This window comes from Giraffa tippelskirchi, chromosome 11 (assembly GCF_054371585.1).
Source record: "Giraffa tippelskirchi isolate mGirTip1 chromosome 11, T2T-mGirTip1v1.2.pri, whole genome shotgun sequence".
In the NCBI taxonomy this organism is placed as follows: Eukaryota; Metazoa; Chordata; class Mammalia; order Artiodactyla; family Giraffidae; genus Giraffa; species Giraffa tippelskirchi.
Genome location: NC_137285.1, coordinates 27,236,759 through 27,352,566, shown reverse-complemented (window position 1 = coordinate 27,352,566; position 115,808 = coordinate 27,236,759). Strand labels below are relative to the sequence as shown.

At 48.6% G+C, this 115,808-nt stretch overlaps 5 protein-coding genes and 1 non-coding gene across 17 annotated transcripts; 3 read left to right on the top strand and 3 right to left on the bottom strand.

Annotated features, from left to right (window-relative positions):
- Positions 1 to 653: 653 nt before the first annotated feature.
- PGAM5 (PGAM family member 5, mitochondrial serine/threonine protein phosphatase) lies at positions 654 to 8,380 on the bottom strand. Of its 4 annotated transcripts, none has more exons than XM_081544423.1 (6): positions 8,154 to 8,380; positions 5,622 to 5,800; positions 3,845 to 3,970; positions 3,671 to 3,759; positions 3,414 to 3,547; positions 654 to 1,701 (listed from the first exon to the last, which is right to left on the bottom strand). In XM_081544423.1, the coding sequence occupies exons 1-6, from the start codon at positions 8,342 to 8,344 to the stop codon at positions 1,551 to 1,553; spliced, it is 870 nt and encodes a 289-aa protein (XP_081400549.1). In that variant the 5' UTR covers positions 8,345 to 8,380; the 3' UTR covers positions 654 to 1,550. The 4 variants fall into 4 exon arrangements, with proteins under 4 accessions (XP_081400549.1, XP_081400551.1, XP_081400550.1 ...); XM_081544425.1 differs by having other exon boundaries at positions 654 to 1,457; XM_081544424.1 differs by having other exon boundaries at positions 3,414 to 3,544.
- Positions 8,381 to 10,509: 2,129 nt separating this feature from the next.
- PXMP2 (peroxisomal membrane protein 2) lies at positions 10,510 to 21,335 on the bottom strand. The gene is made up of 5 exons (XM_081544427.1): positions 21,197 to 21,335; positions 18,330 to 18,446; positions 16,659 to 16,821; positions 13,626 to 13,745; positions 10,510 to 10,844 (listed from the first exon to the last, which is right to left on the bottom strand). The coding sequence occupies exons 1-5, from the start codon at positions 21,316 to 21,318 to the stop codon at positions 10,776 to 10,778; spliced, it is 591 nt and encodes a 196-aa protein (XP_081400553.1). The 5' UTR covers positions 21,319 to 21,335; the 3' UTR covers positions 10,510 to 10,775.
- Positions 21,336 to 21,555: 220 nt separating this feature from the next.
- On the top strand, positions 21,556 to 80,753 carry POLE (DNA polymerase epsilon, catalytic subunit). Of its 4 annotated transcripts, none has more exons than XM_081544407.1 (49): positions 21,556 to 21,723; positions 25,701 to 25,842; positions 26,270 to 26,350; positions 26,775 to 26,819; positions 26,968 to 27,060; positions 27,367 to 27,521; positions 29,971 to 30,112; positions 30,239 to 30,319; positions 31,026 to 31,133; positions 31,600 to 31,710; positions 31,971 to 32,056; positions 32,231 to 32,350; positions 34,155 to 34,287; positions 34,384 to 34,497; positions 34,605 to 34,817; positions 35,078 to 35,185; positions 39,561 to 39,689; positions 39,765 to 39,867; positions 39,949 to 40,095; positions 40,455 to 40,600; positions 43,709 to 43,857; positions 45,008 to 45,100; positions 45,346 to 45,490; positions 48,469 to 48,626; positions 48,976 to 49,171; positions 49,798 to 50,012; positions 51,763 to 51,865; positions 52,307 to 52,387; positions 52,484 to 52,606; positions 58,331 to 58,543; positions 58,810 to 59,019; positions 59,276 to 59,419; positions 60,849 to 60,989; positions 61,142 to 61,295; positions 61,373 to 61,479; positions 61,693 to 61,869; positions 61,952 to 62,175; positions 62,293 to 62,513; positions 62,746 to 62,950; positions 64,126 to 64,299; positions 65,194 to 65,319; positions 67,642 to 67,774; positions 69,917 to 70,109; positions 71,099 to 71,230; positions 71,349 to 71,542; positions 77,796 to 77,996; positions 78,294 to 78,419; positions 79,029 to 79,118; positions 79,264 to 80,753. In XM_081544407.1, exons 1-49 carry the CDS (start codon positions 21,662 to 21,664, stop codon positions 79,375 to 79,377), a joined length of 6,861 nt encoding a protein of 2,286 aa, XP_081400533.1. In that variant the 5' UTR covers positions 21,556 to 21,661; the 3' UTR covers positions 79,378 to 80,753. The 4 variants fall into 4 exon arrangements, with proteins under 4 accessions (XP_081400533.1, XP_081400532.1, XP_081400534.1 ...); XM_081544406.1 differs by having other exon boundaries at positions 69,914 to 70,109; XM_081544408.1 differs by having other exon boundaries at positions 21,614 to 21,723; positions 25,701 to 25,819.
- Positions 73,415 to 73,486, top strand: TRNAC-GCA (transfer RNA cysteine (anticodon GCA)). Its single transcript has one exon. It is a non-coding gene; the product is annotated as a tRNA-Cys (tRNA).
- A 1,348-nt stretch (positions 80,754 to 82,101) lies between the features above and the next one.
- On the bottom strand, positions 82,102 to 85,680 carry P2RX2 (purinergic receptor P2X 2). Of its 6 annotated transcripts, XM_081544419.1 has the most exons (12): positions 85,500 to 85,680; positions 85,020 to 85,155; positions 84,843 to 84,914; positions 84,670 to 84,745; positions 84,503 to 84,599; positions 84,247 to 84,327; positions 83,989 to 84,127; positions 83,462 to 83,592; positions 83,147 to 83,237; positions 82,959 to 83,024; positions 82,785 to 82,862; positions 82,102 to 82,592 (listed from the first exon to the last, which is right to left on the bottom strand). In XM_081544419.1, the coding sequence occupies exons 1-12, from the start codon at positions 85,673 to 85,675 to the stop codon at positions 82,488 to 82,490; spliced, it is 1,248 nt and encodes a 415-aa protein (XP_081400545.1). In that variant the 5' UTR covers positions 85,676 to 85,680; the 3' UTR covers positions 82,102 to 82,487. The 6 variants fall into 6 exon arrangements, with proteins under 6 accessions (XP_081400545.1, XP_081400543.1, XP_081400547.1 ...); XM_081544417.1 differs by having other exon boundaries at positions 82,102 to 82,862; XM_081544421.1 differs by lacking the exon at positions 82,785 to 82,862.
- A 17,241-nt stretch (positions 85,681 to 102,921) lies between these two features.
- LRCOL1 (leucine rich colipase like 1) lies at positions 102,922 to 104,707 on the top strand. The gene is made up of 6 exons (XM_081538036.1): positions 102,922 to 103,017; positions 103,533 to 103,574; positions 103,991 to 104,116; positions 104,227 to 104,352; positions 104,421 to 104,543; positions 104,609 to 104,707. The coding sequence occupies exons 1-6, from the start codon at positions 102,922 to 102,924 to the stop codon at positions 104,705 to 104,707; spliced, it is 612 nt and encodes a 203-aa protein (XP_081394162.1).
- Positions 104,708 to 115,808: the final 11,101 nt, after the last annotated feature.

The following is a 115,808-nucleotide window of genomic DNA, read 5'->3' as shown; positions in this document are numbered from 1 at the left end:
CTCCTGACTCACAGGCTCTCGGGGTGGGTTTTTATGTTGGTAAAATTTAGGATGTCTTTCCTGATGTTTCATAAGTTCTCGGTCATATGTCCCACCTCAGGGTGGTTTCCTGGGCCCTTGTAACTGACCCCCATCCAAACACCCTTGTCCTGCTCCTGGGCTCACTTCCTGTTCCTGAAACGTTGCCCTGCTCCTCAGCAGTCAAGTGCAAAGGGTGGACACGTCACTGAAAAGACAAGTCTGCAGACAGGACAGCAATATGACCACACAAACCCAAGGAAAAAGGGAGGACCTGCAGGTGCTGAGGGTCTGGGTGCCCAGGGCTCCACTACGGGATCTCACAGCCACCGAGGCCAGTCACCTGGTGCTGCCTTTTGCTTTTCTGGTCTTGGACGTTGGCACAGCCCCTGGCTAACTTGTCAAAACTATTTCTACAGAATGGTGCATGGTTGTTGCTTTCAGAAAACCATTTAAGCTCACTGTCCTGGGTCAGGGCCTCTCAGTGAGGCCCCTGTTGGGCAGATACCCTGCAAAACTTCAGCCCAGGGTACACCAGATACTGGAGAAAAGGGCTTTCTGCTGAGACTTTCTCAGCTAGTTGGGGCTGTTGTTTGTCACGCACAGGCTTCTTGTTTTAAAATATTCACAATTAGTACTTTGAAAAACCAGTAAAATAAAATTTTATTTTGTAGTTATTTCCAAAATTGACAGAAACATCAAATACCTTAATTAGTTGCACTGATTACAGAAAATGTTCATAACCACTTAATAAAAATTGTACTTTCTCCTAAAATAACAGAAATTTGGGATGGACACACTAAATATTTTAATCCATAAGCATAAAAGATTAACAGCCAGAGGCAAACACGGACTGAACTGTCAGTTGGACTGAAACGGGCTGCTCCTGGGGCATTCATCACTGCCTCTCTGGTGAGGCCAGCAGCTTGAGTCACCTCCTCACTGGCCAAGGTGCTCCTCCTGTGCGTCCAGAAAGGCCTCACGACACAAAAATTCAGATCCTGCAGCGTCAGGGAGGTGTGACTTTGGAGTGAGAAACTGGTTTTCAAAGCAAGAACCAGATGAAGAAAATCTTTATGTAAGTGACCAAGAGTTTTAGGAAACGAATGTACGAAGCAGAATAAGTTACAAACGGAAGAAACGCTGCGCCCTCCTCTTCCTCCTGCCTGATGGGCTCTGCTGGCGGACAGCCTGCTGCGGTGTCTGTCTGGTCCCCACAGTCACAGCATCTGGGGGGCCTCATCCAGTCCCTCAAACAGGCCTGCCTGGACCCCTCAGGCTCGTCCTGGACGAGAGGGAGGCAGACACCCTGCGGAAGAGATGAAGCTGGTCTGGTCTGAGTGCTTCCCTTTTCCATCCTGGACCGTGAGTTAAGAACTCTGTGTTGTAGGTCCTTTTGCTTTCCCGCTGCCTAGAGGTCGCCGTCCCCACTGCGCAGCCTGTGGGGGGAACACGGGGGAACCTGCGGTCTTGACGGCACCCACACCAGGCCGGCGAGGGGCTGAGGAGGACGCAGGGCCTCAAAGCGGCCCTCAGGCACGGGAGATCTTGTCAGGAGGCATGAACCCTGTGTCCCCGAGGGCCCTGAGAGCCACTCGGCCATCGGGCCGGACTACCAGGTGGGTGATGCTGCCGTTGTTGAGGGAAAGGCGGAGCCAGCCTTCTGGAGGGAACTGCAGCGCCCTGAGAAGAGAGAATGTGCTAGAAATGGGCCAGGTGGGCCAGGTCTCGACAAAGCTGAGGGTCCCCCACCCCAGATGAGAAGCCCCTGGGCAGACTTCCAGGGGCTGGGTCCAGCATCTGTAAGTCCCTCCTGTTTTCAGATGGGGTTTCTCAGAGGAAGGAGCTGCCGGGCAGATGTCAACCCAACAGTCCAACAAGGGGTAGGGGAGAGTCCAGTCCCTCTGGGATGGGGATCAACTGCGCTCAAGGCCTGCAGGTGAGTCACAAGCACGTTGGTTAACAAATGCATGCAACTTAATCTGCTTTCCCAGTGTGACCAGAAGGGGGCAGAGGGCAGCCAGATGGTGCAGCAGGTGCAAGCCACAACCCCTGCAGCATTTTCATGTTCTTAAAAGTGCTTTTGAGGCACAGTTAGTATTTACTGAAGAGCCCAGCACGACTACGGCCTCTGTCCATGTCACCAGACACTCTTCCTGCCCTAGAACTTTGGGGTCGACAAGCTGCAGCCCCGTGGCTTGTCTCACCACCCTCTGTTGAGAGTTTTGCCGACTTGAAGGAGTAACTACCTACACACTGCTTTTTAAAGTCTCAACGTCGTGCTCACCACTTTCAAAAACTGTCCTAAGTTAGGGGGCAGGCTGCCCTCCCATTTCTTGGGGCAGAGGCCCTGGCTCCCGGCAGCCCTGTCTTTAGCACAGGTTCCACTGCTCCAAGCTCGGTCATTTTCAGCATTGGGTTCGCCTCCCAGTGATGCTGGGTCAATGCTGTCTTGGGATATGGAAGGATGTGTGTTTACACAGCCCAGAAGTCAAAGCCCAGGCGGCTGGCTTCTGGGTATTAAAAGCAGCACACAGGCCCAGGCTACAAGCCTGCAGCCCAGCCCTTCTTCCCAGCAGCACTCGACCTGGCCTGGACTCTGCTCTCCCGGCATGGCGCTTCTCGCCTGGAGCCGTGTGTGATGTCTGGAAAATGGGCCCATGTGAGAAGGGGGATACCCTCAGCTCCTGAAGCACCTGCCAAACAGCTTCTAATGGATCTGGGGGAGGCAGAGTTACAGTTATTTCACATCTTGCTCTGTGTGGGATTTGGTCAAATACATGAGCACCCTGCTGGTTTTTCCAGGTCCAGGCCCTCTGTGACTCACAGATGTGGCTCAGGGCAGGCGTCACTCAAAGGCCTGCAACTCAGTGGGGCCAGGACACAGGGAGGTAGTTGGCTGGCTCCAATGACACAGGAGCCCCTGGAGAAGCTCCCGACTTCCTACACTGGATCAGCTGGAGCAGGGAAGTGACTAACATGCTCACAGGTTATAACCCTGCACAAACAGGTCCGTGAGTCCATAACTGCAAAATATTTCCAGTTAATAAGCTAAGGGAAATAAGAAACTATGAGGCAAACGTCGAGTAACCACGGTGGGTGCTAAACCAGTCACTGCACATCAGGGAAATGGGGTGTTGGCATATAAATTGTGACTTCGCAATGTGAGCAGCCGGCGCATAGCACCTGAACCAAGCAACCACAACATCGCCCGGGAAAGACTGCCGATGGACGGCACTTGGTCTGGTCTGTTCCCACCAAAAACACACAGTCATGAGAAAACTGGGCTGAAAGCCATTCTACCAGACCACCGGCTAAACCTGGAGGAGACACGCTGGGGGCACAGGCTGACAGGAAGGGAAGTAGGGCCAAGGGCACCCGACAGGACCCCTCACCGGCACACGATGTAGCGAATGACATTGGCGTGGCAGATGAAGATCTCATAGCTGTCCTCCTGCTGCTTGGCATCCGCCCGGTGGATGTAGTTCCGGAAGGCGGCCTCAATCCGTGCTCCATCTTCGTAATACTGCTGGGGGCAGAAGAAGGAATCGTGCGTATGGAGGCAGGGTGGGCCACGCTGCCACCAGGAGCCCAAGGGCAGAGTGGAGGCTGCTCCCCACAGGAGGCTGCCCCCAGGGGGAGTTTTTTTTACCACAGCCTCCGGCTTCCAGTGAGACACGGGGGGGTCGGGCTCGATGGGGGCGCCTTCCCTCAGCAGGTCTGTGCTGACCTTGCAGACGCCTGCAGAGAAGCACAGGACTCAGCCCCTTTAGGAGCGGCCACCCCCGCTCCCTGCTGCTGGGCACCCGGGGTGCCTGGCACTCACCTGGCAGATGTTTGCTAATGATGTCAGTGGTTTCCACCGCGCGGGTCATGGAGGAATGGACGATTTTATTAAACTTCAACCCCAAGCTTGCAAGTCGGAGACCAGTTAGTTCAGCCTGCTCACGACCTTGAAGGTGGAATACAATGGAGAATTACAGGTGGTGGGAGTCCCTGCTTGTTTCTGCTTCACAAATACTTCAGTCCTTACCAAGCACCATTAGGGCTGGGGGACAAGATGGGCAGCCCCTCTTGGGTCTCAGGCCTAAGGAAGAGGTCAGGCTTTCAACAGGTAAAGTCAGGGAGACAGACCAGCCACCTTCAGCCCCGTACAGAAAAAACATCAGAAACAACGGCCACAAGGACTTCCCTGGTGGTACAGTGGATAAGAATCCACCTGCCAACGCAGGGGACATGGGTTTGATCCCTAGTTCAGGAAGATCCCACATACTGTAAAGCAACTAAGCCTGTGCACCACAACTACTGAGCCCATGCTCCTCAACAAGAGAAGCCACTACAATGAGAAGCCTATGCACTGTAAGGAAGGATAGCCCCTGCTCACTAGAGAAAAGCCCACACACAGCAACGATGACCCAGAGCATCCATTTATAAATAAATCTTACAAAACAAACACCCAGCCACGGTTGAGGGTGGCTGAAGTTTGGGTGGAGTCCTGTTTACTATTTCTGGGTCCATTACACTATTCTTACTCAACTTTATCCAAAGATTGGGTCTTAATGCTCCAGTGACCAGCCGCGCAATCACTACAGATGTCAACACGTGAGGACGGACAACTAGCACTGCTAAGGTCTGGGTGCAAATACAAATGCTTTTCCTCAAATTATCTTAGAATTCAGTTGAAACGCCCTTGGAGAGTCAGTTTCAGCTGGACATGTGACACCACAGATGCAGCTTTATTTCTATCTGAGCCTAAGGACAGGCCACTGGCCCCTTTGCACAAAAGGGTACTATCTCACTCAACAAAGAAATCTGTAAAAATGTAAACTCCACCTCCAAACACCCTGCGTTTCCTGTCTGAGGAACTTCTCCTGTGGACACAGGCCCACAAAGACCAAGGTGGGAGGATGTGCCCAGCAGCACCATTCACAGCAGCAAGAAACTGCCACAGGTGCCAGCACTGGGCAGGGCCCTGAGACATGCCACTGTTCATAAGGCAGCCTCTGCAGTTCTTCAGCAACTAAGTCAAGTCATGAGGCACCGGGCGGAGCCACTGCAGAGCACCTGCAGGCAGGATCCATCGTAATATTCTTAAAGTTGAGGGGCCTCCCGGGTGGCTCAGTGGCAAAGAATCTGCCTGCCAATGCAGGAGACATGGGTTCAATCCCTGATCCAGGAAGATCCCACATGCTGTGCAAGAACTAAGCCCATGTGCCACAACTACTGAGCCTGTGCTCTAGAGCCCAGGAACCGCAACTACTGAGCCTGTGTGCCGGAACTACTGAAACCCACATACCCTAGAGCCCGTGTGCCACAAGAGAAGCCACTGCAAAGAGAACGCCGCACACCACAGCTACAGAGCAGCCCCCACTCACCACAACTAGAGACAAGCCTTCACAGCAACAAAGACCCAGCACAGCCAAAAATGAATAAATTTCTAAAAACTTGTTAAAAAAAAGGTTGAGGACATTTTCAAAGTCTGTCTTGAGTCAGATTAAGCTGATTATTACTATTAATGACACAGCTCACATCTGGGCCAGGAACACCTGACACAGGTCCAAGGAGGCCTGCCTAGCGGATGAGCAGACAGCCCAGCCACATACCCAGGGGCGTCAATGTGCGGTCCTTCTCCAGGGAAGCGTCCACGTGGTACTGGGAGTGCCTGATGAGGAAGATGTGCCGCGTGGCCTTGGCCTTGCAGTGGTCCAGCCTGGATGTCAGCTCCTCTTCTCCAGGCTCTAGGCTCCTCTTCCGCAGGTTGACCAGGGACAGTGGTTCTCTCCTGACGTTGAAACACAAGACAGCGTGCTCTGTGCCCCTGTTCACAAGTCGCCCTTAGTCTTTCTGACAGAGGGGCTTCCCATGTTGGGAGGTGTAGGGGAGGAGCCAATGTCCTCTGTTCTTGGTGCTAGGCCTGCCCTGGGTGGCTGGACGGTGGACAGATAAGCAAAGCCTCTGTGCTGTTCATGTCCTTGTGAGCAGACAAACAGTCACAGCAAGGGGACCAGTGACACAGAGAAGAGGAAGGAGTGGCTGTGGGAGGGCAGGTGGGAAATGCCCACAGGGCAGCCTCGCTGACAGGGATGCTGTGCAGCCCCTTAGTAGCCACTGACCATGTGGCTACTTACACTCAAAGTCATAAAAATTAAGTACAATTAAAACTCCCATGTCCTCAATCACACAAAGCACATTTTCAAAGCTCAGCAGCAAGTGGGACAGTGGCCATCATACCGGACAGGAAGGAGAATGACCCCATTATCACGGGAACCCCCCTGGTTGGCCCTGCCGGGTGCTGGGAAAGGGCTGATGGGGGGGCTGGGAGGGTGCAGCAGTAGCAAAGATGCTGAGAAACGATGTCTGGTGAAGACAGGCTCTATTAGCTCATGGACCGGAAGTCAGTCAACATTAAATGCCTGTGAGACTGGCAGAGCTGGGAAAGAATGTACTCCGCTGAGACAGTGCTGGAAGAATAAATTTTGAGGGAAGTCATGGTGAATTCAAGAGTTCTGCTTGGGCCGTGTGAACCTGGGGTACCCATAACACAACCAGGCTGAGATGCCACACTGGCAGTCATGGGGGAGCCGGGGCTTAGCCAGAGAAGCCCTCTGGTACCACAGGCACAGACGCAGGAAGACTGGCTCCTCAGGAAGAGGCTGGAAATTTCACTGAATGAAGCTCTGGAACTTTCTAGCATGGATACCACTCTCCTTACTCCCTCATAAATCTAGGCTTGGCGAGCAAATACAGCATGTCAGCCTCACACAAAGCTGAAGTCTGGCTCTCCCTCAAGTAAGTCCTTTAACCTCAAAGTGACTGTTTCCTTGGAAAGGCACAAGAAATTAAGAGGATTATACTGATGTTTAAAAGAGAATATGACCCCAGCCTAATCATGAGAAAAACAGACAAATCCCAACTGAAGGACCCTCTACAAAATACCTGATCAGCACTCTTCAGAACTGTCAAGGTCATCACAAGTTAAGTCTGAGAAACTGTCAAAGCCTGATTGTCATATGGGGTCCTGGGAGAGACAATGGACTACAAGTAAACACTGAGGAAATCTCAATAAAGTATGGACATCAGTTAATAATATTGTACCTACACTGGTTCACTGATTGTAACAAATACCCTATGTTAGAGTAAGGTGTTAACAACAGAGGAAGTTAGGTGTGGAACTCTAACAAAACAGGAACTCTATTGTCTTTGCAATTTTTCTGTAAATAGAAGACTACTTTAAAATAGATTTATCTTTAAAAATTAAAGGTTAAAAAGAATACCTCTGAAGTTCCCTATATAATGAGGCTAACAATAAATATTAGTTCTGTGCCCCACCTTCAAAGTGTTAAGTAGGAAAGAGCTGGGACTGGGTAAACCATCCCACAATCCAGAGCAGTGTCATCCAATAGAAATAGAACACCGGCAACGTATGTTATTTAAAATTTCCAAGTAGCCACATTTACAATGTAGGAAGAAACGGGAAATTCTAGTAACTCACTTTATTCACTCCAGCATATCAAAAATACTATCGTTTCAATACAGTATTTTAAGAATTGCACTGCTTTGGTTTTTAAATTTAAGTTAACATTAAGTAAGGCTAAAAACTGCTTCCTGATCACAGAACCCACCATTTTTCCAAGTGCTCGATAAGAATACTGACAGCGCGTGGCCGGGGTGCCTGGGACCCCTGGACCTCATGCTCTTACTCAATATGTCAGCTGGCCCTGTCCCTACGCGGCCTCCTCGCAGAGGCCCTTCCAGAGCCCACCTCCACCTGGCCCTCTCGGCAGTATCCCAAATATGGGGTTAGCATGCCGTCACCCAATCTGAATATTCATAAGTTGAGAGACAGAAACAAGGATGAGAGCCCTATTAAGGTCCAACCGCTCCGTTTAGGACTGAAAACGACCACTCCGGGCATCCCGGTACTCGGTCCTCAAAACGACCCCCTGAGCAGACAAGGAAACTGGCGCTCAGAAGAGGGGTCGAGGGACGCCTCACGTCCACAGCCAGCCTCGCGGCCAGAACCGAAAGAGAAACCAGCACGCAAACCTGCCCCGCCCGCCCCTCCGTGGGACCCACCACACCGACCAGACGGGACGGTTAGGGCCCGGGAAGAGCTACCGTCCCTGGCCCCGCACCTGTCCCAGTTGGGGTCCCAGACGCCGGGCCCGGGGCGCACGGCCCCCGCCCACGCCGGGGGCTCGACCACGCGCGGCTCCGCGTCCCCGCCCGCGCGGGGCTTCCCCACCGCCACTGCCGAGAAGAGCACCGCGGCCGAGCCCCCGGCCAGGCCGCAGGCCGCCAGCTGTAACGCCTGCCGGAACGCCATGCCGGTCAAGTCCCGCGTCGACCCCACGCGGGTTCCGCGCAGGCGCGCTCGGGTGTGGACGGCGTGCGGCGAGGGACACGCTTCATCGGGCGTACGCTTCCGGCCGGCGGGCTGCGCGGGAGCCGCCGCGGTCGCCTTGTCCGCCGCGGTGACTTCCGGGGATAAAGGCGGAAGGCGGAGCCGGGTGGTAGTCGGTGGTTCTGAGACCTTTGGTCGACCCGCTGCCGGAGGCGTGCTGTGCGAGTGGCTGAGCCGTCTGGGCAGGGGCCCGACCCGAGTACCCACACCTGCGTAAAGAGCCCAGGGGGAACCCTCGGATAACTTGAGGTTCTGGTACAGGTGAACTAGGAAACTCCAACAGGGTTTGCTGGTTGCTTTGTTTTTACGGTGGCAAAATACACATACTGCAGAATTTACCACCGTAACCGCTTTTAGGTGTACAGCTCAGGGATATTAAGCACGTTCTCTTTGTTGTGCGAGTATCACCAGCATCCATCTCCAGAACTTTCTTATCGTCCCTAACTAAAGTTCTGTGCCTGTTAAAACACTCAACTCCTCACCCGCTTCCCTCAGCCCTTGGCATCCACCATCCTGCTTCCTGTCTTCTCAGTTCGACTGCTCCAGGAATCCCAAAGAAATCGAGTCAAACAGTATTTGTCCTTTGGAGCTGGATTATGTCACTTAACAGTGTCCTCAGGGTTCATTCGAGTCATCTGTCAGAATGTACTTCCTTTTTAAGAGTGAATAATATTCCATTATATTGACAGACATTTTATCTCTTCACTCATCAATGGACATTTGGGTTGTTTCCCCATTTTAGCTATTGAGAATAATGCTGCTGTGAACATGGTATACAAACGTCTCTTCAAGTCCCTGCTTTCTGTTCTCCTGGGTGTATACAACTAAGTAGAACTGCTGGATCATCTTGGCAGACTTAAACGGGGAAGTGATGTGATCTGATTTACATTTTAAAGTCACTCTGGATTTTGAAGAATGAATGTGTTCCACAGAAATACCCAGACTTCTGCATAAACATGGTGTCTTAAACCCATATATTTATGTCTCCTTCCAGAAGGTCACTTATTAAAAATGATAGCAAAAAAAAAATTTTTTTTTTTAAGGACAAATTCAAAAAGATGTACTTGAATTCACAGAAGAAACCAAAGAGATCAGCTGACAAAATTTTGAAAGCTGGAAATCAGATTGTTATTGATCTGAGAAGATGGAATATCAATTGCCTTCACTGAGGGAAGCCAAGAAGCAAGCTCATCCAGTCCTGTGAGTCTGGAAGAGCCAGATGAGTTACAGGTACTAGCCCCAACAAAACTGGGTCCCTGCTTGGCCAGCCCACCGCCAAGGACAGTGTCACAAGTGCAACCTATGTACACAAATCTTCCAAAGAATGTCTGAGTGGCTTTGACTCTTTTAACAATGATATACATCCAAGTATCTACAGACATTTCAGGAAATCCTGATAGGGTAAAACAAAGATCAAATCAACCCTGAATATTCATTGGAATGACTGAATAGAGCCAACTCATTAAAAAAGACCCTAATGCTGGGAAAGACTGAAGGCAAAAGGAGAAGAGGGGACAGAGGATGAGATGGTTGGATGGCATCACTGACTTGATGGACATAAATTTGAGCAAACTCCGGGAGATAGTAAGGACAGGGGAGCCAGGCATGTTGCAGTTCATGGGGTTGCAGAGTTGGACATGAGTTAGTGACCGAACAACAACAAAGATCAAATAGAAAAAAAAAAAGAACCTTGTGAAAACAGAAACACAGCACACAAGACAGAAGAAAATTTTAAAGTATATACAATTGAGATCCCAAGGGGTATTGTATCCATGAAATAATGATGGGAGACTATCAGGAAGGAATGTTCTAAGAATGAAAAAGCAGGGAAGGAGGGCTAATGTAAATGAGCAATAGGAGAGTAGACCCAGTGGAAAGGGTGGTATATAGGGCCTCTCAGAAGATCAGGGAAAGTCTTGGTTTAAGGGGCCCTTGCCCTATGGGGCCAAGTAGCTAAACAGTTGTATTGTGATATATTTTACCACAATTTTTTAAACATTTAAAAAATGCCAATAGCAGTCTTCTGGTCACTCATTTCTATCAAAGCAACAGCAATTATTCGGAGAAATTAAAATCACCACTGAAAATGCTACATTATAGTTTATTGTGATCCCAATTCAATCCAAGGTGACAGGTCAAATCGTCTCTGCTATATTTAAGTTTCTAGGGCAGCACCACCTGAGGACAGCGATTGCCTTTTTAAAACACGATTCTGACATTAACAGATTTCTGTTTCTCCATCCATCATGTTCGAGTCATCTTGAATCTCATGATCTACAGCCAGGCTGGCTTATTTCTGTTCTCTCACCCCACCCCTGTCATCAGTGTGTCTGACACCCTCTCCAGGTCATCTTCACTTCCCCAGAGAGGCCAGGTAGGCGTACCAGAACAGAGCCACCAAGTTTGCAAAAAGCACCCGGAACTGCCAGAGAGAACAGATGGTAAGGTAAGAAGTAAGAGGAAGACCCTGGGCACACTTATCAAGCACGAGGCCCCCAGGACAGCGCTCATCCACTGGTCAGCCCATCCACCCACTGCTGGATTTCCTGAGTCTTTACTTTGCATGAGGCACTGTGCTTGGACTCCAGCAGAGAGGGCTGAGGAGGACAGTCCCCCAGCCTGGTGATGTTAACCGGACAGTAGGGAAAACACTCCTTCACTGATCACTTCAGCTCCTGGTAGGCCTTTCTCACCCCAGGACTAGACATCATGCAGGTAGCTTCACCTGGTTCTTCCCTGACAACTCCATGACCAGTTCACTCAGACCCATCCTGTTGACACTATCTGCTTCAATGATCTGACAGATGTGCTGCTGCTGCTAAGTCGCTTCAGTCGTGTCCGACTCTGTGCGACCCCATAGACGGCAGCCCACCAGGCTCCGCTGTCCCTGGGATTCTCCAGGCAAGAATACTGGAGTGGGTTGCCGTTTCCTTCTCCAGTGCATGAAAGGGAAAAGTGAAAGTGAAGTCACTCAGTTGTCCGACTCTTAGCGACCCCGTGGACTGTAGCCTACCAGGCTCCTCCGTCCATGGGATTTTCCAGGCAAAAGTACTGGAGTGGGGTGCCATTGCCTTCTCTGTCTGACAGATGTACTCTCACCTAAAATCACCTTTAGTCAATTACTGTCTCCTCTGCACATAAGCTCCAGGAAAGTAGCAGTCTGGCCTATTTCATTAATCGTTCTAGCCCAGAGTCTATAGCCACAGGGCATACAGCAAGTGCTCAATATATATGTGTTGAATAAACTCCCTGCCAGTTAAGCACTCACCTGCAACCACCTTTTAGGGAGCTCTCTGACCCCAAGCTTGCAGTACTGCCCCTAAGCTACTCAGAAGGATTCTATTTTCCAGCCTCTCTACTCTCATCCACAGGCCCCTCCACATCCTCAGCCATTCTGTTTTCTCATGTCTTTATTTCATTCTCTATGTGCCTTAGAACCTATGGTCCATATCCCGTTTTCTTCCCTTCCTGTTCCTCAGTTGTACTCCCTTGAAAAACCCCGATCATCCCTGCTTCTCACCTGCTCCAGGCCCTTGCACAAAAGGGTCTTTAGCCTCTGCTGGCTCCCCTAACTCCAATCAGCTTCCTCTCCTACCTTTCATAATGCCAAGCCGACCACTACTTTATTCCCCTCAAAATACCCATCAGCCTCCCCTGCCCTACCCGCCTCCCTCCTAGAGGAAACACAAGGTGTGGCCAGGGGTTCCTAGTAAACAGTGACCTCTTCTCTCTTCTCTGCTCAATGGGAAGAAGTGTCTCTCTGCTTTTGTGCCATCCCCACCCCAACCCCTCTCACTGGGGCAGCCTGGGAGATGCCCAGTGCTGGGCATGTCACATGGCCACTCTTGTAGCTGCCAAACCTTCTCCTTCCCTGGACCACTGCTAACTATGGTTTTCCTCCTGTGCTTCACAAACTTGTAGTTAAACGTTGTAGTTTATCTTCTACTTCTCCACCCACTCAGTCCTCAACAATCTGGCTTCAGCCCCATCGAGCTACTGAAATTGCTCTTGGAAAGGTCATTTTTAAAGCTAATGGAGACTTTCCGATTTTATTTTGCTTTAACTTCCAACAACATCAGCTACTGCTGTCCATCACTGCCTCTGGTTTTCTGCTATCCTTGGTGTGTGTAGTATGTGATTACCAAGCCCACCCTTTTCCCTCCTCCCACCCTTTCAATGTAGCTCTTTCCCAAGGGTGCTCTTGCCCCAAGTCTCTTTCCTCTATCTAAAGCAGGGTGGAAACCAGCTTTTATGAGCTAATTTCAGGTAGATTACTGAAATAGTGTGCAGAAAAATGGTTAACACAGGAGGCTGAGGCCTGGGAATTTCTGGAAAGGCCTGTTTGAGAGGTTGGTGTCTGGGAATTTGGATGTGGGTTCCCACCTTTCTCTAACTGATGAGAATGGCTCCCTGGGCCTAAAGTGCCTACAGAATCAGTGTGGCTGAAGCTGAGTGCTTGCTCTCCTCCCCGGGGTCTGGAACTCTGGTGCAAGGAGTAGTGTCCATGTGCCAGCCCCAAGTAAAACCCTGGGCAGAAATATTGCCGTGACTGATTTTGTGGGTAAATGATCGCTTGCTCCCAGTAGCCCTCAGGGGAGGGAGCATGGGGCGCCCGCAATGGCTTCCCAGGATCCAGTCATACATCCCTTCTGCGTGGCCCTAATAAATCTAAGCCGTGAGCCTGTCCACCTGGCAGTGGTCTTGGGACCCAGTCACAGATAAGCTATACTGGGTGTGAAGACAGTGGACAATGGCAGGGCCTTCAACCAACCGGAGGGTGGCCCCGCAGCTGCCTGCCTAGGGCCGGCGGCCAGAGGTCAGTGAACTGGTTCACGCCCAGCCGCTCTGCCCCTTACCACTCAGAGCCCGCCCCCGCCTCACTCAGGTTTGGCTCTGACGTCCCTGCAGGTGAGGCTGCCTTGGGCTGCAATCTGTGAAGCCCTGGAGGTGGAGGGTGGGGGTGGGCATCCAACCCTAGAAAGCTGAGCACAGCCTGGGATGAAGGGGCACACTATGGACCCAGCTTGGGCCCCCCTATGTCGCTTTGCCTCCTCAAATCCAGTAATGGTAACAACTCAGGGCAGAGAGAAAAGCCTCAGGAGGAATCTGGAACCTGGGATGACCCCAAGGCTCAGGAAAAAGGCTGGGCTCTAGGGGAGCTTGAAACCCCTGTGGCTCCACGCTGGCACCTGGCTGGCCTCACCTGCACAGGGATATAGTTGATGTTAATAAACTGCACGGGTGTCCAGACTCGCCAGTTCATCCGCAGCGCCGGCCAGAACCCACTCTTCATCTTGGCAGCGAAAGCGGCAGTGTCCTGCCCCTGCAAAGGGGGGGAAATGCAGACCGTGAGCAATGCCAGTCTTCCAGGCGAAGGACTCCAAAGCCTAACTCAATCTTTAAAACTGCATGTTTTGTTCCATTTATTTGGACATAGCACATGCATGTGCTTGACCAGTGATACAGCCGGATGAACTAACAATCCAGTAGGAAGATCATCGGAACAGTGCTCTCATTGTGTGTGACCTTTGCCCGCAACCCTTGAGAGCTGAGCTGATGATGGTGTGATTCACATCGCTGGCCTGGGCACCAGAATTGCAGCTGCTGATGGCTCAGCTGTCAGTTCTTTCCAGAATAACCTCCAAAGTTGATGCATTTCCTATTAAAACTTGTCAGGAGTTCTTTTTAAAAAAACAGACCCCAATAAATGATTCTAAATGTCACCTGGAAGGATAGATGCATAAGAATACCCATCTTGAAAAAGAGTAAGAAAGGAAGGCTTGCTTTACTAGAGATTTTTAAAATTCTGTACAGTTAGGGCAATTAAAAAGTCTGGTGGTGGCAGTGATGGTTTCGTTGTTAAGTTGCGTTGAGACTCCATGGACTGTAGCCCACCAGGCTCCTCTGTCCATGGGATTTCCCAGGCAAGAATACTGGAATGGATTGCCATTTCCTCCTCCAGAGGATCTTCCCCACCCAGGGATTGAATCCACATCTCCTGCATTGGCAGGTGGATTCTTTACCTGTGAGCCACCCAGGAAACCCATAGACTGAAGTATATCTCACACTATATTAAAAACAAACACATAATACTACAGGAAAGCATAGGAGAATATTTCTATTATCTTTGGGCCTATCAAAATGTACAAAATAAAATCATAAGAATAGAAGAAGAAAATATAGGAAAATATTTCCAGTATCTTCCTTTAAGGAAGCCTATGAAGGAAAAGACTGGAAGATTTGAATACATGACTTTTTAAGGTTTTGTATGGAGAAAGACTATAAGATACTTTATATAACTTACACAAACATTTTTATGAAGTTAAAACATACACCTAAAAATGGGAAGAATATCCGTAACTTTTATTTGGCAAAGGATGGATATCCTTAATACGTACAAACACACAAATAAGTAAGAAAAACTGCAAACATTCTAAGAGAAAATGAGCAGAGTTAGTGGAAGAAATACAGATAAGCATATAAAAAGATACCCAACCTCATAAAGATACAGAAAATATTTTTCACCTGACTTCCCTGATTGGGCAGTGCTTAAGAATCTGCCTCCCAGTGCAGGGGACACAGGTTTGATCCCTGGTCCGAGAAGCTCCCACATACTGTACAGCAATGGAGTCTGGCACCACTACTACTGAGCCCACTTTCTAGAGCTGGAGAGCTGCAACTGCTGACCCTGCATGCCTAGAGCCTGTGCTCCACAACAAGAGTTTAGAGGTCTCTGGGATCACAAAACTTGTGTCTGAATCCTGACTTGACGACTCACAGTTACAGCACCTTAGGCCAGTGTTTACCCCGTAAATAACTGAAGGCCTCAACTTCCTCACCTGTCAAGTGGATGGATGTTAGGCTCAAAGACCTGAAGCACTGGATGCAGAGCTCAGTGCTCAATAGATGTCAGCTGATGCTATCATTCTGCACCACTGTAGGGAGGACAGACAAGGACAGCCTTTCTGGACAACAATTCTAGGAATTGACCAAGCAGGAATCCCTGTACAACAGGGACAGAGATATGGTTTGTAACACGATGTCTGGATCACAGAATGCCGGATGCAGAAGCAGCTTGTAGTGTGTATGCCATATGGGGAGTGTGGTCCCACATGTATCATTATGTGGTGGAAACTTTATGCGCCTTGGTAACATTTGCCTTATCCATGCAGGGTATTTGTTTTTTAATGAAAATATACTCACTTCCTATTTGGAAGGAAAAAATGGGGAGAAATTGCTGCGGTACCCTCAATCCTAACATAGGCACCCTTTCACTTTCTCCTATCTGATTTCCTAAGGACTTCCCAAATATTTCCTTTTACTATCAGGGACTTATTAGCAATCACAGGGAAGTTAAACATCTTTCGTACCTCCCACCAGGGTCACTTTAGACAGCAATGGGTGTTCTCCTTATTAACAAGAACTTGAGATGTGGTTTCAAAATAAAACCCAAGTGAGAAGTGTTTACTTGCTGTGATTGGTTGAAATAAATTACTTCCAGGGCAGAACGTGACACATCTCAGCACACGGAGGATGGAAAGATGGTGAAGGTGGCAGGTAGTGGGAATGAGGTTGGGTGAACCTACCTCTCAAGTCTTCCATTGCTATGTTAAGTCTATGCTGATAAGTTAACCTCTTCAGAGCACTTGTTATGTCCAGACCCCGAGTGAGCACAGGGTTCTGCAAGGTCCATGGACCCCTCTGGTGTCTGGTGAAGCCCATGCACCCACTTCCCAGAATCATGTTTTGAAATGTATAAAATAAAATATGTGGGAGTACAAAGAAATCAATTATACTGAAGTACGGGAGTTGGTGATAGACAGGGAGGCCTGGCATGCTGCAGCCCATGGGGTCGCAAAGAGATGGACACAACTGAGCAACTGAACTGAATTGAACTGAACAGCTATTGAAACATTGATAAAACATTCTTATAAACCAGTATATGTGCTTCTTCACTAACACATTCAGTGATAAGACCTGCCGAAAGGTGTAAGGAATGATGAGCATAAATGATACTCTGGGGTAACTGTGACAATGGACGTGTGACAGCCCTCTACCTGGGATGCTTACATCAGGCCAACAGGTGCTGCTAATACGACTGTGCTTTGCTTCTGATATTTCATAGAGGACAATGTGAAACTTCAACTTGAGTGAAAAGTTCAGAGACCCTCTGAATTCCAACCACAGCATCCTTATGCCAATGAACAGCTGGTGTGCATGGGTGCTAGAGACCAACCTCCAGGAAGTTCATGACAAGGAAGAACAATGACAGGAACGTGGGTGCGAAGAGAAGGCGGTCCAGGAGGAGCCTCTTGATGCCTGCCAAGGGGACCTCGGAAGGGATCCAGCGCTCCATCCAGAGGTAGAAGAAGTGACCCAGCGGCCCTGTAAAAAAAAACCTGAGGCCCACGGTGGGGGTGAATTGGACACACTCTTCACCCTCAAACCCCAGATCCTAAAACCTGCCTCCCTGGAGTCCCTCAGCACTGACCACAGAGGTCTGTGTGGCTGTTCTAGAAAACATGCTTTCAATGCATCTGCTCCAGGCATTCATTTTTGCCTCTGACAGACCAGGCTTGTTCCTGTGATGACCCCCTTGTCATTACATGGTTGGCTCCTTCTAAACATTGTTGGCTCGGAGAGTTCCTTCCAATTGTCCTGAATAATGAACCTACCACTGTCCCAGCCACTCTCTATTCCAGGCCCTGTCCATTTTCTTCAAAGCATTTATCACTGGATGTCATGGTCTCATTTGTTTATACAGTGCCCTCTCTTCACCCTTAGAAGGTAAATGCCACAAGACAGGATCATGTCTGTCTGTTCACTGCTCTGCCTGGAACAGGGCCTGGCTCAGAGAAGGTGCTCGGTAAATAAACAGAAGCATCCCGGGTGTCAGAGCTTTTTATCAAACTCTGATCATTATCAGGGCTGAGATCTGGTGCTGTGTGCCGGCTTGTCTGTATTTTCATTCCAAACAGCACAGTGTACTCAGGAAGAAAACTGAACCCTGCCACCACGTCTACTGGGTCAACAGATCTGAGACTTCATGAAATCCAGAATCAACAGATGAGCAGGGGCCCAGGGGCCTTCCAGCTCCACAATGCCAAGCCTTTAAACAAGTGGTTTTCCCTCATCTTTCTCTACCCTTTCACAGAATGTTAACTGGCCCAGAGCAGGGCTTCTCAGGCGGAGGAGAAACAGGAAGTCTTGAGGATGGAAAACTGTGACTGGATAAGGGGAATGCATCAGAATCACTCCCAGGTGGAGAGATTATCACCCCCTCTTTGGAGGGATTGAGACTTTAAACACATTATGCGAAAAGCTGTGATGATTCAAGTTAGCATGCTTACAATACAAAAATGTTATTTGTGAATTTTGAATTGAAAAAAATCAATCTATTGCAAAAGATTTCTAAATAATCCATCTATACAAACACTGTTGTTGGCCAGAGAACTCGAGGTGGATTTAATAGATAAAACTTCTGAATCTCTGTGCTTTTGTGATTTAAAAAGTAGTTCAGAAATGACAATTTTCAGGATACCTAAGAATTTCTTTACTGAATGGTTATGCTCTGAATTTAACAACAGAAACTAACTGGTCATATTTGAGTCTGTTTTCCTCTTTCAGAGTCTTTGGATCTTGAAGTCTGATTTTAGGTCTAGGTGCCCTCATGTCTCTCAGCTCAATTACTATGGCCACCCTCACGCATGCAATTAAAAATAAAAACCAAATAAAACTACAAAATAAGTGAAGCTAACGTTATCCATCATTCTGATTTTTCTCCCATGATGAGTTCAATGCTTTTTTAACAATTACTTTTCCGAATTAGGTAATTCTAAGTGTTGATATCCTAGCTTTGTTGCACTTAGCCTGCTACTGAGTAAACCAGTCCTTTTATGGAACTCACCCATAGATGGCATATCTGAGAGGCCCACTGACATCTAGCTTTTGAGAACAGTTTTCTTTTTTCTGCTTCTTCTCAATCAACTGGGCCAGGAAGTTCCCAAGTGCTGACAAAATGCCACTGTGGAGAGAGGGGTATTCAGAAAACAGAAGTGAAATGTAAGTTCTCTGAATAAAAAGGTGGAGACGGCAGAACTTAATACACACACAGAAGCATGGTCAGATTTCCAATCGGTGGGTTGTGTAAGTGTCATATCAGGATTGTGATGCTATCCTACAATTCTGGAAAAAGTTACCCTGTGTAGTTATAAAAGGGCAATGCGAGGGATCCTTATGACAAAAGTGTTCTGTATTTTGACTCCGGTGGTAGACACACAAACCTATACATGTGACAAAACTGCATAGAACTTAACACCTACAGTCATGGAGGAATACAAGAAAAGCTGGGGAAATCTGAATATGTTCTATGGTCTGTTATCTACGCAGTGTCCTGGTTGTGATACTACGGTTTTACAGAATGTTGCCAATGGGGGAAATTGGGGAAAGTATACAAAGGATCACCCTGTATTGTTTCTTACAACTACATGTGAATCTGGGCTTCCCAGGTGGCGCTAGTGGTAAAGAACCTGCCAGGCAGCAGATGCAAGAGACATGGGTTCAATCCCTGGATGGGGAAGATCTCCTGGAGGAGGGACTGGCAACCCACTCATTTTTGACTGGAGAATTTCATGGACAGAGGAGCCTGGTAGGCTACAGTCCACAGAGCTGCAAAGAGTCAGACATGACTGAAGCAACTTAGCACACGTGCACATGTAAATCTACAATCATCACAATAAAACTTTCAAATAGAAAGGTGGAGCCAGGCCCAGCTACTCAATAATTGGTCTATAGCTGCATTCTGAGCAGCTTTCTAAGCTATAAAGTCCAAAATTCTCAGACAAGACAAAGAGGCCTCTTGATCTCATCTTTCACATCTTCCTCATCCTCTCTCTTGGTTGTTGTTCATTTTCTCCAGGAACACAGGCCCATCTTCCATTCCACCACTATTACATTGCTCCTCCCTTAGGACCTTTGCTCCTGCTGTGCCCTCTGCCCTCTGATTCCCTTTTTCCTACGGCCTGTTCCTTCTTCAGGCTTCTATTTAAGTGTCACCTCCTCAAATAAAACTTCCCTGACCACTTTATCTGTGTTATACATTTATCTATTTTTTGACTGGTTCTTTCAGTTCAGTTCAGTCGCTCAGTCGTGTCCGACTCTTTGCAACTCCATGAATTGCAGCACGCCAGGCCTCTCTGTCCATCACCAACTCCCGGAGTCTACCCAAACCCATGTCCATCGAGTCGGTGATGCCATCCAACCATCCCATCCTCTGTCGTCCCCTTCTCCTCCTGCCCCCAATCCTACCCAGCATTAGGGTCTTTTCCAATGAGTCAACTCTTCGCATGAGGTGGCCAAAGTATTGGAGTTTCAGCTTCAACATCAGTCCCTCCAATGAACACCCAGGATTGATCTCTTTTAGGATGGATTGATTGGATCTCCTTGCAGTCCAAGGGACTCTCAAGAGTCTTCTCCAACACCACAGTTCAAAAGCATCAATTCTGCGGCGCTCAGCTTTCTTCACCGTCCAACTCTCACATCCATACGTGACCACTGGAAAAACCATAGCCTTGACTAGACGGACTTTTGTTGGCAAAGTAATGTCTCTGCTTTTAAATATGCTATCTAGGTTGGCCATAACCTTCCTTCCAAGGAGTAAGCGTCTTTTAATTTCATGGCTGCAATCGGACACGACTGAAGCGACTTAGCAGCAGCAGCAGCAGCAGCAATCACCATCAGCAGTGATTTTCTTTACTAGAATGCAAGATCCGTGAGGGTAGCAACAGGATCTACTTAACTTAGTCATCGCTAATGCTGCCCAGACAAGAAGCAGCTGTACACATGTATGAAAGTCTGTATTAATAAAAGGAGACAAACTTGTAAAAGGGATTAATTAAAAGGAAGGGGGGATGTCTCATAAAATGTTTAGTACTCCAAATCAAAGGGCCCACCTAACGGCAGCATGGAGGGCACTGTGTCAGCTTTCTCCTAAATGCAAAGCTGCTGAAGCATGTCTTAACACCTCCCACCCTGTCGAGCAGTTCACTTCAACCCATTTAGTTCATCCTGTGGTGGTTGTGGTTTAGTCAGGAAGTCCTGTGCGACTCTTGCGACCCCAGGGCCTGTAGCCCTAGCCCACCAGGCTCCTCTGTCCATGAGATTTCCCAGGCAAGAATACCGGAATAGGTTGCCATTTCCTTCTTCAGGGGCTCTTCCCGACCCAGGAATCGAACCCGGGTCTTTTGCATTGCAGACAGATTCTTTACCGACTGAGCCACCAGGGAATCCCCAGCCTATCCTGGACTCAAAACAAGAGCAGTCACCAGGGAAGCCCCAGTCTAACCTAGCCTCAAAACAAGAGCAGGTATGAACGAGCCGAAGGTAGCAGCAGAACCCCCGCAGAGCCGAGCGGGTGACATATGTTTCCCCCAGTCCCCATTTACCCCGGACGACCGCTACCTCCGGGGCAGAGGAGCCGGAGGCCCCGAGGTCTGCAGCAGGTTCTTCAGCTCTTGCACTCCTTTAGTCTGGTCCCTGGGTCCACATTTTAGGGTGTTTAGGAGTTACAGCTCGGAACCGAATATACAGAACCGCACGTGCTAAGAGTTCTAGTTAATTTAAGGCATCTGGAGGGTCATTTTGACACACCGGGATTTTGCCTTCCACATTCAAACCCCCACGTTAGATGCACCTATGGGGCTGGGTCACTGGCGGACCAAGCTCTGGGCCGCGCCCACCCTCTTCTCGCCCCCTCCTCCGCCGCTCCGCGCAGACCTGGTGGCCGCTTTGGTGAGTACAGGGTAGAGCCGCAAGAGGCGCAGGTACTGGGAGAGTGCCCGCCGCGGGAGCGGCCCTAGTCCAGCCTCTGCCCGCAGCTTCGACGCCGCCGGCGCCATCGCCTTCCCCGGTCCACGCCCACCGGGGGCACCGACTCCACTCCTGGCCTGCCGGGCGCAGGGCCCAGGGCGCGGGGCGGGGACAGCCGGACATTTCCCGCCCCGCCGCGTCCCGCAGTGCCTCCGGTTACAGACCCCTGGATACGCGACGCGCACCTCCGCGCACTTTTCCCGGACTCCCTAACGGGCCACCTCCCCCTCGGGCGCCGGCGGCGATTGGAGCTTTGTGGGGCGGGGTGCGACGAGCCTCCTGATTGGGCGGTGGGGCGCTTCCGACTCTCGCGAGAGTTATTACGAGCGCGCCAAATTTCTACAGGGAAGTGGCGGCGGCGGCTGCAGCGCTATGGTTCTGAGGAATACCGGGGGACTGCGCGCGGAGCCGGGCGCGGACGGGGAGCCCAGCCGGTGAGACAGGTGGCAGGCGGGCGCCGAGGACCTTCCTTTCGGCCTGGCGGAGCAGGAGCGCCCCCTCCTTAGCGCGCGCGCGTCGTCCGTGAGCAGCGGCGAGAGCGCCTACGGCGCTCCACTCGGCCGCCTGACGTGGGCTCCCGGTTGAGAGTCCAGCAGCTCTCCGAAGCTGCCCCCTCTCCCCGCCGTCTCCTTGTTAACGCCGTGTCCGAGGTCCTCTGCCTGCGGCCCGGCGGCAGCGCAACGGGGAAGGGGCGGCTCTAGGACGGGGGCGGGGAGGAGGAACGCGCCACGGCCTGGCTCCTGCTGATGCTGCGCTGCGCACGAGTTCTCAGGGTAGTAGCTGAGGGTGTCCGGTTATGCTAGGAGCGCGCCGAGGCCTTGCAGCCTAACCTCCGGTCGGCGCCGCAAGCCCGCGGTCGGCGCGTCTTGTGCTGGAGTGAGGGCGGTGGGGCCGCAAGGCTCCGGCCTCTCGGGTCCAGCCCCACTGCCACGCGCGGTCGGGGCGGCCCTGACCGCGGTGTCGGCGAGGCTGCGAAGTAAGGAGAGCAGCTTCTGACTTAGTTCTAAGGTCAGAAGTTCTAAAAATTAAGATGTGACAGGGTTTTGTTCGTTCTGAAAGCCTTAGGGGAGAATCTCTTCTCTTGCCCTTTGTAGCTTGTAGAGGCTCGTTCCTCTATTTTCAAAAACAACACTGTCACATTTCCAGCCTCACTCTCCTTCTGTCTCTAATTTCTGGCTCTTATAAAGAACCTTATGATTACAGTGGGTCCACCCAAATAATCCCCATCTTAAAATACTTAAAGTCATCATACCTGCAAACTCTCTTTGGTCATATAAGATAACAGAGGTTCCTTGGATTAGGACACAGACATCTTTGCTGTGGGGGCTGTCAATTCTCTCTACAACAGGTGGCTATAATTTTTTGTGAAAAATAAGGGTCCTCATCTTGAAATAGGTCATTCTGTTCTTCAAGTGTAGGTGACCCAAGGAATATCTTCAGGCAAAGGAGTTTTTCTTAAGCAAAATTCTCTGACCACTTAGGTTTATAAATTAATAACTAATGAATTATGTTACAGTAATTAAAGACATGAATTCTGCACAGGCTTGGTTCAGATCTTTTTTTTTCTCTTTTAGTCTCTGTTTTATATATTTAGCTTTCTTAGACTGCTTCCTTTCTTAGACTGCACCATTCTAGACACATACATATTTTTTTTCTCTGCTCATTGATTTATAATAAAGTAGCTCATTTATTTACATTAAGACAAAAAGTCATGGGGTATGGATTCTTAGCTGTACATTTTTGAGGAGTGGAGAATATGGTTGGCTTAACTAATAAAGAGGGCTTCAGCCCAAAATATACAAGGGCCAGAATCTCAGAACTGCAGTTTAGAGAAGAAATTATTAATAGCATTTGCTTTTTAAGTTGGAATGCTATTATGATAATTATTCTGTTTTGAAGATGATAAGCCATAATTATTGTATTCTATCTAGATGAGATCACACCTGTGAAATTAAAAGATTGTGAACAATTTGGGATTGTTTTAATCTCTGGAATCAAAATAAGTTTGAATAGTTCTGTTGATGGAAAGTCTTTGTCAAGTACTTGATTTAAGGTTTATGATAAAATCTGTATGAGCAGTTATTTAACCCTAAGCAGAGAAAGGCTTGGGAGGTTTGAGGCAGATGTAACTGAGCTGGGAAGTGATTTCCCTTGTCAGTTGAGATAGTTCCTCTCATACTGAACAATGTTATATCCCCATTTTTATCCATATGTGGTTCTTCCAACATCCAGACTCAGGTGTCCCAGAAGATATATCATGCTTTTAAGGTACAGTTTATTCTACCACAACAGGTAATTCTGTAACCCTAGTTTGCTCACATGTAGTTGGTAAACAGGAGAATATCAGTAAAATGTGGAGATTGTATTGGTTCATTTGCAGTTTTCCCTAGGCAAGGGGGTCAGAATCAAGTAGAATTAAACAATCTTCAGTAGAGAAGGAAAGAGCCCTTGGCTGGAGTGTGGCATAGAGATGTACCCTGTTGGCTCTGTTTGAAGAAAATTTTATCTGAGTGCCTGCACCAGAGCCTCCCTCCAATCTCAGGTGACAGGCTACACTTTTTTCTCTTGTACTCAACAGTCATAAACCAGGACCTTGCCTCTCATGTTATGCATTTGAAGCAAACAGCTCTGTAGAAACATGGTTATTGACTTTGCTGTATAGAAATTAGAGCTACCTTTCAGTGTTTATAAGCCAGCTAAAAGAGAAAATGGCTTAGCATGGAACACTGCTGTCTCTGTGCACTCAGACACTGAACTGTGCAGCCCAACACACTGCAGCCATCCTTGTTTCACTTTCCTAGCGCAAAATGCACTTCCCCAGATGTGCTGCAGCTGCCTGGGTGGTTGTATGAGTGCTGTGTTCATTTACATGTGCCTTGAAAAGTGTTCAGTAAAAATTTTTCCAACTCAAATTACATGACTTGAAAACACAAGTGAATTAGTTCATTCAAGTTATTTCAAATAACTCTGACATTACAGAATTTTATCTTGAAGACAACAAAAAGTGAGTATTTCTGTTGGTCTTCAATAAATATCACAAATGCTATTTATCAAGCACGCACTCTACAAAAAATTCTGTCTGCACATCATAGGTATCATGTGATTTAATCATAGCTGCTGATTTTTGGTAGAACTAGTCTCCAACTTGGTCATTCTTTATTTTTTAAAAAAATTATTTATTTACTTATTTATTGGCTGTGCTGGGTCTTCATTGCTATGGGAGCTTTCCTCTACTTGCAGAGAACAAGTGAGCCATGGCTACTGTCTAGTTACAGTGAGCAGGCTTCCTCATTGCAGTGGCTTCTCTTGTTGTGGAACATGGGCTCTAGGGTGCACCAGTTTTAGTAGTTGCAGCACATGGGCTCCCGGGCTCTAGAGCACAGGCTCAGTGGTTGTGGTGTTCCAACTTAGTTGCTTCACGGCGTGTGGAATCTTCCCGGACCATGGATCAAACCCAAGTTCTGAAAATCCTGTGTGGTCCAATACGGTTAATTGTATTTTTTGCAAGAAACAAACTAATAATAAATTTGGGTACCATCATTTTAAAAATAGAGAAAACTTTCTGAGATAATTGTAGGTTCTTAGCAGTTGTAAGAAATTACACAGAGATCCCTCAACTTAGTTTCCCCCAGTGGTAACAGCTGACATAACTAGAGTGCAATGTCACAACCAGGAAATTGACATGATACAGCAATGCATGAACACTAGTTTATGTGTGTGTAGATTTAGTTCTGTGCACTTTCTGTATTCATGACCACCACCATAGTCAAGTCACAGAACAGTTCTGACCCAAGGGTCCCTTATGCTACCTTTTTATAGCCACAGCCATCTCCCTTCCGCCATTAATGGCTAATCTGTTCTCCATCTCTAAAGAATGCTATATAAGTGGAATAAAGTATGTTATTTGGGGGAGTTGGTTTTTTCACTCAGGCTAATTCCCTTGAAACCATTCTAGGTTATTGCATGTATCAATAACTTTGTTACTGATGAATTGTATTCCATGGGAAGGATATAACACAGATTAACTATTCGCCTGTTGACTAGTACCTGGGTTGTTTCCACTTCTTGTCTATAATGAACAAAGTTGCAGTGAATATGCACATGTGAGTTGTTTGTGTGAACATGAGTTTTCTTTCCTCTGGAATAAATGCTCAGGATTGCAACACTGGACTTTATGCATTTTCTTTTTTAGTGTTCTGGTTACATAGTTAAACAAGTTTTGACATCAGTATGACGTCAAACAATATGACGTCCCAGTCATATTTTTCCTATGAGTCCTGTTTTCTTAATGAGCACTTTTCGGGAAAGTTCCTACCATGTCACATCTGAAATGCTTATACTGGGTGGACTGGGGGTTGCGAGTGTAGAGTGTCATGATCAGTGGAGACTGGATTTCCCTCTTTTCACTCAGGGATGATGGCTCCTCTTCCTCTGTCTCGGCACTCAAGCGCCTGGAGCGCAGTCAGTGGACAGATAAGATGGATCTGCGGTTTGGTTTTGAGAGACTCAAGGAGCCTGGTGAGAAAACAGGTTGGCTCATCAACATGCACCCTGTAAGCACCTGTTCTTTTCCTCCATCTTCCTCCTCCCATTCAGAAGGGCAGCACAGCCCTTATCTGAAGAGTAGGTGACACCTGGCGGGAACATGTTGTGGACCATCCGGGTAGAGATGGGGTTGTTTGCAGCTCTCCAGCTTTCCTTTTTAACTTCTCCGGGTCATTAAGAGGTCACTGTGATAACCAAGGTGAGGGGCATCCCTGTTACCCATAAGAATAAAGCTGTCAAAGATGAGGAGGAGATAGAGACATTCCCATCTGGACACTGTTATGACCCAATTCTTGTGAATGGGTCTGGTAGGGTTTATGCAAAGGTGGAGAAAGATTTTGTTTTTAAAGTACTCAGTTTCCTAGAGAAGGAAGAAAAGGCTCTTGTACTTTGTAGAGGAAAACCTTGTACTCTTGTTGACCGACTCTCTTGCAGACTGAGATTTTAGATGAAGATAAACGCTTAGTTAGTGCTGTGGATTACTACTTTATTCAAGACGATGGGAGCAGATTTAAGGTAAGGCCCTTGAACCCAAAGAAGCTAAAAACCTCTCAGTGATGAGGCATAACCGGGCCCAAAATTATATGTGTCCTTTTAGCTCTGCAGCTGTGAGGAGAGAGGGATTATGGGAGACTTGTAGTGGGCAGCTGCCTGAAGCTCTTTAGGAACATGGGCCCCGTGGAGCCACACTAGTCACCACTTAAGATGTCCTAAGAGAAGCTAGCTCAGGAAGACTGAAAGATGAACAGTATTGTGTCTCTTAGACTCTTGCTCTGTGATATGTGCAAGTCTCATTTTCTATTGTATAATCTCTCTTAAGATACGTCCAGGTCAATGCTGCATTGAATCTAGGCTGCTCACAGGTATAATAAAAACAGCCAACTTCATTTTTCTCCTTTTTTTCTTTGTCATCACCCCACATGGGCTGTGCTTCTTGCAGGTGGCCTTGCCCTACAAGCCATATTTCTACATTGCAACCAAAAAGGTAGGTCTGTGGTTTATGGCATTAGGTCAAATGAGCCTAATTTTGTGGGTAGAGTCAAAAGTGGAAATAAAGAGGCTTCTAGAGAAACAGGCAAGGAAGGAAACAGACTTTACTAATGGGACATCTTTTCATTCTGATCCTGATTTAGGGTTGTGAGCGAGAAGTTTCGTCTTTTCTTTCTAAGAAGTTTCAGGGTAAAATTGCCAAAGTAGAGACTGTCCCTAAGGAGGATCTGGACTTGGTGAGTATCACCCAGCCCTTTCTGGGTAAATTAGGCTGGTTCTGCTCTGCCCATGGGGTGAGACGGGGAAGGACATGTTTGGTACCTGTGGGACAGTATAGATGATGGACTTTCATGACTGTCCCTACCTCCTCAAAAACTCTAGTGGCGTTGTTGGTGCCGCTTGCAGAGTTGAACAAGTTGCTTTGGAGTTGCCAACTCTTCAACTCATTTATGTACCTTTGACTCATTCTCCCCTTATTTTCTCTCTCCAATGTAGTATTTTTTTTCTCTTGAACTCATGAACACCATCTCTTCACTCTTTAGCCAAATCACTTGGTTGGTTTGAAACGAAATTACATTAAGCTGTCCTTCAACACCGTGGAGGATCTCGTCAAAGTGAGAAAGGAGATCTCCCCAGCTGTGAAGAAAAACCGGGAGCAGGGTCATGCCAGTGATGCCTACACAACTATGCTCTCCAGGTAAGCTTCATTCACGTAAGCAAAGCAGCCAATTGGCCCATAGGATTGTTTCCCATTTTTCCTAAGTTTACAAGATGAACAGTACGTGGGAAGACTCAGCAATAAAGTTACCTTAATGATTGGCTTTGTTCAATACGAAATATTTTTGAGCAATTAGTTAGACTTTATTGTATGTTCCCTTTGTGTTAAATTAATGGTGGATTCCCAGATTGTAGTTCAGCTGTCCCTCCTTTCTTACATGGGGATAGATTTGGCTTCAAACTGAGTTTCTATAACAATAAAGACAATTTAGATCTCTAATCCCACCACCATAACAGAGTCTGTTTTCATGGTTTTTAGAAAGAATTAAGATGTCTGCAAATTTTATTAAATATCTAGATTTATGTAGCAGATTGTCTCCAGAGAACCCTGGTTATTATACAGAGAAATTTAAATAAAAGACAACAAACACTGTTCATTAAACATTTAAACATCAACAGTAATAAGAGATTAAGAAGAAATCTTGGCTAATTAAAAGTTATGATGACTTCAACATACCAGATGGCCAACAGGCACATGAAGAGATACACAACATCTCTAAATGTTAGAGAAATGCAAATCGGAACTATAATGAGGTACCACCTCACACTGGTCATCGTTAAAAAGTCTGCAAATGACAAACACTAGAGAAGGTGTGAGAAAAGGCAATGCTTTTACATTATTGTTAGGAATGTAAATTGGTCCAGCCACTATGGAGAACAGTATGGAGGTTCCTCCAAAAACTAAAAATAGAGTTGCCATATGATCCAGCGATCCTACACCTGGGCATATATCCAGGTAAAACTATAATTCAAAAAGATACATTCACCCCTGTGTTCATAGCAGCACTGTTCACAATAACTAAGACATGGAAACAACCTAAATGTCCATGAACAGATGAGTGGATAAAGATGTGGTTCATATATACTACTGGAATACTACTCAGCCATAAAAAAGAATGAACCAATGCCATTTGCAGCAACATGGGTGGACTTAGAGATTATCATACTAAGTGAAGTAAATCAGAAAGAGACAAATACCATGTGATAACACTTAATATGTGGAATCTAAAATTTGACAAATGAACTTATCTATGAAACAAAAATAGGTAAGTTCATTTGTCAAATTTTAGATTCCACAAAAATGGGAGAAGGCAATGGCACCCCACTCCAGTACTCTTTTGCCTCAAAAATCCCATGGACGGAGGAGCCTGGCAGTCTTCAGTCCATGGGGTCGCGAAGAGTCGAACGCAACTGAGCGATTTCGCTTTCACTTTTCACTTTCATGCATTGGAGAAGGAAATGGCAACCCACTCCAGTGTTCTTGCCTGGAGAATCCCAGGGACAGGGGAGCCTGGTGGGCTGCCGTCGATGGGGTCACGCAGAGTCGGACACGACTGAAGCGACTTAGCAGCAGCATGAAACAAAAATAACCTCGCAGACATAGAGAACAGACTTGTGGTTGCCACAGGGTAGGAGTGGATTGGGAGTTTGGGGTTAGCAGATGCTAACTATTATATATAGGATGAATAAACAACAAGGTCCTACTGTATAACACAGGAAACTATTCAACATCCTGTGACAAATGATAATGGAAAACGATTTTTAAAAGAATGTCTTTATGTATATAACTGAATCATTTTGCTGTATAGCAGAAATTAAGACAACATTGTAAATCAACTAAAAAAAAACATGCAGAAATTTATGATGATTTCAGAAGAGAGCTAATCGTATCCTCTGGCAAAAGTAGATCAGTTTGGGACCCTGGCTGTTTCTGCACCAGCACCGCCTGCCCAGTGGCTCGTTAATGAATTTTCAGAATACTGCCAGTTGTATCCGGAGACTGAGTCCCCAGAGGCCTGAACCTTCTCTGAAACTCATTGCCTTTTTCTTCCCCTTAATAGTCCATTCAGTATTTGGAAGCTTAGTGGACTAATATTGGAGTGAATATTCTAGTGACAGTGATTTCCACTTAGATATGGTAAGAATAATTATGATGCAGAAATAATTACTGTTTACCAGTCACTTCACCATGCTAAGAGCTTGTGAGCATGTTACCTTATGACGCTTGTGCTGGGTAGGCCTGTTCCTGTCGTCTTTGTTTTCTTGATGAAGAAATAACCTCAGTGAAGGTAGGTCACATCTGTAGACATGACTTCCGAGTAATTGTCTCCTTTCTTCTTTGCTCTTTTAATTGGGGTGGAACTTACATCCAATAAAATACATGTCCTAAGTGTACTGAGCTTCTTTGTGTCTGTGGCCTGCTGCTTGGTCGCATGGGGGTCATCCAAGGTCATTCCTTAAGAAGGGCCTGTCCTGATCACCTCAGCCACCTTGTAAACCTTTGTGTTTACATTGTGTGGACTCTGGCCTTTTCCCACTTCAGTCCCTAGCAGAGTCTAGTTGAAAGAGCTGCTCTCCTTATTTTGCAGTGTTCTGCAAGGGGGCAGTGTAATTATTGATGAAGAGGAAACCTCTAAGAAGATTGCCGACCAGTTGGACAACATTGTGGACATGCGAGAGTACGATGTACCTTACCACATCCGTCTCTCCATCGACCTGAAGATCCACGCGGTGAGTGGGCTGTTGCATGGGGGTAGTTACTGACAGCCAGGAGGTGATACTGAATTATAGATCCATAGAGTAGACTTCCCTGGACAGGTGTAGAAGTCTTTGGTTAATGCACCACATGTCCTTCAGGCTCACTGGTACAATGTCCGGTACCGAGGAAGTGCCTTTCCAGTAGAAATTGCCCGCCGTGATGACCTTGTTGAACGACCAGTAAGTACTGCTTGCATTTCCTCCATCTTAAACTTTCCACTTGTTTCTGGTGAGAAAGGCAAAAGGTGAATTTGATTTTGAGATTGGTTTGCTTCTTTTTCCTCAAATACTTTCTTAAAAGAATTTTGAAATAATTGATTTTTTTTAATCAGTTTCTGACTTTGCACATATATATCATCGTGTGCTGTCAGTATTTGAGCTAGGCTGGATCTGAACATTTGAGGGAAAGCTCTGACTTCCATTTTTGATGGTTAAGAGCAAAGTGTTATGTTGAAAAATGGATTCAAAACCTGTTCAGGAACAGCTTTGTGATCTTGTGATAGTCTATACTCTGTTTTCTCACATCTAAGATGAAGTTGTCAGTTCTGTATCACAGTCTCCTGTCAAAGTTGTCATAAAGGTCAAAATGAGGTGATTCATTTTAAAGTGTCTTGAGACTCAAGTGTTTTGTAATTCTAAACTTTTCCTGCGAACAGCAGCTCCAGCCTTATCTTGTATGTTCAAGTTTTCATATCATCATGGTAGATCAGTCCACCCCAAGATGCCTGTCCCACTTTTTCCTGGACCTTTCCCCACAGCAGCTCAACTCTTACTTTTAGTAACTGGCAGTAGATGTGGAGGTGTCATGGGTGTCAAAAGAACCACCAGGGTCTCCAGAGCTCAGCTTGGTTCTTGGCCAACTTAATGCTACATTTTGTCCCTTCAGGACCCCGTGGTTTTAGCATTTGACATTGAGACAACCAAACTGCCCCTCAAGTTTCCTGATGCTGAGACTGACCAGATTATGATGATTTCCTATATGATTGATGGTCAGGTGAGTGGGTGCCTTCTGGAGTGTGAGCTCTCTGTGAAGCGGGACCAAGTCTGGTCTCCAAACCAGAACAGTGTCCACCCGTGGTTAGTATTTGTTTGGTGACTAATGAATGAATGGAGTCCACACAAGTGAACAAGCAAGCTATTCTGGCATCTAGCCACTCTCTGCCCTCCAGGCAAATCTTAGAATTAGGTAGCCTGTCTTTTGGGAACACCATGGTGTTTCCAGTTGCTGCAAAGGTTTTGTAGCAAGAGTCTCCAGGCTGCATGTGGGAGGTGTGTCTTAGGCTTTGTTTCTGTAACTTGCTGCTGCTAAGTTGCTTCAGTCGTGTCTGACTCTGTGTGACCCCATAGACGGCAGCCCACCAGTCTCTGCCGTCCCTGGGATTCTCCAGGCAAGAACGCTGGAGTGGGTTGCCATTGCCTTCTCCGCTGTAACTCGCACTGACTGCTAATGAACTTCCCAGGGCTACCTCATCACCAACAGGGAGATTGTCTCAGAAGATATAGAAGATTTCGAATTCACCCCCAAGCCAGAATATGAAGGACCGTTCTGTGTCTTCAATGAGCCTGATGAGGTAGAGATGCCACTTGGGAAAGTGCCTGATGTTTGGGGATAGGAAGAGGAGGCAGGCGTGGTGACCCTCTCAGACCTCAGCATTCGTTTAATCATAATAGCAGCTGGGTTCAGTCCCCAGTGGTTGGTCCTCGTTCATATAAGGTTAGGGTGGAAATAAAGGGGTCATGTGAAGTATTACTCCTCAGCTTTGGAGAGGTGTTAAAATCACTTGAGGAAGAGTAAAGTAACCCTTTGACTGCCAAAATTTGTTAAATTCAGGTTCATCTAATCCAAAGATGGTTTGAACACATCCAGGAGGCCAAACCCACCATCATGGTCACCTATAATGGGGACTTTTTTGACTGGTGAGTCAGAAAAGGGGAGGGAGAGACGGGAGAAGCACCGCTTGGTAGCACGGGTGAGCTGCTCACCCCGTTTAAGAGGAGATGGTGTGAGATGTCCCCTGGGGCAGTCTTCCCAGCCCCTGTGGAAATTAGAGACTCACTGTCCCACATGGTTGTCCGTTCTCTTGTCCTTAGGCCGTTTGTGGAGGCCAGAGCAGCGGTCCATGGACTGAGCATGTACCAGGAGATAGGGTTCCAGAAGGACAGCCAGGGGGAGTACAAATCACCCCAGTGTATCCACATGGACTGTCTCAGGTAGGCCCTGCAGCTCACTTGGTGGCTTATCACAGTGTCTCATGAGGGCTTGCTGTAAGTGAGACTCCTTTATACACACTGGTCCTTTCCATACCTTCTTACAGAAGCTGCCGAGAAGTAGCTCCTGTCATCTGAGAGGACAGTGGCTGCTGGCTGGTCCCCAGGGTATAGAAACCAGACCAGAAAGACCTGGTAGAGTGAGGTCTGGTGCTGTGGGAAGTCACAGAGGGGCCTTGGCTTCCCCACATTAGGTTGGGATGTGGCAGCCAGGCTCTCTTGAAGGACAGGTATGGTGTCCAGATAGGCTAGGGTGTCCAGACTCAGGACAAGCGTGTGAGGTGGCCCAGAGTGCTGAGAAGGAAGACTGGAGAGAAAGGTCTCATGGGCTTCTTGTGCCCAGTGAGGAGGTTGGTTTTATCTTGGTGGTCATGGGGAGCCACTGACACATTTAAAGCTTGATGAATTTTCTCCTTACCCCTGGTGTTATGGTGCGTGGATTGAAGGGGTAGGCGGGTTGCAACATGAACAGGAGTGAAGAGAGAGCTGGTCTTGAGACATCTGAGAGTCGAGGACTTGGGGATCTATAGATTTGGGGACAGGTGCAAGAGGCATTAGGAAACTCTGGTTCTCAGGGCTTGGGCTGGGCTCCTGGGGAAATAGGGCAGAGCTCAGGTTCAGAATAAAAGCAGACCTGGGAGCTCCATCCACATGGAAGATCTGGAGACTGGGGCTTGCTGATAAGACCAAAAAACTTGATAGTTGATGGATTCTCAAGAAGAGAAATAGGGACTTTCCTGGTGGTTCAGTGGCTAAGAATCTGCCTGCCAATGCAAGCCACATGGGTTTGATCCCTGCTCTGGGAAGATTCTACATGCCAAGGGGCAAGTAAGCCCATACTCCACAACTACTGAGCCAGCAGACCTGGAGACCATGCTCCATAGCAAGAGAAGCCACTGCAACAAAGAGTAACCCTTGCTTGCCACAACTAGAGAAAACCCACGCACAGCACCAAAGACCCAGTGCAGCCAGAAAAATGAACTTTTTAAAAAAGGCCCCACACACTACAACGAAGATTGAAGATCCCTCCTGGCTGCAGCTAAGACCCTGCACAGTCAAATAAATAAATAAATTTTTTTTTCAAAGTAAGAGAAGTAAAAGAGAGGTGGGGTTCCTCAGTGGAGGCAGCAATACTGGGGATACTTCAGCAGAGCGTTTCTGAGGGAGAAGGCGGCCCACAGGGCAGAGAGGCCACAGAAGGTGAGGTTGGATGCTGCCAGTAGGAAGTTGTGAGTCCGAGAGATATAGTGGTGTCTGTCATGGGGCTGAGTTGTGAGGAAGGGAGAGGTGGAGATGGGCACAAGCAGACCCCGAGTGTTTTTATACAGAAGGGATCATGTACAAGGAGGACGGGACTTTGACAGCAGGGTGTGAGGGGCAGGGAGAGCAGGGCAGAGCCTGGCAGCACCTGTAGCAAATAAGCTGTGGAGGAATCTAGAAGCTCAGACAGCAGGTTCCTGCCTAGTCCCCTTTGTATTTTTCTGTGAGGGTGAGAGGAAGGCCTCTCAAGGACTGGAAGGACCAGCTGTGTCGTGTCCGTGTGTTTGTGGGTTTGTCTGTGAAGTTGACTGGGTCCAGGGGAAAGCTTTCCACAAGGGGCCTGCACCACATGAGGTCTTGGTGATCTTTTGGGGTACCTGTCAGGACCCTGCATCTTCCTGTAGAGTGTCCAGCTTTGCCGCGTTTCACAGGTTCCTGGGCTTCATCTCAGAATATCTCTGGATTTTGCTTGCTTTCTCCTTTCCAGGTGGGTGAAGAGGGATAGTTACCTGCCCGTGGGCAGCCACAACCTCAAGGCGGCGGCCAAAGCCAAGCTGGGCTACGACCCAGTGGAACTGGACCCCGAAGACATGTGCCGGATGGCCACTGAGCAGCCCCAGGCATGTGTGCTGCCTCGCTGAGTCACCTTCTGCTGGGGGCGGGGGGCGGCCTATTGGACCCCTCACTGACCTTACTGTCTGATGTCCTCTCCTCAGACTCTGGCCACCTACTCGGTGTCGGACGCAGTGGCCACATACTACCTGTACATGAAGTATGTCCACCCGTTTATATTCGCCCTGTGTACCATCATCCCCATGGAGCCCGATGAGGTCAGTGCCTCTCCTGGGCCGCTGCCTGACAGGGTGGTCCCAGGCAGCTGGTGTGGTGCAGCCGTTGGGTTTCTGTGTTTGGCTCACAGCCAGGTGTTTCCCGGTAGGTGCTGCGGAAAGGCTCTGGGACGCTGTGTGAGGCCTTGCTGATGGTGCAGGCCTTCCATGCCAACATCATCTTCCCCAACAAGCAAGAGCAGGAGTTCAACAAGCTGACAGATGACGGCCACGTGCTGGATGCTGAGACCTACGTGGGTGGCCACGTGGAAGCCCTGGAGTCGGGCGTGTTCCGCAGTGACATCCCCTGCCGGTTCCGGATGGTGCGCCCCTCCTGAGGCTGGGCCTCGTCCCGCCAGTGCTATGGGAGGACCCAGGAGGGACCCAGCCACAAGGGCTGAAATAAAGCCCTCGCCCCCTTCTTGCCCGTGGTCCCCTCACCTGCTGTCCTTTGTCTGGTCTGCCCTTTAGGGTGCTGCTCCTTCTGGAGTATTCTCTTGGTAGAGTCCCACCTGAGGTAGGTTACATGGTATGGGGCCATTTTCCTGTCTTTCTCACATCCTCTCTTGGTTGTTTGTGTTAGAATCCTGCTGCCTTTGACTTCCTGCTGCAGCGGGTGGAGAAAACCATGCATCACGCCATCGAGGAAGAAGAGAAGGTGCCCATGGAGCAGGTTATCAACTTCCAAGAGGTAATGCGCGGACCCAGGGAAGCGATGTGGGGAGAACAGTCTGTTTACATGCCCTGCCTTGCAGAACGGCTTCTTTCAGTGGCATCTGCGTGGCTTCATTGTGCACCTGGTATGTGGTAGAGCTTGGTCGCTAAGACAGGACACGGGGCCTGGTCTGGTGTAGTTAGGACAGGACAGCATAGTGGTCACAGTGAGTGACTTGACTTCATGAACAGGAGAATTTCACAGAGGAGGCAATGGCTTTCAGAACAAAGTGGTGGGCCAGTGTGGGAGAGGAAGGCAAGTGAAGGGTAGATACAACTGTGTCTTGTAGGTGGCAAGGAGCCACTGGAGGTGTTTACTTTTTTTCTGTGTATAGATTTGAAAAATGATGATAGGAGTTCCTACAAATTACACGGTAGAATATCGTGACTGCAAAGTCTTCTCACAGTAGTTAGAAAGCGCCGTTTGTAAAGTGTGTCACATGACCAGAGGCACCAGGCACCGCCTGCTTTGCTGGTCCTCTTCCTTTGGATGTGGTGCATATTGGGACTCTATCAGGCCCTGCTTCAGCATATTCAGCTACTCGAGTGCTTTGCAGTTCTCAACAGTTCTAGGATTGATTTCAAGAAGCATAACATATTCACCAGGCAAAGTTCAAACAAGAACGTGTGCACGTGCTCTGCATAGTACAAAGTTCTGTGTAGCTCTTGTCAGCTACAGCTATCATATGCTTTGGGAACTTTCCATGAACCAACTTGGGAAGAAGAAAGTGTAGGCTGAATGACAAATAGGAGTTAAAGAGCAACTTGAACAAAAGAAAGTACTGCTTTTTTGGTCTTGATGTGAGGCCTGTGGGATCTTAGTTCCTCAACCAGGGATTGGACCCAGGCCCTTGGCCCTGAGAGCTCTGAGTCGTAACCACTGGACTGCCAAGGAGTTCCCCAAAGATACTACTTTCAAGTCTATGAACCAGTGAAATGAGTGAGGAATGGGCTGAAGGTGTGCTAATTGGAGGGACCCCAGACACCTTAGTGAATCTGGACGTGGACTTTTTCTAGATGACAGATGGTCATCCAAAGTCCCTGAAATTGTTCTCTGTAGGGTGGCCTAGGGTCTTTAGGGAAAGGGTAGCAGGTTCACCTTTTTGTTCCTGAGTGACCATCTCGGCAGTGGTATGCTGGTAGCTGGTGGGAGGTGTCAGCTGGGGGCACACAGTGGCGTCTGGCCTGTCCAGGTGTCATCCCATCGTCCCAGCCTTCCTCCTACTGTTGTTTCATCTTCCCTCTCCAAGCAGCATTTCAGAGCATGCCCTAGCACAGAGAAGGATGGGGGAATTATTCTCCAAATGGTTCATTTGCTTAAAATTCAGTTAGAAACAGTAAGTATTATGTTTCTGGTATTTACTGTTCTACTTGATAGGTACTCCTTTTTTCTTCTGGTTGGTTTTTGTGTGATTTAGATGTTTTCCAATTTATACTTGAATGTCCAGAGGTTGGCAAGCTATAGTACAGAAGGTCTGTTTTTGTACAGTCAGCAAGCTGAGAATGGTTTTCATATTTTTAAAATATTTTAAAATAAAAAGTAAACCGTGACCACAAAACCTGAAATATTTATTATCTGGTCCTTCACAGAGGTTTGCTGACCCCAGATCTAAAGGTGTTCTTTTTTTTTTTTAAGCCAACTTTTCTTAGAATAACTCCTAAGTACAATAGTTCTCAAGTTTTAATGCTGCATTTCTTGTTGTTGCATAAGTTTTGGACAAAATGAACTTATCAAATAAGTACATATCTAATGTTCTGATTTAGGTGTTACATTTGGGAGAGAAAATAAAAGTATATGACTATCAGAAGCCTGTTTAGCCTTTTTTAGTTTCAGTGACTGTTTTTGTGTTTTGGAACAATATTTTTATTTCTAGAAACTCTATTGGTTCTTTTTCAAATGTGCTTTATTTCTTTCTTTATAGTGGACTTTCTCTTCTTGTGTTTTATTTTTAAAAACTTTTTATTGAAGTATATTGACTTATAATGTTTCAGGTATACAGCAAAGTGATTCAGATTTTTTAAATACACACACACACACACACACACACACACATATATTCTTTTTTTTTTCCCCTTTTTTTGGCTGTGCCACGTAGCTTGCAGGATCTTAGTTCACCAACCAGGGATCGAATGCGTACCCCCTACAGTGAAGCACAGAGTTCTAACCACTGGGCCACCAGGGAATTCCATGTATATATATTGTTGTTGCTGTTGTTTAGTCACTAAGTCATGTCTGACTTTTCACACCCCATGGACTTGTAGCCTGCCCGGCTCCTTTGTCCATGAGATTTCCCAGGCAAGAATATTGGAGTTGGGTTGCCGTTTCCTTCTCCAGGGGATCTTCCTGACCCAGGGATCAGGAAGTATTTCTTGTGTCTCCTGAATTGGCAGGTGAATTCAGGAACCACTAGGGAAGCCTGTGTGTGTGTGTGTGTGTGTGTGTGTGTGTACACATGTATTCTTTTTCAGATTCTTTCACATAATGGGTTATTACAAGGACTGAATATAATCTCTGTGCTATACAGTAGGTCCTTGTTTCTTTTCCTGTGTTTTAGATTTTATCTATTCATTTATCTTTAATTAGCCTTATCTTACCATGTTTACTCCAGGAGGTTTATTCTCTGATGGCCTTAGGGTTCTCCTCCCACTGTGTCTGCTCTCAGTCATGGTGGGCTTTTTTCTTCCCATGCTTTACAATTTTGAGACATTTTTTTCCTTTCTGAATGTGCCACATGGCCTGTGAAAGCTTAGTTCCCTAATCAGGGATGCACCACCCCCTGCATTGGAAGCACAGAGTCTTAACCACTGGACATCGAGGGAAGTCCTGTCACTCTGCAGTTTTGGAATCTGAACTCCTCTTCAGCAGGAGGGCCGTTGGTAGTTTGACACTTTCTTCCTGGTTCCCCAAAAGTAACAGGGGCCCCATGCCCCTTCTTACCTGGTTCCTTGGCTGCAAAGTCCTAGAGCCAGTGGAGACCTGTTAGTGTCTGTGGTGATAAATGCTCAGGAAAGGTGCTTCCTTTCCCCAGAGTCCAAAATAGACACGGTGGGCAGACTTATTGTAGTTTAGTCTTTTATGGAGGTGGCTTTTGAGAGTCCTGCCTTTATTTGGGGCTCTGCATTTTGTCTCCCTTTTGTTGTGTGTAGCTTGTCCCTCCTTGAAACAGCATGAGAAATGTGAGGTAAAGAGCTCATAGCACAGGCCTGAGGCCGCAGACCTCAGAAAGGCCTGCTGCATGGCTGCCCTCAGCCAGTGTCTGGGAACTCGGGCTTCAAGGGAACTCAAGCCCTTCAAAGAAGGGCTTCTCACCTTCCTCTAATAAGAATGTCTCACTCACATGTGCTCAGGTTGTTTGTGCAAGCAGTGTGGTTTGTGCTAAGTGCCCCCTTTCCTTCCGGGAGTCTGGGTTTTGGTCCAGGCAGGCAGAGTTGCCTGCCTGATCAGCCCCTCGTAAGAACTGTGGGCACTGGGTCTCCATGAGCTTCCCTGGGGGACAGTACTTTCCACAGCACTTCTCATATGTATATCACAGCTTGTTGCTGGAAGAAGGAAGCTCTTCCCAGCTTGGACCTGGGCTCCTCTCGACTTTCCCCCAAGCACCTTTGCCCTTTGCTCATTGAGCTTGTGTCTTTACCCTGTGAGTCACCAAACCGAGGGGTGGTCTTGGGGATCCCAGCACAGGGCCCAGCCTCTGCCAGGCATCACTGAGTCAACTCACTGCTCTGATGTTGAGTCTCCTCCTCACATTTGTTCTCTGGGGATAACTTAGAAGCTCACATCTACATTTACAGGGATAGCTTTCGTATTTCATTTAGGATTTCTATGTGTTTGGTGTCAGGAGGGTTTTTAAGCTAAGCCTTGGCTGGAAACAGAATCTGATTCATTGGTTTATAAAGTAATGCTGGAAACCATCTAGTGTCACAGTTGAGAGCATGGTGTTTGGTCTCAGAGGGCTTGTTCTTGAGTCCGTACTAACTTGAAACTTCTCATACGTCAGATGAGGAATTGCAGGGACATTGATGGTGTGTCACTCGCCTGCACTGTGGGGGCACTCGGGGCACCCAGGAAGTGTGGCTGTTGGTAATCTAGCGGTCCCCCTATTCACTAGCAGACGGGCTGTGCCGTATGAGGCCACATAGTACACATTTCTCTCCCAAACCCAAAGTTCTCCTGGAGTGGCGACTGCTGCTGCCCGTGCCGCAGTGCTCTGTCCTGTACCTCCAGGGTCTGCTGTGCTGGTGCCTGTTGCCTGTCGTCCATTTGGGACCTATGGTGTTTTCTCTGTTACTCTGTACAGTCTCCAGTTTCCGTCTTGGTCACCAGCCTTCACTTCGTCCCACTTTCTCTGTAGGTGTGTGATCAGATTAAGACCAAGCTCACCTCCCTGAAAGATGTTCCTAACCGAATTGAGTGTCCCCTCATCTACCACCTGGACGTGGGGGCCATGTACCCCAACATCATCTTGACGAACCGCCTGCAGGTGAGATACATTCTCATATCAGAATCAAGTTCTTTCTACCTAAACCCTAATCGCTCTCTTCCTGTCCCCTCACAGCCCTCTGCCATGGTGGACGAGGCCACCTGCGCAGCCTGCGACTTCAACAAGCCTGGAGCGAACTGCCAGAGGAAGATGGCCTGGCAGTGGAGGGGCGAGTTCAGTGAGTGTCAGTCCTGGGGGGCTGCTCAGCAGGATGTGGGTGGGCGGGTCTCTGTCACATCCTCTCTTCCATCACTCTTAGTGCCAGCCAGTCGCAGTGAGTATCATCGGATCCAGCACCAACTGGAGTCAGAGAAGTTCCCTGCCTTGACCCCTGAGGGCCCAGCCCGGGCCTTTCACGAGCTGTCCCGTGAGGAGCAGGCTAAATACGAGAAGCGGAGGCTGGCAGGTGAGCAGTTGGGCCATGTTGGTGTGTCACACCTTGAGGTCAGTCGAACTAGTTGTTGAAGTAGATGAGACCACTGTGAACTTGTTTGTCCTATAGGCTTCCTTTTGTCATTTATCCTTCTGCAAGTTTCCGGCTCCCAAACCCTCCTTCCTGTAGTCTTTGTGTTTTGGTCTGTTCATACAGGCTGCCCTTTGATGTGATTCATTAGCAGCTTGTCTTTCTGAGTTTTCTGCTCCTTTGAGTTAACCAAAAGAACCCATGTTTGTTGGCATCCATTGCCTAGCTTTCTTTGGCTGTGTCCAGGAGGCCTGTCCCCTGTGTGGAGTCTCACGTGCCCTCCATTCTCAACTGTGCCTCAGATTACTGCCGGAAGGCGTACAAGAAAATCCACGTGACCAAGGTGGAAGAGCGTCTCACCACCATCTGCCAGCGGGAGAACTCCTTCTATGTGGACACTGTACGTGCCTTTCGGGACAGGCGCTACGAGTTCAAAGGTCTCCACAAGGTGAGCCTGACCTTTGTGAGGTTGGAGCAGGATCTAGTTTCTAAGGTGAAAATCCTTGCTCAGCACTGTCTGGATGTGTTACTTCCACTCTTTGGGCCCAGTGCATGCACTCAGACAATAAACTTGCAGTTGTTTTTAACTTTGAAGAGTTCAGGGCTTGGAGCCTTGAAGCTATTCTGAATGATTGCTTTTAAAATAATTAGAGCAGGGGTCAGCAAACTGTGGCTGGGCTGGCCATGTTTATAAATAAGTTTTCCTGGATCTGAGCTGCGTTTGCTCACAGCAGGGAGGGAGCAGCAGAGACTGAGCGTGTGTACTGTACGCGTGTGGCCGTTTTCCAGCCTCTGACTGGGGTGAGGGGAATGTGTTTACTGACATGTTTCACCAGTAGGACTAGGGAAATACACAGCAGTACCTCAATTGTAATATCAACAGGTAATTGTTTTATATTTAAGCATATCGAGCTTTTTTCTGAGAGACCTTCCTTCACTGCTAGACTCATTCTTCACATCCTGAACTGCCCTGATAGACTGTCATCATCAGGCTTTATTATCATTGTTAACTTTGTATTTTTATTATGGTAAAATATGCACAACATGAAATTTAACATTTTTAAGTGTACAGATCAGTGGCATTAAGTACATTCACATTGCAATTATCATTACCATCCGTCTCCAGAACTCTTTATCTTGCAACACTGAAGCTCTGCATTCCCTTAACAGTGATCCTCCATTCTGGTTTCTGTGAACTATGAGTCTGGGAACCTCATGTAAGTGGAATCATGCAGTATTTGTCCTTTTGTGATTAGGTTATTTCTCTTAGCCTAATACCCTCAAGGTTCATTCATGGTAGCAAGTATCAGAATTTCCTTTTTAAGTCTGAATAATACTCCATTGTATGGACATTTTATTTATCCATTCACCCATCAATGGATAGCTGGGTTGCTTCCATGTTTTAGGTATTTTGAATAATTCTGCTGTGAACATGGGTGTGCAGATATGTCTTTGAGGTCCTACTTTTAGTTCTTTTGGGTATATACACAAAAGTGGACTTGCTGAATCATATGGTAGTTGTATTTTTAATCTTTAGAGGAATCGTCATACTGCCTCAGTTTATCTTAATTAAACTGTTGAGTTACGTGTTCATCTATCTTCCTCATCAGATGAGTGTTGACAGTGTTGTGACTGTCCATCTTATTTTTTAGAATCTAACACAGTGCCTGGCACACAGTAGGCACTCGATAAATATCTTGTGGGGGTTTTTTGTTGTTGTTGTTGTTCTTTAAATTCCAAACCTTTAAAAAAATTTTTCTTCTTACGTTGGATGGGAATTTGCTGAAATATATGTGGCCTTCCCTGCATTTCTTTATCAGTCACTTTTACTAGGGACCTCCTAAGTAGCTCTTGTTCCCCTAAGTTAATAAGACACAGACTGGCCTGACTCCTTGTCCTGGGACACTTCTGGACGGCCATTCACATCATGGAACTGCCAGTGCAGTGCCACAAACCCACCCCACAATTCCTGTTAGCTAAGACTCACTTTGTCATGGTGAAGCAGAAGGAGCTAATCTACCAAACGCAAGCCCCGCAGCGTGCTGGGGAACTGAGCTGTCCATTGGCCTCTTAGAAGCTCAGCATCTCAGGAGGTGCAGCTTGTGTGGATGCGAGAGATGGGTGTCACCATGTTGTGCCTCCCCCCTCACCCCAGCCCTGACTGGCACTGGGCATTACTGAGGTCCTGCATGCCCCTTCCCCACTCCTCTCAGCAGTAACAATCTGATGTCTTCCAGTGTGATACAAATTTGGTATCACTCAGCACGTTGGTTGAGCACCTGTTCCGTGCCAGACCCTCTTCTAGGTACTGAAAAGACATCAGGTTGGGGAGTAACAGTGGAACGCGCTGAGATGAAGGAGAATGTCCAATGTTTGGCCACTGACAGCAGCTAGCCTAGCAAACAGAAAGAAATGCTGCTCAGGCAGGAAGTGAGTTCAGATACCCCTGAGTCACATCCCTGTCTCTCACCCTCCCTGGTGGTGACCGTGTCTACTTTATTGAGGTAAAATTGATGTGGGGTAAGTCTGACCCTTTCAGGTGGGCAGTTCTATAGATTTTGACAAATGCATACACCTGTGTAACCACCACCACAGTGACGAGAATGTCTCCTTTGCAACCATTTGCAGTAGCACACAGCCCTTGTTAGCACAGCTGTGTCCATCTTCCAGCGGTTGGTATAGTATCTGATAAACAGTTGTTGGTCCATAAGTATTGGCTAAGGAGTAAATTGTTATTCTCAGATGTTGCCTCTAAGACTGTGCACTTTGCTTTCAGCCTGTCAGTGGTTTCTGAGTTCTGTTGTTTGAGAAACCCTGTAACTCAGCCCATCAAGTGCATTAATAGAGTAAATTAAGTAACAGGACTTGGATTGGGAGCCCCTGGGCCTCTTTGGTGGGGTGAAGCCCCTACCTCTGTCCCTGGTCTTGAGATGTAGATTTCATCTGCTTCTCCAGTTAGCTGCCAGGTTCTGGATTCTATTCTATGGGGGTTGAAATTGCCCCAAGTCTGAGGTGTCGAAGTGGGTTGTTGCTATCACAAAGTATTTTCTCCTAGTCCTTAGTTTCACAAGTAATAAAAATGTAATATTGATATGTTTATTTGTGTTCATAAGTCCTTTCAGGATATCTGTCTTACATGTGGCAGTTCTAGATTGAAAGTGTTTCAGGGTATGTGAGAACTAAGCATACAGACACTATAAGGAACAAGGTGATTTATCCATGTTAAATTTCTCAGATGTAGTGGTGGTGTTGAGGTTAGATAGAATGTCCTTGTTCCTGGAAATTTTTTGCTGAAGTATTTAGGGGGGTCAGGTCATGATGGTTTCAACTTGCCTTTGGTTGTACCAATAGAGTTTCTCTCTAGAATAGAATAAAGGAAATATGGCAAAAAGTATCAACAGTGACCCCTCTGGTATGTGGTCTTTGTTGTACTTTTTTTTTTTTTGAAGTTTATAGAGTTGAAATTTTCAAAATATCAAAACCTTGGACCATTGCCTGTGTACAGAATGTGAGGTGGAAGAGTCTAGGAGGTGATCAGTCTTTGTGTGGGTTGCAGGTTTGGAAAAAGAAGCTCTCCGCAGCCGTGGAGGTGGGGGACGCGGCGGAGGTGAAGCGCTGCAAGAACATGGAGGTCCTGTACGACTCCCTGCAGCTGGCGCACAAGTGCATCCTCAACTCCTTCTATGGCTACGTCATGCGCAAGGGGTAGGCGCTTGCCTGGTGGGGCCTGTGGGCACGAGTGGGAGGGGAGAGTCAGGGCCTCGTTCAAGGAGTGTGGGACAGGGCGGGTTGGGTGGGGGTTGAGGTTACACTGACTCAGAGGGTTTTGGGCATCTGGGGCGTCAGCACTCCTGGACGTGTTCTTCTGAGCATCCCAGGCTGCAGAGCGGTTTGGTAGTCTCTGGCATACGACTAGTGCATGCGTGCTCAGTCATGTCCAACTCTGTGACTCCATGGACTGTAGCCCACCAGACTCCTCTGTCCACGGGATTATCCTGGCAAGAATACTGAAGTGGGTTGCCACTTCCTACTCCAGGGCATATGACTAGTGAGGGGTGTAAAGTCTTCTGAGAAGTCAAGAAAGCCAGGAATGGCCGGGGGGGGCGGGGCAGGTCTTAAAACCAACATGGAGTCTGTTCCCAGGGTAGGGTGCCAAAGGAAGATGAGGCAAGGTGGGGCCTGAGTATGTCCAGTGAACCACCAGCCAGGTGGGTGGGGCCTCAGCAGAGCAGGTCATTTAAGGTGAGGCCTAGCTGTTGTGAGTGGAACCCAGGAGGGTCAACATGGTGGCCCTGGAGGAGCAAGGTGGTGGTGGGGCCAGGGACTGGTTTGAGGGAAAGTGGCTTTGTTTATTTGTTGTTCCTTTTTAATGGCAGAGAGGGAGGGGCTGAGAGCAGGGCTAGCACCTGAGCAGAGTTCCCTGGGGCAGGAGGGCCTGGCCTCAGGTCACTTGACACCTGTGAGACCTGATGTGAGTGCTGAGCCAGGTGGGCTGGTGTTTTGCCTGAGAAGCCAGAGGATGAGTGTGGGGTTTGGGAGAGCAGAGAAGGCATGAGATGGTGCCTGGGAGAGTGGGAGGGAACTCGAGGGGGCTCTCTCAGCCACTGCCTTGGAGAGTCTTGCTGAGCTGAGGTCGTGAGCTGTTGCTGTGGCAGCATGCTGCATCCTTTCAGAACTTTCCTGAGCTGAGCACTGCTTTGAAGTAGGAACAGAGGAGTATCCTCAGCACAGAGTTAAATCCTACCTTAGTTCTCCTTCCCTGCTTCAGATGTCCCCTCCTCCCAACCCCAACTCCTCTAACATCCTTCTCGAGGGTGCCCCTCCCAGCCTTTGGCTGTGGCTGTCCCCCCCCCAGGGCCCGCTGGTACTCCATGGAGATGGCTGGCATCGTCTGCTTCACGGGGGCCAACATCATCACCCAGGCGCGGGAGCTGATCGAGCAGATCGGGTGAGTGCTGCCCTTGGTCACCCGCTGCTGGGACTTGGGGGGGCACGGCCTGAGGTGAGCAGGCTGGACGCAGGGGCTGAGGAGGAACAAGCTGGTGACGACAGAGCTGGAGATGGCAGGTGTTTCATTTTGTGGGTTCCCAGCCAGGAGGAACCTCGTCCACTGTCGGGCATTGACACGGGGTTCTTGCTCTGAGACATCCATGCCCACCATTCATGTGGTCTCATTTCTCTGTTTCTCTGAAGGAGGCCTTTAGAGCTGGACACAGATGGAATATGGTGTGTCCTGCCCAACAGCTTCCCCGAAAACTTTGTCATCAAGACCACCAATGTGAAAAAGCCCAAGGTGACCATCTCTTACCCTGGGGCTATGTTAAACATCATGGTCAAGGTGAGCCTGCATCTCTAGCAAGGACCTATTGTCTGGACTGGGGTTCCTCATGCCACCTCTCTGATAGGAGTGTGGGAAAGGGGACAGTGTTGGCCCTTACACTGAGGCCCTCCCCTTTCTGAATGGGTGTTCCCATTTCTGAATGTCTCTGACTTTCAGATTATCTTTCTCTAGCCTGAACATCTTGTCCAGAGATGTTGTGTTCAAAAGTTACCTGTGTCTCTGTTCCTATTTAGCATAATAACCAGACTTACAGCAAAATTGGAAAAATAGAACAAAAATTCCTGTATATCCTTTAGCCTGCTTCTCTTTATTTTTTTATTTGGCTGTGATGGGTCTTAGTTGTGGCACATGGGATCTCCATTGCATCTTCTGGGGTCTTTTGTTGTGTGGCATGGGCTTTTTAGCTGGCAGGCTCAGTAGTTTGTGGCACACGGGCTTAGCTAGTCCGTGGCACATGGGCTCTTTCCAAACCAGGGATCTAACCCATGTCCCCTGCATTGCAAGGCAGATTCCTAACCACTGGGCCACCGGGGAAGTTCTGCCTGCTTCTCTTTATCTTTTATAAACCGCAGTGTAATTGTCAGAACTGAGAAGTCACACCAGCACCACACTGTAAATGTAACTCAACTACAGCTTTGTTTGCATTTCCCAGCTTTTCCAGGACCACGCCCTACATTTGGCCAACCTGTCTCCTTAGCCCCTCCTACCTGGCAGCCCTCTTGGTCTCTCCAGTCTATTATGATCCAGACACTTTGGTGAATACTGGTCAGGTGCTTTGCAGACTGACCCTCCGTTTGAATTTGTCCCTTGTTCTTCGTTACTAGACTGAGGTTATTTGGGTTTTTTGGAGGAAAAAACCAGAGATATGTGCTTCGTGTTGGCATTCTTTCAGGGCACTGAGTCAGGATCAGCACTCCTGCTGGCTTCCCAACTATCACATTATAAGAACAAGTCCATGAGTCCACACTCCCAGGAGGAGTGGTAGACCCCAGCCATAAAGCAAAGCCACCCTGGTCATTAGTAAAGACTGTGGAGGAGATACTCTTCTCTACACTGAGACTCTGCAGATGTGCTTTTTCACTCTGATCCTTCGCCCTCTGGTTTTAGCGCTGGCAGTGTCCTGTTACAGTGGGCATCAGTATGCCCACGGCGAATCCGTATTTCCCTCGTTCTTTGTACATTATTAATTGAAAACTTTTGTAAGGAAGAGTTGTCACACTTCTCTCCTACTTTTGTTGTTTAGTCACTCAGTCGTGTCCAGCTCTTTTGTGACCCCACGTACGGTAGTCCTCCAGGCTTCTTTGTCTATGGAATTCTCCAAACAAGAATAATGGAGCGGGTTGCCGTTCCTTTCTCCAGGGGATCTTCCTGACCCAGGGATCGAACCTAAGTCTCCTGCTTGGTAGGCGGATTCTTTACCACTATACCACTTCCTCTTACCTCCTGGGAAGCCCCTCTCTCCTACTTAGTCCCTCACTTATCACTTTATTGAGTCATTTGTTAGGTCAGTGTGGATGTGTGGATGTTTGCTGTGCAGAGTAACAACCCAGTTCATCCTGGTGTATTTTGTTGCTCAACTTATTCCGCTTTGGCCACTAGGGGCTCCTTCACATTAGCCCCCTGCATCCTTGAGACACACCCTGTTCTGTGGTTTGGATTTGGGTTTTTGGGGAGTGCTTTACTTCTTGGGACTACAAGACACTCCAGCCTCATCTTATATTTCCCCTGTCCCACCTTGGAATCAGCCATTTCTCCAAGGAGGCCAAGTTCCTTTTATTAGGAAGTGGTGGTAGAAACCAAGATGGGGTGTCTCTGCTGCTTACAGCAGATTGGCTAGGAAGTTGTGTGTGTGTGTGTAATAACCCCACACACGTGTGTCTATATTTATTTCTCTGTTTATCTGCATACATATTTAAATAGATATAACATGAGCATATTGATATATCCGGCTCCAGTCTATTCTCCTTTCCTTATTAGTGACTCTGTTGTCCTATCTCCGATTTTCCCAGTGTGTGTATTTATTTATTTAACCCTAGTATTTGTGTAAAGAGGTTCAGAGCCGTGTGTCTGAGCAGTAAGCCCACCAGCTGCAGTACAGTGTTCAGTCTTTAATCTTATACCACCCACACCATATGAGATTTGCCAAAGTTACTTAAGCCAACCCTCTGGCAGGGTTCTTCAAGCCATAATAGTGCAGTTGAGTTCATTTGTTCCAATCTGCAGGCTTTCTTGGGGTCACCCTAGATCCTGGTTGAATGTTGTTGAATTTGCTTCTGGTAAAATTCACTCTTGGTTGTTGTTGTTGTTTTTATTTATTTATTTACTTTTGGGTCTTTGTTGCTGGGCATGGGCTTCTCATTGCAATGGCTTCTTTTGTTGTGGAGCACGAGCTCTAGGGTTCCTGGGCTTCAGTAGTTGCAGCACGTGGGCTCAGTAGTTGTGGCACACAGGCTTAGTTCCCGCTCAGCAGGTGGAATCTTTCAGGACCAGGGATCGAACCTGTGTCTGCATTGACAGGCAGATTCTTATCCACTGTACCATCAGGGAAGTCCAAAATTCATGCTTTACGGGGAGCACTTCTATGGGTTTTGACCCAGACATAGAGGCATGTGTCCACCATCACAAACAACCTACCACCCCAAAGGTTCCTGGGTGCTGCCCCTTTGTTGTCAGCCCTTCTCATTATGCCCAGCCCTGGTTCCCTCGTGTGTTCTTTTGTGCGATAATTTTGCCTTTTCCAGCATGTCCTGTGAATTGAAACATGCTGTATAGCCTTGGTAGACCAAGCAGGAAGCACTTTGGTTCATCCACGTTGGACATATGTCAGAACTTGATCCCTTTCTCTTGCCAAGTGGTGTCTGTTGTATGGAAGAGCCCCAGCTTGCTGATCCATCCAACCCTTGGAGGCAGCTGGTCGTCTCCAGGTTTAGGTGATGATGAGTGAGGCTGACCCCCTCTTCACTCTTGATTGGCAGGAAGGCTTCACCAACGATCAGTACCAGGAGCTGGCTGAGCCTTCTTCACTCACCTACGTCACTCGCTCAGAGAACAGCATCTTTTTCGAGGTTGATGGGCCCTACCTTGCCATGATCCTTCCAGCCTCCAAGGAAGAAGGCAAGAAACTGAAGAAGAGGTAGGAATCCCACAGTCTTTATGGTTGGGAAAGGTCTAACAACTCCTCTAGTAAATAGACCAGGACCCACAATGGGAACAGACCTCGGTTCTGGTTTCTTGACCTTGCTGATTCAATTGGGAAAGCTTTTCTTGACCCTCACAAACTCTGTTCTCCACCTGTTATATTCTGGTTCTACAGATTGCAGGCCCTAAGTCATTTTCATTTTGGAGATCAGGGTAGAGAGATATCTGGTACTTGATGGATATTAGAAGGGAGGATGAGAAAGGGAAGGAAAAAGACAGAGGGGTGATGAGAAGCAGCTAGCATCCTAGGCTCTCTCCTCTGCTCTCTTTGCCTATGTTTCTAGGTATGCCGTGTTCAATGAGGATGGTTCCCTGGCTGAGCTCAAGGGCTTTGAGGTCAAACGCCGTGGGGAGCTGCAGCTGATTAAAATCTTCCAGTCCTCAGTGTTTGAGGCCTTTCTTAAGGGCAGCACCCTAGAAGAAGTGTATGGCTCTGTCGCCAAGGTGGCTGATTACTGGCTGGACGTACTATACAGCAAGGTAAGGCTCCTCACCTGGCTCTGAGTTTCCTGCAGTCAGAGTCCTGGTAAGCAAGGTGACAGATGAACTTAAGGCTAATTCTAAGGAAATCCCATAACTTCCTTAGTGCCAGGGCTACCCTGAATCCCCCTTAACTTTTGTGTCCAGTGACAGAATTCTGTGAAGGAAATAAATATTAGCATGATAATGAGCCAGTTGTAAGCTGTTCAACCTCAGACAGGCCCCTTGGACTCCTCTTTGTTGAAGAAAGCGGCTGGTTCCTTGGTTGGTCCATCTGCTGTCCAGCCTGCGCATGTCTCTCCTCTTTTCTCTTTCCTGGCTTCTCCTTTCCCTGTCTTTCTCTTCCTTTTAGGAGAAAAGTCAACTCTGTCTTTCATATTATTCTGCAGTCTTGGTACTAAAAGCTCAATAAATGTTTCTTGATATTTTCCCGCACAGTTTAATAAAAGTTAAGGTTTTGTGTGTGGTGTGTTGCTGTGCAGTGGTATGAGACAGCCCTGTTACACCACTGCCTTCAGCTCATCAGGCTAGATAAACACAGTTTCACATGGAGAAAGTCTTGGGTGAGCTTAAGCTGGTGCTCCCTTCCTCTGCGTGATATTTTTGCCCATTGCCTCTCCCTCCAGGCAGCTAACATGCCTGATTCCGAACTGTTTGAGCTGATCTCTGAGAACCGTTCCATGTCTCGGAAGCTGGAAGATTATGGGGAACAGAAGTCGACATCCATCAGCACGGCCAAGCGCCTGGCAGAGTTCCTGGGAGATCAGATGGTGAAGGATGCAGGGCTGAGCTGCCGCTACATCATCTCCCGGAAGCCTGAGGGGTCTCCAGTCACAGAGAGGTAAGGGTTTCCAACTTGTAGGAAGGAATTCCTTAAGGGTCTTGGATGCTCTCACACTGAAAACCTGCATCTTCTGTAGAGCCTCTGTTTCTCCTTAGAGAGATGAGCTTCCTTAAACAGGGCAAGGGTAGTCAGGACTCAGAAGAGGGAGGAACCAGGCCTTGGACTTCCTGCAGAGCAGATGCCTGGAAGGCTGCTAGGACCCTGGTGGGAATCCTGAGAGGGTGTAGTGAGCTTGTCCACTTGGAGCCCAGAGAATCTGGGTTCTTGGGTGGCCAGACTGAGAGTACCCTCTCAGTCAAGCATAGGGCAGTGGGAGTGTCTTGGAGGGTCTGCTACAATGAACCGTAACACAAGATCCAGTTCAGGTTTAGGGCAGAGCTCCGGGTCACTCACACTCCCAAGCAGACTGATGCTGCACTTCTTGACTTGGGATTATTGAACCACAGCTACATGCTACCACACTGACAGCAAGAAAAGCAGGGTGATGCATGAAGGCAGAATGTACTTCTATTTAAGTTTACACACAGGAGAAGTACAACAGGAGTACTATAAAAGCATGTGGGGGATTGATAAGCACCAAGATAACAAAGACTGCCTCTTTTGGTTCCCCTGTGTTTATATCTGCCTCATCTAGTGAGATAAATACTGTCGGGTTTGTGGTTTCCTGACGGTTTAGGGTGAGGCCCCGGTGTTTTGGTAATTTATAGAACTGCCTCACCTGGAAACATTGACCTTCTGCCTTACGTCCTGCATGGAATGACCGTTCTTCCTCCTTTTAGCTGAATAGGGTGGAAACTTGCATTGTTACCTAGCTGTCAAGAGGTAACCCACAAAATGAGCTTTGTAGCATAAACACTGGAGAAGGCAATGGCACCCCACTCCGGTACTCTTGCCTGGAAAATCCCATGGACGGAGGAGCCTGGCGGGCTGCAGTCCATGGGGTCACTGAGTCGGACACGACTGAATGACTCCATTTTCACTTTTCACTTTCATGCCCTGGAGAAGGAAGTGGCAACCCACTCCAGTATTCTTGCCTGGAGAATCCCAGGGACGGGGGAGCCTGGTGGGCTGCCGTCTATGGTGTTGCACAGAGTTGGACACGACTGACGCGACTTAGCAGTAGCAAGATAACGTTGTATTTACTTCTATATTAGGAGGGTCGACAGAGAGAGCTACACAGGGGACTTCATCGTCATCTTTATTTTTTCATCCATGACATAAAAATGGCATGGCCAGTTTGATAGAATTAGGTGGTGGGTGTACAGGTATCTGTTCTTTCTAAGTTTCTTCATGATATTTCAAAATAACAAATGCTTCTTCCAGTGAGAGAAAGAGGCGTAGTGACAGTTGCCGTGTTGCTTTGCTAGTAATGTGAAAACTGGTTTCATTTTCAGGCAAGCAGGTGGGCTCTGTCCATATTTTACCCGATGAATGACATTTTAAATGTTTAATTATATACATGCACATTAATATATAATTTATGTAAAAACATCTGTAAACAGCTCTGATAACAGTGGTCAAACTTACACCAAATGGCCAATAGTGAGGGGTTGTGCAAGAAACCATGACATTTTAATATGAAGTATTAATATTTATTAAGTATGATAAACATCAGATACAGGTATAGTTTATACAAAATAACTGCATGAACTAAAAACATAGGTTACAAAGTAGGTCATAATACTTATTTCCACGTAAACCACAGGAGATTTTCACATTTGTGAGTTTTGTATCTCTTCTCAACCAGGGCCATTCCACTGGCCATTTTCCAGGCAGAGCCCACAGTGAGGAAGCACTTTCTCCGGAAATGGCTGAAGAGTTCTTCCCTTCAGGACTTTGATATTCGGACAGTGAGTGCTGATTTTTTTTTCTACTCTTAGAAATAGAGGAGGAAAACTAGACAGGGCAGAGAATCCCAGAGTTGGGTCATGTTTTTGTCTGGGGACTTCACTCTTGCTTTCCTCCTTTCTATTATGTAATGAATGAAGAAATAATTACACTTGAGGGAAAACCTGGAAAAGCTAGGTGCTGGGGAGGCCTTTTTAACTGTTCTCTTGTGTCTGGCACAGGGTTCTAGTGCTGGCTCCCTTACTTGCTCTGATCCTTGGAGGATCATTTATGCTCTCTACTTTCATTTCCTCCTCTGTGAAATGGGGCCTTTCAGCATAGAATTTCTAAGAGGATTAAATAAGACACATGAAGCATTCATTCAGCACAGTGCTTGGCATGGTGTGCTGCTGCTCTGCTGCTTTTCTCTCATGCACCCCATTGCTGGTTTCCTGCACGCTCAGATTCTGGATTGGGACTACTACATTGAGCGGCTGGGGAGTGCTATACAGAAGATTATCACGATCCCTGCGGCCCTGCAGCAGGTGAGGCTGAGACCAGCAGAAATGGAACCCAGAGTAAAACCTGGACCTGGTTAAACTAACAGAGTCAGACAGGTGATCAGTATCGCCTTCATGTAGGTGAAGAACCCAGTACCACGTGTCAAACACCCTGACTGGCTGCACAAAAAACTGCTAGAGAAGAATGACGTCTATAAGCAGAAGAAGATCAGTGAGCTCTTCGTCCCTGAGGGCAAGAGACAGGTAAAGGGGCCTGGCCCAGGACAGCAGAGGCTGTGACAGTCGGGGCTGGGCTGGGTCCTGTGGGCTCACAGGCACCAGTCTCCATACTGCTGCCCAACATTTTGGATGCTTCCATTCAAGCACCTAGAATGTTTTTTTCTTTCTAAAAATATGTATCTTGATACTTAACCCTTTAGTTCTTCTCAGTGTTCTTCTTTTGTGATAGGAAGCTTTGTAAAGCATCAGTTTAGGATGAAAAACTAAATATATGATGTACTAAATAATTAGACTCAGTAACTTGGAATGCATCACTGCACCTTGAGACTTTAGTTTCTAAACTATAAAAAAAGCTGTTAGAAACACCAAAAAATACTAAAGATCAGTGTAATGAAAAGCATAGCTAAAATCAGAAGAGCAAGAAGAAAATTCTCAGGTGCTAAAAATGGAAACTGAGCTTTAAACCAGAGCAGTATACAAATACACCTGCTAAAAACTAGATCCTCAGATTGAATTTTAAAATCTAACTATCTTATTTATGAGTTATACCTAAAAGAGCTCAAAAAAATTAGAAGGATGCAAAAACATATATATCAAGTAAATATTAACCAAAACAAAGCTGATATAGCTATATTAATGCAAGACCAAAAAAAAAATTAAAGTTAAAAAGTATTAGTAATGATAACAATGGTATTAAATGCTACTAAAAGTCAGATTTCACTAGAAATATTTAGTAATTCTAATAGTTTACCTTCAGATTAAATACTGTAAAAATTTACTTACCTATTAGAAAAAATTGACATCTAATCAATTTAGGATTTTAACACATCTCTCAATTGATAGATCAAGCAGACCAAAAACTAGTAAAAATATGTAAGGTTAGAATAACATGATTGCCAACTAGATTTAGCTAACAAATAGAGCTTTGCACTCAGTAATTAAAGAATACACATTCTTTTTAAGAATACCTAAAATAAAACTGTATGCTGCAAAGCAAATTGTAACAGATTCCAAATAATTTATAATGTACAGACCATGTTGTTTGGAAACTATAAAGAAATATATTGATAAATAACTCATGGATCAAAGAAGTCACAATGGAAAGTAGAAATACTGAATGAAAATACTATTAAAATTTGTAGTTTGCAGCTAAAGAAGACTATAAATAGCACATAATCTATTTAAATACGTAGAAAAGAAAAACCAATAGAAAATTAAGTAACTTCCAACCAAAAAATTCAGAAACAGTAGAAACCAAGAAAGTAGAAAGAAGTTTTAAAGGCAAGAGCAGCAATGAATGAAACAATAAAGCCAAAACCTTTATCTTTGAAAAGACTTATGAAATAGATAAATCTTTGTCAAGATAGATATTTCAGGTTTTGTGTTAAGGAAAACAGATTATCAATGCAGAGATTATAAGTCTAAAAAAAATAAAGACAGAATTATCTTTCCTAAACAACTGGAAAACAGATGGAATGGACAGTATCCTAGAAGAATTATTCAAATTAGCCTAAGAAACAATAGAAAAACTGAATAGAACTTCAAGCATTAAAAAGAAACAAACACTGGGCCCAAATGGTTCTCAGAGGGATTTTATCAAACTTTAAAAAAAAAATTTTGGTAGTGCTGGGTCTTTGTTGCTGTGTGGGCTTTCTCTAGTTGTGACAAGTGGCGGGGGGCTACTCTTCATTGCGGTGTGCAGGCCTCTCATTGCAGTGGCTTCTTTAGTTGCGGAGCATGGCCTCTAGGTACATGGGCTCAGTATTTGGGGCTCCTGCTCCAGAGCATGTGGGATCCTCCCAGACCAGGAATCAAACCTGTGTCCCCTGCATTGACAGGCAGATGCTTTACCACTGAGCCACCAGGGAAGCCCCCCTACCAAACTTTTTAAACAAATGATTTCAGAGAATTAAAAAAAGAGGGTCCTTAGCTCATTTGGTAATCTTGATAACTTTTGTTACCTTGGTAACAAACTAACAAGCCAGGAAAAGGAAGGCCATTGGCAGTTAGAACAATAGGTGCAAAAATAGTAACAAACTAAATTTGCACTGTGTAAAGACAGTAACATTGCATCCAAGTATGATTTATGCAAGGAATGGCAGGTGTTAACTTCAGAAATCTGTTAATTAAGTTCATTTTAGGAAAAATCTATTCATCATGAAGAGAAGACTTATGGCATCATTTTCAATAGAGGCAAGAAAGAACATTTGATAAACTTTAATGTCCATTCATGATAAAACTTTGAACAGTCAAAATCAGAAAAAATGATATATTTCTCTGATAAAGTCCATCTGTTGAAACTCAATAGCACACATCATATTTAGTGGCACAACATTAGAATCATTGAAGTGAGGAAGAGGAAATGGATGCCTGTTACCACCACTTCTATTCAAAATTGTTTGGAAGTCCTGGCTGGCATAATTCAACAAGAAAAAGAAGTTAAATTTTAAGGATAGAAAGATATAAAATATCATTTGTAGGTAATATAACTGTTAACACAGAAAACGTAAGGAAACCCAAAAATTGTTTTAACCAAGACATTTCAACAAGGTCATTAGATACAAAGCTCATATATAAAAACCTATAGCTTTCTTTTATATTAGAGACAATTAGGAATTTTTAAAAATTGATTAATTTTTTTAAACTTTGGCTGCGTGGCATGCAGGATCTTTGTTTCCCAACCAAGTATTGAAACTGTACCCCCTGCAGTGGAAGCACGGAGTTTTAACCACTGGACCACTGCTGCTAAGTCACTTCAGTCGTGTCCGACTCTGTGCGACCCCATAGACGGCAGCCCACCAGGCTCCCCCATCCGCGGGATTCTCCAGGCAAGAACAGTGGAGTGGGTTGCCATTTCCTTCTCCAACGCATGAAAGTGAAAAGTGAAAGTGAAGTCGCTCAGTCGTGTCTGACTCAGCGACCCCATGGACTGTAGCCTACAAGGCTCCTCCATCCATGGGATTTGCCAGGCAAGAGTACTGGAGTGGGTTGCCATTGCCTTCTCCAATACTGGACCACTAGGGAATTCCTTAGAAAGTATTGTTTGAAAGATACTGTTTATAATGATGGCAAATAATATACCAAGGAATAAATCATAATTACAAAATGTATGTAAAACTTTTATGGAAAAAAATTATACAACTTTATTGAAGAGTAGAGAAATTCACCTAAATAAATAAGGAAATATACCATGTTCATGGATGAAAAGATTCAATATTAGAATCCTTGGGGTAATTTTCCCCAAGGTAATTTGTAAAATTCAGTGTAATTTCGGTTAAAATATCTGCAAAAAGTTTTTTGATGGAACTTGACAATCCTAAAATTCATGTGAAGAACAAGGATAAGAAAAACGAAAACAATTTTGAAGGTTGAAAAGGGGAAGTTTGTCTTAGTGTGTAACAAAACTCACTTATTAAGGCAAGACCATGTAAGAGTGAAACTAATAATAGGGACCCTAGAAACTGACCCCAGTGCACATGGGAGCTTGGTCTATCACAGAGGTAGTGTTATACACTATTAAGGAGAATAGAGGGCTTATTCAATAAATGATGCTGGGGGAAATGTTTTTTCATATTTTAAGAAGAAAGTAGCTATCTCACACTGAGTATGAAAACAAATTCCAAATAAAGGTATAAGTTGAAAAAAGAGAACTCTGGGGAAAAAACACAGGAGGCTATCTTTATGATGCTGGGGTAGAAAGAGCTTCTTAAGTCATACCTAAAAAACACACATCGCAAAAGGAAAGACCAATAAATTCAATTAATTAAAAAGTAAATTTTCTGTAGTCTGAAACAAGAAAGGCAAAATGTTGGTATTTATTGAATTTGCTTTATAAGAACATGGGTGTTCATTAGTATACTTTTGTTACTTTTGTAATTAAAAAACAAACTTTTTTCTAGCACAGCTGCTGCTGCTGCTAAGTCGCTTCAGTCGTGCCCGACTCTGTGCGACCCCATAGACGGCAGCCCACCAGTCTCTGCTGTCCCTGGGATTCTCCCGGCAAGAACACCGGAGTGGGTTGCCATTTCCTTCTCCAGTGCACAAAAGTGAAAAGTGAAAGTGAAGTCGCTCAGTCGTGTCCAACTCGTAGCGACCCCATGGACTGCAGCCTACCAGGCTCCTCCGTCCATGGGATTTTCCAGGCAAGAGTACTGGAGTGGGGTGCCATTGCCTTCTCTGTACAGAAGTCACCATAAAACAAAGAGAAAAGTCACAATTCAAAGAAGATATTTGAAAAGTACAAAGTTAGAAATGCTCCATAAACATGTATGTCATTTTTCTATTTACTGTGTAGCAAGTGATCCCAGAACCTGGCAGCTTAAATATCGTGGGTTTATTATCTTGCACTTTTTGAGCCCTGTGGGTCTGGAATCTGGGCACAATTATCCAGGTCCCCTGGCCCAGGGTCTCCCGCAGACTGCAGTCAGGTGTCAGCCAGGGCCGTGCTCCCTTATGAAGGCCTCCCCAGCAGGTGAGGAGGGATGTGCTCCCAAGCTCACTCTGGTCGAGCCATCCTCATTCCTGGCTCCATGGACTTCTCCACAGGACAGCTCACAGCCTGGTGGCTGACTCCAGAGCAGGCCCTGGATACCAGCCAGAGAGGGTGCCTGCAGTGCAGAGGTCACTGTAGTTTATAATCTAGTCTCAGAATGGCATCCTATCACTTTTGTTGTAATTTCTTCGTTAGAGGCGGGTCAGTCACTGGGTCCAGCCCACACTCAGGAGAGAGTCATACAGGGCATGAACACCTGGAGTTAGGGTCATTGGAGTCATTTTAGAAGACTGTCTACCCCAGGGTCAACCCCACTGTCGATTAGGTAAATGCAAAATCAGATATTTAGATACCACATCACAGCAAAAAAAAATGAGTGTTAACACTTATGTTAACGCATGTGGGGAAATAGGAGCTTGTCTGTATTTCTGGTGGGAGTGTGAGCACAAGGTCTTCAGGCAGCACGTGAAAGGATGGTTGTTGAACCCAGTTTCTGGTTCTGAAAGAGTGGAAATGAACCATTCTTATTTTAGAATGTCTTGGATAGGTCAGCTGGTTTATATGCATAATAGAGTATTCTACAGTTAGAATGAATGGACAGTGTCCACATGTATCAACAGGGGTCAATCTCAAAAATGTATCATTGAGTAAAGAAAGGAAGTCACACTTGTGTACCATGTGCCTCTATTCATATAAAACTTCAGCTTAAAGGAACAGTTATGGGTTTATAGATTCGGAGTAAAAGTACAAAATGTGCGGGGAGTGATAGACACTTGGGGGCTGGGATTGAGAAAGAGGGGTCCTTTACCTGTGTTTTACAATATTTCTTATAAAAAGGAGAGGGTACTGGAGCAAACACAGAAAAATATAACATTCACTTCGTAATGGTGGTACCTGAGTGACCTTTTCTTTCTGACGTTTTCACTGTTAAAAGTTTAAAAATAGATTAGTCTGGGACTTCCCTGGTGGTCCAGTGGCTAAGACTCTGTGCTCCCAATGCAGGGGGCCCGGATTTCATCCCTGGTCAGGAATTAGATCCCACATGCTGCAACTAAAAAGATCCCACATGCCACAACTAAGACCCGGCATAGCAAAATAAATGGATTTTTTAAAATATTAAAAGAATAGGTTAGTCTGTAAATGAATGTGTACAAGTATTTTACCTTATTTAGGGGTTCACCTATGGTGAACCCTTCTCTCTCTAGAAGGGAGATTTATCGAGAGAGCTATTTTAAGGCTCCTTTGGATCTTTGCAGGTGGGCATGGCACAAGCTTCAGAAGGTACCCAGAGCCTTGGCACCCCCGACATGGAGGACTTTGGCCTCACGAAGCCACTCCACTCGGCAGTGCCCGTTGCTACCAAGAGAAAGCGTATCCACTGTGAGAGGCAAGAGGGGTCACGGGACCTGGAGCTGACGATGCCCTGGCAAGAGGTTTTGGGGCAGCCTCCAGCTCTCGGAACCACCCAGGCAAGAATTCTCAGGGAGTCTGGAGTGGCTGGTGGGAGAGGGGAGCAGGGATGCTGGTCAGGCCTGACCTGTGCAAGCCATCTCCCTGTGGGGTCTGCCGAGTAGTCGGGGCCTAGAAATGGCGCTTGAGCCCTGAGGAAGTTGGTGTGATGTGCCCAGATCTTACAGAGCTTGGGAGCTGCGAGGTTCAGTTGCTCTGGAAGGATATTTCTGTTTTACTGCGTGCTCAGCTCTGTTTCCTGTCTCCTTCTCTTGACCTGTCCCAGGAAGAGTGGCTGGTCTGGCTCCAGTTCCACAAGAAGAAGTGGCGGCTGCAGGCTCAACAGCGCCTTGCTCACAAGAAGAGGCGGCATCTGGAGGGGGCAGAGGGCACACCGAGGCTTGGGGCCATCCGAGAGGGGCCCTCCACAGGACTGGGGGGCTTCTTTCGAAGAACGGCTCGCAGCATTCTGGACCTTCCATGGCAGATTGTGCAGGTAAAGACAGTGATCAGAGGGAGCGCAGGACACCTCTGAGGGCAGGAGCACCGCTGATGGGAAGGGGTATTTGACCAGCTCACAATCATGGGGACCTGGTCTGGAATGGGGCAGAAGGGACAGGGTTTTACCTGTGTGCCTCTGTAAGGGAGCTGGTGCTGGAGGCCACCTGGGAGATGGCCTGTGCACAGATATTGAGTGCTTTCTGTGACAGGGTGAGACATGGAGTGCTATACGATCTGTGTTTCCTTTTCAGATCAGTGAGACCAGCCAGGCTGGCTTGTTCAGGGTATGGGCTGTCATCGGCAGTGACCTGTACTGCATCAAGCTGAACATTCCCCGGGTGTTCTACGTGAACCAGCGGGTGGCCAAAGCGGAGGAGGGCCCTTCCTATCGGAAGGTACGGGGGGGCCATTGGTGATTCTGGTCACTGAGGTCAGCTGCCTGCTCAGCCTCTGAGGTTGCCTCCACTATGGCAGAGGCCACATACAGATTCAGGCTTTGCAGATACAAAGACCATGTGAGCTTTGTGACCTTCAGCAAGGTGTTCTGGTGCCTCTGTCTCTCCTGAGAACCTTCTTGGGATGCTGCAAAAATTAATTGAAGTGATGCTGTGGAGCACTGAGCGAGTGCTCAGTGAGGAAGCTGCGGGTGTCATTGTCCTGGTAGACCATCTCTTGCATCTGTTGTCCATGTAGCAGGGAAAGGACTGGGTGGACATTTGTCAGAGGCTGCAGGCCTTGTCTCCATAGGTTCTTCTGATGTGAACAGCTTTATTGGGGTATAATTCATATGCCATACAGTTCACTCAAAGTATACGACTCCGTGGCTTTTAGTGTAGTCACAGAGTTATGCAGCCATCTCCACTGTCAATCTGAGAACATTTTCATCACCCCACAAGGAAACCCCAGCCCCTTAGCAGCCTTTCCCCTCTCCCAGCCCTCAGTAAGCACTGGTCCAAGTTCTGCCTCTAGGTTAGCCTGTCGTGGATATTTCACATATGTGGAATCCTACAGCAGGTGGTCCTCCTCTCAGCTTGGGCGTCCTCAGAGGTTCTTGCCTGGTGTCTCTATCCGAGCTCCCAGTTAGCTCTGCCTAGGGATCATTTACTGAGCAAATGAGCACATTTCTTGGTTGGTACTAAAATTCGATGAACAGGGTGACATCTAATTGAGGAGATGAGACTCGAGTGTTTGTAACTGGCAGCTAGACAGAGGATGCTTCTGGAAAAGGTGAAATCCAGTTCCGACCAGAAGATTCAGCAGAATGTGGGTCCTGGAAGAGGACAGGGAAGGAGTGGGCAACAGAGAACAGATGATCTGGGATTCTGTAGCTTTCTTAGATGTGTGTGATGTAAGTGAATAGGAGAACATCCTTCCTTTTAGGGTGTTTTCCCCTGGGGCACCCCTCTCCTGATCCCTCCTTGCTGAGGTTCCCACACTCTGGCTGGACAGGGGTTCCATTCCTAGTCTCCTGTCTGGGAAAACATAGCTTCTCTCTGGGTTTTTGCTTCCTGCACCCTTAGGTTACACCCAGGAGAGAACAGGAAAATGTAGCAGGAGCACCTGCCCCTCACAGTCTGGGAACTTGTCTATTTTTTAGAAGCCTCAGGGGGCTTCTTGAAGCTAGGCCCAGACCTTTTAATTTTACTGATAGGGAGAAATGAGCTATAGGGCTTTCCTCTATGGTTGTGTGCAGACATCCTGGGACTGTTTAAACAATGCATGTATTGTGTGTAAGGGTGTGCATGTGTGTTTGCCTGTACACTGTAGCAGACATTACCACGTAGCTCAGTTGTGGGTGAGGTCACTGTCACATGATGTCACCAGGTGAATCGCATCCTTCCTCGCTCCAACATGGTCTACAACCTCTACGAGTACTCGGTGCCGGAGGACATGTACCAAGAACATATCAACGAGATCAACACTGAGCTGGCGGCGCCAGACATCGAGGGCGTGTATGAGACTCAGGTGATTATTTCCCCAGCTGAACGGTGCAAGGATCCACCTACATGGAATAGAAGGAAACAAACCCAATCGAGGCATGGACAGGCCGGCAGCAGCAGCTGGGCCTGTGCCTTCCCCCATCGGCCCTCACACAGCCCCATGTGCCCCTCTTCCAGGTTCCATTAGTGTTTCGGGCCCTGGTGCAGCTGGGCTGCGTGTGTGTGGTCAATAAACAGCTGGTGAGGCACCTTTCAGGCTGGGAAGCAGAAACCTTCACTCTTGAGCACTTGGAGATGCGCTCCCTGGCCCAGTTCAGCTACCTGGAACCAGGTATGGCGTGTGCCAGCTGCCCTTGCTTTGCCCTACCTCCTGCACATCTCAGGGTGACGGGCCATGTCCTCCTGCAGGGAGCATCCGCCACATCTACCTGTACCACCACACGCAGGGCCACAAGGCTCTCTTCGGCATCTTTGTACCCTCACAGCGCAAGGCGGCTGTGTTTGTGCTGGATACCGTGAGTTCTGGGCCAAGCTGTGGGACAGCCTCGCTGGGAGAGGCACACAGCCCTGGGCAGGAAGCTCCCACTCCCCCTTCCCTCCCACCACTGCCTTGTTCTTGCGAGGGTGAGAAGTGGATCTGCAGAGGTAGCCCTGCCGCCTATGTCCACTCACAGGGCTGCCCCTCCTTCCCTGTGGGAAGACGGCTGACCCGGCCCTTGTTTGTCTAGGTGCGAAGCAACCAGATGCCCAACCTTAACGCCCTGTACTCAGCTGAGCACAGCCTCCTGCTGGAGAAAGTGGGCCCCGAGCTCCTGCCCCCACAAAAACATGCTTTTGAAGTTCGTGCTGAAACAGACTTGAAGATTGTCTGCAGAGCCATCCAGCGCTTCCTGTTGACCTACAAAGTGAGTGCCATCGGGGTCCCATGCTATGAGAGCCACCTCCCCAGGGCCTGGTCCACCTCACTGCTTCCTTCGCTGCACCCAGGAGGAGCGCCGTGGGCCAACTCTCATTGCTGTTCAGTCCAACTGGGAGCTGAAGAGGCTGGCTGGCGAGATCCCTGTCCTGGAGGAATTCCCGCTGGTGCCTGTCCGCGTGGCGGACAAGATCAGCTACGGGGTTCTGGACTGGCAACGCCACGGAGCCCGGCGCATGATCCGGCACTACCTCAACCTGGACACGTGTCTGTCACAGGCCTTTGAGATGAGCAGGTGGGCTGAGGGGAGGGGTGCTTCTGGCCATGTTGGTTGTCACTGCCTCACTGGTCTCTGGGGGCAAGAAGGCATTCCCCAGTCATTTTCAACTCCTGGCACCTTGTGCTCCTGCAGGTACTTCCACGTCCCCGTTGGGAATCTACCCGAAGACATCTCTACCTTTGGCTCCGACCTCTTCTTTGCCCGCCACCTCCAGCGCCACAACCACCTGCTCTGGCTGTCTCCTACGTCACGCCCTGACCTGGGTGGGAAGGAGGCTGATGACAATAGGCTCGTCATGGAGTTTGATGACCAAGCCCCTGTGGAGATCAACAGTTCTGGCTGTTACTCCACAGGTGGGTGGGCAAGGCGCACCGGGGACTGCTGTTCCTGCTATTTGTTGCCATTCTGGGCTGGTGGGAGCACTCAGGTGTATTGGGCTGGGAGCTGAGCCTGCAGGGGGCCTCTGGGTGTGGGCTGTGCAGTCAGCTGCCCCAAGCAGCAGTGATTTTTCTGAGATGGTGCTTGCTGGGATTGGGCTTCACACCCAGGAGGGGTCAGTGCACAAGCGGTAATGTCTGTATGTAGTGTGCGTGGAACTGGATATTCAGAACCTGGCCGTCAACACCATCCTGCAGTCTCACCACGTCAATGATATGGAGGGGGCCGACAGCATTGGCATCAGCTTTGATGTGATCCAGCAGGCCTCCCTGGAGGACATGATCACGGGCAATCAGGCCGCCAGCGCCCCTGCCAGCTACGATGAGACAGCCCTCTGCTCCAACACCTTCAGGTATCCAGAAGCTTGCCACCCTGAGAACATCACCTGCCCTTTTGTTCTTCTTGTACCCTCAGCTCTCCAAAGACAGAACAACAGTTTGCCTGTAGAAGGAGCAGTAGAAATCCTTTTATCCTCAGTCCTTGTTTTGGAAACAGAGCTAAGTCACTGTCAGTAGGGCTTCCCTCTGCCTGGTCAGAAACCAGCACAGGGTCAGGCTCCTTCCTTCGCTCACAGGTGGCACTTAGCAGTGCCGCCCTCCAGGTACCAGTGACAGTTCCAGGTGCTGCCTTCTGGCCCGCTTCCTATGGCCAGAGGTGTGCCTGCAAGAAGTCACCAATTTACTTGGGGTGTGGGTGTCCACCAAGCATGTGCTATGGGGTGCACAGCAAGACATGAACTCAGGTAAAGCCACACAGAAAGTGGTTGCAGGGCATGGGTATCGGGAGAGAACTGCAGTGGTGGCACAGGCAGGGAGCACGTGCTCTCATAGCCCCACTAGGCAAGATGGCTGTCGCCCATTGTAGAGATGAGGAAACTAAGGCCCAGGCTTTTGGTCATAGTGCAATTCAGGGAAAGGGTTGGTATTCAAGAGCAAGTCTTGTGATTCCAGAACTGTTTTCTTTAACTGCCACCCTGTGGCCTTCTCACAGAAAAAGGACAGAACTGGAGGGAGGGGGCTTCAGGCCAGGGGACTTCTGGAAAGAAAGCCTCAGCAGCCAAAATGCACGTGGTGTGGTCAGGGCCAAGGGCTGTTTGGGCAGAGAAGCAGCCAGTTCAGTCCTGAAAGGTGGTGCAGTCAGACTGCAGGTGGCAGAACCATCACACTGGCTTTGTGATGCTGTTTGCAGAGACAACTGAGGCGATTTAACCAGGGGCAGTTGTGATGAAGCTGTTCGTTAGGACCCGGACTGGCACAAGGTAGAGGGGGCCCTTGAGGTCTCTGCTGTCAGTCTCTTCCTGGTTCTCGCAGCAGTGAGGTGCCTCCTTGAAGGGCACCCGCATCTTCTCAGCTCTGTCCTGGCTCTGTTGGAAAAGCCGGAAAGGTGGTGTTGAGTGGGGGATGCGGATGAGTTACAGAGGGGTGAGGAATGGAGTCTAGACAGAAGGGAGGGTGCAGAGGTGACAGCAGAATGGTGAGGAGCTGGTGCCAGCGACAGTGGGGGGCACCCTCTGAACCCCTCCTGCAGGATCCTGAAGAGCATGGTGGTGAGCTGGGTGAAGGAGATCATGCAGTACCGCAACGTCTACGCCGACAACCAGGTGATGCACTTCTACCGCTGGCTCCGGTCACCGACCTCACTGCTACATGACCCCGCCCTGCACCGCACACTGCACAGCATGATGAAGAAACTCTTCCTGCAGTGAGTGCCACCAGTGGCTTTCTCCAGGCTTACTGATCCCTTGGTCCCCAAACCAGAAAGATAGCTGGTCAGCACCTCTGGATCAAGAGCCTACTTCTAGGCTAGTGGTCCATAGCAATCAGATGGGGCCAGGGAAGAGCTTAGCTTCCAGAGACACGCTATATGGTGCAGAGTCTCTTTGCTGCTTTTTTGTAAGTCATTGCACACTGTGCTTATCATTCTGCCCCTCACTTACCTTCATTGACAGTAGGTCTTGGAGAGCCATGTGTGGATGTACCACACTAATGGATGTTTCGGCTGCTTCCATAACTTTTGTTGTCACAGTAACCAACCAAGGAATGGTCTTGTGCATGAGGTCATGCAAACATGTCTAGAATAATCTCCAGGAAGTAACACTGCTGCGGGTCTGTTGGATATTTTCAGATAAATCAAGAGAGGTAAATGCTAATTTGAATCAATATTGTCAGCTCCCTGTAAAGGTTGTACAGTTGGTTGTACTACCAGCGCTTGGGAACCAGATTGGGAATGCATGTCCCCAATGCCAAGCCCCACCAACAACCTGATGGGATAAAATGCTCTCTCGGTATACCTTTAATTTGCAGTCCTAATTATGAATGAAATTGGACTTCCTTTGACCATTTTTCCATAGTTTTGTTTTGTGTTTTTCCCGTTGATCTGTATGAGTTCTTTCTAGATAAAAAGTAACCATTTTTCTGTGATATGAGTTGCAGATTTTTTCCTGTCTTTGTCTATGGTTTTGTCTGTGGTAGGATTTGGCCATGCAGACCTCTTTGTTCTTTGTTGCTTCCGAGTTCTAGGTATATGTTCTGCTTCGGGACCATTAACTGTTTTCTCTGTGGTGTCTTGACCTTTGATTCTGAACTTGGTCTGCAGGCTCATCGCCGAGTTCAAGCGCCTGGGGTCATCGGTCGTCTATGCCAACTTCAACCGCATCATCCTCTGCACCAAGAAGCGGCGGGTGGAGGACGCCCTGGCCTACGTGGAGTACATCACCAACAGGTGTCAGCATTCTTGTCCCCTTCGTTCGCTGCTGTTCTCATAAGCTCTATTTACCTGCTGCTGACAGGCTTCCTTAACATATCTTGTAGTGTGGCTCTGTTGGTAACAAATTCTTCTGCCTTTAGGTATCTGAAAAAGCCTTTATTTCACCTTTGTTTTTGAAAGATACTTTTGCTGGGCATAGAATTGCAGATGGAGATATATATATATATATATATAATTTTATTTTTATTTATTTATTTATTTTGGCTGTGCTAGGCCTTCATTGCTGCTCGGGCTTTTCTCTAGTTGCAGAGATGGGGATTACTCTCTGGTTGTGGTGCACCAGCTTCTCATTGCAGTGGCTTCTCTTGTTGTGGAGTAGGCTCTAGGGTGCATCAGCTTCAGTAGTTGTGGTTTGTGGGCTCAGTAATTGTGGCTCTCAGGCTCTAAACCACAGGCTCAGTAGTTGTGGTACACGGGCCTAGTTGCTCTGCAGCGTGTGAGATCTTACCCGACCAGGGATGAAACCCATGTCTCCTGTATTGTCTGATGGATTCCTTACCACTGAGCTACCAGGGAAGCCCCAGATAGATATTTTTTGGAAGTCCTTTATTCTTCTTTGTGTTTCTTTTTGGATAAGTTTCTGTTGTTATATCTTTAAGTTCACTTATCTTCTAGAGTGTTTTATCTGCCATTAATCCCATCCAGTATATTTTTCTTTTCAGACACGACAGTTTTCATCTCTAGAAGCTTGATTTGGGTCTCCTACATTTCTAGAGTCTGCTTAACATGTTCAATCTTCCCTCTAGTTTTTTTTTAACACATGAAATACAATTATAATAACTGTACAATTATAACTGTTCTAATGTCCTTTTCTGCTCATTATAATATTTATGTCAACTCTGATTTGTTTTCAACTGATAGATTCTTCTCATTTGTTGTGTTTCTCTGCTTCTTTGCACACCTGGTGATACAGGACTGGATGCCAGACATTAAAAACCTTCGCTTGTCTGTCGGCTACTTTTGCATTCCTGTAAATATTCTTGAGCTTCATGTTACTTGAAAACAGTTTGATCCCTTTGGGCATTTATTGAGATTTATAGTCAGAGCCAGAGCAATGTGTAGTCTAGGGTTCATTATTACCTCTGTTGAAGCAAGACTTCTGTGAGCACAGCCCCACATGCCCCTATGTATGAGGCTCTGACACTGGTGGGAGCAGGTACTCGAGGCTGGTGTGATTTTCTCACACACGAGTGTGATCTGTGCTCTGCTAAGTGCTGGAGGACAAGCCACAGTACTCCCTGGGGTTCCCTCTGCAGCTCTCACCTGTCATTCTCTCAATACTGGACCCTGTTTCCCCCTCCTGGTTAACTCAGATGTCTCCTTAGTATTATGTTTATCATTTTCCCTAGGAAGCTTTGAGGAATAATAAGATGTGAATCTACCTTAAATTCATTTTTTTTTATTTGTTTTTGAAATTTTTATTTTATGTTGGAGTGTAGCCAATTAACAATATTGTGATAGTTTCAGATAGAGAGCAAAGAGACTCAGCCATACATATACATGTATCCATTCTCCCCCAAACTCCCCTCCCATTCAGGCTGCCACATAACATTGAACAGAATTCCCTGTGCTGTACAGTAGGTCCTTGTTGGTTATCCATTTTAAATATAGCAGTGTGTACATGTCTCTCCCAGCCAAGCTCCCTAACTTCCCTTCTCCCAGCTCTTACGCCCAGCAACCATAAATTGGTTCTCTTAAGTCTGTGAGTCTGTCACTGTTCTGTAAATAAGTTCATTTGTATCATTTCTTTTTAGATTCTGCATATAACGGATGTCATATGATATTTCTCCTTCTCTTCATGTACTTCACTCATCATGACAATCTCTAGGTCCATTCATGTCACTGTAAATGGCATTATTTCATTCTCTTTTTGTGGTTGAGTAATAGTCCATTGTCTATATGTATCTTTATCCATTCCTCTGTTGATGGACATTTAGGTTGCTTCCATGTCTTGGTGTTGTAAACAGTGCTGCAGTGAGCGTTGGGTCCATGTGTCCTCTAGAACCATGTTTTTCTCTGGCTATATGCCCAGGAGTGGGATTGCAGGGTTATATGGTAGCTCCATTTTTAGTTTTTAAGGAACCTCCATTCTGTTCTCCATAGTGGCCACACCAATCATTTTCCCTAGAAAGCCTGAGGGATGATAAAATGTGAATCCACTTTAAATTCATTTTTAAATAAGTAGAGGGTGAACAGATAATAAAAAAAAAGGAAAGTAGAGTAAAAGGGGAAGACCATTGATTTCATTCAAACAATTTCTGTCTTGTTTCTTTTTAGCATCCACTCTAAAGAGATCTTCCATTCTTTGTCAATTTCCTTTTCTCAATGCTGGGAATTTCTTCTCTGGATGGATCCCTCTAATTACGGTGGAATCAAAGGAACTGTTCCATCTAGGATTCACTGTGGACAGGTAAGAGGTAACCAGTCTTAGAGAGCTGAGGTTGGAATCTGAAGCAATTTGAAGGGTCCATGTTGTCCCTTCAGTGTACACTTGATGGTCACAAGCTGAGTTCCAGGCACGGTTCTAGGCCCCAGTCATGCAGCAGTAAACATCATGAAGTCTGGAGGGAAAGGATCATGAACGAGCAGACAAGTAGATATATACGGCAGTGTCGACAACAGTAAGGGCTCAGAGTAGACAAAGCTGGTAGGGGCAGAGAGTGAGCCCTGGGGCAGCGGCCAATGTAGATGAGGGGTCTAGGAGTCCTCCGAGGAGGTGATGGCACTGAGATGTGAAGCTGCCTTGAGTTACGGCACAGGCAGGGACAGTGGTCACAGATGTGGACAAAGAGCTGGCTGGGACCAGGCCACTTGGGCCGAGGGCTGTGATGGAGACTTGGCTTTTATTGACGGGGAGATTCTGAGTGGGCAAGTGTCAGGGCCTGACTTCCACTTGGGTCCTGAGTGGACATTACTGCAGGAGGTCAAGATCTGAGTGGAGCCCAGTTGGTGTCGGCCCAGAGGAGGGTGCAGGGCAAGGTAGAGTCAGGGAGAAGGACTCAGGTGGGTATTGAAGGGGGTGTGGACAGGCCAGTGGGGTGATGCTTGGGACACAAGGGTGATGTCTGAGCATGTAGGTTGTGTGTGAGGGAGCTTTGCCTGGATGTGTGAACCCCGATGAATGGGGCAAGAGAGCAAGTGTGGGGAGAAGGGAGCTGTGCTTATCTGGGGCACATGTGTTTGCCGCCCCTGTTGTTTGCTTAATGTGCACAGTGGAGATGCAGGGGTCGGATAGTGACTGTGCGTCTTGGAGGGGGGTGGGGGATGGAGGTGAAACTTGAGGTCATCTGTGAGCCTGGCAGTGGGGCTGGTGAGATCACCTGGGGGTAAGTATGAGTTGAGAGGACAACTCCCCCAGGGCAGGTCCCCATGGAGGAAGCTACCAGTGGGTGAGGGAGGTGAGGGGGTGGGGCCTCAGGTGTCAAAAGGAGAGCACCCCCAGAAGGAAGACGCCATCTGCTGAGAGCAGACCAGAAACAAAGGCTGCCCTTGGTGCTGGGGTTGGGAGGTTCACTGAGACCACATGCAAGGGAAGGAAGTACAGGTCATGTAGATGCATAAGGGAAGGCAGGAGTGGTTGCTGCTCTTAATAAGGATGGTGGCTGTTAGAGTTCAGAAGTTGAAATCAAAGGTGCTGTATAGAAAGGGGACCTTAGTCAAGGGGGGGGGGGGCCTGTCCACCAGAACTAGATCTTTGGTAGAACTGATAGCTTACAGTGTCAGATTCCAATGTCAATCTCCAAAGAAGATTTAGTTTCGGAACTAGGGACCAGGCTTGATCACTCAAGAGCTTTTGTGTAGCAGAGTTTTATTAAAGTGAAAAAGGGACAGAGAAAGCTTCTGACAGAGACGTCAGAAGAGGGATGGGGAGTGCGCCCCCCCCCCCCAGCTAGTCTTAGCAAGGGAGTTATATACTTTATTACAGTAAAAGATCTTACCAGACCCACTCCCTCAGTACAAGATAATAGGATTAGAACTAACAATAGAGAGGTCTTACCAGACCCACTCCCACAACATAAGTCTTAAGATAACAAGGTTAGTCAGAAGGCTCTTGTTAAGGAGCAAGATACATTGTTATATTGACTAAGACAAAGCAGTGTAGAAAAAATTGTTTGTCCTTCGCTCATCCTTGAGAGCCCCAGACCCTTTTTTCCTTCTTGAGGGTCCTGGACTCCTTATCATCCTACCTAAGGATTAGTTCTCAGAACTGTGGCCCTCGCAAGAGGAGATCCGGAACTCAACAAGAGAGGTGGTCACCCAGGAAGCACCCTTGATTCTTCCCTTCCTGAGAAGTGGAAATTGAATAATTTTAAAGTGAATCCTGTGAAACAGCAAATGAAAGTAACAGTGGCGTACTGAGTGTGTCTTCACACCAGGCACATTCTGTACATGACCTTGTTCTTGGAGCCGTCCTGCAGGATCTCTTGGGTTCGGGGGCTGGAACGACTAGATGAACAGGACACATGAGAGACCCAGGCTCCACTGGGGCACTCCCCACCATGTGGTGCCGCTGTGGGCAGACGTTACTGGGATTGTCTTTGTGTCAAAGCAGGACTCCCCAGAAGAGGGCGGAGCAGAGCGGGGGGAACCTGAGGAGGAAGAGGAGGACGACGAGGAGGAGAAGGAGGACGAAGGAGGTGCGCAGGAGCTGGATGTCGAGGACTTGCTGGAAAACAACTGGAACATCCTGCAGTTCCTGCCCCAGGCAGCCTCCTGCCAGAGCTACTTCCTCATGATCGTTTCAGGTGAGTGGTCCACACTCACCATCACATCTGAGTCTTGCAGTGGGAATAATGTGGCCCTGGTGGGAGCGTGCCGAGCGTGCGTGCCCTGGCTGCATAGCACCGTGAGAGGCAGAAAGAAGACCCTCGGGCTCTGCCCAGGCCCCAGACTCTCCCAGAACCCCACGGTGAGGAAGGCTGCCTTGGGGCATCACGAAGGCTTCATAGTTCCACCCCCGAGGTTGTGCGTGTACACTTACAGTGACTAAAGGAGATCCCATGTAGAGGAGTTTAGTTCCTGAATCAACTGCCCCACTGGCTGGTCTCTGAGGCTCAACTTCTAGTGTGAGAAACCCCTATATTTCATTTGGGGCTAAAGGCATTAGTGGTTAGTAACACCACATGGTAAATCAACTATACTCCAATAAAAATTTAAAAAAGAAATAAAGGTTTAGTGTTTGCAAGCCAAGTTATTTAGCTTGATGTGAGAAAGAAATGAGAAATTAAGTACCCATTGTAATTCAGAACTAATCATTAGAACAGTTGATGAAGAGCATCATAAATTGTCAGGTACATCTATGTATATAACGACAGAGGGAGTTCTGTTTATGATCATTTTATCTCCTGTCAATTTATATTTGAGTTCTTCACCTTCTCAAGTTCTCTTTTGGAACAAGTGGACCCGTGGAGTTTTTGGAGAAGTGTGCTGACCCCAAGAGGCGAGGCAAGCCCTCTTTTGCACCAGTTGGTATGAAGGTTGGTGCTCGCTGCCTCAGCTGTGCAGCAGTCTCTCTAAGCATGAACCTGGGCATCAGCAAGTGCCCTGCTTGTTCCCATTTCTCTAATTGACTCTGGCTCATCTCAGTGCAGCAAATAGAATCATCACCATTAATGACATTTCAGCCTCATCTGGCTGGCAGCGGGACCAGCCACAGGGTACCCCCGGATTCTGGGATGTGTGAGGCGTTGCTGACTCTGGTGGCCTGTGGCCTGAGCCTGCCCTCTCCCTGCAGCATACATCGTGGCCGTGTACCACAGCATGAAGGAGGAACTGAGGCGCAGCACCCCAGGGAGCACCCCTGTGAGGAGGAGGGGAGCCAGCCAGCTCTCCCAGGAGGCCCAGGGGGAGGCCGGAGCCCTTCCTGGTGAGCACCCTTGCTGTGTGAGGCCACCAGTGTGTGCTTCTCGGGGTCCCCATCTCCCCTTGGTGTCCTTGTCACCGTGTGAGGTAGGGAGCAGGCGCCACGTTGCTTCTCTTCCCAGGAATGATCACCTTCTCACAAGATTATGTGGCAAACGAACTCACTCAGAACTTCTTCACCATCACACAGAAGATTCAGAAGAAAGTTACAGGCTCTCGGAACTCTACTGAGCTCTCAGAAATGTTTCCTGTCCTGCCTGGTTCTCACCTGCTGCTCAATAATCCTGCTCTGGAGTTCATCAAATATGTGTGCAAGGTGAGGACATTCCCACTGACGTGTGTGCAAGTCACTCCTCTGTTCCACAAACACCCACTGCAGCCAGTGCAGTCACTGTGGGAAAGACCCCTGTCCTCCCCTGGAGGGCACAGGTGAGCTCAGAGAGCACAGGTGCCGAGAGGTGGGTTCAGGGCAGGGGCAGGTGAGGAAGGACCTCTCATGGGTCCGGGGCTGAGACCACGAGGACTGAGAGGGCCTGGCGGTGGGTGGATCTGACAGAAGAATGAAGTCCGGGCAGAGGGGGTACAGAGCCTATGGGAGGAGGGGTGACGGGGCGGTGCTGGTGAAAGGTGGGCAGGTGAGCAGTGGGACGGCAGAGCCAGCTAGCTCACGGGTCACGTGAGGCTGGTGGGCCAGACCGGGAACTGGACAGGGCACCCACAGCATCCAAGCTGCTGTGGAACCTAAGAGGAGAGCTTGCTCGGACACTGAATGCCTTTCTGGGAAAGGTAGGCTGATTCAAACTAGGGATAATGTTACCAGATAAGGGCCTGGCAGGCATTGTCCCTTACAGAGCACTTTACTGTCCATTAAGTTACCTCCCAGCACTCTGTTTCACAGTGATCACGTGACTTCTCACAGTGGTAAAGAAATGGTTTAATATAACACTTTAACTCCTTGGTAGACTTCAGAATTTTTAAGTTCTATTTTTATTAAAGTATAATTTACGTACAGTGAAATTCACCATTTTTAGAGTGCATTCCATGGGGCAGCCAATCACGTATTCACCACCACAGTCAGGATACAGAGTCGTACATCACCCTCCAGAGTTCCCCACCCCCGGTACATGCTGATCTGTCTTGTCTCTGTGTTTGTTTTTTATTTTTAAAACTATGTATTATGGCTGTGTTGGGTCTTCATTGCTCTTTGGGATTTCTCTAGTTGAGGTGAGCAGGGCCTATTCTTCATTGCGGTGCAAAGGCTTCTCTTTACGGTGGCTTCTCGTTGCAGAACACAGGCTCTAGAGCACACAGGCTTCAGTACTTGTGGCCCAAGGGCTCAGTAGTTGTAGCTCCCGGGCTGTAGAGCACAGGCTCAATAGTTGTGGCTCATGGGCTTACTGCTCTTCAGCATGTGGGATCATGCCGGATCAGGGATTGAACCGCTGTGTACTGCATTGGCAGGCAAATTCTTGACAACTGAGCCACCAGGGAAGCCCTCATGTCCCTATGTTTATTTACGTTTTAAATTTTTCTCTGTGAAGTACAGTTGTTTGTGTTTTCACATGTGGATATGTGAACTGGCCACCAACAGCAAGGTACAGAACGTTCTCCACCCGAGAGTTTCCCCGTGCTTCCCCTTGGGACTCTGCCTCTCCTCTCGGCCTGCATCCCTGGAACCACCAATCTCTTCTGTCCCTGCGTTGAAACCTCTTCCAGAATGTCACATGAGTGGAGTGGTTGGTCATGTAGCCTTTTAGGTCTGTCTTCCTTCACTGAGCAAAATGCACCTGGGGTTCCTCCATGTCGTTGCTTGTTCCTTTCCATTGCTGACTAGTGCTCCATTGTATGGGAGGACCATAGCTCCCCGATTATAGGACATTCGGATTGTTTGCACTTATGGGTGATTGTCAATAAAGCCACTGTAAACATTCTCATACAGGTTTTTGTGTGAAAATAAGTTTCATTTCTCTTGAGTAAAAACCCAGCAGGGGAATTGCTGGGTCATTTCGTGTTTGTAAAGTGGCTCTGTTTTGCATTCTCATCGGCGATGAGTGACTATAGTGCCAACTGCCCTGCGCCCCGCTGGAACTTGGCATTGTTAATTTTCAAAGTTTTATCTGTCCAAATAGATGTGTAGTGGTATATCATCATGTTTTTAACTTGGCGTTTCCCTAATACTACTTGGGCTTCCCTGATAGCTCAGTTGGTAAAGCATCTGCCTGCAATGCAGGAGACCCTGGTTCGATTCCTGGGTTGGGAAGATCTGCCGGAGAAGGGAAAGGCTACCCACTCCAGTATTCTGGCCTGGAGAATTCCATGGACTGCATAGTCCATGGGGTCGCAAAGAGTCGGACACAACTGAGTCACTTTCACTTTCCATAATGCTAATGATGTGGAGATTTTATTCATGTGTGTGTTTGTTCTATGTCTTTGGTGAAATGTTCAGATCTTTTGCCCATTATTTTTCTTTTTTAATAATTTTTATTGGAGTATAGTTGGTTTACAATGTTGTGTTGGTTTCAGATGTACAGCAAAGTGAATCAGTTATTGGGTTATTTTTCTTATTGTTGAGTTTTGAGAGTTCTTCATATTTCTGGATATAAGTCCTTTGTCAAATGTGTGATTTCCAAATATTTCTTCCCAAACTTTGGCTTGCCTTTTCAAAATTTCCTTGACAGTGTTTTTCAATGAGCAGTGGATCTTAACTTTGATCTAATAATTCACTTTATAAGGGTTCAACTTTTGATGTCATATCTAAGAAATCTTTGTTTTAACCAAGGTCACAAAGCTTTTCTCTTAGGTTTTCTTCTAGCAGTTTTATCGTTTTAGGTTTTGAGTTAATTTTTGTACAATGTGTATGTTATAAATTGAGGCTTCCCTAGTGGCTCAGACAGTAAAGAGTCTGCCTGCAATGCAGGAGACCTGTGTTCAATCCCTGGGTTGGGAAGATCCCCTGGAGAAGGAAATAGCAACCCACTCCAGTATTCTTGCCTGGAGAAATCCCACGGACTGAGGAGCCTGGCAGGCTATAGTCCATGGGATCGCAAAGAGTCACTCACGACTGAGTGACTAACACTTTCATATTTATGCATAAGCATATCCCAATTATTCTAGCACTATATGTTAAAAAAAAATTAGCTTTTCTCCATCTAATTATGTTTGTGCTTTTTTTCAAAACTTAACTGGCTATGTATGTATATGGGTCTGTTTCTGGGTTTCCATCAGTCTAAATGTCTGTCTATTCTAAAACACCACACTGAAAAAAAAAATAGTAAAACACCACACTGTCTTAATTTCTATAACTTTATCAATAAGTTTTGAAACCAGGTAGTGTGAATGCTTTATCTTTATTCTTCTTTTTTCCAAATTATTTTGACTTAATTTGCCTTTCCTTACAAATTTCAAATCCAGCATATCAGTTTCCATTAAAAAAAATCCTCTGTAGATTGTTGAGAGGACACCCTGCAGCAGATGGAGAAAGTTCCTTGGTGCCTTGATAACTGTCATTTCCTGAGAGTGAGTTTGTTTTTCGGCCGCATCTTGCAGCATGTGGTACTTAGTTCCCCGACCAGGGATCCAATCTGTGTCCCCTGCAGTGGAAGCAGTCTTTTTCTTTTTTGTGGATTTTTTTTAAAATTTTATTTATTTTTAAATTGAAGGGTAATTGCTTTACAGAATTTTGTTATTTTCTGTCAAACCTCAACATGAATCAGCCACAGGTGTACATATGTCCCCTCCATCTTGAACCTCTCTCCCATCCCCCTCCCCATCCCACCCCTCTAGGTAGATAGAGCCCCTGTTGGAGTTCCCTGAGTCATACAGCAAATTCCCATTGGCTATCTATTCTACATATGGTAATGTAAGTTTACATGTTACTCTCCATACATCTCACCCTCTCCTCCCCTCTCCCTGTGTTCAGAAGTCTGTTCTCCATGTCTATTTCTCCATTGCTGCCCTGCAGAGAAATTCTTCAGAACCATCTTTTTAGATTCTGTATATATGCGTTGCTGCTGCTGCTGCTGCTAAGTCGCTTCAGTCATGTCCGACTCTGTGCGACCCCATAGACGGCAGCCCACCAGGCTCCACGGTCGCTGGGATTCTCCAGGCAAGAACACTGGAGTGGGTTGCCATTTTCTTCTCCAGTGCATGAAAGTTGAAAAGTGAAAGTGAAGTCGCTCAGTCGTGTCCGACTCTGCGACCCCATGGACTCCGGCCTACCAAGCTCCTCCGTCCATGGGGTTTTCCAGGCAAGAGGACTGGAGTGGGTTGCCATTGCCTTCTCCAATATATGCATTAGTATATTATATTTATCTTTCTCTTTCTGACTTACTTCACTCTGTATAATAGGCTCTAGGTTCATCCACGTCATTAGAACTGACTCAAATGCATTCCTTTTTATGGCTGAGTAATATTCCATTGTGTATATGTACCACAACTTCTTTATCCATTCATCTGTCAGTGGACATCTAGGTTGCTTCTGTGTTCTAGCTATTGTAAATAGTGCTGCAATGAACATTGGGGTACATGTGTCTTTTTCAATTTTGCTTTCCTCAGAGTATGTGTAGGGGTGGGATTGCTGGGTCATATGGTGGTTTTATTTCTAGTTTTTTAAGGAATCTCCATACCATCTTCCACAGGGGCTGTATCAATTTACAGTCCCACCAGTAGTGCAAGAGGGTTCCCTTTTCTCCATACCCTCTCCAGCATTTATTGTTTGTAGACATTTTGATGATGGCCATTCTAACCAATGTGAGGTGATTATAGTTTTGATTTGCACTCTCTAATAATGAGTGATGGTGAGCATCTTTTCATGTGTTTGTTAGCCATCTGTATGTCTTTGGAGAAATGTCTCTTGGTCTTTTTCCCACTTTTTGATTGGGTTGTTTGTTTTTCTGGTATTGAGTTCTATAAGCTGCTTGTATATTTTGGAAATTAATCCTTTGTCAGTTGTTTCATTCGCTATTATTTTCTCCCATTCTGACGGTTGTCTTTTCACCTTGTTTATACTTTCCTTTGCTGTGCAAAAGCTTTTAAGTTTAATTAGGTCCCACTTGTTTACTTTTGTTTTATTTCCATTACACTAGGAGGTGGGTCATAGAGGATCCTGCTTTGATTTATGTCATCAAGTGTTCTGCCTATGTTTTCCTCTAAGAGTTTTATAGTTTCTGGTCTTACATTTAGGTCTTTAATCCATTTTGAGTTTACCTTTGTGTATGGTGTTAGGAAGTGTTCTAATTTCATTCTTTTACATGTAGCTGTCCAGTTTTGCCAGTACTGCTTATTGAAGAGACTGTCTTTGCCCCATTGTATATTCTTGCCTCCTTTGTCAAAAATAAGGTACCCAGAGGTGTGTGGGTTTACTTTTGGACTTCCTATCTTGTTCATTGGTCTATATTTCTGTTTTTGGAACCACAGAGTCTTAACCACTGGATCCTCAAGGAAGTCCCATCCTGAGAGTTTTAATCATGGATGGGTGTTGAATTTTGTTAAGGACTTTTTCTCCCTCAGTTGAAATGATCATATTGGTTTTTATTCGTTAATCTGTTAATATGGTGAATTGCACTGATTTTCTAGTGTTGATCCAGCCTTGCATTCCAGGGGTAAATCCCACTTGGTCAAAATATCAGTGGGTTCAATTTGCCCGTATTTTGTTGAGGATATTTGAGTCTGTGCACATGACAGTCATTAGTTATCTTACAGAAGTGTTCTCCCTCTTGTGTTTTCTGGAAGATACTGTGTATAGAACAGTATTACTTCTTCCTTCATGTTTGGTAAATTCACTTTCATTTTTTTCTGTCTCTTTTAATTAAGTCCACTGTTCTCCCTATGTAAGGGACGTGTATAATGTATATATATTTTAAACAATAGTTCCCAATAGGCCACCGATCCTCATTGTAAATATACATTCAAATTCACCCACTTTGCTTCACATTGACCATAAACACTCCCCTCAGAGACATTTTCTAAGTGATGTTTGTGATGTCTTGGCATTGTGCTAGGACAAGAGCTTTAGGGCTGGGAGAGACCTGGGGAAGATGTCGGTCCTGTCCTCTCATTTACAGACAGGAAGCTTGGTGACTCCCTATGGCTCTGCCAGCACCATGGTGGGAGCTGAACCTCCCATGTCCACACCACGGGCTGTAACACACACGTGTGCTACAGGGACTTTTCTGGGCTGGCCTGGAAATCCCTCCACCATGGAAGGTTGAAGTCAGCCCCTTTGCATTTGAGATGGTAAAGCTCTGGTGAACTTGGGGCTGCCTGTCATTGAGGAAGAAGGAGTCCCTAAGGGTGACAGGTAGAGCATGCTTTGGTGTGTCCCAGAGCCCCCTGGTGTGTCCCAGACACCCCGAGGCCTGGGGACAGCACCTCCATGCCTGTGACCCTAAGTTGGGGAATCACTGATGGGCAGGAGGCATTTCTTACCTATGATTCTTCTAACAGGAAAAGGGAGAGTTGAGATGCTTCTGAGAAACTGTAGCTTAAAGAACTAGCTGTGGGGTTTTCTGGTCCAGACAGCCACAGGGAGGGCTGGGAGCCGTCCCTGACATGGGCTCTGTTCTCTGCAGGTCCTGTCTCTGGACACCAACATCACAAACCAGGTGAACAAGTTAAACCGAGACCTGCTGCGCCTGGTAGATGTAGGCGAGTTCTCAGAGGAGGCCCAGTTCCGAGACCCCTGCCGTTCCTACGTGCTCCCTGAGGTCATCTGCCACAACTGTAACTTCTGCCGGGACCTGGACCTGTGCAAAGACCCCTCCTTCTCTCAGGTGGGCCAGCTCCCTCAGGCCCCTTGCTGGTACAGTCAGATTATCCAGGCCTCAGCGTATAGCTGCAGGGCCCCCAGCTAACTCTGATGTGAATTAGAAACAAGCACCCTTTTTCAGGCCATTCAGCTGCCACATGCCAGAACCTTGTCCTGGTAATCACGTGGGTGATGGCAGTGGAGATGCGATTGTGCCCTGGAGCTGTGGGCGCGGTGGCACTCTTCTCATCAAGAATCCCTCCGTCCCCTCTCAGCACTGGGGATCAAGGAAGGTGACGTGTCCCTTTCCCTGTCTGTCCAGGATGGGACCGTGCTGCCTCAGTGGCTCTGCTCCAACTGTCAGGTTGCCTACGACTCTTCAGTCATTGAGATGGCCCTGGTGGAGGCCCTACAGAAGAAGCTGATGGCCTTTACCCTGCAGGACCTGGTGAGCAGCGGGCTTAGTGCTGGGTCTGCAACTAGTCTGACCACCCTTCCAGTAGGTGGAGGTCTCATCAGTAAGCAGTTTGCACCCATAGGAAATGAGAGGTGTGCACAAGTCTCAAGTTGTAACCTGATCCTCCAAGGTGACACCTCTTGGGTCAGGCCTCGTCCACGGGCCCAGCTGACTCTTAGAGCATCTGTTAGGCACCTACAGGGGCTGATTGCTGGCTTCATGGACCTTTATCTTAGTAGAGGGAGACAAGACAAGACAAGAAAGTGATGGTCAGAGTAAAGAGAATCAACAGGCAGTGTGTGTGTGTGAAAGAGGGAAGCTTTCAGCCTTCGATGGGGGAGTGAAAACCCAAGGGAGGTGTTGGGGTTCAGGCAGGGAACAGCTGGTGCCCGGTGTGATGGATAGGGGACCGCAGACTCAGAGTCAAAGGGAGATGTCCACAGGGAGGGTGTTGGGAAGCAGTTGGCGTGTTTGGATAAAGCCCATATCAAGTCTCAGATTTTATTTGTAACTGAGGTGAAAAGCCTGTCTGGTGCCAAGTGACTGGCCAGCTCTGGCCTGGGGCGGGGAAGCTCTGACCGGGGCTGCGTCTCCTTGCAGGTCTGCCTGAAGTGCCGGGGTGTGAAGCAGACCAACATGGCCGTGTACTGCAGCTGTGCGGGGGGCTTCTCCCTCACCATCCACACTAAGGTGGGGGCTCCCATGGACGGCCGACCCTGCCGCCCTCCCCTCTTCCCCTCCCCCACCCCGGACCATCTGTCCTCTCTGAACCTTGGCCTTGCCTCCCTGTCCCTTCTCTGGGACTAGGTCTCACTATGACTGGTCATTTCTGTAGGTCTTCTTGGAACAGATTGGAATCTTCCGGAACATTGCCCAGCACTATGGCATGTCGTACCTCAAGGAGACCCTGGATTGGCTGCAGCTTCAGAACCCCCAAGTGGGCCATTAGCAGTGTGGGCAGTGTCCCTGTTCTCTGCTCCGATGTCCCACACCCAAGACGGCCACCCAGGAGGACAGCCCTCAGGGAGCAGGTCACACAGCCCAGAAGAAGCATGAACCAGTCAGAGCAAGAAGTGGCTTCACTTCCCGGCTCTCTGGGGTTCCCTGCCTCGAGCAGGGCCCAGGAAGCGTCTCCAGCGAGGGGGTCCCAGGGCTGGTTTCTCACTGGATAAACATGCTCTGCTGCTGCTGCATGGCCCTTCCTGTAGCCCCAGCCCTTTGTGCCTCCTCCTCTGCTGCCCTGAGGTGCCCTCGGAGGTCCTCTGTTTGAACTGAGACCCTGAGGGGGGCTGGGAGCCAGACCCAGGGTGAAGGGGCGCCTGAGGGAGTGTGCAGCCCCGGCTTCCAGGAGTAGTGCTGTCCCACGCCCTGCAGTTGCTGGGCTGCATCCCGGGGATCCTGACTGAACCCACAGTCACCTGGGCATCTCTCATACACTGAGTTCTGGGGCTTGGGCTCCTCTGTGGAGATTCAGGGTCAGAGTGAGGTCTGCTGGGCTGTTTGTATATGGCGGAGTCACCTTGTCAACAGCAGCGAGACTGGGCTGGGGGCAGGAAGGCTGAGTAGGGGCGTCTCAGACGGGCTCAGCCACAGAGGGGCCCAGCACCTCTCCCTCTGCACCTGCTGTGAGGGGACCACCGCAGCAGGAGGCCTTGGGGCCCCAGGGGGGATGAGGCACACCGTTATCGCAGACTTCGACATCATATGTCAGCACCTGGATTCTCGAAAAGTATTTCTTCATGTGCAACACTAGGTTCTTTCCTTCATCTCTGAGGGGTGGGGGGCAGAGGATGGAGAAAAGGGCAGCAGAAATGTTACCAGGATTGAGATCATTGTGTTCTTGCTTCTCAGCCTCAGGGATCAGTCCAAGACCTCTGACCCCAAGGGCCTGCCCAGCCTCTGCCTGAGGCAAAGAGGGTCCTTGGCCTGTGCCACCTTTAAAAGGTGATACCACCAGCAAAAGGTGATACCACCAGCTTGTTCAGGGTCCTGGTGCTTCACAGAGATGTGGGTCGTGCTGTTTTCCCCTCTGGGACGGAGCTGGGTTGGAGAGGCTGCCTGCCAGCAGCCCAGGGAACCCTCTGCTGAGCAGGAGTTGCTCCCTCTGTTCCTCCAGCAACCCCAGAACATGAGACTGACTGCCTCCACCTCATTTTTAACTAAATGCGACTGAAAGCAGAAGAAAACCAGTCAGATTGGCAAGGCAGCAAGCACATTAAATCATAAACTCAGAAACCCAAACGGGTGAGCAGTGGAAGTCGCACTGTTGGCTCTGGAGCCTGATTTAGATTTGTCCCTGTTACCTAATTTACACTTTGACTTCTACATTTCCTATTGTCTTTACTCTGTGTGTGTGTGTGCATGCTCGCGCCTGGGTCTCTGGAAGAAAGGAGGAAAGAAGACTTAGTAACTGACATGTGTCCGGCTGGGTTTGTCAGCTGGGTACTGCTATTGCCCACTGGCACATCCAGGTCCAGTGACTGCAGGAAACTTGACTCTGCTTGGAAGGTGATGGCGCCCGGCAGCCCCCAGATGGAGAACAAATCAAATTAGGGCTGGGTGGGGGAGGAAGAGGACTAATCAGCCTTCCTGGAAACGGAGCCAGAGAAGTCCCAGGGGAGCACAGAGTGAGGAGCTGGGGCTGTGTGGCTCACCCCCACCCTGTGCTCCCTGCAGCAGGGCGGGGGCACCACAGCTCCCAGTGGTTCCCTCAGAGGCCAGCTTTGGGGGTGGTGGAGGTCCCAGGGTCACTCATGCTGGGGGATGGGAAACCTGAGCCCCTGACCCGAATTCTTGAGCTACAGCCCAGCCCCAACTGGAAAAGCCAGTTTCTCTAAAACTAGAGCTGGGGCTCTGAGCATCTGAGTGGCCCATGGAGTTGACATCACAGGCACAGGAGGATCTGCAGGGATGAGGGGGGCTTCTTGGGGAGTTGCTGGCTCCAGTGGGTGGTGCTGGTCCTGTCAGCAGGTGGAAAGACCAGCTCTGACCTTGGTTGTGACAGGGTCACAGGTGAAATGATCTGTGGGAGGCACTGTGCCTCAGACCTGTGCACTGGTCATTGCCGTTGCTGGGGAAACTGAAACCACCATCTGGCCAAGTTGTGTCAGAGCTGCTGAGTGGAGTGACCATTGTAGCATCCAAGGACATAACCAGATTATCTATAGGCCTGATCCGGCTAGTGCCGGCTGTTCCAACCTCGCCCTGCTGTGTCCACTCCTGTTCCCTAGCACCCAATTCCTTCCCTGGCCCCCATCCCCATGTTAAATAGAGCCTCGGGTCCTGGGTGGGCATTTTGGTCTCAGCCTAAGCTTTTGTTTTCCTTGGGTACAGTTCTCATTGCCTGCCTCCTGGCTTTCTTCCTCCTTGAGAGGCACCATCCTTTCCCCCTGTTTTGAGGTTTGGGGTCTGGGATGATGACTATAGGAAGCTGAAGGACAGATGCTGGGATGCACTCAGCCTGTGTGTCCCCCACCACTGGTCCCCCCGTGAGACCTGATTGTAACCTGACTGGATTTGGGGGCAGCAGATGTGTCCACACACTGCACCCAGGCTGGCTAGGGAAAGGTGAGGACCAAGCACACCCACTGCCCGCCATGTGCAGAGACCTGCCATGGTGCGTTTGTCAAGAGCCTCAAGATGCTTCTCCCCCAAAGAAGAGGCTAGAAGGTTCTGGTCACAGTTTTATTGGACAGTGGATGTGTGATTTCTTAGCTGTGAGGCAAGCAGAGGGTCTGGGTAGGGCTGGGTGGGTGGGCAGCAGCAAAGAGCCTGAGAGGAAGGCAGCTAGGGAGGAGGTAGGGGCTTGCCCCTTACAAACCCCTGAGCAGTTGGGGGATAAGATGGAGCAGGAGTAGTCGTCCCATTCATGTCACCCCACAGCCTAGCTGCACGGGGACACTGGCTGCTGGTTTTGCTGAGGTGTGTGGGCGGGGCCCATGTCCATGGTCCCAGCTGTGCTGCCCTGGAGAGTCAGGGGCTGTCCTGGGGCCTCAGATGTCAGGGGTCCCTGACACGCCCGGGGTCTTAAGTGCAGTGTGGCAGAAGGTGGAAGTAGGCTCAGAGCTGGGCCAAACCTCGGACGTCTGTGAGCACGCAGTCCTGTTGGGAAGCCTCGGAGGTGCAAAGCCCTGGTCCCGCACCCCGCTCAGGAGCATCCACCATCTGCTCAGATGGGGTAGAGGTGGGGCAAGGCCATGGGGGTGGGACAGCCCGGGCCTGGCTCTGCCCCTCACCCTGCAGTTGGCCAACCTGACCTGGGTCTGTAGAGCAGGGATAGGGTGGGGGAGGGGCCTGGCCCAAGACAAGGGCCAGGGTCACAGGCCAGCTGCCTGAGGAGTGCCTTGGAGTACACACCTTGTCAAATTTCTTATGGCTGTAGACCTTGTTTTTGTTCATGAATGTTAGCAAGATCCAGTCGCACAGGAAAGAGCCCTGAGGCCAGCAAGACAAATGCATGAGGGCCTGGCACCTGCCCCCCATCTCGCCCGGGGAACACACCCATCCCCGACCCTAGTGTGCTTTTCTTACCACCCCGATGGAGGTCAGCGCTGTGGCCAGGTTAATGATGGTGGGAATCAAGCTGAACTTCCCCGCCTGGGGGCAAAGGCACTACCTTAGATGGTCAGGAGTGGGGCTCAAGAGAGGGGTGGGGTGTGGCAGGGGAGACCAAGACTGGGTCAGCCCGAATCCCATGTAGGCAGGGTGGGCTGGCCTACCTGTCCGTGCACGATGACATCAATGCGGATCCCATAGGCTTTGATGAGTGTGCGGCTGATGCTGCCATTTATTTTGTAATACTTGGCGAACCTAGGGCAGAATGACCCAGAAGCACATCAGTACCTGGGATGGGATGACCCGGGTGCAAGAGCCCTGGGAAGCATGACAGTGGGGTGCACCCATCGCCCAGTGGGGTGGCACCAGCCAAGACCACCAACTACTGGCGTCCGTGGGCCTTTGGGCACCTGCCCTGTTGGTTCCTGGACTTGCACAGTCAGGGCAGGCAAGGACCCAGCATCCGAAAGCCAAGGTACCTGAAGTTGTAGCCAGATGAGGCTGGGATGTGCTTGGGGTCCAGCCTCCGGAAGGAGTATTTGGGGTTGCACTCTGACGCTGAAAGGTCCAGGTCACAGTCCCAGTTGATAATGACCCCAATGACACCACCCTGCCCAGAAGTGGACACAGAGACAGGTCAGGATGGGCTCAAAGGGGACCTTCAACAGCCCTGGGGTCCTACTGAGGTTGCCTATGGGGTGCATACTCTGGGGCACCCCAGATAGCTCAGGACAGCTCACTGGGGAAGGGGGATTGTTGAGTGCCCTGCTTCCAAGGCACAAGGGGTGCCAGCACCCAACTGTGTGACCAGGAGTCAATAATTTAGCAGCAGCCACAAACACCCAGATGGGTCAGCCGATCTTGTTTCTCTTTCCTCTGCCCAAGCAGGACCAGGACTGGCCAAAACTGAAAAGGGACTGGGCTGTAACGAGACTCTTTGTATGCAGGTGACAGCCAGCACCTGACCAGACAACTGACTGTCCAGCCTGCTCTCGGGCACCCTCACCGTGTGTGCCAGCTCTGCGAAGTTTTCCCCTGCCTGCTCCACGATGTAGCCCAGCTTGAAAATGGGGCAGTAGAGGTCAGAGACCTCATGGAATGTGCAATGCTTTAGGTAGCCATCCTTCCGGTTCTCGATGTTGCCCCTAAGGACAAGGCCCAACGGCATCAGATGCTGAGAAGCTATGCACTCCCAAACAACACATTCCAAGAGGCAACTCCCACCCCAGCCCACCCCTTGTCACCACACCCTAATGGCTCTTACTTGGAGAACTGGAATTTGGGGTAGTGGATGCTGTTCTTGATGAGGATGGTGAAATTGGGGGCCATCGTACCGAGAAATTGGCTGAGGAGGCAGACTGGGCGTGTTTAGTCTCCCTTCCCTTCCAAAGCCTCTCCCAGCCTCCCAGCTGCTCTGTCCTTCCCTTCCCCCTCCCCCATCACATCCCGACTCCGGTCAGTGAGGAGAAAGGAGGGAAGAAGTTTGGTCCCAGGTGGGTGGGGTCACCGGGCGCGCACACCTGACTGAGGCCCCGTCTTCCACCGGGCACCAGCCCGACACCTCGCAGGTCTTGGAGGACCCGTGGTAATAAGGTATGCAGCGCCCAGTCCGCAGGCCTGCGGGCAGACGCGCGCTCAGGTGGCGAGGAGCGTGGCCCGCCCCTACCCCCAGCTGGCGCACACTGACCGTTTCCCAGCATGTCCAGCTGCCCAGCCACACAGTCCTCGTCCGAGTCGCAGGTGGCGTTGCTGACCCTCATACTCTAGGGAGGAGACCGCTTGCTCAGGAGCGGGACAGGCGCAGCTGTCCAGGCAGGGCCCCTCCCTCCCATCCCAGCTCTGCTTTCGAAGCAGCCTCACCTCGGCGCACGTTCCGAGGGTCTGGAAGGGGGTGACCTCAATCCTGGTGATGATGCTGAACACGCTGCCCCCCTGGACTCAGAAAGAAGGGACGGTCGGCCGGTGGGGGCAGCTCGGCCACCGATCAGTTCCACCCTCGGGGTGCGCGGGGAGCAGGGCGGGGCCCGTATGGCGCACCTCCGGGGGTTTCACGTACTCCTCCACGTCCCACACTTTGTGCTCGGACAAGGTGATGCCCTTGACTTTGGTGATGACGGAGCTCTCGGGGCCCGTTTCGCTGTCCTGGTAGCTCTTCTGCACGATGAACACGTACCTGTGCGGACGGGTAGGGCCGACTCTCGGGACGATCCTGGGACAGGCCTGGGACCTCTCCCATGACGAATGAGCTCGACTCCGGCGGGATCGAGGCTGCGTCACCGCCTCTCGAGGGCCGGGTAGGCTCTGCGGGGGCCCGAGGGACCAGCCCGGCAGTCGCCTGCGTTCTCCACCAGGGGCGACCCGTTCTCCCTGCTCACAGCCCAGAGCTGCCCCTCCAACCTGGGACGTCCGAGCAGCCCTAGCCCCGAGCACTCCCTACCCTCGTGAACCCGCCAGACATCCCCTCCCGCCGGATGCCCCACGCGCCCTCTCCCCGCGCCCTGCTCCGTGAGCACCCACCACACGAAGTAGAGCAGGATGAGCAGCTGCACCGCGCGGTACACGATGCCCAAGCGCCGGTTCTTCACAACGATCACCTTGGGCGTCTCGTAGTCCCAGAACGCGGACCAGCAGCCCCGGGCCAGGCGTCGGGCCGCGGCCGCCAGCGCTGGGGGCTTGGGCTCGGCGGCCGCCATGGCCCGGAGCTCGATAGGGCTGGGAGCAAGGGCTGGGGGGCTCCCGCGCACCGCCTCCTGGGCGTGGTCTCGCGCGCCCCGCCCTATCCCGCCTCTCCTTGCCCCAGACCAGTCCCCTAGCAGCGGGGACGCGGGGCGGAGACGTCCAGCGCACCTGGCAGGTGTCACCAGGTGGGACCCCGAGCCGGCAGCCGGGGTCGCGGCAGCCCTCGGCCCCTGCCCGCTCAGAGAGGGCGTGGAGACGGACCAAACCCTCGCGTCCCTCGGAGATCAGACACTTAAGACGCGGGAGGAAGACGCCCGAGCACTGCCTGCCTCCTCCGCTTCTCCACTGGTATCGAATGTGCAGCCCGCATTAAGCCCGAAGAGTAACTTCTTTAAAAATAATACATGTATATTTTCCCCAGTGTTATTGAGATACAATCGACACGTGAAGTTGTAAAGTTTGTGTACAAGGAGATATTTCCCAAGGGCAACCCTTGATTCGTGCCCGCGGTTCTCCGCAGCTCGGCCAAGACACCCCTGCCCCCAGGGTTCACACAAAAATCTGGATTTCTTTTTTCCCCAGTCTTCTTGCTTTTATCTACACACACCTCAGCGCTGTTCGGTTCTAGCCTCTTCCTCCAGCCAAGCGCCCAGCCTCGTTTCTCACATGGATTTCGGAAATAACTTGACATCCTAGGTTTCTATCCATTTCCGACTCTGTTGAGCTTTGTGTTTGTTTTTACTTTTTGTACCTCTACCCTCACTTCATTAGTTTGGAACAAATCTCAGATATCATAGTGTTTCACAAATGATGTCCCATTTGAGATGAAATTCACGCAGCATTCAATTAACCGTTTTAATGAACAATTTGTTGAAATTTAGTCCATTCACAATAGTTTGCAACTACCATCATCTACTTCCAAAACATTTTCATCACCAGATAAAACCCATGCTTAACAAGAACTTCCTATTCCCCTCTCCTCCCACATACTGGCAACCACAAATCTACCTTCTCTCTCTAGGATTTACTTATTTTGGATATTTCAAGTAATGGACTCAAAATATTTGCCTTTTTTGTGTCTGACTTCTTTCATTAGCATAATGACTTTAAAGTCCATCTGGGTGGTAGCATGTGCCAGTACTCCATTCCCTTTTATTGCAAAATAATATTGTATTGTACGGATATTCCACAATTTATCTATTCACCCACCCATAGAGGTTTGAGTTTTGGTATTTTATATTTTGTCTAGTGTGACTAGTGCTGCTATGAACATCTGTGTACAAGTATTTGAACACCTACATTCAATTCCTTGGCATATATACCTAGGAGTGGAATTTTTGGGTTTCTCATGGTAATTCTGTTCTGTATTTAACTTTTTTAAAGAACCACCAAAATGTCTCCCAGACAACTGGGCCATTTTACATTCCAGTTAGCAATATACAAGGATTCCAATTTCTGCACATTCTTGTAAACACTAGTTATTTTCCACTTACTTTGAATTGCCATCCTACTGGGTGAAATTATATGATTTATTTGCAGTAATGTCTGTTCAAGTCCCTTGCCCATTTTTCACTTGGATGGCCTTTTCATTATTCAGTTGTAAGAATTCTTTATGTATTCTGGATAGTAGACCCCTATCAGATATATGATTTTCAAATATTTTCTCCCGTTATGAATTGTCTTTTCACTTTATTGATGATGACCTTTGATGCACAAAAGTCTTAAATTTTGATGAAGTCCAATTTATCCTTTTTTTCTTTTGTTTCTTCTGCTTTTGAAGTCATTTCTAAGAATCCATTGCCAAATGCATGGTTGTGAAAGTTTCCCCCTCTTTTCTTCTAAGAGTTTTATGATTTTAGACGTTATATTTAGGTTATTGATTTATTTTGAGTTAACTTTTGCATATGATGTGAGGTAAGGGCTCCAACCTCATTCTTCTGCATATGAATATCCAGTTGTTCCTGCACCATTTGTTAAAGAAACTATTGTTTACCCACTGAGGGTCTAGCACCTGTGTGGAAAACCAATTGTATATAGACATAGACAGTTGATTGAAGACAAGAGGATTGAAGACAACGATTGAAGGCAGGAGGAGAAGGGGACGACAGAGGATGAGATGCTTGGATGCCATCACTGACTCAACGGACATGAGTTTGAGCAAGCTCCGGGATTTGGTGATAGACAGGGAAGACTGGCGTGCTGCAGGCCATGGGATCACAAAGACTTCGACACGACTGAGCAACTAAACTGAACTGATAGACATAGAGTTTATTTCTGGTCTTTCTGTCTATTCTATTCCATTGTTCTATCTGTATGTCCTTATGCCAGTACCACATTGTTTTGATAATTATAGCTTTATAGGAAAATTGGAAAATGTGAATCCTTCAACTTTGTTCTTCTTTCTCAATATTGTTTTGGTTATTCAGTGCCCCTTGCAATCCCATATGGATTTAAGGATCAGTAGTACCATTTCTGCAGAAAAGGCCATTGTAATCTTGATAGCAATTGCATTGAATCTAGTTTGCTCTGAGTAGTATAGCCGTCTTAGCAATATTATGTTTTCCAATACATGAAGATGGGATGTCATTCCACTTATCTACATCTTCTTTCATTCCTTTAAGCAATGTTTTGTCATTTTTATTATACAACTCTTTCACTTCCTTGGTTAAATCTATTCCTGTGTAATTTTTTTGGATGTTACTTTAAGAGAATGATTTTCTTAATTTCTTAATTGTTCCTTGATGATGTGTAGAACCACAACTGATTTTTGTGGATTGAGCTTCTATCCTGAAAATTTGCTGAACTCATTTATTAGTTCTAGTAGTTTTCGTGTGGATTCTTTGGGATTTTCTGTATATAAGATCCTATCTTAAAATGGATAACCAACAAGGACCTACTGTATAGCACAGGGAACTCTGCTCAATGTTATCTGGCAGCCTGGATGGGAGTGGAGTTTGGGGGAGAATGGATCCTGGGTCCCTTTGCTGTTCACCTGAAACTATCACAACATTGGTAATTGGCTATACCCCAATACACAATAAAAAGTTTAAAAAAAGACCCTATCATCTACAAACAGACTTTTCTTCTTTTCTGACTTGGAGGCCTTTTATTTTTATTGTCTGATTTTTCAGGCTAGAACTTCCAACACAACTTCCTCCTCCCTATTTCCTGCCTCTGATGTTGTCAGTGTTGGTCTCTCGCCAGTGTTGAGTTTTGTCCCCAGTTGTGGCCACTGTGAAATGTCAGTCGTCTACCAGTGGGAAGGCCTGACCAAGATTCACTAAGAAAGATGACTAGCTGCCTAATAAAAAGGGAAGATTCAGAGCTCATTTCAGTGCTACTTTCCATCTGCTGGCTGTAGCTTTCTCATCCTTCCCCAGGTGATCAGTGATCACAATCCATTTCTACCCACAGACTCTGCTAAGCCCTTATTCATGTAAAGTCTGAACGTCCTTCAACCCTATTGAAGGATTTAACATGTGGCTAATTTACAGATCTTTTCTCATATGGACTAATGTAAACTGATGCACCATACCTTGGCATAGCATTGGAATTTCATCAGAGGTAACTAATCAGGAAATCCAGTTACTAAAATGAAAGAAATTATCCTTCAGATTTAAAATTGGTGGATCGTTGATACCAAATATTAAATCAAACTTCTTATTTTGCAATTTTCTTCTGAAAGATTTCAAAACTTTTTTGGTTGACGTGTAAGCTATGACATCGATGTCATCTCTGTCTCGCACCACAGCCCAGCAGCCCTTGCTCCATTGCATACACTCTCAGAAATCTGTGGCCGCCAGTCCATTTAACAGAGTGAGTAACGTGCTTAGACTAACCCCACACCTGGCACAACAGCCCACTTGGCATAAAATACCATATCTCATTACTGAGACCAGAGTAAAAAGCTCATCTTCTTATAATTGACAAACCCCTGAAAGTCTCAAACTAAGTAACTCTTGGCCATAGTTTCTATTTTTGATCTTGAACATCAGATTTTCCTGGTTCAAAGTATTTTCTTCTGTGATGTAGTGAACCTTAATTGTTCCATCACGTGTACTCCATAGAGCACAGGATTTCTGCTTTGGTCTTGTCATAATGATTAAGAACAAGAAGATAAAGTAAGCATGCCTAATATATTAAAGAGGAAAGCTACAAAAAGTTTTCTTATTAAATTTTAGTAACATAACTAAAACAAAAAAAATAAGAAAAATACAACATTCCTGGACTTCCCTCATGGTCCAGTGGTTAAGAATCTGCCTTGCAATGCAGGGGACACAGCTTTGATCCCCAGTTGGGGAACTAAGATCCTACATTCTGCAGAGCAACAAAGACCATGCGCCATACCTACTGAGTCCTTGAGCCACAACTAGAGAGTCTCCATGCCAGATGGAAAGATCCTGTATGATACAACTAAGACCGGAGGCAGTCAAATAAAATATTCCATTCCAAATATTAAAATATTCGTCTGGTATCACTGTTCTGTTTATTTTTATAAATTTAACATAAAATGTGATGAGAGCTTCCTTTTCAGCACAAGCCATAATTTTTTAAGATTTATTTATTTACTTTATATTTTGGTTATGGTAGGTCTTTATTGCTCTGTGCGGGCTTTTTATAGTTGCAGAGAGTGGGGGCGATTCTCTAGTGTGTGGGCTTCTCATTGCAGTGGCTTCTCTTGTTACAGAGCATGGGCTCTAGGCTCTTGGGTTCAGTAGTTGCAGCTCTCAGGGTTAGTTGCTCCATGGCACTCGGGATCTTCCCAGAACAGGGACCGAACCCATGTCCCCTGGGATTGTCAGGTGGATTCTTAACCACTGGATCACCAGGAAAGCCCACATGCCAAAATTCACATGTCTATTGCTATGGTGATGTGCTTTGGGGGCTCTTTCTACTACAAGGGGCACAATTGGAGGCTGGTCTTTTAGAAAATAGAAAGAAATACTTGTGATGACGAAAACTCATAAGTTTTCTATGGCAGGATAATCTAACCAAGACAGAAAGAAAAAAATAAATGACATTCCCACTTTGTGGTAGACCGTTCTCAATGGGCAGTGTACATCCACGTTATATATTAACCCAGACCTCTTCAAAGCAGGAGGAGGAAATCAACCTTTGAGAAAAGTTGGTCTCCTTCTTCAGATGATAGTATTGTGATTCTAAGATTAATACTCCTTTTTCATCTTGTAAATGGATCTTTCATCTTTTTCAAGGGGTCACATTGGCCAAAAGCTTTTTCTGTATATGCATAAATGACTAAAACAAAACTTTGATGAACTGTGCACAGTTCCTTGTCTCAAAATATATCTGTAACTCTTGATCAATGGAGCAGTTCTCGGAGCTTCTGATAATGTTTCCTAGGTTATGATCTCCGGCTTGGCTTGAATAAAATTCTCTTTTCTTTCTCTTTAGCTTGATTGTTACTTGATTCTCTTTGACACTTGTTATCCCACACATGAATTCCATCTGTTCTGGCAAAACCTAATCTCCCTTTGTGACTGGTTTCATGTCATTTGTATGGGTTTAGTGTAATATCAGCCTTCTACCAGTAGGCAGATTCATTTTTTGCGTTCCGTCAAATGAGGTTGTTCTAAGTGTGTGCTTGTCCTTAGTCACTCAGTCATGTCCGACTCTTTGTGACCCCAAGAACAGTAGCCCACCAGGCTCCTCTGTCCATGGGATTCTCCAGGCAAGAATACTAGAGTGGGTTGCCATTTGCTTCTCCATCTAAGTGTGTAAGACTGATCAATCCCATTGTTAATTCCTCAATTAAATGGATGCCAACTTTTAGGTCCTCTTGGGTCACAGCCAGCTACACCGGATCTATTGTTGGTGCAGAGTATTTTTCTATGACATGGAAATAACGCAACTGGAGTGATGACCTTTACATAGTCAGTTCCAAGAAAAACAGAAGGTGGAATGTGTGCAGTCCCATAGCACATAGGACATGGGACATTAGAAACTGAGCAAGCATTACATGAGCCAAAAGTCCCCCTAGCTGACAGAATGTGGACAAGCTTTATTTATTATTCATTTTGAATTACCATGTTTATCAGAATTGTTGGCTTAATGCATGATTTGCAATTAAGCAGAAGGTCCCCACTCCAGAAGGAGGACCAAGCAGCATCCTAGAAGTAGCTTTGCCAGAAATAAAACGGTATCTTGCTCACTCTCTGATTCTTACTCCTAGTTCTCAGTTAGGTTGGCCCCTAAATAAAAGCAAGAATCGTGGTTATCCCACGCACTGGGACCCTTCTAACGAGCTGGATCCTATTCTTCCTATAAGTAAAAAGCTGTATCTGGAGATTACCTTTGTGTGAGTGCATGCTCAGTCACTCGGTCGTGTCCAGCTCTTTGTGACTCCACGGACTACAGCGCTCCAGGCTTCTCCTGTCCATGGGATTCTCCAGGCAAGAATGCTAGAAGGCTGCCATTTCCCTCTCCAGGGAGTCTTCCTGACCCAGCTTATAGAAACTGTGTCTCTTGCAGCTCCTGGCTACAAGCACTGGCAGGCAGATTCTTTACCACTGAACCACCTAGGAAGCCCTACCTTTGTGTGGACCCCTTTTATTTTTCATACATAAGGTAGTAGGCAGATACAGTGAAATATTATACAAAACTTTTGTTTTTCTTATTATTATTTTCTTCATATGATCCTTCCTCTGGTTAGTAAGAGGCATCTGTGTTGTCTTAAAGAGACAGGTTGTTAGTGTTTCAGATTGTTTTCTGTGTCAGTCTTTGGTCTTTTCTCTGACTCTACAGATACAGATATTTTCTGCCTCTCTTTTCCTGAGATTTGTCTGTTATAGCGAATCTTCCTGAATAAATGTATGTAGGAAAATTCCTAAATGTTTGTGTTTGTAGTTCTGTGCCAGTTCATTTATTAACTTAAAACCTAATCCATTCCGACTGACATCATCTAATCTGGCTTGATTTAAATTTCAAGTCCTGGTGCTCAAAAGAGACAAATGAGCCTCCAGCTCAGATGTGTCCCAGTACAGATTCCCTGGAGATGACATCTGTGGGCTCACTGTGATAACCACCATCCCTTCTTTAATTTAGGGGCCAACCTGACTGAGAACTAGAAGTAAGAGAGAGTGAGAAAGATACCCATTTTATTTCTGGCAAAGCTAATTTCTAGGATGCTGCTTTGTCCTACTTGTGGAGTGGGGACCTTCTGCTATCTCCCCACTGAAGTGGACTGACTCACCCACTCACCTACAGAGCTAACTAGAGGATCGTAGGTTGTGAGGGCAACAGATAAGCAGACAGCGTGAGGTGGACAAAGAGTAAATAGTAGGCTGGCCAGGTTGAGGGGGAGAGCTGAGAGCGTGGGTCCCTTAAGAGTTGTGGCTGACACCAACAACCATCCCTGCCCTGAGGCCAGTGGATGCAAGTCTCCCCTCAGCACTGGTTGTTTAGTAGCATATTGTTTAGCATGGACACATGTTTGTGCTTTTTTGCAGTTTTTTTTCTTGTAGTTGATTTCTAGCCTCTCTGTCTCTCTCTTTATATATATATATACATATATATATATATATGTATATGTATATATATATATATATATATATAGTGGTGAGTGGTTTAGTTGCTAAATCGTGTCTGACTCTTGTGACCCTATGGACTGTAGCCCACTAGGCTCTTCTGTCCATGGAATTTTTCAGGCAAGAAATTGGAGTGGGTTGCCATTTCCTTCTCCAGGGGATCTTCCCAACCCAGGGATTGAACCTGTGTCTCCTGCACTGTAGGAAAATTCTTTACTGCTGAGCCACCAGAAATTCCCATATATAATCACTTTGTTGTACACCAGAAACTAACACAACATTGTAAATCAACTATACTTCAATTTTAAAAAATGGTTAAAAAAATTAATAAGTTAAAGAAATTAGTCTTAGGATGACTGAGTCTCATAAAGGTTTTTTTGTTTGTTTTTTACTTAAAAAGTCGTTTTACAAGTGAAAAAATTCAAGTTATTCAATTGAATTCTAAAACCTTTGGTAAAAGGAAATGCTACTCTCTGATAAGAATAAAAGTAAAGTAAGAATAGAAATTTTAAAATGTATACAACAATCAAGTTATAAGTAAAAGTTCAAATAAATTTCCTTTCCTAAATAGCTTTATTGAGATAAAAGTCACAGGTTATAGAATTCACCCATTTAGAGTGTATGATTCACTGTTTTTAGTATATTACAGAGATCTGTTTTAGACTGTCTTCCTCACCCCTGTAAGAAACCATATCCCGTCACCAGTGGCCCCTCCTCACCCTCTGTGACCCCCCTGAGGGATAATGTCTACTCCTGGGTTTCAGCCCTGGGAGGATCACTCCATCTCCTACATTGACCAGGCATCTCCGGGGGTGGTGCTGGCTCCTGGCCTGGGTCCTCTTGGGACTCAGTGTTGCAAGGAAGCCGTGTAGGGGAGGAACCCCAGCTGGTCCAGCTCCAACTGTCTTGGTGGAAGAGGCTTCACTTAAGGTCACTTCACCAGCCTGGCGCAATCTGACTGCCCTTTGCTGTGTGAGTCCCAGTGAGAACCTCCCTGTCGAGCCCCGTCAATCCACAGGACCAGAGAGGCAGTCACAGATTGCCCTTTGGGCCACTGAGCTTTGGGGGGCTTGCTGGCAGTGGTGGGCCCTTGAAATGCTGTGCAGAACAGAGTCCCTCACAGCTCCATCCCTAGAACCTGGAGTTGTCCTGGGTCCCTGACGCTCTCACCTCCCACACACCCAGCCCCAGTTCTTTCTTTTTTGGCTGTGCCGGGTCTCCGCTGTAGCACAGGCTTCTCTTGATGCTCAGTAGTTGCCCCGCAGCATGTGGGATCTTATTTCCTCCACCAGGGATCGAACCCACATCCCCTGCATTGGAAGGCCAGTTGTTAACCACCGGACTGCCAGGGAAGTCCTCCAGTCCTGGTTCTTACAGGTGCCTGTTCCACAGAGCCCACTGACCCCGAGGTTCGGCAGTGCCATCTCGTCCTGTCCTGCGCGGTTCCCGAGCTTTCTGAGATGTTCTCTGTCCTGTGAAGGTTCTCTCGCCAGCTCTCCAGGCCCCACCCTCTCAGCCACCCCCCAAACCCAGGCGGAGTCTCTTCGCAGCCCATCCCCCTGCTCTGTCGGGACCTCCTGCCTCCCGCCACCTAGGGAACCCCACCTGGAGAACCCTGGTACTCCCTCCCGGCCTCCCCACCGCTCCCCTAAAGGCTCTACGTAGTGTGTGCACGGGTCTCTTCCCCGCAATAAGCCCAGAACTCCTTTCCGGGTGACAAAGCAGATGCTGATGCACCGTCTTCTTCCCAGAGCTGGGCATGCAGCCAAAGGTAAATGTCTGTCGATGTTAATTGAATGAACACTGTGTTCACACCACCCACATGAGAACAAACGTGGCTGGGAATTGGCAGCCCCCCAGGTAGGCAGCTGGGGACCCTGAGAGTGAAAGAGGTGAGCTCCAGGGGCCCTGAGGGGTGCTGGTGGGGAAGGCGGGGCGGCTGACCTGAAGTGGGGTGTCCCAGGTGAGGGGCTAGGGGCTGGTCCTGAGTGGAGGCGGGCAGACCTGGGGAGGCCGCGGTCACTGGCCGTCAGCCGTGGTTGCAGAGGCTGCGGCTGGTTTCTGGCGTTCTTGTGTGGGCCAGCGTCCTGCTGTCCTGTGTACCCTGGCCACTAGCCACTGTGCATCCGGTCTCTCCTGAACAAGGAAGAGACTTCTCCTGGAGGGCAGAGACGGGGACACGGTGGGAGCAGAGGAGGGGCTGGGAGCTGCTCCAGTGCTTCTGAGCAGCTCTCTTGGGCGAGTCTCTGCTTCTGGGCTGGGCGTCTTTTCTGTGGCCAGAGCCTGGCCAGTGTCACTTCCGCACAAAGGAGCAAGTGGGCCCCAAGATTTAAAGGTAGGATTGCTGTGAACTTAAGCTGTATCAGCTACCAGAGGGCCTTTTTTTCTGCAGGGGATGTCCAGTCTCACATGGTGACTGGCAAATCTTGCTCTCCTGTGTGTAAATGTGCCGGGCGACCTGCCCGCGACCCCTTATCTGGGCTGCACCTTCGGGTCACCTTTCTCATGGCCACCAGAGGCTAGGCTGCCTCCCCATGCAAGGACTGAAACAAGCAGGGTGGATATGGCTCCAGCAGAAGGGGTTTATGCGGTAAATACAGTAGATGTAGTTTGATCATATAATTTAAATTATTCATATTTGTAAGGTTTTTGGCAAGGTTTGGCATCAGGCTTTTTTGGCCAGATTGAGATATCATGGAATCATACCTGATGTTGGTGTTTGGAAGGCAAACCTGTGCAAAGATGCCTGAATTTGAGAGATGTATAAACGAATATTCAAGAAAAGAGATTCTGTGCAAAGAATGTTTCAAAATAACTAGAGGCAGCAAATATGCTGCCTCCAGGGCCCTGAGTTTAATCCAGGTAAAATACATACAATATAGAATTTATCGTCTTAACCATTTTTAGGTGCACAGTTTAGAGCAATTAAGTGCATTTTCATTGTTGTGCAACCTTCCCCCCATCTCTCTCCAGGACACTTTCATCTTCCCAAAGGGAAACACTGTCCCCATAAAATAATAACCCCTCCACTAGACCCATCTCTGCAGATCTGAGTCCTCCTCTAGGGAGGATCATAAAAGTGGATCATACAGAATTTGTCCCTTGGTGTCTGTCTGATTTCACTGAGTGTGATGTCTGCCAGATTTTTCTATGTTGTAGCCAGCATCAGAGGCTCTGTCCTTTTTAAGGAGAGTAATATTCTATTATGTGGACAGACCGTGGACAGACCTCATTTCGTTTGCCCATCATCCAACGATGGACTCTTGGGCAGCTCCCCCATCTTGATTGTTGTGAGTGATAGGCTGTGAGCACAGGTGGACTGTGACCTTCCATGAACTGGGCTTTCTTGGGGGTGAGGGTGCCCAGTGCTTCCATGTTGTGGGGGCTGTTTGCCTGACCAGGCACAATGTACCCAATTTTGTAAACTGGGCCTGTGTACTTTTCAAGGGCCTAAGAAAAAATATGAGATCAGAAAAAAATTTACCCCCTAGTTTAAGGTACAAAAAGAACACTATAGGGCTTCCCCCATGGTGCAATGGTTAAGTCTTTGCCTTCCAATGCAGGGGGCACAGGTTTGATCCCTGTTTGGGGAACTAAGATCCCACATGCCATGCCAAGCAGTATGACCAAAATTTTTTAAAAATAAAAAACTTTGTTTCAGTTTAGTTCAGTCGCTCAGTCGTGTCCGACTCTTTGCGACCCCATGGACCGCAGCACACCAGGCCGCTCTGTCCATCACCAACTCCCGGAGTTTACTCAAACTCATGTCCATCGAGTCAGTGATGCCATCCAACCATCTCATCCTCTGTTGTCCCCTTCTCCTCCCGCATTCAATCTTTCCCAGCATCAGGGTCTTTTCAAATGAGTCAGTTCTTCACATCAGGTGGCCAAAGTATTGGAGTTTCAGCTTCAGCATCAGTCCTTCCAATGAATATTCAGGACTGATCTCCTTTAGGATGGACTGGTTGGATCTCCTTGCTGTCCAAGAGATTCTCAAGAGTCTTTTCCAACACCACAGTTCAAAAGCATCAATTTTTTGGCACTCAGCTTTCTTTACAGTCCAACTCTCACATCCATACATGACTACTGGAAAAACCATAGCTTTGACTAGATGGACCTTTGTTGGCAAAGTAATGTCTCTGCTTTTTAATATACTGTCTAGGTTGGTCATAACTTTCCTTCCAAGGAGTAAGCATCTTTTAATTTCATGGCTGCAGTCACCATCTGCAGTGATTTTGTAGCCCAAGAAAATAAAGTCTGTCACTGTTTCCATTGTTTCCCCATGTATTTGCCATAAAGTGATGGGACTGGATGCCATGATCTTAGTTTTCTGAATGCGGACTTTTGAGCCAAATTTTCACTCTCCTCTTTCACTTACATCATGAAGTTCTTTAGTTCTTCTTCGCTTTCTGCCATAAGGGTAGTGTTATCTGGATATCTGAGGTTATTGATATTTCTCCTGGCAATCTTGATTCCAGCTTGTGCTTCATCTAGCCCAGCGTTTCTCATGATGTACTCTGCATATAAGTTAAATAAGCAGGGTGACAATATGCAGCCTTGACGCACTCCTTTCCCGATTTGGAACCAGTCTGTTGTTCCATGTCCAGTTCTCCTTTGGAAATTCCCTGGTGTTCCAGTGGCTAAGGCTCCTCGCTCCCAATGCTGGGAGCCTGGGTTCGATCCCTGGTCAGGGAACCAGATCCCACATGCAGCAATTGAGATCCTGTGTAGCCAAATAAATCAATAAAATAATAATAAAAGAATTTGTTTAGAAAAATCTTCTCCATAATATAAAAAAAGAACATTGCAAGTTTGAAATGTTAAAATGTTCAAGTTGTGATTGAAATTTAGCTCTTATTCAGTTATGAAATAATGATTGTATTTGATACTTTTGATATGAGGGGGAAACAGAGTGTACAAAGTTCAAACAGTGACTGTGGGGCTGCCATTTATCTTGGAACATGTTTATACGACTCAACTGTCTGGTGTCATTTTCCTCAAATCATGTGATGTGTGGCATCCGAGACCTTTGACCTGCTGTGAAGGAAACCAAGTTCCTGCACCCTTCTGCCAATGGCCCTCACAGATCAGCAGGAAGGCAGAAGGGTGGTGGTCAGCTGCGGGGAGGAGGCTGCAGCCGGGGACGAGGGGCAGCTGATCCAGCATGCGGGCTGGTCCATCCCTGCACCAGACCCAAAGAGGCGGTGGGCACACGCTAATGGCTGGAAAGATCGGCTCAGCGCACCCAAGGGGAGGATGTCAGTGGGGAAGGTGGGGTGACTGACTAGACGTGGGGTGTTGTTATGGCCTGAACTGTGTCCTCCCAAATCCTACCCCAGGACCTCAGGATGTGACTGTCTGTGGAGACGGGGCCTTTAAAGAGGTGACTGAGGTAGAATTAGGTCTATAGGTTGGGCCCTCATCCCATAGGACTGGTGTCCTTATAAGAGGGGATCAGGACACAGGCACGCAGTGATGGCCATGTGGGGACACGGGGAGGAGGTGCCAAGCAGAGAGAACCAGCCCTGCCCACATCTTGATCTGGGTGTGTCAGCCTCCAAGATGCAAGACCATCCTTGTCTGTGGTGTTTGTTATGCAGCCTAGCAGACTGATAGGGGCGTCCCATGTGATGGGTTAGGGGGCACATTTGGCTTCTCAGGCTGGTCCTGAGTTGGAGGAGGGGCACAACCAGGGTCACTGAGAGGTTTGACTGGCTCCCCCTGCTGGCTGCTCTAGGCTGTGGGTCTGTCTGTAGGTTTGATCTCCCAGGTCCAGGAACTGTGTCTTGGGTTCCACCATGAAAACACTTGTCTTCTTCCCAAGGGCCACTTTGGAGTAGAGGGTCAGGAGTCTGGGTGGGAAGATTGGGAGGTGCAGGGGCTCCCAGTGAGGCCCCAGAACCCAGAATAGCCTGCTCACACCTGCAGAGCTGCAGTGAGGTGGGAGGAGACCCATAGACACACCTGGATATCTGTCAACATGCAGGATGCTCATGTGATAAAGGTGTGTCCCAGCTTTGCAGGTGCTTTCCTTTTTTTTTTAGGGGAAAAGTTTAGAACGCTGTTGTCACATGTTGAAATAGACTTTGAAGTGCTTTTTAAAAAAATCATTTATTTGTTGGATCTTCGTTGTGCTGCACAGAATCTAGTTGTGGTGCACAGGTTCAGTAGTTGCTGGGCATGGGCTTAGTTACCCCTTGGTATGTGGGATCTTAGTTCCCCAACCAGGGATCAAACACACACCCCCTGCATTGCAAGGTGAATTCTTAACTCCTGGACCACTAGGGAAGTCCTTGACTTGCTTTTTTAAAGGCAGAATTTAAAAGAGAAATGGTATCGTTATTAAGATCAGCATCCTCTGATCTCTTTTCTCTTCATCTTCATCACTTTTCAGTGACAAATAGCTCCAAATAGGGCTCTGAGTTCATGCTATTGTGTCTCTTTTGAAGCAATTAGCAAAACTTCTGTATGACATGCATATGCTTTTTGTGGCTCATGAGCTATGGTTTACTGCCGATACATTTAAATCTAAAATTACCGAAAACCAAAACTCAGAGCAGTGACGTATCCTGTGACTTATTTTTTATAGAATTTTTATTTGTTTATTTATTTTTGGCTGAGCTGGGTCTTTGTTACTGTGTGGCCTTTTCTCTAGTTGCGGTGAGAGGGGGCTACTTTCCAGTTGCTGCAAGTGGGGGCTACTCTTTGTTGAAGTGTGTGGGCTTCTTATTGAAGTGACTTCTCTTATCGTGGAGCACGGGCTTTAGGCCCATGGGCTTCAGTAGTTGCAGCATGCAGGCTCAATAGTTGTGGTGCACGTAATCTCAATAGTTGGTCTGACGCATGTAGGATCTTCCCAGGCCAGGGATCGAATTTGAGTCTCCTGCATTGGCAGGCAGATTCTTTACCACTGAGCTCCAGGGAAGCCCTGCTTTGTTATTTCCATTGACAAAAACATATAAATGAGGCTAAATGCCTTTTGCCTTTCAGAGATGTTTTCTGTTGCTCAGTTCTGTCCTTATGGGAGGCACAGGGTTATTTCTCGGTATTTGTATGGGGCCAAAAGAATCTGTGCTGACAGTAATGGCTCGGGAGAAAATACCAGCCTTGCTCATTTGGATCAGGTGCTCCTGTGTGAGGTGAGAGGAGCAGGAAACAAACCAGACCCCTGCCCACCCACCCCCACATCTCCAGTGCTGTCCCACTCCCCACCAACACCGCAGCCCAAAACTTTCCTGGCTGGCTTGTCTGGGTGGGAGGGAACCACTCCCTCTCAGCACCACCACTCCCCAGTCTGTGCTCCTCCCCGGATCTGTTCTCCCAAAGGCTCTGAATTCCTAGCATGGGGCCCAGACAAGGCAGCCAGATGGGGGAGGCCGAGGATGGGGAGGACTCAACCTGGAGAGCTGGGCGTGTTCCTGGGCTTGGGACCTCAACATTTCAGGGAGTTTAAAAAGCAGATTTCCACTGTGCTTTGGAAGGCAGATGACATTGTGACTTCACGGAATCATCTGAAAACCATCAACTGAAAGGGAGCCCACACCTCACTTCACAGAGAGGGAAACCAGACCCCCCAAAGACCCAGTGGTCTCCCCATGCCCCCACAACAAATAGAGTGACCTGGGAGAGTCTGGGGGGGCGTGGTCCCTGAGGACACTATTCCTGTCACATCACAGGGTCCTGAGCTGGAGACTACAGGGGCCAGTGACAATGTGGGGCTGAAAGACAACCCAGGAGAGATTCTGGAACGTAGGATGGAGGGAGGGAGGGGAGCAGGGGACTCGGCAGCCTGGGGAACCCCACCCCGCTCACCCCCTTCTACACTGGGCTTGGCAGAACTGGGAAGGACGGTGTTCGGATCACTTCCGTTTCCTGCAGGGCTCTGTGCAAGTAGCTCTGCTGATGGGCCCCGGCTGCGGTGGATAACAAAATATTCTAGATCAGTGGTCCCCAACCTTTCTGGCACCAGAGACCAGTTTCATGGAAGACAATTTTTCCAAGGCCGGGGGGTGGGGATGATTTCAGGGTGATTCTCATAAGGAGCACACAGCCTAGATCCCCCGCATGCGCAGTTCACAGTAGGGTTTGTGCTCCTATGTGACTCTAATCCCGCCACTGAGCTGACAGGAGCCAGAGCTCAGGCTATGGTAATGTGAGCATGTGAGCGATGGGGAGCGGCTGTAGATACAGATGAAGCTTCCCTGCTCAGTCGCCAGTCTCCTCCTGCTGTGCAGCCTGGTTCCTAACAGCCCTGGGGATTGAGGACTCCTGTTCTAGATGGAGGTGGTAGTTACACAACATTAAAAATGCACGAAATGCCACTGAATTGTTCACTTCCGAATGGTTAATTTTATGCTGTTTGAATATCATCTCCATTGGAAAAAAAATTAGGAATAAATTGGAAACCAAATCGCCAGCTCTATGAACAACCAGGGAACTAACCACATAGCCCCAGTGGGTCGGAGCAGCTCAGGTCTGGAGGGACTTGGAGGCGTGGGGGGAAGCAGGCTGCAGAGGGTAGGCCCCCTGGGCACACATTAACCTCAGAGACATTCTCCTCTGAAGCAATAAAGGGCTTGATCGTTCTCCAGAGAAAAGTGCTGTTGAAAATCTATTTTCCACTCAGTAATAAAGAGAAATTTGCTACCAAGCCCTAAAGAGACACAGAGGGCCCTCAGGTGTGTATTAGGAAGGGGAAGAGTCATGTGAAAGGCCGCACAGTGCACGATTCAACCCCGAGATGCTCTGGAAAAGGCACAGCCGTGGGGACAGTAAAGGGATGGGGTGGGCGGTGCCAGGGGTGAGGGCTGAACAGGCAGAGCGCAGAAGGTTTTCCAGGCAGTGAGATGACCTTGTATGATCCTCAATCACAGGTACACATCATACATTTGTCCAAACCCATATCAGGTACACCAAGACTGAGCCCTCATGACACAGTCGGCTTCAGTTTACAATAATGTGTCAGTGTCAGCTGGTGGGTCGCAGCAAATGCATCCAACTAAGAAGCTAACGATGGAGGAGGAGGAGAGTGGGGGGGCAAGGAAGGGAATTCTCTGCACATCCTACACAACTTTGTAAACAAAGCCCCTTGAAGAAAATCACATCTACTTGTCATTTTTCTTAACATCACGTCATTTTTGCCCCTACTACTGTTTATTTATATATTTGGCTGTGTCAGTTCTCATTGTGGCACGTGGAATCTTTCTTCTTTGTGGTGCGAGGGCTTCTTTCCAGTTATGTCTCGTGGACTCCAGAGCTCGTGACCTTATTTGCTCCACTGCCTGTGGGATCTTGGCTTCTCAGTGGTAAAGAGCCTGCCTGCCAATGCAGGAGACGTGAGACACAGGTTCGATCCCTGAGTTGGGAAGATCCCCTGGAGGAGGGCATGGCAACCCATTCCAGTGTTCCTGCCTGGAGAATCCCATGGACAGAGGAGCCTGGTGGGCTGCAGTCCATGGGGTTGCAAAGAGTCGGACATGACTGAAGTGACTGAGCACACAGCACACACATGTGGGATCATAATTCCCTGGTCAGGGATCGAACCCACACCCCCTGCATTGCAAGGTGGATTCTTAACCACTGGACAGCCAGGGAGGTCCCTGTCTATTCATTTTTGAAAATCCATGTTGATGGAGAAGGATTGGGAAGGCAGGAGGGAGGGGAGGAGGAGCCTCGTGGGCAGGCATCCATGCCCTCTGGTGCCAACAGGCCAAGCGATGGCCAGCGCTGGGCGTCTGCTGCTGCTACTGCTCTGCTTGCTACCCGTGGCCTCGGTGCTGACAATAAAGAAGTACCAGCAGCTGTCCTATAAGGTAAGCGCCACATCCCTGTCTCTGTAGGGCCCAGGGCTAACTCTCACCAGACCCACCAGGGGGCTCCCTGGCCCTTTCCCGCCAGGTGCTCTGTGCTTTTTCTCCTGCCCCATCCTCACTTCATGAATGCATCTGCCTCCCAAGGCTCTCAGGTCCCCAGGATGACTGACTCTTGGTGTACACCCAGACCCCCAATGCCAAGTCCAAAGTCCAGGGACCCTGCACAGGACTGGGGTGTGTGTGCAGAAGAGGCAGTATGGGAGGAGGCGGGGCAGTGGGGGGTCTGGTGGGGTGATGTGACCAGCTCATGTGCGTCATGGAGTGACAGCAAAGACAACACAGTCTGTTGGTCCTGGGGGCCGTGTGTCACCCCCCTGACCCCCACGTCTTGCCTGGGCCGAGGTGCCCCCTGTGCAGGACGCAGGAGGGAGGGTGTTGTGTGGCTGGTGGTTTTCAGATGCCGCTCCCTCCTTTGTCCCCCGCTCACCCTCACCCGCTGGGCTTCTGGCCTCCAGTTCCTGAGCCCAGATGAAGGCTTTTATCTCAGCCAAGAAAAGGTAAATTTACTCACACCCAATAGTAAACCCGCAACAAAGACTCTTTGCAGCCTCCAGTAATTTTGCATTTGTAAAGGAGTTTTGAGATGTTGAGAACCAAGTCGAGGGCCCCTCCTCGCAGGAGGTGGGCAGGTGGCAGGCCTGTGCTTCTGCTCCAACTCCTAGTTGGCTGTGTGACTCTGGGCAAGTCACTTACCCTCTCTGAACCATGACATCTCACCTATAAAATGTGAGAGCACCTGGAGGGGGCCAGGTGAGCTTCTTCCACTCACCAACATCCTTTGTCCTCTGGGCCTGGCTCCCTTAGCCTTGCAAAACAGTGTCGGGCAGGTGAGCTAAGTTTGCCGGGCTGGACAACAGCCTTGCAGGGATGCTGGGTCTGTGGGGGCACATGTAAAGGAGCCCCAACTTTGCAGCGCATCGGAGAGCCCTGTGAGATGCACAATGAGTGCCAGAGCAACTGTTGTGTCACCAACAGCCTGAGCCCTCAGAAGTTCTGCACCTCCCAGACCGTATTCCAACAGTGCCTGTCCTGGAAGAAGGTGTGTTCTGCCTGGGTGGGTGAGGGGTGGGGGGCAAGGGGCCAGGGAGGGCAGCCCCTGAAAGGAGGGCCTGGGGCCTGGCAGAAAGGACCGCTCTCCTTCTCCTGCAGCCAAATGGGTACACCTGCAAGGACCACTTGGAGTGCCAGAGCAAATGCTGTGTCATCAACAACAACGGGGTGCAGACGTACTGCACAGGCAAGACCATCTTCCTGCAGTGCTTGCCCTGGCGCAAGGTGAGGCCAGGGGCCACAGGGCTGGAGGGAGGCGCCCGCCGGCTCTGACCTCTGACCTCTGTCCCCAGCCCAACTGGGACTACTGCGACTACCACAGCCAGTGCCGCAGCAAGTGCTGCATCCGGCTGAACGAGCTCAGCCGCAACCGCTGCGTCCCCCAGAGTGGCATCCTGCTCCAATGCCTGCCCTGGGTGAGTCCTGGAACCCAGTCTGGCTCCACCTGGGGGGATCAATCCCGCGACTGGCCTGAGGGCAGGCGGGCAGTGACCTGGAAGGCGGTGTGTCCACGTGCGTGGGCAGTTGTCTCTGCCAGTTCGGCTCCTGTTGCTGCTTCCTGAAGCAGGAGCGCAGCTGAGGCATCAGAAAAGGACACAGGTTGTGGGCACTGGGTTCTCAGGTCCACCAGGGTGGCAGCAGGGCATAGAGTGGACACCTGGTGAAGGGCCAGCATGGTGGTAGGTGGTGGGCCCACAGGATCCGGCAGCACCAGGGCCTAACTCCTCTGGGGCTGGACCCCCGGGTGGACGAAGGGAGGGCCCCCTCTCAGGAGTTTCCTCCCCTTCCCTCCCTCCCATCTCCACTGGAGACTTCCACTGGCTGAACTGGAAATCCAGAAGGAAAGGGTTAAGTGAAGCCGCCCGCAGAGGTCAGCCCCCAGGACACAGAACCTGAAGGCATCGTGGCGAATGGTGGGGACAGAGGGGTGGGGGCGCGGTGATGAGGTTAGAGAGGACACTCTGGTGTCCGAGCTCGGATGCCGGGATCCAAGACTTCAGTCTGATTATAAAGGTGTGTCTGAGCCCAGAGGTTGAGAACCAGACATTTCTGAGCATCCTCACCTGCCGGCCATGGTCCATCAGCACCCAGAACAACAGTGGGTGCAGCAGGTGCCACAATAGTGAGTCCACAGGTGTCCCCAGGGCGTCCAAGCGAACCAGGCAACACCATCAGTGGCTTCGCCCAGAGGTGCGGACTGTCAGTGCCGAGGAGAGTGTCTGGCCATTATCCAACTGGCCCTGAAGGCCAACTCCTTCGTGCCTCATGGGCTGTGTCTCCCTGTGTGTTTCCTAATTGTGCTGTGCCTTCTAGTGACGTGGGCCCAGTCTGTGTCCTGGAGACCACCCTACACCCTGAGCCCTGTGTGTGTTCATGGGACCATGAAGACCTGCAGGTATTACACGTCTAACCATGAAATCCCGAGACCATCCATGTCCGTGCAAGCCAGGGGCAGCTCCTGGAACCTCATTGTGATGACTTAGCATGAATAAACCTCCTGACTGAGTGAGCATGTTTCTGTGGGTGTGGAGACCCAGGTCTCAGCTCGGCGCCGTCTTGAGGAGCCCCCTCACCCAGAGACCAAGTCTCCCCAGAGGAAAGGGTGGGTGTAGACACACCCCTCCTGTGCAGGCACATGACTGTAACTTGTCATCGCAGGTAAAAGGTTGGAAGGCTCCCCTGACCTTGTGGATGGTGCAGTGAGGGCACTGGAGCCCGCTGAAGGCCCCTGGGGGGAGGGGCCACCCGCTGGTCCCTCTTCCTGCTCCCTTGGCCCCCAGGGTCCCCACTTCCCACAGGAGCTGAAGTCCTGGCTGATTTAGAAACTGTTCCCTCTGGTGGCTTCTAGAGGCGAACACCACAGCTGACTCCTCTGCTTCCAGAGTGCCAGAAATTTTACTGTCGTCTTCCTCTGTGCCCTCACCCATCGTGCAGATACCAGGCTGCTTTTGGGGGCTCTGCTAAAAAAAAATCCCCCTCCTTCTCCCTCCTTTCCTTCTCCTCCTCTCCCCCTCCTCCTCCCTCTTCCCCTCTCCTGCCCCTTCCTCCCCCTCCTCTCTCCCTACTCCCCCTCTTCCCCCCTTGTCTTCCTCCCCCTCTCCTGGGCTGGACCTGACTATGACAGTCCTTGCAAGGAAGTCATGAGACCCCATTCAGTTCAGTCCAGTTCAGTCGCTCAGTTGTGTCCCACTCTTTACGACCCCATGGGCTGCAGCATGCCAGGCCTTCCTGTCCATCACCAACTCCCGGAGTTTACTCAAACTCATGTCCATTGAGTCGGTGATGCCATCCAACCATCTCATCCTCTATTGTCCCCTTCTCCTCCTGCCTTCAGTCTTTCCCAGCATCAGGGTCTTTTCAAGTGAGCCAGTTCTTCGCATCAGGTGGTCAAAGTATTGGAGTTTCAGCTTCAGCATCGGTCCTTCCAATGAATATTCAGGACTGATCTCCTTTAGGATGGACTGGTTGGATCTCCTTGCAGTCCAAGGGACTCTCAAGAGTCTCTCACTCTAATAATGAGAACAAGTCAGTTACGCCACACACACACAAAGAATAGACTTAAACGTAAAACATAATACTATAAAGCATAATATTTAGAAGAAAAATAGAAGAATATTTTCATCATCTTGGATTAGACAAAGATATCTTAGTCATGACCACATACCACTGACAACAGAAAAAGTAGATAAACTGGATTTCATTGAAATTAAAAACTTTTGTTCCGTGATAGACACTGTTAAGTTAATGAAAAGACAAGCCATGGATGAGAAGAAATGACATATCTGACAAGAGACTTGGATCCAGACTAGGGGACTTCCCTGGTGGTCCAGGGGCTGGGACTCTCTGCTCCCAATGCAGGGGCCCTGGGTTCAATCTCTGGTCAAGGAACTAGAGTCCACATGTCACAGGTAAGAGTTCACATGCGACAACTAGAGATCCCGCGTGCTGCAGCGAAGATGGAAGAGCCTGTGTGCCCCAACTCAAGACCTGGTGCAGCCAAATAAAGAAATAAATATTAAAAAAAAGACAAAAGATTTGAATAGGCATTCCACCAAGACAATATACAGATGGCCCAGAAGCACGGGAAAGCACGTCCACCCATCATGAACCCTGAGGGAAGCACAGAGCGGGCTGAGGTCCAGTCTGCTATTAGAGGGACCACAGACTGGGAGGCTGAGAGCCTCGGGCACCTGCTGTGAACCTAACCCAGGCGGCCTCATGAGCAGCAGGTGGCAGCCGGGCACACACTCACCCAGGTGCACCGAGAACTCGTATCCCCCAGAAGTCTGCTCAGATCTATCCATCATCACTGGACAGATGATACGGTGCATCCCGGGCATGAGGCTGAGCTGCCCAGGGAGGAGTGGCCTCAGAGACCACCTTGGCTGGGTCCCATCCACGTGATTCTCCAGAAAAGACTCAACTGAGCCAAGACAGCTGAGTGGCTGTGGGGCTGGGGTGGGGAAGGACTCACACAGCAGGGCTTCTGGGGGGTGAGGAGATGCGGAGGGTCCTGGTTGTGGTGGGAGCAAATGGATCTGTGGCTTTTCTCACAGCTCATCCGTTTTGAGGGGTTATCTTTAATGTCGTCATTCTGTGAGACTGATGTGAAACAAAGCCCGGGGAGCGCTGGTGTTTTTGACTTTGTGTGGTAGGGAGGTAGGACAGACCTGAGGAAACAGGGAGCCACCACGAGCTGAGGACACCCTACTCCCACCCCGCACCGAGGCTGGCCTGGCCGGCGGGACTCTCAGGAAGATGGGCTAGGAGAGGACCACCCCTGGGTGGCATGGGGTCGCCGTGGGCGGAGGTTCACTGCAGGGCACCCTCCTTCACCCAAAAGTCCTGTGGAGGCAAGGTGAGTCTGCAGGAGGACAGAGAGGCCTTCAGGCTCCACCCCAGCTTCCGTCTCGCCCCTCCCCTCTCCTCTTCCAACCCCTTCCTCCTCCCCCCTCGTCCCTCCCCCTCCCGGCTCCCTCCTCTCCCCTCCTTCTTCCCCTCCTCGCCCCACCCCTCGCTCCCCGCTTCCCAGGCCACCACTAGTCCACTTTCTGTCTCTGAGGATTTGCCTGCTCTGGACACTCCAAGTAGACAGACTTGCCCAATCTGTGGCCACAGCGGCTTCCTTCACTGAGCGTGATGCTCTCAAGGCTCATCCACAGTGTGGCAGGACTTTGTGCCTTTTTGTTCCACTTGAGTTTGTACATGTGGTTTGTCCATCATTGGTGGGTGGACATTTGGGTTGTTTCCACTTTTACTATGAGTAAAGCTACTGGGCACATTCCTATACATGTTCTCTGTGGACACGGGTTTTTAATCCATTGGGTATGAATCAGGAGGGGCATGCTGGCTCTGAGGATTACTCCACGTTTCACCTTTTAGGAAACTGCCAGATGACTTTCCAGCACAACTGCGCCTTTTCACACTCCCAGGGCCTGTGTGAGGCCCCCAAACTGTCCACACCCTGGACAACTGCCTGCTACCATCTGTCTTCTTGGTCCTGGCCAACCCAGGGGGCAGGAAGTGGATCCCAGAGTGACTGCAGTTCATTCTTTAAGAACAACAAAGCTGGGGGGCTTCCTTGGTGGTCCAGGGGTTGGGAATCTGCCTGCCAAAGGGGGACACGAGTTTGCTCCTTGGTCCAGGAAGATCCCACACGCTGCAGAGCATCTAGAGACCACCGTCCACAACAAGAGAAGCTAGGGCAATGAGAGGCCGTGGACCACAACTAGAGAGTAGCCCCCGCTTGCCACAACTAGAGAAAGCCCGTGCAGCAATGAAGACCCAGTGCAGCCAAAAATAAATAAGCAAATTTAAAAAAAAAGAACAACAAAGCTGGGGCTTCGCAGGTGGTCCAGTGCTTTGGACTTTACTTTCACTGCAGGGGACACTGGTTCAATCCCTGGTTGGGGAACTAAGATCCTACAAGCCACGGGGCAAAAATAAAAGCAACAAAACCAGAAGGATCCCTCGCCTTAGCTCAGAATGTTCTTGAGACACTCGGAGTAGAGGCTGGAGCTTTGCTGTGGCCAGGGTCCTCCCCACTGCCCAGGGAGCGCGGTGGGGTGGGCTGTCCCCACACCCTGCCTCGCTCCGCTCTTTTGGGGCCGGTCTCCTGCCGCAGGGCCTCCTCAGGATCCGCCCCAGAGCCTCGAGGCGCCCCCTACTCCCCGTACTCAGACGCCCGGTTCTCAGCGGGATCCCGGCCACGCTAGTTCCAGCCCCTCCTTGTCTCCTCGGCATCGGAACCTCCTGGGTATCCGAACATTTTGGGCGCCCTGTAGGCGCCTCGCCAGCGGAAGGAAGGTTCAGAGGAACGTGGATCCGGCACCACCCGGGGCCGCCAGGGGGCGCTGTGGACCGACAGTGGGCCAGGGTCCCCGGGAGCCGGCAGGTGCTGGCTCCTCCGGGGTGTGGACAGACCCTGACATTTTCCCTTTTCTTCGGGAAAACAGCAGTTTGCCCACTGGGTCCCGGCCTCATTCAGGTTAACGCGGGGGGAGGGGGGGCTAGCACCTGCGTGCGAGGAGATTCCTGGCGGCCACCCCGGGGTCCTCGGAACCTGAGAGCCTCCCAGTGCGGCCTCGATCCGGGGGCCGTTCCCCAAGAAACGGCGGAGACCCGGTTCCTCGGCCTCCAGGAAAGCCTGGTCCCCTCGAGGCCGGCACTTCTCGGCGAACGTGGAGAACGTGGTGTCCGGAGCCTGAGCGGCCCCCGCATGGCTGCCAGAGCCTCGGGGGAGGGGGGGGCGCGTGGACGCTGTCTTCTCCTCAGGTACCCACGCGGTCGTCCCATGTCTGTGCATTGATCTCCTCTTATAAGGACACCAGAACTGTGGCATTAGCCCCACCTTGTGACCTCATTTGACCTCAATCACCCGTTTAAAGGTTCCCTCTCCACACACTCAAATCCTGAGGGCCTGGGGGTCAGGGCTTCAACATCTGGATTTCAGTTCAGTTCATTTCAGTCACTCAGTCGTGTCCGACTCTTTGCGACCCCATGGACTGCAGCACACCAGGCCTCCCTGTCCATCACCAACTCCCGGAGTTTACTCAAACTCATGTCCATCGAGTCGGTGATGCCATCCAACCATCTCATCCTCCGTTGTTCCCTTTTCCTCCCGCCCTCAATCTTTCCCAGCGTCAGGGTCTTTTCAGGTGAGTCAGTTCTTCACATTAGGTGGCCAAAGTATTGGAGTTTCAGCTTCAGCATCAGTCCTTCCAATGAATATTCAGGACGGATTTCCTTTAGGATGGACTGGTTGGATCTCCTTGCAGTCCAAGGGACTCTCAAGAGTCTTCTCCAACACCACAGTTCAAAAGCATCTATTCTTCGGCACTCAGCTTTCTTTATAGTCCAACTCACACATCCACACATGACTACTGGAAAAACCATAGCTTTGACTAGATGGACCATTTGCATTTGGGGGGACAAAATGCAGCCCGTAACACCCTCCAAGACATTCTGGAAACATGGTAGATGGGAGGAAAGAGCCGCCGGGCCCCAGGCCCTAGGGAGAGAAGGAGAGGAAGAGGAACACCCACGTGGGATTCCTCCTGTCTGTTCCCTTGAAGGTCCCCTGCCCCCGCTGGCCTCCTCACCATCCTAGTGGCCCTGGTTTGGTGACAGAGAACTCCTGGGAGGAGGGACCCGGGGATGCACCTCTGGTCCAGGGCTGGGCAGAGGGGAGGAGGGGATCTGCAGGGGAGCTGGTGACAGGTAATCCGAGGGCCACCTTCCACAGGGGCTCAAAGGCATCACTCGCTGCTGGTGGCCCTGCTCACAGCCCTGTCTCTGAGGCCCGACAGCTAGGTGACCAAGGGGACTTTGCTGGGGTGGGTAGGACACAGCCTGGGACACCTCCCTGCAGAAGGAACTCTGATGATTCTTTGTTCAAAGAAAGTCACACAAGGGCTCCTACATCACCGGTAGGACAGGACGACCTCCTCTGAGAAGTGAGACCAGCATGCCTCCCCGAGGTGTCGTCGCCCCCCAAAATTCACATGCAAAATGTGCCCTGCCTGCAGTGTGGGGGAGGGGGGCTACAGTTTTCCTGGCTTCTTTCCCCAAAAACGTTTTTTTGTGTGTGTGAGCCCACAGTTCTTTTGTTTGCTTAATTTTATTTATTTTTGGCTGTGCTGAGTCTTGGTTGCTGCCTGCGGGCTTTTCTCTAGATGCAGCAGGTGGGGGTTAATCTCTAGTTGCGGTGCACGGGCTTCTCATTGTGGTGGCTTCTCTTGTTGCAGAGCACAGGCTCTAGAGCTAGTTCTCAGTAGCTGCAGGATCCTGGGCTTAGCTGCACCGTGGCATGTGGAATCTCCCTGGACTGGGGATCAAACCAATATCTCTTGCATTGACAGGGGGATTCTTTACCACTGGACTACCAGGGAAGTCCTTCCCAAACTTTTTATTCTGTAGTCATGGAATGCAACTTTTAAAAAATTGTGGTAAAATACACTTGACATAAAAATTTCCTTCTTAGCCATTTTAAGTGCACAGCTCAGGGGCCTTAAGTACATTCACACTGAGAGACCATCCCACCACCATCTCCACTTATCTTCCTAAATGGAAGCTGGCCTCTCAAACTCCTGACATTTTTGCAGGCTTCCAGCATCAAGAAGGGCCAAGCCTGAGGCTCCCCTGCCTGTGAACCGTTGGCACCAGTACCATCGCTTTAAAAAAGTGTGAGGGATGAAGCCGCCCCCTTGGTGTGGGATCTGCCTGGTGGTCATTGCACAGCACAACTCTTTCTGCACTAAGCAGCTCTGGTTTAAAGCTGCGTGAGTCCCCAAAACAGACTAATTCTCCAGGATGTGGAGCCACGATGGGGGAGATGGTCAGGGGCGGGGTGCCCTGACTCCTGCTATGTGCATGGGGACAAGCGCAGGTAGATGGTGGCTGAGAGCCTAGGTGAGGCTGGTGGCCATCACTGGACAGACTTACTCCGTGTGGTCTCCCCACAAACTCTGATAAGAAATAACAAAAGGTGTTAGTTCCCCAGGGTAGGGTTTTGAGATCGTCTCTAGGCAGTTAATCTCTGAAGTTCCGAGGCTTGGGGGCAACCACACCTCTGGTAGTACTTTGTGGCTTCAATAACATGGTGGAGAGAAAGCAGGTGCTTTGTGGTATTTATACCCTGAGTGATGAATGTGGCAATTAGAGCCTCCAGTCAGTGTGGGCCCTGTGGGAGGTTTGCTGGGGAGCAGGAGGGGGAGGGGAATGACACATCCCAGGGGGTGGGGTGAAGGGCGTGGGAGGGAGAGAAGACCCAGAGGTTTGGATTTTTACAAAATATAATAAAATAGACAAAACTCTGAGAGTCTGATTGACAAAAAGGGAAACACCAGTGAGCCTGAGGCATGTGAAAGGTGACAGAGTTTCAGAGGAAAGACAGTTTGAAAGAAGGGAAGAAGTGTGTTGTGCGGACTCCACACTGAGGTGCCCACATTCCTCAGAGAGCAGATCCACTCCCAGGAAGATAAAATGAAATGTTAGTCGCTCAGTCGTGGCCTACTCTTTGCAACCCCATGGATTATAGCCCTCCATGGAATTCTCTGTCCATGGAATTCTCCAGGCAAGAATACTGGAGTGGATTGTCATTTCCTTCTCCAGAGGATCTTCCCAACCCAGGGATCGAACCCAGGTCTCCTGCATTGCAGGCAGATTCTTTACCATCTGAGCCACCAAGGAAGCCCTCACAAAGATAAAAATTGCCCAAATTGTCTCTAAAACCAGAGTAATGCTGAAGATCAGAAAGGGTCAGTGTCCTGGCCGGGAGCAGGCTTGCCAGGACCTCCTGGGGGGACAGATGTGGTCACAGACAAACAGGACATCCTCAGAAAGATGTTGGCAAGGTTGCCAGGCAACACGTTAAATAGCCAGAGGCACAGGAAACTACGTCTCAACTTTCCCCCGTCAGGACTCGGGGAAGCAGAATAAAATTTGGTCACCAAAGGGCTGTTGGGTTAAAAGTGGTCAAGGGTGCAACTTACAAAATCATTTTAAAACTAAGAGTGCCTGGACTTCCCCAGTGGTGCAGTGGATACGAATCCACCTGCCAATGCAGGGAAGACGGGTTCGATCTCTGGTCTAGGAAGATCCCACATGCTGCAGAGTAACTAAGCCCCAGTGCCAGAACTATTGAGCCTGCGCTCTAGAGCCCAGGAGCTGCAACTACAGAGCCCACATGTCACAAGTACTGATTGAAGCCCAAGAGCCTAGAGCCTGTGCTCTGCACGGAGAAGCCACCACAATGAGAAGCCTGCACACCAGAACCAAAGAGTAGCTCCCGCTTGCCGCAACTAGAGCAGCAAAGGAGACCCATTGCAATTAAAAAAAACAATAATCAATATAATAAATTAAAATTGTATATTGAAAAAGAGAAAAACTAAGAGTGCCTGACTCAAGGCAGTGATGGTCATACAGGAGAGCATGGGTTCACGTGGTCAGACTTGGCCTTTTCACAAGAACTCAAGCAAGTCAGCACAAAGGTGGCTCAGTGTAGGTGGCTCAGTGTTAGGACAGCTGCTTGTGTGATGTGTGACATGAGCGGACTCAAGGAGAAAATCCACACAGTCGACTGTGTCTCATTTAATGATAATGAGACCTGTGCCTCATTTAAAAATTAAAAAGTGAGCTAACCAAGATGAAAACCTGGCAAATGAACATCAAACTTCTCACTGTATTTGTACAGCATGTATCATGCTGAACGGTGGGCATCCTCTGGGGAAGTCCCAGCTCAGGGGCAGCCCAAGGGGTCAGTGAGAAGATGCTGAAGGACAGTCAGACTGTTCCTTCTTGGAGTTGACCTCCCAGTCTACCTGGAGAGTAAGAGAATCAACAGAAAGACTATTGGAACTGGTAGGAGGGTTTGGTCAGCACCTTAGCCCGGAGAGGTCAGGATGTGCTGCTTTGGTGACAGCCTCAGGTCTCAGGGCTCTGGTCTGTGCCCCTCCACCAAGAGCCAGGCCCACAGAGCAGCCCCCTTGGGAGCAGTCCTGGTTCTGAGGCCTGGGGGTGCCACACCAGCAATCAGATGCCCCTCTGCTCAGAAGCAGTTTATGGCCCTTCCATGGATGACCACGGACCAGGGTGAGTCCCACAGCCCCGCCCACCCACAAAAGGCCAGTGGTACAGTTCTCCCGCCTGGTTACCCTTAACCAGCACTGACGCCATAGGAAGGGATCAGATACATGGCAGATAAGTGAACCAGGAGCTCTTCTGCACAGCTGTCATAACCAACGAGGACACACAGCTTTACTGAAAGCCTAAGTGAAGTGAAGTGAAAGTTGCTCAGTCGTGTCTGACTCTTTGCGACCCCATGGACTATGCAGTCCAGGGAATTCTCCAGGCCAGAATACAGGAGTGGGTAGCCTTTCCCTTCTCCAGGGGAATCTTTCCAACCCAGGGATCGAACCCAGGTCTCCTGTATTGCAGGCAGATTCTTTCCCAGCTGAGCCACAAGGGAAGACCAAGAATACTGGAACGGGTAGCCTAGCCCTTCACCAGCGGATCTTCCCGACCCAGGAATTGAACTGGGGTTTCTTGCATTGCAGGCGGATTCTTTACCAACTGAGCTATCAGGGAAGCCCACTGAAAGCATGACACCTAGGAATACACATAAGCTGTGAGACAGCTGAAGGGAATTAAAACCTTTACCAAGTGAGAGAAAAGGAAACAAATACATTCGAGTTCTGTGATGGACAGGAAGGGTCAACACTGGAAAGGTGTCAGTTCCTCCCAAATTTGTCTATAAATCCAATGCTATCCCAACATAATGGCCAGAGGACAAAACTAGCGGAATGTGAAAGCAAACTCTAAAGTTCACATGGAGAAAACCCGCAAGACCGGTGGCGACAGCCTCCCCTGAGGCCTCCTTCCTGGGTCCTAAGGGTGTCCTCCTGGGCAGCCCCCCTTTCTTGGTTTACACCCTTATTTTATGGCAGTATCTCCTCCAGCAGCACCCAAAGAAAAGATGCAGTGAATGAGTGTATGTCTGAATCCTCGCATGTCTGAAATGTCTTCTTTTTGGCTGGTATTTGACCGGGCTGTTTTAAAATTGCTACTTTAGATGTCCCACTCCACTTAGTTTTTATTCTTCCCCAAATTCTATTAGTTGGAGGATGGACATACTGGGAGGTTGTTCAGCTTTTCTCACATTTTCAACTCACTGTCTTTTTGTTTTACTTTCTAAGGGATTTTACAAATTCTTTTAATGCTTTTATTGAAACATTTTATTTGACAATCATTTAACTTCATAGATGTTTCCTGGAGATGGCATTCCAGTGTGGACTGTGGGTTCCTGGAGGCTGGTGCTGCCTGACAGACCACGGTCCCTGTGGGCCACTATAGTAGGTTACGGTTGTTCAGAAATGTGCCCAGCATGGAGGGCGCCCCCCAGTGGGCAGAATTCCACTAGTGATTTTGTTCCATGAAAAATCATGCCCTTTGGGAAGACATTCCGTTAGAGAACAGGATCCCTTGAAAAGGAGGTCCCTTAGGGATGGCCCGCCCCAGGGCAGATACCAACCCTACCCTGCAGGTGACAAGCTGCCAGGGGCCCTCCTCTGAAACTAGGCAAGAAGCACAGGCCTACTCCCCGTGTCCCTGTGGTTCAATGCAGACTGTGTCATTTGGCTTTAACTCAAATATTTAATCCCTTCATGTGATATCCCTGGACT

What these genes read in the sequence shown, in the direction of transcription:
- PXMP2 (XM_081544427.1), bottom strand. Translation starts at nt 21,318, where the DNA reads ATGGCGCCGGCGGCGTCGAAGCTGCGGGCAGAGGCTGGACTAGGGCCG. An exon ending in TTGTCATGAACTTCCTGGAG is followed by an intron (nt 13,746 to 16,658) that starts GTTGGTCTCTAG and finishes CCCCCTTTGCAG; the next exon opens with GGGCAGGACACTGCCGCTTT. An exon ending in TCAACTATATCCCTGTGCAG is followed by an intron (nt 10,845 to 13,625) that starts GTGAGGCCAGCC and finishes TCTCTCTGGCAG; the next exon opens with TTCCGGGTGCTTTTTGCAAA.
- POLE (XM_081544406.1), top strand. Translation starts at nt 21,662, where the DNA reads ATGGTTCTGAGGAATACCGGGGGACTGCGCGCGGAGCCGGGCGCGGAC. An exon ending in GTTCAGCTACCTGGAACCAG is followed by an intron (nt 61,296 to 61,372) that starts GTATGGCGTGTG and finishes GTCCTCCTGCAG; the next exon opens with GGAGCATCCGCCACATCTAC. An exon ending in GTGGAGTACATCACCAACAG is followed by an intron (nt 65,320 to 67,641) that starts GTGTCAGCATTC and finishes GTTTCTTTTTAG; the next exon opens with CATCCACTCTAAAGAGATCT.
- PGAM5 (XM_081544423.1), bottom strand. Translation starts at nt 8,344, where the DNA reads ATGGCGTTCCGGCAGGCGTTACAGCTGGCGGCCTGCGGCCTGGCCGGG. An exon ending in TGGGACCCCAACTGGGACAG is followed by an intron (nt 5,801 to 8,153) that starts GTGCGGGGCCAG and finishes TTTCAACGTCAG; the next exon opens with GAGAGAACCACTGTCCCTGG. An exon ending in CATTAGCAAACATCTGCCAG is followed by an intron (nt 3,760 to 3,844) that starts GTGAGTGCCAGG and finishes GCTTCTCTGCAG; the next exon opens with GCGTCTGCAAGGTCAGCACA.
- P2RX2 (XM_081544417.1), bottom strand. Translation starts at nt 85,675, where the DNA reads ATGGCGGCCGCCGAGCCCAAGCCCCCAGCGCTGGCGGCCGCGGCCCGA. An exon ending in GAAGACGGGGCCTCAGTCAG is followed by an intron (nt 84,328 to 84,502) that starts GTGTGCGCGCCC and finishes CTGCCTCCTCAG; the next exon opens with CCAATTTCTCGGTACGATGG. An exon ending in CGCTGACCTCCATCGGGGTG is followed by an intron (nt 82,863 to 82,958) that starts GTAAGAAAAGCA and finishes TGCTGGCCTCAG; the next exon opens with GGCTCTTTCCTGTGCGACTG.
- LRCOL1 (XM_081538036.1), top strand. Translation starts at nt 102,922, where the DNA reads ATGGCCAGCGCTGGGCGTCTGCTGCTGCTACTGCTCTGCTTGCTACCC. An exon ending in ACCAGCAGCTGTCCTATAAG is followed by an intron (nt 103,018 to 103,532) that starts GTAAGCGCCACA and finishes TCTGGCCTCCAG; the next exon opens with TTCCTGAGCCCAGATGAAGG. An exon ending in AGTGCTTGCCCTGGCGCAAG is followed by an intron (nt 104,353 to 104,420) that starts GTGAGGCCAGGG and finishes CTCTGTCCCCAG; the next exon opens with CCCAACTGGGACTACTGCGA.